Below are 144,179 nucleotides of genomic sequence, written 5' to 3'. Positions count from 1 at the left end.
AGACTCGTTGCTGGCACCTCCAGGGAAAGAGTGAATGCTGAGAGAATGTGCAAGTTGCTCCTTTGAATTACCTTTCCCTTGTGTAGGATAGGAGTTATTTCTAGAGGTAATCAAAGCTCAGGTGATCTGTTTGGTCTGGTTGTGCATCATGTGTGCTTTGAATCAAATCATCAAAACAAAATGTAACCAACAGTGCATTAAAGAGGTGGACAGAAAGAGATCCATGGCCCAGCCTACCTGGCAAAGCTCATTTATCTGTTTTGAACAATGAAGGTTTTATATTGAAAAGCTCTTTAAGAAAATGAAGGATTTGACGGTGTTAGGGATCTGTTTTCGCACATTAGTGCAAACTCTTAATCAAGAAATCAAGATATGCTACACCGTTGTGAAACTAAGCTTACCCACACAGACTGTAGCTCAGTCAGCCTCTGCATATTGACAAACAGCCTGCTCAGGAAACAGATATATAAAAGGGAAAAACATTTTGGAAATATCATCTTGTCAGTAATTACTCATTTTCAAGAGATTAACTATAATGATATACGAGTTGGCCACACTCCACTTCAAAGGAATACCCAAGTTTTTAAAACGAGTATGACTCAGGACCCCCCACCCACTTTTTCCTTCTGATCTGTGAATTTTGAATTCTGATGTATGATTGCACCTATTTCTCCTTTGGGCAAACAGCAGTGAGGGGAAGAGATGAACATGGGCCTTACTGACTCTTCTCCCACACTGCTTTTTTTTTGCAGCTAAAAGAAAAAAAAATGTGTTTCTGATTCTAATTTGTTATTCAGGTAGTTGTTTGTGCATGCATATTAACCTAGGCAAATTTCTTAGCTAATTCCAGCTATTCTAGCCTGCTGTGGAGTGGTATGGATAGCTCATCAGCAGTATCTAATCCCTGACGTGGATGATCATGCTTACAAAGTAGATTAATCTTCAGGGGGCTGCTGGAGGAAAGGTGGTAACTCGGGAATGGAGATGCCAGAGAAGTTGTCAGAAACAGAAGTGATAGTGGAGCAAAAATGAAGACTTCATCATGAAAATTAAAATAAATAATCAACTTGTTTTTATCCAAAATGAGAGAATGATCTATTAACATGTGAAGCTTTTAGATTCGATATCTCTGTCTACTCAGAGGCAGAATACCAAAAGAGGGTTTTTTTCTCTGCAGTGCTCTTCAAGATAACTTTACTTTTATTTTTACTAAATCAAATAAGTAACTGATATTGAAACCATCACTATTCATTGAAGATAATCCACAAGCACTTTAATAATTTTATCTTTTATTGTTTGAATGATTTTTTCCCACTTCCTTGAGAGATTTCAGCCATGTATTGTCTTTACTCATTTATTACCCAATGACAGTTGCTGAAAAGAACCTTTCAAAGATTGTAAAATTAGTCACTCAAAACTTGATGAATATCTGATCTGTTTGTCTGTGTAACATTATTTAGATTGTATATGGATTTCGAGATAGTTTTTAATTATATAATTGCTATCGAATTTTCTGCTTTCCAAGTAAATACAGCAGCCTATGTAAAAGCTCTGGTATACACTGATATAGTGATAAAGTAACAATTTAAATTCCATATTAAGTAAAGGGAGGGAGAAATACATCTGCAAAAAAGGTCTAGTTTACTAAGGGTGGGGTCTAATATAGTAGATAAGCTGATCTAACTCCTACTTCCTGTTCTTAGATTGTATGCCCCATCTCCATCCTGGTGCTGGCTTATTGACCTGTTTGTTTGATTGGTTGATTTTAACCCTAATAGTTTATGGAACTGAAGTGGTAGAGAGCTTTTTACATTTTTTGTAGGTTAGAACACTTTTTTCCTGCTATTTTTCTCATTGAATAGGCATATTATAGGCCCCCAAAAGCTGAAAAGTTGACAGAAGGCCAGAAGGCATGCAGCAGAATTGGAAGTTCCACACTGGAAGCTATAAGATCTGTTAATCTTCAGTCACACTTTGAATTTTTGTTTCTTTTTTTTTTTTTCTCTATCAAATACAGAAAATTTTACCCTCCCAGAGGTGGGTCAAGAGGGAAGTAAAAATAGGAAATACTAGTAGCAAATAATAGGAAATGTGCAGTGCTTCTCTTCCCTTGGGATTCAGTCTAAAGAAACAATTATTGATGCTCATATGGACTGAAACACAGGGTGTATCACCTTCATAGCAAATTCTAAGATCTCCTGGATGAATAGGCTCTTCATCCCTTCTCTTAAAACTGAGCCATTCAACAGCCTGTGGACGTAAAAGAGAAAAGAGAAGAGGAAGTCTGACTGTAGTGGATTATTAAGGCACTTAGCTGGGAGTGAGAGAGATGATTCCAGTTCTGCCTAGCAGGCATTATAGGCAATTGGAGTGCCAGCTGAGAGGTACCTAAGTTTTAGTGCAATGCACCGTGTGTCTACAAGGTAAAGAAATGCACCTTTTCTGCACAGAAAGAGCAGCAGCATGAGAAAATATAGCAAATTTATTGATGGAGACTGTTCAAAAGAGCTGCATCTCCAAAACTGAACATTACATTGAGCATACATGGACACCAGAAAGCAACCTATTTGTCTGTCTGGAGACACAGTAAGAAATGTGGCGAGTAATCCTGTTTTTGTGCAGTACACTAAGATTCAAACTGAGAAGCCGGGGAATCATTCCTGCTTTGGGTGATCTTAGCTAGGTGCAAAGATAAATCAGATCTTGATAGGATAGATTTCATAATTGTTTGAGAAAAAGAAATACTGAGGCCAATAGATCAGACATCCTGTAAAAAAAAAATACTGTATACTGTAGGGCAGAAATCTTTAGAGATATAAAATATCTTTCCAAGACATCTTTAATAGAAGAGGTAGTACTTCAGTAGAATATGAAACAGAGAAGAGAACCAAATTATCCTGGAATACATGCAATAATAATAGTCCTACCATGCTCAAAAGAAATCTCTCGATCTTAATTATAATTTAGATAGATTGGTTACATTTGGTATTCTAGACAGTTCAAGAGCATACTGAATTAATTCTTTCTTCAGTAGCTAGATTTCAATGGGAGGAGATGATCATAAAGAATTTGAACAACCATGATTAAAAAAAAAACAACCAAAAAAACCCTTGAGCTATTAAAGAAGAACTTTTGGGGCAAACACTATATGTTCAATATTCTTCATTGAATGTGATATATTTTTTTTTGCCTTAAAAAAAAAAGTTTGTAAGCTTTTAACACTTTATTTGGGGAACTGTGGCTCTGCTGGCTTACATTTGGAGTTATGCTTTGTATCTGAACTATAGTCCCAAAAGATATAAATAGTTGAAGCTATTCAGATTATTAGGGTATGACACAAAGGATAGTCTAATGTAAGACAAAACAATGCAGGAACATATCCAGATAAGCTCTGAAAATGGTTCATGCTGCAGATTTAAAACACAATTAGAAATATAGAAACCACACAATTAGGAGAAGTGTCTTGTTGTGGGATATGCATAAATCTCAATAGGAGAGAGGCAATTCCTTGACCTATGGAAAGAAAACTATGTACAAAACTTTGTGGAAACAGTATGTTTTGGGGAAAGTTTTTACCTAGTCCAGTAGCTTTCTTAAGGGCCTTTCATAATCAGTAAAGGTGCAGAACAGGTAACAGATACCAATCAAAACATGGAGTTTGAAATTCTTACACAATTCAAATAGAAGGCATCTGTCCTAACATTCGAGTACAGTAAATGCCAGACAAAGCTGTTACTTGATGCTTATAAGCAGAGCCTTGGGGGCACGCTGGTACAAAGGCAGAGTGATAGCTTGAGACTCATGGCATATGCTTCCGAAGCCTGGACTGAACCTGAGTGTCAGTGTGCAAAAGCAGAGAAAAGGTCTCTAGCTGTACTGTACACGTGGAGAGAGACATGTTGGTTTCTTTTTCCTGAGGGAGACTAAAAAGGTCATGACTTTTGAAAGATGACTACAAAAAAGACGTTAGAAAAGGCTTCTGGATTTCAAAAACTTTTATTTTTTCAGTTTCAATTGTATGATTTACAAGCAGAGATGAAAGAGGAGAAGACTCTGTGGTAACAGAAAACTTGTTTTCAGCTTAGAATAGAAATAAAGTTGGAAGATACAGGAGTCTGATACTGAAACTAGGTGAGCCTGCTCAGAAAAGCTGCTTCACAAGATGTGACAGTCCTCTCTCGGAGGATATGGTCTGTCACTGCAGAAGCCACAGCGTAAAATCAAACTGCCAAAGATAGTGATGGCTATTAATATCTTGCCCTTGTAACAACTTTGAAGCAGATCTTTGTGACACAGATGATACTGGTTTTAAGAACAACAGGCTTTATTCTGTGTTTATTTCAGATGGTTGCTTGCTATTTCCTAGATGTGGTCTACCAGAAATACAAATATTAAACATATAACTAGATCAACTAAGTTTGCAGTTAAGTTACAGAGTAGTGTCCTTGAGTCTGATGGTTTCACCTGCTCCAGTGTTGCTCAACTGAAACAAGAAATCAGATTATTAAAATATTTAGCCAAAAATAATGGTACTGTATGCTGCTGTAAATGCTGCAAGAGATTACAGGGGGGAGGATGCATGTGTATATATGCATCTATATGCATGTGTATGGAGAGGCGATAAAGATGGGCAAAGGCAGATATGCACAATGAATCTAATCTTTTAACACCATAGAACTGGATTTATATGTACATTATTCCAATTCAAATAAAAAGTCAGAATAATGGCAAAGAAAATAATGTCTTTAAGGAATTATGCCTTATTCTGGGGAGATGGTAGCTAAGCAGAAGCAACTGTATAAAGAATATAAAACATATTTTCAGAGCCTTCAAGAGGAGATGGGAAAGAGGTGGACTCTGTGTGCCCGTCTTCTGGAAAAGAACAAACTGTAGAGTGCAAAAGGATCAGAGGAAGTGCTGAGCAAAGAAACACAGAGCAAATATGTAGTAGCATATATTGCCTCTTTGTAGAGGGTTGTTGAAGGACAAATAATGTGTAACTTTGTGTTGCAAGGCAACACCTCTGGAACATTCTTGTAAAACTGGTTTGACGTCTGTACACAAGGAGAGCCAATTTGGATACAAGGACAGGTAAAGACATTACCTCCTCTTTTTCAGATCCTAGAAAAGTATTTGTAGCTTGCTTGATAAATAACAAAAGTTTGCCTTAGAAATGAGTCCAGTGACAGAAATTTCATTACCTGAAGGATAGCTGCAAGTGCAGGGCTAGTTCCTGAATCGAGAAGGCCATGAGAAGCTGTTGTGCCCACTGCAGCTCCTGCCCTGTTGAGGTGGCTGGCTTTCTGCCCAAGGAGGCCAAGATGTGTCTGGTGTGCACCCAGGTCTCGTCTTGGATCTCTACTGGGGGAAACTGGGAACTTGGAGTGAGCAATGGGGCACACGAGCCTTTTCCTACCTGGGATATTCTTCAGTCCTGTTTCCTTCTCTACAAGATCTGTACTATAATCTGCTCCACCATGCATTCATTTTTTCCTACTTTTTTCCTCTGAGTCTTAGATTTGGATCTTGTCTCCTCTTTAGGTCAATGCTTAGTCTTCCTCCTCCATATTTTTTGCACTCTGGAGAAGTAGAGTGTACCACCAACAGCCAAGAAGAGACAGATTCCCGGGTTGGTTTTTTTTTTCCAGATCCAGCATCTGTCCCACTCCTACTTTTCTGACTCTGAAAAGTGTTAAGTGAAAAGTTTGACTTTTCATATAGTGACTCCATAGCAATGGTTTACATCTGGGTTATAGGAGTCTGTTGCCTAGCCCGTGGCTTACTGCAGGAGCTATGAAAGAACATATGGTCTAGAAGTGCTCAGAAGATATGTGGGGACTGAATGTAATGAGTTGCCCTGCAGGTCTAGTGCCTGTGGTGTCTGGCCTGGAGCTGTGAGAAACGCAGATATGTTAGGGATTTTTGCTTCTCCAGCAACTTTTTCTGAAGCTTGTATTAAGGCTAACTGTCAGGCCCCTGAGGACACTAACAGGCTGCCCACCTGGGGCCACCAACCCATACCCTGTCCGTTTCTCTGGGATCTTCATGTAAGCTCAGTGCGAGGTGAGCAGTCCTGGTTTAAGGTTATCTGTTTCTGGCCCTGTTTCCTGGCTGGATCTCCTGGAGAGGCCCCAGTCCTGGTTTATCACTTACTCTGTCCAGGACTGTCTGCAGATCCTATTAGCAACACTGTGTGATGTGGTCAGCCCCAGTGAGGGGGCAGCCATTGAGGTCAATGTCACTCTTGGCTCCATGGCCTTGAGGGAGCAGCCATCCCTTGCTACGTCTTGACACCAGTTTGGTTCTCATATGTGCAGTTTGACCAGTTTGAAAGCTAAAAAAACCCCTATCTATATCAAATGTCAGTGTTAAAACAGAGCAAAGATACCAAAAGAGTACAAAATTATCTTCAGTTATCCTTTCTCACCACAGAGCTTCACAGTGTGTAGCTCCACAGCAGCTTTAACATCACGAGGAAGTTATTTACGGAAGGCTCTGTAGGTGGGGAAGAGAAAATTCCCCTCCTTGGAAGAGTTGGCTGTTTATGCAGTTCCTGCATATGCTAGATATCTCTGGTAGGTGTTTGTCTTTGTGGTAGATTTCTGTCTAATGTTGTGCTACTTCCCATAGTGCACTGACACTTCCAGCCCTTACTTGGGTCCTGACCTTGATTATACACTCCTTTTTATGGGTAATAAGTGCAAGCCTCAACAAAAAAAACCAACAAACCCTTGTTGTTGTACTTTTTAATTCCCTAGCCAGTTAAAGATCCTTTCTCTCACAGAAAATGCTTGAGATCAGTAAGTGACTTTGGGTTTGCCTGAAAAAGTAACGAAGCATTTGGACCTTTGGCTTGTGGGTCATCTATTTAATTTTATTCTTCCTTCACAGCTTGAATCATGGAGCCAGAGCAGAGGGAGCAGGCGACCATGCCTTCAAATTGTAATTTGCCTTCAGCTGCAGCTTTTCTTGGCATATAAACGCAGTCCCCGAGTGTCACTGCTGAAATGTTCCCATTCATGCTGTTTCTGTAACTGAGCACTTTGCGGCATACTGATAGAGGAGCCTCTCTTTGTTTAAGAATGTGTGCAGTACAGTTTTGTACAAAAGCTGTTACACTGGGTAACTAGGGATTGTCTGAGGGGCTGGATGAGTTAATAGCTAAAGACACTTTTCTGCTTTTTGGTTGTGAAATTTTCTTTCTTCACACTTCTTACTCCTGATTTTTGTGATTTTACCCTTTTACCCTGATATTTGATCATTTATTTTGAGTAGGAGGCTATTAGTGTATTTTTTGTAAATGGTGAGTTTTCAAAGGCGGAATTATTATTTTTTTTTATTTATTTCTTCTATTTTAGGTATCTGGTTTATCTACTTTGCTAATTATATGGGCTGATCTTTCCAACCATGACTGCACTACATGTTTGATTATGTGACTAGATTAGTTTCTTACGAATCTATTATCAGTTTCTCCTTAAAAACCAGAAGGACAGTGTGCAACTTCTAGTTATCATCTAGTGACTACAACTCTTAATTAAAAATATATTTTTTTCCCATGATACAAAATATTCCTCTTTTACCATTTTAAAAATAAGGCCTTTTTTTTCCCTTAAGCTTTCAAACTGAAATAGCAACAGCTGTTGAAGGGTAACTTATCTTTCCACTTTTTTCTCTTTATAATTAAAGTTGTTTTGAGCCTGCAGTATTTATATCTGAATTTTGCTCTCTGGTGCAAGATTCCATCTCAGTCTGGAATGGTCTCAAGTGAAAGGCAACATCAATGGTGATCTCCCCCAGTGTAAAATCTATCTTATTCGTCTTAAGAAGGAGTGGTGTTAGCAGATCTCAGTTAAATACTTCCAGACAATAAGATGTGCCTTGTGCTAACGATTGCTTAGGAATTATTACATCAGGTTCTGGGAGAGCAGAAGCTTTATAAATTTGGGGGGGGGGGGGGGGAAGACCTAAAGATATTGTCGAATGTCTTTGTTTTGCTTACTTTACATATTATTTTATTGACATTCAGTTTACAAGAATGATAAGAGAGCCATTAAGCCGTTACACTTAGAAATACACATGCATGCTGTCCATAAATTTGGCTGCAAAAGAGTCCCTAAATTTTGGGACAAGAAAGTTGAATGCAATGATAGCTACATCAGTTCTTTGCAGTCCATTGAGTATGAAACTCAAACGTGCTTTCATCACACTGGGTTATTGCAGCATCATTAGTATGGCAAGTAGCATGTTGCACAGCATGTTATTCATCCCCTCTCTCTATTAACTCCATGTGGCTGTATGACCCCAGTGCAGCAGGTCACACAGCCAAGGAAAAGGTGCGATAATAGTGTCCCAGTGAAGGATCTCAGAGGGTCCTAGTGATGGTATCTTTTAAAGAGATTGGGAACTTCAAACTTCACTAGATCAATGGGGGAAAGCTGATTACTAGCAATCTTGCATCAGCATCTGACCTGACAAAAAATGTGAATCCTAAAATATTTAATTTCACACATTTGCTCTCTGAATCAATTGGTTTTTTTTCACAGTGCATTTTTCAGTGGCAGCTGTATGGAGTGACTGGGAAGGTTTAAGCTACATACCCCAGAGACAGGAGACTCCAACCTTTTTGTGTTTGCAGAGGAAAAAAGATTTTAAATTAGCTTCTACCATCCAGTTTTCTAGTTGTGTTTCCAGTACCTATTCTCATAGTATTACCTCCGCCAGCTATGCCTATTTACACTGGCAATTTCTGTTTCTCTGTCAAACTTCTGTAAGCCTGGCCCATGTCTTCACCACAGCTGCCATGTAAATAGAGTGTTTATGAAGCTGAATGGCTACTGTGGCAATAGCACTTTGTATTTGAATTTGTCTGATTATCAGTCATACAGAAGAGTCACACTCAGCAAGTTGGGAGGGTGAAGCTATCCTGTGTATTTATAATGGTTTGCAAATGCAGACATACATTCTTTCATTCATTGAGCTGGTTTTGGTTTTGGGTATGGAATGCAGAAGCGAAGCTGCTGTTCCCATAACACACAGGAACAGCAACACAAACTGGAAGAACTGATTTATGCCCTATTTCTACTAAGTAATGCAAATTGGAAAGCTTCAAAAGCCTTAGCAATCTGACGTGAACAATATGATCACTGTTGGAAGCTGATTTCCATGTGTGTATGTTGCATGCATATTGTCTTCAGACAACATACGGTCATCTTCTATTAGCAAAAGTTAATTATCTAGTGTTTAATCATTAAGTCAATGATTAAGGACAACCTTGTTTTCAGAGGGAAAGGAAAGAAATAATTTTGTCACAAACAGACATGACTGGGGATAAAAGAAGAAAAGATTAATTGATCATTTGCTGTATGATGTATTCATGGATTTTCAGAAAGGAATCAAAAGAACGTATCTAACAAACCCTGCATACAAAGCAGGGTTAAAACTGAAAACTGACCTAGAAACTAATGTTCAAAATGCATATTCAGTTACAGAGTCAGAAAGGGGCAATTTGTATTAATGATATTTATTTTATCTGTTAAGTTTAGAACAACTGTTACATGCTTGTTGAGATGGGAGGGATGGTACAAAGTACTGTAAAAAATTACCAGATTACAAGATTGATAATTTGTCAAAGATGGGGTGGAGATGGGAAGAGGAGAAGGGCTTTCATTTTCCCTGTTAGTACCAGATCTCCAGTACTGCATATGATACTCCCTTCCTATTAACTCGATCTCACTCCCTCCCCTTACCTTTCTCTTCTTGTTTAGTTGCTGTGTTTGATCCTGATTTTGTTTTCTCGCTCCAGCAGTCCCCGCACTGTTATTCTTTCCCTTACCCCATGTGTTATCTTATATATAAGTGTTTTAAAGGCCAGCTATCCACATACACTACACACAGTGCAATCCCTACTGTAGCTTAAGAATATTGTAAGGTGAACCTAAAAAAAGCATAACTACGTTGCAGCTTTACTTGTACTGCAATTTAATTACGTTTTTATACTGGGTTTGTAGTCAAGACTTAAGTACGTCTAGAAAGAAGACTGCTTTCCAAGCAGGGCCATCTGTGATCTTGTAAAATTAAGGAAAGTGGAGAAGCTTGTTTTGGAAAAGCTGGTCACTGATTCACAAAGAAAGGGTGAAGAGCCCTTGGGATGGATATGCAGATGCAAACCAGAAAAGAGAAGTAGTCAGACTTCAAGAGGAAGTTTTCGTTGCGCTTAAAGGCTTTGCTCATACTAGTAAATAAAACAGAATTACCTTGTGGAATCAAGCACTAGTGTGTGAATATATGTATAACTTAATTGTTAGCACAATGTCAAATAGAAATATTTCAGAAAGTTGGCAGTTTTGCTTCTCCTCCTTTTGGAAGGAAAGGGTTTAAGCAGATGAATATGAACTAGGGCATCACTTGCCCTGAGGGTTAGAAAATGGCCCCAGCCTCTTTTATTTACTGTTGTAGATATAATCATAGGCCTCAGAAAGAGGACAGGGCATAGATAAGCCTGTGACAGAATCATTGTACTGAGAAATGAGTAGTAAAAAGTGTAGTCAGTCAAGGTAAAGTGTTGATTAAGGATCTGGTCCCAAGCTTATTTTGTATTTTCAGCACTTCTGTGAAATTCCCAGGGGACATTAGAGGTGCCTTTCTCTGCAGTTCCTAAGGGGAACAAGCAGCTGCTTTCCCTTACAGTGCATCTCTTCTAAAGACTAATGGGATTTGCTGACAGGAGAGAAATAATTTGCACCTGTCTGTGCCATCTTCAGAGCATCTGGTCAATTTAAACCAATTTACATCAATATTCAAAAGGTGTGAATATTGATGTACTATTGCATTTTAAAATTGGTCCATTCATTATTTATGAGGGATGTTACTATGTGCTGGTTTCTTCTTGGACCAGTTATAAGGAGGATTATTTGTTTCTATTGACCAACAGTAGTGCAGAAATTCTAGATTCTGCTACAAATGTGCGTGAAGAACACATTCCCCCACTGAAAAAAAAAAGCTGCTAATACACAGATCAAATAAAAATTCTGATTCTAAATTACTTTTGTACCTTAAAATTTTTATCAGGGAACAAAATAGCCTGAAAGCATTTTATGAAGTTAAGTTTCACAAACATTTCAAGAGCTTGTCTTCAATTTCTTACAAGTTTGCCTGATTCTTATCATTTGGGGTGAAACATTCCATCTGAGAGATTTGCCTGAGCCTGAATTTCTCTGGAAACCATCAGTAAATAGTGGACAGCCATTTCCTAGAATGAGACAGAAGAAAACCTCATTGTTCTTTCAAGTAAGAAACAAGTGAAAGCATTGAAGTGGTGTTACTGTGAAGCTCTCAAATCTCAATATGCAACAGGTGATTTGACCTTTGGCACCAGAGCTGGCCTCTGCCTTAAGAGTGTGCCATTTACCAGTAAGCATCTGTGAAACCTACTGGCATAACTTGAATTTGTAGGGTAGATCAACAGGCTGGATGAAAAATCAATGATACTTTGTATGAGCTGTGCTATTATGTCTGAGAGCAGTAGGCTGTGCCATGGGTGAGTTTCCAGTCTTTGCTTTGATACTCTTGAACAACAGGAGCATGTCTAATTATTTCTTGATTTTTTTTTTGTTTTGTTTTTAAATAAGAAAACACATTCCTCACTAAGACAGCAAAGTCAAGTGTTGGAAAGCTAAGAAATGATAGGATTTATGTTGTCTTTGCAGTCTGAACCAAATTTGTATGTATTAGGATGCAATTTTGTTTTGTGAGCTTGCAGTGTTTTGTTTTGGTGGGATATTTATTTTGTTCAGTGCTCCTGGTAAGCTATATGTGAATCATCAGGATGATTCAGAACTATAACATACAGGAGGCTGTGCTTGCCTTATTTATTACTTAACTTAGAAGATATGTAGGGACAAGACAAGGGATAGGAAAAATATTTAATGCTATTGGCCTTCAGAACTACAGTGTGATTTTAGGCAAGTCAATGATACTGGGAGTATCTCGACTCTTAGTCAAGAACAAGTCTGAGCTTGCATTAGAAGCCTACAGAGATCTATGAGAGCTTCTTCTTCAAAGCGCCCTTATCATTTCCTGGAAATTTCACAGACAGAACTGCTGAGAATGAACTTGGGATCAAGTCTTGACTCATTCGTTATCTGGCTGCCTAGTTGCTTGTCTACTTTGAACTAAGAGTAGAAAACCATTGCTTTCTATTACCATTGTGAAACTGAGAAGTAGTCTGGAGCTGTATAATGAAAAGGTAAAAAATACTTAAGTGAATGATTTTATAATAATTTACATTTTATGCAACAGGTTTTTTTCAACTTTTGCGCGTCTTTTACAAAAGCAGGAGAAGAATTATTTTCTTTTCTTTCACCTGCTTTTGCTTGTGTTTCCATTTAGCTTTGGACACCATGTGGGATCTCTTTTTTTTCCATTTGTTTGATCCATTCACAGTTGGTTGTTCTGACCTTTTCTCCCTTCAAACTTCCCAACAGCTGCAGTTGTCATTTTCCGATTGAAAGTGACTGCAGTGTTAAACAGTGTCATTGCAGAAAAGTGTAAAGAGTAGACTAATGAAGAGAAGGTGAAAATAGTGAAGGGGAGAAGAGACAGGAAGATGAGGATGGAGGCAACAGGGATGTGCCACAGACTCAGTCCTTCTCAGTGTGACTTGCAGCTACTAGAACAGAGCCAAGGCAGATGTGCTGGCTTCAGTGAAATACTGCAGTCTTAGACAGGACCTTCATTTCTGTGCAGATTATTGATTCTTTGTGTAAACACTTAGCTTAGGATGCACTGCCTTTTCTACCTACTAACCTTGTCTCTCTTTGTGACAGCAACTGATTTGTTGCTTATTATTTATCTGGATTTTAGCTGATTCCCAAATTGCTTTGAATTTTTCCCATCACTAATTAGAAAGAACTAATTCACTGAAGCACAAGGTGAAATCGCATCTTAGGAGACTTTCAATAGTTCTTCTTGATAATTCTCTGTATTAGCATGATCATCCCGTCATAAAGAGCCTTGGTAGATTACAATAGCTACTGTCTCTAATTTATGCCTGTTCACTTAGCAGCAGGCGACATTTAAACAAGAGTTTTAACAAGTCTCCCCATTAGACAACATCTTGTTGGTTTCCTCATTATAGCAAGATCTGATTTCCTTCGTTAGCTAGAAGACTTCTACTTGTGGTACCAACATCTGAGAATTGGTAATGAATGACTTCAGACTTTCTAAACTAGCATCCAAGCCCAATTCAAGCTGGTTACTTAGTGGAGGGGAAAAAAAAAAAAAGAAAAAGAAAATTTAAGAAAAAACAAAAAAACCTCCCTTCAACTAATTTAAATCCAGGACTTGATTTTTCATTTACTGTTGTGGTTTCTGAGTGTTATCCCATCAATTTAGAAAATGTAAAAAAAAAAGTATATCCTTTTATCCCAATAGAGCTTTGTACAAAAAGCTTACTTGTAAATGTAAAAAAATAAGATAAGCTTTCTACTTATATATGACAAGTTGATTCTTATTGTATTGATCCAAAGTATACATAACCAGGTTGCTGTCCCACCTTGAGTTTTCTTGTGGTACTTTTCGCAGGTATGACAAGACAAGTATTACAAATCTGGTTTTTAGTTTCACATCCTGCTGCTTTATACTAACATGAACATGGAGTGGATCAGAAATAACGTGTTTAATAGGAGATGATTTTTAGAGAGCAATCTATCTTGGACAGGATACCATGATAGAGTTAAGCGTGGGATATCAGCTCTGGGCTTAGAACTTCTTTATGAAGAAAGAAACAATTACAGAGACATAAAAAGTTTAAACTATCATTGAAACAACATGAAATATGAAGTTCAATAATGGATTATCATCTTCAGGAAATCACTGTTTGCAACCTGCCTCAGACATACTTAGATTCAATAACAGAATTCATGTCAACAAAGAATTACTGTTGAAAGGATCCCCAAGGCCTGTCAGGGTGTATTATATAGCCTGAGATGAATATATCTTGAGGTGTAATCAGCTATATAAATACACTCAGTGTCTGACCACCATTCCAAGCAAACCTCAGTATACAATCAGAATACTGCTCCTTTGTTGCTCAGGTGCTTATAGATGTCTTGGAAAGGAGGATTTCTGGGAAGAACAAACAGTGCAGTGAATTCAGTAAGTACTGCCTGTATGGAACTGGGCAAATTTGCACATCAGCTTCTTAAGAATCTCCCACACTTTATGTGGTCTTGTTGTGATGTTCACCAAGAGGACTGAAGGCAGTTTAGAAGGCTGTTATGTGTTTGCCATATAAAGAGGGAATACTCTGAGCTGCATTACACCGCTGATATTATCACCGAGATTTACTTACGGAAAACTGACACGTTACAGTACTTTAGTAGAAGCTCCATGGAGTATCATTTGTGCAAATACATCCATGTCATAGGAAAACTAGCAAAATTAGTAAATTCTTTGAGAAATATTGATGGATAAGGAGGTTTGGAAAAGCATTATATGTTAATTTGATTTCAATTCGTTGAAAATGGTTTAAATAGCTCCAGTGACTATGTCTAAGTCATAAAGTCGTACAGTAAATTTAGGCTTTTGAATAGAGCACTGGTCTTCTTGTCTTGCGTATCATTATGTGCTTTAACAAAAAATGAAGAACCACAACTTATTCTCTTCTTTTTTATTGATACTCTTGGATTTATTTGTGTTCATTACTATCAGTGGCTATATCAGCCACAGCTGATAGCTGATCCTCTTGTTAGTGTGATAGTCTCCATCTTACTGCATCTCTGTCATGGAAATTATTTTGTGTAGTTTACAGAGCATGATTAGTGAGTTTTCATGGAGGGCTCAGGACTTTGGATATTCTCGTGAATATGGTCCTTACCTCACTTGTTTCATAATCTTTAGGGGGAAGTTGCAGCATTAGATTTTTCTCATTTTTTTAATGATCTATTCAAATTCTACTCAAATATCTATTTGCAGATGTGCAGATGCTAAAGTAACTGGAAATACATAAGATTCTCATAATATCCATTCCACACAATTATTGTAAATAATAAAATAATCAATAGCAGATCATTTATCTAAAGACTGCTCAAAATGTTTAATTTAGTTTGTAGTATGTATTTGGAAAGAATCAACAAGATATTTATGGCAAATTGTTAATAAAGAAGATATGGTCTTCTCAAGACATGCGATTTTTAAACTTAATTTTATCTTTTGTGACCAGACTGTGGTTATGCAAATATTCATAAACTCAATAAAATTCCATAATTTCCCAGAATATTTATAAATTTATTAATTCATGCTTCTATTTTTGCTTACACCTTAAAGGTATTGAGTTTAATATTAGATTATAGAAGTTGTGTAGTAGGAGTAACCTGAGCAAACATTCATAGCCAGAATATTGGTGTCTTTTTCTTTTTTTCATATCCACTCATATTCCAAGTGACCTGAGAAGGACGACACTTTCAGTTGCATTGTTAATGCAGACTACATCCTTGCTTAGTTTTCCTTGATTGGATTTAGTTCCTCACTTCACTTCTTGAATAGAGAAAACAATGTCTAACTTTAAAGTAGTGGTTTGAGTTTTAACGTGAAATACTTTCTGATATGATACATTCATTTTCATGACCAGCTGGGGTGTCATAAGTCTCCAGAACCAATATAGGTAAAGCTGGGAAGTCTTATACCTTGCCTAGGCCTGGTGCTGCAACATTGAATTATTATGTTCTACTACTCTGCAATTTGAAGGCACTTTAATTTTCCTGCTAGCAGGCAATGATGAAGGCAGGAATGTATGAAAAGCTCCTAGTTGCTTGTAATTAAGGTGCATTGATACAGCTGAGTAAATGAAAATCTCTCACAAGTAGAGCTCTTACTGTAAGCAAAACATAGTTACTGTTTCGACATATAATGTGATGAATTTTTCCCCTTTGATCCAAATGTTAACATTATTCATAATGTACTGAAGTACCAAGCAAGGTAGCACTAAACAGCACCACAGAAATTACTGTTTATCACTACATACCATCCTTCTTTTTTTTTTTTTGGACATATTTATATTTCAACACTATTTTCTTCTTATCTTCTGTGACTTTGTAGTCAATGACAGTACAGTGAACCCTCCCACATTTTTATTTGATATAACTGAATACTATGTGGCTTACATTTCTTCTTAAGACAGATTGTTATATAAAGATGGTAGAGAAGCAGTCTGAAAATGGAATAGTTAGGTTCTATATTGTATCACAATGTGTTGGGTTTTTTTTCAGAACAAGTCACTCCTTCTGCACCATCTTGGCATATCTTTCAATAAAAAGCTCGGAGGAAGTGTACGTGCAGGTATGAAATACAGTGTGCAGAAAATGACTGCATTACACTCAGTATAAATCAAAACACTGATACTTAATATCCTTTATATCATATTTGCTCAACGAACATTTAAAGTTAGCAAAAAGTTAACATGGAAAGTTTGCTTCTTTATGAATATATTAAAGCATGTTTCTTTAGAAATCCGATCTGAAATGTCTCATTAACTCTATTCGTAGAACAGTTTGTGAGCTTGTTTACCACAGAGAATGAAAAGGTTCCTTCTAAAGTTTGTTCTAATAAAATTCAAGTGAACACTGGTGACAAAAATCACACTACATTTACTACAAAATCTTCTTTCTTTCCTCACAGGATTTCAAAAAGGAAAATGACCGGAAAAAAAAAATTTACAAATTGACATGCAGCATGCAAAAGCTACAGTACAAGCCTGGAATGCTACAGTTTCCCCAGATATTTACAGTTTAAACTTCATAGTACGATACTCCCTGGAATGTCATTGGTCTCAGGATCTCAAAAGGATCTCCTATCTTAGAAATGGTTTCAACAAAGATACAAGTAGAATGATGTACTTGTTCATATTTCCAGGGAATTGTTTAAATTCTCAATAGTTCTTCAACTATTTAAAAGTACTTAATACTTTTAATGACGTAATTCAATATGTGCCTTGGCTTTTAATTTGTGAGCATAATATACCATTTACTTGAGGGAAATGTGAATTCTCTTAAAAGAAAACAGAGATGTAGATAAATGTTAAATACTTTCAGTGCCACCTATTGGCTGATAAATTATTTGATTTAACGACAAACATCTACTTCATAATTTTGGACAAAGAGGTGACATAGGTCTACTTATACTAATATTTTTACTTTGTACTGAAGGTAAAGCCGACATCAGTGTCTATGATCACATTCAAAGACATCACCCCATCTCTAAGAATTTCAGCTCTAAACACATTTGTTTTTTCTTTACAGAAAATAACAGATGAATGCATCCTGTGGGATGCTTTCGACATCTCATGGTGGGACTGATGTTCTAAAGCATGTAGTGAATAAGTAAGGTGGTGGGAGACACAGGAAGAAGTCAGGAAGTTATTTAAACTCATCTTTTTAGCCTGACCATAGGGTTTATTTGGTTGGGGTTTTTGTTTGGTTGGTTGGTTGGGTTTTTGTTTGTTTGTTTGGTTGGGTTTTTTTTTGTCTGAACATATGATCTAACCAGTTTAGCTACAATTAGCTTCTCCTTTGTAAAATTTCAGATTTTGTTTCTGGAATATACTGAACACTGTGGCATCTCTGAGCACTCAAGCATGTCCTTAACTTTCCACATTCATAATTTCATTCAATTAACAGAACAACACACATTTTTAAAGGTAAATCTCACAATTGTTTCCTAGAGTAAACCAAAGTTTGCCATCTGGGATGAATGGGGCTTATACATTTTATCATCTTTAAAATGTTCATGCTTCTTAACTCTCTTAATGGCTTTGGATTTAGGATTTCAGGTAAACTATCCAGAGGCTTATTTGTTGCCTACATAGTTATGAAGCTTGATATTTCATTGTAGAGATGACAACTGAAGAGTTACAATTATTTCTTAGTTTCAGGAATTCTACCCTTAAATATGATTTACACTTTTTTCCTCTGTGTTCTGAGGTTTTTTTTTTTATTTGTTCCCTGGACAAACTATGCCACAGTAAAGAGGTGAAACTATGCCTAATAATTTCAAATAACCTAACTGTTTTAAAAATCGGGCTTGATTGTAGCTCCCCATGTCAGAAAGAGTCTGAGTCCCATACACCTTGCTTTTATGTTGCTGACACCTTTTCTAAGGTGTCAGGTTTTTGTTATTTAACTGAAATATATGTTCTAGGTAGGATATCTTTTTAACCAGTGAAGCAAAAAGGAAAAGCATTTGAGGCAACAGAGAGTTAGCTTCTTCTCTCTTTGATAAATGAGATATTTTAGAGCAGATTCTTGGAGGAGAGCAGAGCTGCACCAATGCAGAGAGTCCAACTACTGCAAACTGAGAATGGACCTATTTCTGCCCAGCCCTATCCTGAGAAAGGGAATTTATTTCACACCTTGTTTAGCTACTTGAAAGTTCGGAGGCTACTTAAGCTGTCTAAGTTCCTTCTATAGTCAAAGGCAATCTCTCTTGGTTGGCAACATAGAGAGAAATCCTAGTTATAAGACAATGAACCAGAACAGTAATGTATCTTTACAAGGTGCCTGTCCTATGTCAGGGACTACACAAGGAACACAGGTGACCTTAAATTTAACACAAAACCTTTTTAGGAGACTGAAATTTTGAGATGAGTCCTACTCTTACTGTCAAACTGTTTGATTTTGAACATGAATAGGTCTTTTGAGAGCATTTCCAATTGTCTCGTTTTCCTTTAAAAAAAAAAAAAAGAAATTGTCAGATCTATGTTACAAAATAATCTTGAGATCAACGTCCTTGGCTGGGGGTAGCGAGGGCAGAACCTCTCCAGCTGAGGCCCCAGAGGTCAAGGGAATGTCCCCAGCTGTGGAGGTCCACACTGACTGGCCCACGGGCAGCCTCCAGTGTTCCTGTTCTCATAGTGCACTGACATAGTCAATGTTTTGGCACTGATTTAATCCCTCCTTTCAGGCCTTTTCTACTCTTGGCATTAATTTTTGCTTCTCCTTTCTGTTTATGCCCTTACTGAATCAGGCTGCCCTTTTCTGGCAGTGAAATGAAGCAAAGCAGCCCGAAGGCTGTGAACTTTTGGCCGCAGACTCAGAAGCCATGACAGAGGCTGAGACAACAAAATGACTCAAGGCCTGAAGCGATTTGAAAAAAAAAGAAAAAAATCTGTCCCATAAGATTTGAAATAAATTAGGTTTTTACCGAATGACAACACAATCCTTGGTCAAAGGACAAAAGAAATCCCAGAATGGGAGGAGTGCTTTCTCTAGGCTAGCATAGTGCAAAAAATCCACAAGCTCCAGTGCTAAAGTATATCGTCTTGGTGAGGGAAGAATTCCACACTAAAATAATTATTTAATGATGGAAGAAAACCTCTGTCTTAGAGTTCTTCTGAGTCCCAGCTTTCAGATCACATCCACTAGAGGAGAGCTGTTCCCAGTTTTCTCTAGTTTATTTCAAAGCTCTATAGAAGATTGTAGTTATTATATTAATTAATCTGCAAAGTATTTGCTTTTTGATAGTACACAAAACTATTACACTGGTCCCACTTTAATTTTTATATCCAAACCTGACACTACATGGGTTGAACCAGAAATGACCCTTAGCAATGGAAGCTTGTTTCCTGGCTAGGGGTAAAATCATATAAGGGCACCTGATCTTGAAAAATGTGAACTATGTAGGGGACTAGAAAAATAGATATAATAGCTGATTTGCAGTACTTCTGATGGCTTTCACTTACACAGGTTGCAAGATTTTGGTGCTGTTGCATCCAAACCAAAATTCGCATTTTAATTAGTCTTCTGGATAAAACCAAATGTGGATCTGGAATATAAGCTGTCTTTTTAAATTTTAAAATGGCACATGCAGCTTTTTTTTTCATAAATGCTTTGATTTTTAATAGATTAATTTATTTAGCTTAATCAGTCTCTAATTTCCCAAATAAATTTCTTTTCATATTAAATTGTTAAGCATTTTTCTTTGTGTAGATAAACTTTTGCCACAGAGTTGCCTATAGTATCATCCTCATTTTGGTACTTTCCAACAATCAGAAATGATGTAAGTTCTACCTTTCAGATGAGTTGTTTATAATTTTTCAATATTTATATCATTCGACATAGAAACCCATTCCTCCGGGTCCCTATTCAAATAATTTTTAATAGTGTTCTTAGTGAAAAACATGTCACTGCTGTGATTAATCTCAACTGATGACAACACACTGTACAACCAAATTGTCACTCTAGAAGAAAAGAAACAGTAACTCTATTTAACAGGTCTTCTTGGGTCATTATGCTTGTTCAAGTATTACAAAGTTCATAGCAAATTATCTCTATATATCTGTCACTACATTCATGTCAAAGACGTTGGTCTCGAGAGTTATGATTTTACGTTTCTACAAACAAATGTTTAGTAGAATCAGTCACTTGAGAACACAGTAGCGGTATAATTCCAGCACTAGCTTGCTGTCAGCAAGACTGTCTAAAAGTATGCATTGAGCTGCTACTTTCTCTAAACAGTGGTTCTGGCTTGTGTCTCTCCATGAACAAGTATTTAAAGATACAGTTCACTCTTTGTTAAAGATCTATCTCAATCAACCAGTGTGCTACTTGCAAATATAAAACCAAAAACTGAGTAAGAGTCTTTCCTACATTCCAAACTGTTAAATCTTTGTTCTCCTTGCAGTTGTTGAAAAAGCTAATTGCTGCACAAATTAGGCTCAACTACAGTGGAACGTAAAGAGAAAAGAAATAAAATTGTGGGTTTGTATTATTGAAAACTCATATCTATGGGAAACTCTTGTCTGACTCCTATGCTTCCATGCTTTTTAAGTGCAAATTAATTACTGAAATAATTCTGTGGCTCCTTTTATTCAAAACTGTAATTCTAAGTCATAGCCTGGTACGTGTATTTTATCCAGGACAATTGTACGATATCTGACACTGTTTATTAAGCAGAGAGAACTCCTTTTATATTCATTCCTGAGTGTTTTATAAGAGTTGAGAAGGAATTCCAAACTTTCAGAAATTGCTATGTGCATTTACAGTTGAATTAGCCTTACTTGAGAGTTCTTTTTGGTTTTAGTAAAAGTAACTATATTCTGAGGATTATATGAGAATATTATAATTTTATTTCTGTTTAAAGTCAGCCGAAACCAATTCTCTTTAGTGAAAAGCCAAATAATTTATTAGCTTTAGCTTAAAACATTACAGTGATTGTAATCCAAAATTATGTTCTCTGGATACGCTTCATGTGATGCTGTGGCTTGTTAAGCACATCCTTAAAAAAGATGCAAAAAAAATTTCAGCCCTCTTTCCTAAAACAACTAATAACTCATAGTTTCATGGGAATGTAAAACATATTTACTACAATTTTAAAAGATTATGTCAGGAAAAAAAATCAAATGTATGAGTGTGTTTCCGGACAGCTTGATTGTTATGTTGTGCAGCTGTGTCACTTACATTTTTCTGTACAGATTAATGCTGTAAATTTTCAAAATAAGCAAAGTTCCAGCCCAAGTGGATAAAATATGATGATGCCTTTTCAGAGTAGTACAATTCCCTTAATTCTTTTTTTTAAAATGGCTTCTCAGTCTCTTAACTGCCACCAGAGAAAATAGACTCCTTGCTTATTGCTAAAGTGGCGGATTGCTTAGTACGTATACCTTATGGTGCCATTATGATGACACTTCACAGGGCGTACCATTTGCTATGTCCACAAGCTCTTTAAAGTAGGAATTATTTGCTTGTTTAAATAGTAGCCTGTTTTTTTTCTGTGAAAAAAATACTTAGTAATGGCTAGGAAAAAAAAAAGAAAAATTCCTGAACCCTTAGAGCTACTTAGACTTGCAGTTTGTTTAGTCAAATAACTTACAGCATCGTTTTCTACTGTGGCTGTGTTCTTATAGGACTTGGGTCTCTTTTATGCCTGATTCTGGACAGCAAAATGGTCATGTTTATTTTATTAATTTGTTATGACACAGAATTCCCATGAAAATTCTCATGAACAATTCTTTGTTGATGAAAATGTACTCTTCTTGGGTCTTTTTTAATACATCTCAGTATATCAATTTATCAGCTGAAAAGGGCATGAAAAGTCAGCAAAAGCAAAAAGGAGCCCTAGGAAGGAAATAAATATGTATTAAGCACAAATATTATTCTTAACTGAACACATATGTCATATTCTCTATATTTTTCAGTGTTTGCTTTATAACACTCCAGAATTGTCCTGTCATTAATACAAAGAAAGCCAATGCAAATAGCTTCAAGACAAATAGCAATATCATTGCATAAGACCAAGTTCATATTACTAAATTTTAGCTATCTTAAATATTACATCTAAACTTCTCAATATTTCACACCACTCTGTGCTGCTTTAGAGAGCAGTTCAGCCAGAATTTTAGTGAATTGATATCTGGAAGTAACTGTCTGTCTCTACTTGTGTTTGCCTCCCTCAGCTATGGTTAGGGGAGATGGAGTGCTTTCCCCTCACCTTCCCCTCAGTCACCTCAATCTTATTTGCATGAAATGAGTATGGGAGAATTTCATGTCTCCTCTTCCTTTTTAATCACTAATTTTATAGAAAAAAGGTTAACATTTCTATCTATTTCTGATATTAGTTATTCTTTCCACCTTGCCATATGTATGTCAGAAATACATTATTGTCCTTAGAGCCACTAACTTTTTAATATTCTCCATTGAAACAAAACTTCTAATATAGTCAGGATTGTAAATGAGAGACTTATTCCATTGTAAAAGTGTCAGAAAGACACTCAAGTGCTACATATTCACATTTTTAATTGATTAACTGAAAATGGATTTTTTTTTTTTTGCATGGAATTATAGCAAAAAGATAAACTCCTATTTGCTTTTCTTTTTTTAATTGATTATTCAATTGCTTGTTAACTAATTGCTCTACCTAAATAGATCCATAATAACATATTTGGGAACCAGACTTTTATCCAGTAGCCAGTGATGAAGCTGTCATTCCTGATGATTAGTGAAGTACAGCTTGACTCATTTCGGATTTTGCATTGTCTTGTAAAATAAATCTATTTTATATTTGCGCATATGCTTTCTAATTGTTTAATCAACCAGGCCAAAATTTTACAAATAAAAAGCATTTATCATTTCATTACTGCATTGTTTGGGGCTGAAGAGGCATTTGATTATCATAATTGAGTAATGGATATTAGCTACGGTGATAATCAAAATAAACATAGAATATTTATATAGCATCTTTCACCACAGGGTCCTTTTCCGAATCATATAATCCGTGTACAAACTCAATAAAGTGTTAAGGTTAAACAACCAAGACTTCAGCAAGCAGTCATGGTGAAGTCAAGTGTTTTCTTCCAGGCATACATCTTCAAAAAATGTGGTACCTCTTTAACATTAAAAGGCTAAATGTTAGGTTATGTGAATAGTAAATATTTCTTGCCTCAGTTCTATACAGTGACTAAAATTTTCTTGTTTGAAAAGATTTAAAATCTTAACTTCTTCACTCCCACTTCACAGGATGCTTTAAAAAATATCTTCATGTATTTATGATTTGCTTTCCAGTGATAAGTGTGATCAACATTAAACTGTGCTTGGCCTTGTATACAAGCATGAAAGATACAGTTATATCAGCCTGTAAAAATACAACTTTCCATTAGAAAAAGCTGTTTTACTTAAGATGACATTTTTGGCACTAGAAGTGTATTGTTTCGGGTTTTTTTTTATCTTTTTATTTCTGATTAAATTACAATATCAAAAAACATGACTTATATTGAAATGAAGAAATATACATTTCCTATTCCCAAAACTTTTATACAAGAAGATTGCTTCATTTCATGCATTTTTACATAAGAAATGAAAGGGTTGCAATAAAATGATTCATTTTTATTACTCAGAAACACATTTTCTGATGTTCTGTAAATGCCCTGAAAGAGTGCCTTCCAGTACTGTTTGAAACAGATAAAATGCTTGTTACCTTATAGATGAGAACATGAATCTACTGGAGGTGATGGGAATGTTTTCATGAGCTTCACTTGGGCCAGGCTTTTCAAAACAGATTGTTGGATTTTTCTCTCAAATGCAAAGCTGAGGTGCTAAGTAATTATGCTATGGAAGAAATCTGGAGAATGCCTAGGGAATAGTTTTGAGTACTCAGATTTCTAAGTACCAAGGATTTGGATATTTGTGATATTTGAAGATCCTGAAGCCGTACTCTATTGCTTGTTCTGCAACACACAGTTATGACTATGGAGAAATATTTTTCATGTAATCTTGTTTTCATATTAGTAGTATTTCTTTCAATACTAAGATTAATGAAGATGTATTACCATTTTTTATATATATATGCGGAACACTTACTTTTGTGAGAAACATTGTACTATATATCTTGTAGTATCTATAAGGCTCTCTAAAGTAGCCTAGGTAATAGTTGCCTTTCACTATGAGTTTGCACAAAACCAAGAAAATTTCCCACTAGAATTTAAAGCTGAGAGTTTACTCACACAGTGCGGTATAAGAGGAATTCTAAATGGGAGTGAAGCAGTGTTCTCAAGCCCCTCAACAGGGTTGAAGAGCCTCATAGTATTGGGATAGCCTATCTACATTAATCAAAAAGTATCTTTAAGTGATATTTTAAAAGATCTAAGCTGTGGTACTACAGTTCTGGAGAGCTATCTTTTATTTTCAACTTCACTTCCTAGTCCAAATAGAGAAAATATTATTACAATTTGAATGGAGAATTCTCTGTAAAAGAAAAACTGTCAATAGCATAGCCATTTTCATAGAATCATAGAATGGTTATAGTTGGAAGGGACCTTTAAAGGCCATCTAGTCCAGTCCCCCTGCAAGGACCAGGGACATGCCTGACTAGATCAGGTTGCTCAGAGCCTCATCCAACCTGGCCTTGAACATTTCCAGGGTTTTGGGAAAAAAAACAAACAAACAAAAACTCAAACAAACAAACAAAACCACCAAAAAAACCCCTCAAACTCTGTTTATGTAAGAAGGAGCTTGCAAATGCCATCCAAAAGATGCCATGCCAAATTTTTTAGTGCTATATGTATGAAAGGTTAGGATAGGTGGAAGACTGGTGGGAAATTCATTCCCCTAACTTTTTGTTGATTTCTGTAACTGTGCTTAGTGCTTAGAGTTTGGGAAGAATACTGGCAAGAGCTAGCTTCTCACACTCTACACAGAATGAGATGAGAAACTTTTCAGGAAAATAATAATTCTTCCAATCTTTCTTTTGACTCATTTCCACTTCAGAAGTGGTATAATCTTGCTCTAAATCTCACTGATCCAGCTCTTTAAATCCAGTGGACTTTAGGGTTGGCAAAATTTCTAGGGAGAGGCAGTATCTTCTACATATCAACAGAAACGAAAGGGCATCTCAGACTGAAATGTACTTTTTCAGTACAGAATCAGACACTAAACAAAAATAATATTTCTACAACTTTTGAGATTAATACATTAAAACATTGCTCTGGGCACAAGTCCAATTTTCGATGACTAAGTAAAATAATGAATTTCAATTTATTTTCCCTGAATGTTTTAAGAAACACAGTCTACTTGTTATCCTGTACTCAAACATCCTTACAGAATAGGTGGTCAAATATTATTGATACTTCATAAATTTCAGAACACTTGAAAATGCATCATCCATTGCATTCAGTAAATATATTTTCTGCTTATTTGACTATCTCTATGTAAACTAGTTAGTAAAAACCAAGTATTCATAATGGAGGTTGCTGTTACTATTTCTTTTCACTAAAATCCAGAAAGGCAGCAATAAAGAAGGATTTGGGGTTTTTGAAGAATTTAGAGCAGTGGCAGATAACCTGTAATTAGAGTGAAAGAAGAAGAGATGGAAAAAAGTTGTGGGAAAAGATAGTGAAATATTGCCTATACTTCCTTAATTCCAGGTGGTTTTTTTTCCTTTGTGACATTCATGATTAAAATATGTACCTACTTGCGGTAGGTGGTGTCCTATGTTGGGCTCCTTAAAAAAAAAAGAAAAGGCTAGTAATTGAGGGAAATATGGAAAGATTTCCAAGACTGTAGGCCTAGCTTTCCGAAGATCTTGAGATTAACTAAGGGTCTTAGTAGCCTACCTGACATTTTTAGTTATTTGCATCTCATATTCAAATACCATGACATCTGCAGAAATTTTTATGTCAGGGCCCTGGGTGTACCTGTACCAACGTACCTGAAGTACCCTGGCAAGTCTCATCTGAGGCCTCCACCCATGCACTCTCTGCTCCTTGGATTAGGAGCTACATTAACCTCAGGGTCTTGCTCTTTGTGGTCCTTCCCTGAGCTATGCAGGAGGAAGGCTGTGCTCAGTCCTGACTTTCGGGCAGAGATTTGTAAATGAGACTTTGCTCCACTGCATGGTAGCTCTAACCTCTAAGCTACAGGAATGAAGTCTCTCATCTTTATCTGAAGAAAAATGGACCTAGACCTTATAGCAGGCTTCCAGTACCTAAAGGGGACCTACAGGAAAGATGGGGAGAAACTCTTCAGCAGGGCCTGTTGCAGTAGGACAAGGGGTAACGGTTTTAAAATAGAGGGAGGCATATTCACATTAGATATCAGGAAAAAAAATATTTACAATGAGGCTGGTAGAACACTGGAACAGGTTGCCCGGAGAGGTGCTGGATGCCCCGCCCCTGGAAACATTCAAGGCCAGGTTGGATGGGGCTTTGAGCAAAATGATTTAGTTGAAGATGTCCCTGGTCCTTGCAGGGGGATTGAACTAGATGACCTTTAAAGGTCCCTTCTAACTCTAACTATTCTATGATTCTGTGATTCTGCCTCCTGAAGAGGGCTTATAGTTCAGAGCCCTGCATAGATGATCCATGTCTGAGGAGGAGTTATTAAGAATCAAGTCTCTTCTGAAGTGCTTCCTTTTCAGCCTAGTAAATTTTGTGACTGGCTAGCAACTAGTATTTTGCCTTACTCTACTTTCCTGGGAATCTCTTTCTGAATCACTCAGTACTCAGTGTGCTCTTCCAATGAGTGGGAAAAGGAAATTTATTTCCTTCCTGCCTAAGAGTATTTCATCTCTCTACCACTAAGTGCCCTAAAAAGCTGCCAAAAGAAGTGAGTGAAGAGGTGTACACAGAACAATTCAAATATCTTTTTTTTTCTTTTGTGCAGCATTAAGCAAAATAGGAAAAATAGAATGTGTTGGATATAAATTACTAAACTCATTTGATGTGGTAAATTAGCCTGAATATTAAATACTGCACTAGGCAGTTTTCCATTAAGAAAGAAAGGCAGTGAAACAGATGTATAATTTTCAAGCTTAAGCTTTTCTCATTATTCTGCAGACACTTTTTCTTTGCATTATTATCTCACAGTAAGCCATTAAAATGTTAAGTATTGTGCATTGTTCTTGTAGAAATTTTTCACAAAGCCTAACAGTAGTAGATGAAGATGAGAACTCTCCTGCCTATTTCTTGCCTATGAAAATTAAATCATTAGGACCATTATTCAGGATTATATGCTCTGCATTCTGAACACTGGTCATTTGGCAGTATTTACACACCTACAGGACTGATTATGACTTGTGTGCCAAGTAAGGATCTGTAAATGCCACTGAATCCAGCTGTTTTCACTGTGCTTCTATTCATAATGGATCACTTTCAGAAAAGCGCAGGCAATAACTTACGTTGTTCATAGGGTAATTCAAATACAAATAGCTTTGGCTACTTGCTGACCCAAATAAAAAGTTTCCCAAAGGACACTGTAATGGTGAAGAAGGATTAAGAGACAAGACTTAAAATCCATCAGAGAAGTGAAAGGCAGAAATGAGTGACTTTCTATCATCAAAAGCTGTGTTATAAGAGGTTAGCCTATAAAATGGTTTCTTCAAGAAAATAACTACTTTCATTGTCAATAATACCTATAAAATTTTTTTCACTGTTTTTACTAGCAAGGGAAAAGGCACATCAGAATTTGCTACCCAAACTTGCCCTAGTGTGATATAACTTCATGCTGCAGGACTTGCAGATATAATAGCAGCTACCTCCTCCCTCTGAAAATTTGTTCTCAAAATGCTGCATAAGTTTTCAAAGATTTCTTTGTTCTTATGGCCACAAAGATGACATTTCCCTTGACCAGACTGCAAAATATTTAAGAATTCATAGACCTGGAACTGAAGGTCAAGAGAATATTGTGACATCAGATCCTGATACCATGAAAATAGTTTCTATAATGCTGATTTCTTTAGCCTTTAAAGGTGAAATTGCTTTATCTAGTAACAGTTTGCAATACTTTGATGCTGGATTACAATGGAAAAAAGTAAGAAACAGTTGCTTTTCAATATAAGAATATCAGAAAGTCACTTTTAAAATAAGCTCTAGTCCTGAGTGCTCTGGAATAAGCATTACTGCCTTCTACAAAATTGGCATTAGTCTTGAAGTTCATTTCTTATATTTGCCTACAAAACTAGCCAGAGATTTGACAGCTGTGTGCATGCAAAATTAAGTGAAGCTAGATTATATATGGGAGTTTCTTCAACCAAGTCTTGACGCATTTTTTGTTCTATGCCTAGCAGCGTTTTTTTTTTCAGAATTATCTGTTGTAATATAATTGTGTCTATTTACTTTATCTACCTACAAAATACTCCCATTATCAAAGGTTTCTTCAGTGTGTACAAAAAAAACAAGCCTAGAAGTAGTCCTTTCCCAAGCAATGGAAAAGGGGCCCTGGGGCTCCAGAACTGTCTGGAGTTGGGGAAATTATTAGCAGAGCCTTTTCTTTACAGTGGAACACCAGTCACACAGATAACTTAGGAATATTCAGCTGAGCGTGTCTTGCTAAGAAAGAACAATGGTCTATCATCATGTCTTCTGGTCTTGAGCAATATTTGAGATTATACAACCAGTGGAAAGGATCACAAGTTTCCAGATTTTCTTCTTGCTCTTAAATGACATAGGATAGCACAAGGTCATTATGGAAGACGGAATAAACTTAAAAGTGTTAATTATGTTGTATGGATTACAGTGTACAGATGACTGTAAAGTACACTATCATATGGATGCACCGGGATCCATTAACAAAGTGCTCTGACAAAATGCTTACTTAGGAACAATATAGTTCTTATACCACATAGGAAGCTGTATTTGGTTTATATGCACACATTGGGAGTAGCGTATTGCTTTACTTCAAGAGACAGGAGAAAACTAGATTGTTCCTTGGTGTTGCAGAGAACACACATTTGGTCAGGATTCTGCCAGTCTTCTGTTCTCTTCTGTTCCCAAGGAGGATCAAGTGTGCCTCTGTTGCTGGAGCCCCAGTGTGAATATGGCTGGAAAGTTTCCCAGATGAGGGGGAGAGAATGTCGTAGCCAGAATTATGAGCTGCCTCGCAGACACAAAAATAATTATGCACAAGTGTATACATGTGGGGTCTTTGCTAGGTCCAGATTTTGTCTCTCTCATTTATATAAGTGCCAGGTCTATGGCCAGGCAGTGTTGGTATCTGGTGGGTATTCCCCAACCCCATTATAGTGCCATCTGCTATTTCATATATCTGCCAAGTATATGGATTAAGTCTGCTATTTTCCATTTTATGTCACATTATTAATAATAGTAAGGAATGTTTGCTGAAGGATAGTTGCATGGGCTGTAGTTGTAAAATTCATGGTGGCATATACCTGTCCTTCCCTTATTTATCTTACTAGTGCCAGAACTCTGGACATACTTTTCACCTCTCAAATACTTGTTTCAGCTAACGATTCCTTCTCTGTCCCAACATATCATAGTGCTTTACAAAATATTACTCCATGTTTCATGTAACTAGCTACAGGAGGCTGAGTGTGCATGTATCCATGTGTTTTTAACCTATGCAAGCAGCAAGTAAAAAAGTATAACAAGTTTTAAATACAGAAAGGAATAATCTAGCAGGGCTCTCCTGTCTCATATCATTTGAAGAAGCCCATCCTTTCACAATCACAGCAGTGAAGATAACAAACAAATAGTCCTTCCCCACACCTCTCCTGACATCAAGTTTAGTAACCCATTATGATAAACAGTGTGCAGAAGGTTTTGTTGTTTTAAAATATGATAACATAGGATTAATTTCATTTCAAAAAAGCCTCACACAAGGTCACATTTTTCCTTTCAATATATCTTATTTTTAAATGCCTGAGCTCTGAAGACCTTTCTATCTATGGCTTAAATGAAGGAAGTATAAAAATAACCTTTCAAAGGGACATCCCATATGTAATTTTTCATGATATGTAACTCAATTTCATTGTAGCCGTGGATACTTTTGATGGTTGCATGATATATACTTCACATATTTATTGTAACTATTTTTCCACTGAAATCTGGTATCAGACCTCTGCAGTGGGATAGTACAGTGTAATCAGAAGTAATCATGTCTTTCCTGTCAGAACTGTCTATCCCAATGTTCTCAAGAGTGTATAAAAAGGCACTTAATCACTAGCTGTAATATGTTTGTTGGCAATTTCATTTTTTGTTTCACCTTGAGAGCTACACTGAGGTCAACCCTCATGAGTACAATTTTATACTCTGCTATAATAACTCAAATCCTACCTTGAATATTTTTTACTTACATACATATAAGGTCAGTATGAACTGTAAATATGTCTGTCGTTGAACCAATATTCCTAATTTTGGCCTTGTTCCTGATAGTTTTGGTAACTTGAAATAAACTTTAGTAGGTAAAGCAGACTTAAGTAAGACTAAGTCTCTAAATTCAAAACTGTAGGAATTAAAAATGGTCATTGTGTTCTACTTAGCCTTGAGGGTATCACAGGTTCTTTAAGTGTGTTTTTTATCTGGCCATTAAGGGTTCTCCACAGTTTTCCCTAGTGAGCTTTAATTTAGTGGCAGTTCCCAGGGTGTGCCTTGTACACTTCAGCTTTGTGTTGAAGCAGAGGTGGAGGGAGATGCATTTGGCTAAGCTGTCTGAATTCATGTTCCTCTTTTGATCTCACTGTGAATTGCCCTATCAGGCTAGAAACTACTTGTGAAAGAGAAGTCCTTATTGCAAGCAAAGACAAGATGCTGAATTTCACTAGTCAGGCTGGTTTCAGTTCCATATTTACAGCCCAGTTTTCAGATGATCTCCCCATGGGTGAGTTGTAGGTTTGGTGTCCTCTGAAGCTTTTACATCAATGCTTGATGTCTCATGGTGGTTTTGTGGTGCGGTTCGTTCCCTTCTCACCTGCTGCCACTGTGTGCCAGCTTGGAAAGACAGAGACGTAGGGAAATGAGTTGAAGGAAAAGGATTGTTATTTATAACCACATGCTTTCGCTCTTTTGGGGAAAGTGTGACTTCTCCTTGGACTGTTGTGGTTTTTTTCCGGCATTTTTCTAACACCGACAGCCTTCAAAGTACGATTCTCTATGTGCAATGTGTATGTATAGATCAAGCCACAGAATAGAGACTTCTGAAGTAAACAGTGACAAGTTCTACTTTTCACTTGCTCTCCACTTGAAAATTGTATTGAATTGCTAGTCGAGTTTCTACTCTCCATAAAACTTTGTAATTGGAAATAAGCTCAAACTGGAGGCGAATATTGATATTCCTCTAACATTTGAAACTGCTCAGACCTGGACCAGGTCTATTTCAAATAGTTTGTCTCATTAGAAATTAACACTTGTTTGTCAAAAGTATGTTCTTCACATCTCAGTGTTCGTATTCACAATTATTCCAATTATTCAAATTGAGTTACTTGTTTATTATTAGAATTTCTACACTGAGTACACTGAATACAACATAATATCATTTCTACTTTTTAATGTGAACATAGGCATTGTTTCTACAGTTACTCTACATATAATACTTAATTTATATTAACAAGGATAATTTGGTTGGTTACAGGGATCCTAAACACTAGTTGATCCATTTTAAGAATTCCTAGATTAAAAAAAAAAGATAAATTATGTAAGATGACTACATAATCATATTCAAGGATACAGGTAATATTGTGCATGAAAGTCTTAATTAACTATCAAACAGGCACACAACAAAAGGGCAATTGTGAAGACAGCTGTAGCCAATTCTCAAAAAAAAAAAAAGAGAAAAAAAAAACCAAAATGAGAAAATACACCTTTCGTGTATCCTATAAAGGCAAAAGAATTTTCCAGTTGTACCATTGTGTCGAGAGAACTATTCCACAGAATTACAGAAATCTATCCATTCAGACTTTACTAGATTTATCATTGCCTGTCTTCCTTTACTAATTTTTGACAGCTAGGGTCTGACATCAATGTTCTCCATACTGACAGAGACTCTTCTTTTGACTCTGGGTTTTCTAAATCTGCTTGTACGATCCTTGAAGTAGCCCTAATCCATGTAAAATAATTGTCATTCGCATGCATTTACATTTAAGTTCTCTTTACAAAATTATTGCTACAAAACAAGCTAACTTTGTTAAATGCTTTCTGAGAAATACCCCCCCATCTCATCTTACAGGTTCTTTATTACAAAGACATCATCATCCTTCAAATAAGTTTAGAAGACCAATTCTCACAGAGAAAGGAAGTGGTAGATGTGGCATGTACTGCATGGGTGGTGAAGCAAAAGGTATAGGCTTTCAAGCTGTCTTTCATCTGGTCAATTTTAAGATGGCAAATTCTATCTAATATATTTTCCATCAAACCTTTTGGCAGCTGTGCAACAATGCGAACAGGAAGGCGCAACTTGGAAATTATTATTTTATATTATTTCACAAGCTTAAATTGCATTAATAACACTGTAGTGTCAATCACCTTGAACCAAACAGGTTTTTTTTTTTTCCATTTCCTGCAGTGAACTCAGGATTTCTCAGCAAGTGTAGTACTCAGAGTAACATCTGAGTTGAAATCAAAATGCCATCCTTCACCTTTTTTTGTCTCCTGCACAGAAAAGGATAGATTTTATGGTTTTTCCTGGAGCTGAGGGCAAGTGTAAGCATTGGCTATATACACGGGGAAAGAGAAAGGGGCAAAACTGAGGTGGGATACATAACTGGTTATTTTATTTAGCTACAGAACTGGAAAGAGAAAATTATTTTTTTTTTGTTAAATGTTACAGGGGAAGCAGAAACGGCTGATTAACAAGGTTAGCAAAAAAAAAAGAATACTTTTTATCCACAGTTTTGGAAGGATCCAGATTTGACTGCACAGTGTCCTAACTTCCACTGGTATGTATGGGTCTCTGTGCCATGAAGAAAGGGAAGGGAGAAAGCCTCTTGTGCTTTCTTGATGAAACAGGTTCATTCTCTAGAAAATAATTATTGAGAGCAGGGGCTGATCTCTGCAAGTCCCACTTCCAGGATGTGTACTCTGACTACCAGGCTCGTTGAAGCTTCACTCCAGGCTAAATACTAACATTTACTCTAAAGTAACTTTAGAAATTGAGAACTACTATATATTTTCCCACTTATCCAGTGGATTTGATGCTGCCCTGAAATATGAGTTTCTGGGTCTGTCGTTAGAGGAAAAAAATTGTCTTTCAGGTGGCGTGGAAGTAGGGCTCATGCTCAGAGGATAGTACAAAAGCTTTTCTAAAAGGGACACCACACTCTGAAGTACTTGGCATTGGCTGCAGTCAGTAACAAGCCAGTGAGTAACACTGAGGTCCTAGCTCAGTGGGCTGACTCTTGTCTTATCTGAGAGAGGCAGAGTGCACCGACCACGAGGCAATCTGTGGTCATTTTGTATGTCACTAGTTTTTGGTTGTTTGCATATTCTGCTGCAGAAAGTTCCCTTGTACTTGTGGCTTGCAGCTGTGAACACCAAAATTCAACTGGCTCATCTACTTTCAGTCATCTTAAAGTTAGTGATCTAGTCCGAAGTGGTTTTGTCAACTCCTATATACAATGGAGAGAGAGATTTCAATAAGCAAACAATCTCATCTTAAATTAATTACGGCAGATGACTTTCCTGGATGGAGACACTTCCTTCTCCTTCTTTCTCTTGACTATAGAGGAAGCAAAGACAAAAAGGTCCTCTTTGAAACAGCTAAAGCTAGATGAGCTGACTTCCACCACTGATAACTGAAGAAAATTTTCCTGGCCCAGATCCTTGTGGCAGAATATTGAGTGTAGTAGTAGTGTAGTACCTGTAGCTCTGTGCTTTCCTTGACATTATTTCCAACTTACTGGCTGAGCATGTTACTGTCTCCATTTGGCTGCTGTTTTACTCAGAGGAAGAACGCTTGTCAGCTCACATCCTGGGTACCTGGCTCCGTTACTGCTGATCAACTACCTGACATCATGGAACACTCTAGCAGCAGAAAAGTATTTCTTTCCTCCCTGTTTTCTTTTCTTCTTTTATGTTGTTTTAATAATTAAAAAAAATGTATTTGTTTACTGATTTTCCATCAGGGAGAGGGTTACTTACAATTATATTTACACTCTCCTTGCAACAGTTATAATCCCTGCAACAGAAAACCTCTGACATAGAACAAATGAAGCTAATTTATTAGCCAGGTATTAGACTGACAGCTGGTAAGCTAACACCTCTTTTACTCTTTTAACAGAATTTCATGATTCATAGAGTGAAAGATGTATATTTTATCGGATCCTGATAAAATATTGCTTTAATACTCCATAATAAAATAAAGAGCAATATGCCTGTTGTACCTGGAATAGCCTTAAGGGTTGCTTTGCAGGGACTCAGAAAATGGCAAAGTGCATTTAACAGAGCCTATCTGGTTCACTGTAGTTTCTGATAACAGAATCTACAGTGAACAGCAGGTCTAGCTAAACTGCTAATCTTAGTATACAAGGTGCATATTGCTAATCTCTTTTTTAGGGAGTCGGGATTAGATCAACAAAGTGAAGTCATGAGATAACGCAAATTAAAAAACAAACTGAAACAAAACAACTAAACAAAACCATCACCAAAACCACCAAAACCACCAAAACCAACAAAAACAAAACAAAACAAAAAAAAAACCAGAATCCTGTAACACCTCTTTTGTGACTCTTTTCCGTAGAATAATTCACTACAGACAAAATAATCTATGTAATTTTATTTTCCCCAGTAGTGTCTGTCCTTTTCCGTTTTTCTTTTCAAAACTGAACAGAGGATTTTAATTTGTAAGATCTTCTAGCTAATATGATGTTCTAATAAAATTGCAATTTTTTCTTGCTCATCCCCATTCCAGCTTTCAGGGATCTGGTAAACAAATCACAGGATCACAAGCACTTCTCTGCATCACTGTCCAACTCAGGGTGAGAAAAGGGAGCCTGGCTACAGCATGCTTGGCATGTTCCCCTCATCATCTCAAGAGGAAATATCTGCAAGTATCACTGCCTTTTTTTATCAACCGTACCATAAATATTTTAGTGACTGGAAAATAATAGTCTCAAGAAGAGACAATTTAACAGCAATATTAACACCTACTTCCTCACATGCAGGAGATCCCACCTTCGTTCTAGCTCTGACACAGATACTCTCTGCGTCAGTGGAAATTCACATGTGCTTCAGTTCCATGTCTGTAAAACAAGATTAGTTACTTTCTCCCCTATCTTTTTTTTTTTTTCTGATTTCTCCTGAATCTATTGATTGACACAGTGTCGATTTTATTTCATTTTTCAGAGTGAAGCATCAGCTTAATGTCATGGCCAATAACATTCTTGTAATTCAAGTCATAAGTAAGAGATACAAATGGCATGGTGACTACTTTTTTTTCCATTGGACACAGAATGTAGAATGTGTTTTGTTGTGCAGCTCTTCATTGCCACAGATGGGCAAAGATTTCTCTTTTGACTGTTAACCAATCTGATTAAATAACTCTCATCTTGACTGCTGACTGTGGATTAGAGTGAAGTTTCTGATTAATTCTGCTCAGTCATGGTCCCATTTTGAAGGTCTGAGCTTTCAAAATATTTGATCAGGCTTCTGAAATTTTCTTTATTTCTTTTATTATTATTAATTTTTCTTTTTTTTCTTTTTTTTTTTAAATTTGTTTTCTTGACTGAAGCTAGTCTCTTTTTCTGTACTTTTCTATATGACTCTTTTTCATATATTTTAACTTCAACTTCTTACACTTGTTTTGCTCCTCCGCCCAGCTCTTAATTCCTGGCTGGTGTTACTCACAACTGCCGTGTTTTTCATCTCATGACTTTGGCTCTTGGCTTCCACCTGGAAATTTGGCACAAGCTCTTGACTTGTGGCTTGCCTTCTGCTAGTGCTGGCCCTGTCCACCAGACAAAACTATTCATGCCTTTGGTCTTATCAAGCAGGTGTCTAAAAGCTACAACCGAGAAGGAACATGGGTCATTTAACTAATTAGAAATAACTTTCACTGTTACTTAGACTAAGGTAGAATACTCTCGCAAATTATTTCAGTGTCTCTACCAACATATCTTTTCTGCTTGCCTTTCTCTTTTAACTTCTTCTCAGCATCAGTTTGACAAATATTTGGTAGGTCCCTTTTGTGCCAGTGAGTTATTCACGACAGAATTACTCAGCTTCTGTTTGTTTTCAACTGGGCTCCACTCCAGATACGTGGAAATATGTTCCTTTGATGCAATAATGATTTGTTTTTCTGGGCATCTTATTTGAACTGTCGGCCATTTGTTTTCTCCTGATATCCAGATAAATCTACCACATAGCTAAGGTAAGCAATTGGGATTTATGAAGCCTAACAGTAAGATAATATGGATCAGCATATTAAATCAGACGCAGATGCTACCTCTGCAATGCCCATACTTTGCTGATACACTGACTGATTACGATCACACTCTGCCCTAATCCAACTATGTCTTGCCAGTCAAGAATGTACCAAATGTGTTTCACCTCCCTGTCAGCTGCAGAATAGATCAAATACAGTCTGAATATATTTAATTACGTGAATGGTAACTCCACAGGTTCAAGGTTAAAGGCTGAAGGAGATCTGTACAAGTTTTAGGGTAAGCCATGTTAACAAATCAGTGTAAAGCCCTCCTTGATGAATTCTCCTTACATATGGAAAAATATCATACCAGGGTTTGTAATTTATTGTGCAGGCAAAAATTTAAAAAAAAAAATTATCCTATTTATCCCATTGCTTTCATTTGCCACAGTTTTCAAGGTGCTCCAAGAGGTCACAAAATCCATCTTATTTGCTATATACAGTTGTTGATTTGACATCCTGTTTTCCTTCTTCTAGGCTATATTCAGGCTTCAAACTTTCAAAATCAAATTTTCTCAATTAGTTTAAAGCTCATCTTCTTATCTTTCCCTGAAAAATGGTGAACATTTTTCTTTGATGACTAAGAGAGTTTTAATTGTTAGTACAACATAGTGTATGTAGCACTTCTCTGCGAAAAGTAATAGCGGGAGCCAGTGATTGTGTCCCCATTAACATTTTGTTTCAGAACAGAAGTATATCTTTGAAATTAATCCCCAAATTCTATATTTATCTATTTGCTATGTGTTGGTTTAGTTTCCAAGGTGGTTTTGGTTAGCAAAACCAAGATTTGCTCTGGGCAAAAATAAGCTAGAATATGTTCCCATGTTTTAATTTACTATCTTTCCTTCCTATTTTGCGTGTTGCAGGTGAATAATACAAACAACTCAAGGAAATAAACAGGAAGACCAAGAGTGTGATTTATGCTGAAAATTTCCCTCCTGAAAAAGAAGGAAGAGAAGAATCCGCTGAGTTACCAGCTTCATTCTCCTCTTCAATTCTTTTGGCTTTTTACCATACCATTCTTTGGCTTCCCCTCAGCAACTCCAGCTCCCACATGACTTTTGCAATTGCAGATAGCTCTAATGTTTATGTAGGTCTCTATTTACACATAGCAGATAGAGAAACAGATTAAACAGAGCAAGAGTTAGTTCCTTTTTCCTCTGTTCCTGAATGATCTGTACAGCCTATCATGATACTAAGCTGACTGGAATGTCAGAAATGACACTGGACTTATAAAATTAGAAGTATGTTTTCACATGCAATACTCCATGCAAATGATTCATGACACTAGGTGACAGGAAGCAGCTTCAATATTGCTTCCCAGAGCTTTTTTTTTCCATTTCCATAAATGTTTAGTGTATCCACTGCTTGGGCATCCACTACCTTAATTTAAGATCTAGCAATATCTCTGCTCTGAGATACAGGAACATAAGTCCTGGCTTTCCTCTAGATGTGAATAAAACCTTCACAACTGCTTCTCACTCTCCCTTTTCTTCCTCACCCTGTACTTTGGTTTCTCTGGGAAGGAATTCTAGATACGTAGCCTGAAATATTTCTGTCCCTGCCGAAAAGTCCCCCAATCGGAGTGATCAGAAGACCAGTACAGAGCAACATAGTATGAGATATGGTTGTCTCATCGCTTAAGTGTTGCCGCCATCTTTCTTTGATCAGATACATTCAACACAGCTTTTGTTTTTGCCTGATGTCTATTTCCATACTGTACATTCAGTGTGATTCTTTTCCTGTGGACTAAACCCCTAGAATATAGACCAGAAAAGGTGATCATGACTTTCTGTGCCTTCATCAGTCTAATAGCAATTTGGTTGATCACGTTGTTAGATGTGGAATAGAGTATTCTTGAGTATGAAGAACATAGAAATAGAAGTATTCTTGATATTGTCTCTCAAGTTTGTATTTTTTTTTCCAGCTAGGTTTTATTCAGTCTTTTAGTATAGAAGTGATAAAAACTGGAGGGATTCTCCTGTAGTGTACACATGCCTGATGGTTCAATTCATGCAATGTTTGACTCACTGTTTCTTAATCCATGAAAAAAAAAAGTTTTGTTCAATTCAATGAAATAAGTGCAATAGTTTTAAGTCAGGTTTACTCCATTAAACTATAAAAATTCAAATATTGGGCAAGCCTACTATTGCGGGTTTTCTTTTTGTGTGTGTGTGTGTGACTTCTTATCCTGCACGATTCTCTTCTATAAAAGAACAAAGATTGTGTGTAGTATCACAGTTGTTTTATATAATCTGTAACATTCATTTAAACAGCAGATGAAATGGAATCCCTAGTAGGTCCACTACTGTGGTCTGCCATGGCCTCCCTTGAGGTTGCAAACCCTGCTTTGCAAGGCACTGGTTTAGGAATCTTTTCCTAACAAAGTGTACCCTGGTGGTTTTTTTTTTTTTTCCGCAATAAGATAGTTCTTGATGCTCAGATGGTGATTAAAATGCCATATCTGATGAGTGCATATAAGTGGCTATTTATCTTTCTGCTCTGTTGCATGTTGCAGTGGAATTAGATAAAAACAGGGGAAAAAATCTAACCAGTTTATTTTGTCATAAAGCTGCTGGGAAATGCTGACATCCAAAGTACATGTTTCGAGAGTTGTGCCAAGGAAGTAGCTAGCTGGTGTGAGTGATGAGGCAAAGACTTGGAAGGAAGAACATATAATGAAAAAAAGAAAAAGAATCAAGGAAAAGAATGAGATTATGAGACTGAATGTGTCTGCTTGTGTGGCTTTGCTTCTTCATTTGAGGTTAATAAGAGGAAAAAAAATTGGTCTAAAAGAAGTGGAAATGTGATGTGGAACTGAAGGCCAAAATGCCTACTTTATAGGTAGTTTTACTGTTTCAAAACATCTGCAGCTGTTCTAACAAAGTGGCATTTGTTACTACAGGGCAACACTATAGCTGCTTTATAGCTTCTGGTTCCCTTCAATACAGACCATTTTCCTGTTTCCTAGCTGTGTGAATATTCATTTGCAAAACCCAGTCCTCTCCATTTCCCATTTTACCCTGAATAGTCTCAAAAGGACACCATAGCCTATAACCACTTTAACCCTTAGGATGAAAAGTAATTTGGTTAATCTTTTAATTAACCAGTTTAAATGATGGTTGCTATTAACAGCCACCTTCTCCAGCAACAAATCACAGCACATAAACAAAAAATGCACCTACTGCAGGTAGATGAAAGATCACACCACCTTTTAGCACTGACCAGCCCTTAGATTAAATGCAAGTATTCATTCCAAATTGTGACATTGACTCACCTCTGCAGTCATTCATCTGGATAACTTTCTCTTAAAATTAACAACTGTCCATAAGTAGAAACTGAATTGACAGGAGTAATAATACAAATAAAAATAACAATAACGTTGTGACAAATGTAACCTATATGAAATAAAAATTATGTATAGATTAAGGCTCATTTTCTCATTTAGAACACTCCTGAAGTATATAGTATCTGGTTAGGAACTTGAAGAAATACACATCTTCCAGAATTATGATACTCCAATAAAACTTTTTTCACCTGTAAAGAAATCAATGTTATCCACCATTACCATACCGTCAAATCAGCTCACAGCATCACTCTACAGTAAGAAAGTCCTGTAGTCTTGTTTCACAGGGAAAGTTTAAATTTGTTCAAGATCACACAATCTGTGGCAGTAGACACATTTCTTTAGTCCTGCTGAATATTTCACTTCTTTTTAACTTTCTTTTTCCCCTTCTCTGACACTTTGAATACCCAAGGCACAAAAGAAAAAAAAAATCTATTACCAAATAAACCTACAGCTGATGCAGTAGTGGTGAAACAACTAGGAGTTAGTTCCTGAGAATTTGCCCTTTCACAGTGAGGCGGGGCAGATAAATTGATTTTTTAATTCCATTTACATCAAGTTTATAAATAAATCTGCCTCTAAAAATTTATAAATAATTAAAAGGTTGGTTTATTTTTTCCTCTTTTACCATTCTGTTTTGTGTCAAGAGCTCTTACAAGTACTCATTGCTTGCACATTTTAATGGTTTGTTAAGATTTTATCTGTGAAGAGTTTGATTCTATATGCAATTTTAGCAGTTAGCAGCCTAAAGACTCATAAAGTGCCTGGCCATATATTCTCTTGCTCTTCAATTTTTAGTACAAGATTCAAAGTATGCATTTTAAAAATATTTTTAGACTCCTAAACAAATGTTGTTGCTACGCTATGAATAGTCCATGAAAACACTCCAGCTTTTTTTTTTAAACTGTCTAACATTTTCATTGCAATAGAGAAACCACAGAAAAATAGCAGAAGGGAAGAAAAAAAAGAACAGAAATTTGTTTTCCTTCACTTGTGCACAACTTATTTTCCCAATTTTCACACCATTATGAACTATGATTATATCATATTTCATAAACTAAACAACATCAAACTCCATCAAGGCTTCAAGCAGCCTTGCTTGAAGGAATTCCTTGTAGTAATCAGCAAATAAGATCTAAAAGCAGTAAGAAGTTTGATAATGATTCAAGACTTTTTTACTCTGTTTTTGCATTGATCCTTTACCTGACACTATATTCTATGCTACTGGCATGACTATTTCATAAATCCAATGACTAAATCACTTTGAGCTATTAAAGATAATGTGGTTTTTTGTATATATCATCAAAGAATTTTTTCAGGACACATTCTAGCTTACATCATCTCTATTCTCTAGAGATTCCATTTATTTTCTGTGTACATTTTTTTTTCTAAAAAAAAAAACAATGTACAATTTACCTACGCTGATGGGAAGAGCTTTCATATTAGGCTGAAAAATCACAAAAATAGTACTGCTAAAACAAATGTTCAAACATACCCCAGCCAGAAATGATGCCACCTAAGCCTTAAATTTTTTGTTCATTTTGTTCTGGGCACACTTGCAGCCCAGAAAGCCAACCACATTCTGGGCTGCATCAAAAGCAGCGTGGCCAGCAGGTCGAGGGAGGTGATTCTGCCACTCTACTCTGCTCTGGTAAGACCCCACCTGGAGTACTGTGTCCAGTTCTGGAGCCTCCAGCATACGAAGGACATGGTCCTGTTGGAGCGAGCTCGGAGGAGGGCCACGAAGATAGTCAGAGGGCTGGAGCACCTCTAGACTGAGACAGTTGGGGCTGTTCAGCCTGGAGAAGAGAAGGCTCCAGGAAAACCTTTTAGTGGTCTTCCAGTACCTCAAGGGGGCTTACAGGAAAGATGGGGAGAAACTCTTCAGCAGACCCTGTTGTGAAAGGACGAAGGGTGATGGTTTTAAAATAGAAGGAGGTAGATTCAGAGTAGACATAAGGAAAAAAATTGTATGCATTGAGGTTGGTGGAACACTGGAACAGGTTGCCCAGAGAGGTGGTAGATGCCCCATCCCTGGAAACATTCAAGGCCAGGTTGGACAGGGCTCTGAGAAACCTGATCTAGTTGGAGATGTTCCTGCTTCTTGCAGGGGGGTTGGACTAGATGAACTTTAATGGTCCTTTCCAACCCTAACTATGATTCTATCCAGACTTTCTAACTATTTTACCTTGATTTCATTTGCTGCTGTTGTTTAGATATAGCCAGATGCTAAAGGGAGTTGCAGTCTGTGGAAGGCTAATGACATAATTCCTTCATGTTTGCTGAAAAAAATAAATAAACCAAAAATAAAATAAAATTTAAAAAATCTCATGGCTTATATCAAAGAAAATCAGAAGACTTAAGAATAAGACATGCATAATATAAAATCATTCTAAATTCTTAGTGAAGAAATGCAAAACCTTTCTTCAGCAGCTGAGACTCTTTTACCAGATTGTATCACTATAGCCATGAGGTTGTCCTTTTAAACTTCAATTCTGCACTCCAGTGTCACATTATGGAAAGAGCAGCAGCAATGGGAAAAGACTTGCAGCAATGTGCAGGACTCATGGTAGGGGACACAGTGTGCATCTGCACTGTGTTCTCTGGAGCACATATGTGCCCATGTTCCCCTAATTGTCCTACACACACACCTCGCCTAGGAGATGCCTGCATGTGTCTTGTCAAACTCTCTTGTGGGAGTGGTATCATCATAAGCAGCTAGGCTTGAATGTAAAGTCAGTCACTGCCCTTCCACCAATCTCCCACAATTCTGTTCTTTTTTTACCCTACCAAAATATTCTCATCTCCCTTCTTCCTAGAAACTGTTTAACACTTTGTCTTTGTTTTCAAAGCAGCTTCCTCTGACCTGTTACCCTGCAGCCTGAAGGTGATTCCCTACCAAGAGCTCAATGACCAGAGGAGTGAATCTTAGAACACAGAAGTGAAGTATGTTCAAGAAATGTTCAGTTTTCTCTGTGCAATCAAGAACACAGTTATAAGTCTACTTCAGAGAATCTGACACTATCAGGGATATCCTATCATGGTGTGCAAAGCCAGAACTGCCTGGAGACAGCAGTCTGGAGACAGCAGTCTCCACGTGTATACACAATCTGCGCATGTTCTCTGAGCAAAGTGCTTGATACTCTTTGATTCATGAAGTTTCCTGTCTCCTCAAATTCATTTTTGCTTTGAAAAGAACTTGTAACGTATTTAAAGAAGAATGATTTTGAGGAAATATTATAGGATTATATCATAGTTAGCTGGACTCATTACATTCTACCCAGGAACAATCTTTTGAAGAAATCTGGTTTTAGTGAAAATATACTCTTTATTTTCACCTTTTATTCTGGTTTATTATTGGTTTCGCCAATAGTTTTTTGTTCTTGCTTGCAGCCCAGAAAGCCAACTGCATCATGGGCTGAATCAAAAGCAGCGTGGCCACCAGGTTGAGCGAGGTGATATTTATCAGGTTTATATTTATCACTACTAAAGCTCACTGGAACCTTTACAGTTAAAATGATCAGTTAAAAAAATTGTATCATAAAATGCCTTGCCCTCCTTGACCATTCTTTGTAGTGGCAACTTACAGAGCTTTGGTGGGTTGGAGAAGGAGGGAAAAAAAGCCTAAAGCCACTTATCTCTAATTACTTTTGTTAATGCTGCTCTTGATGTTTGTAGACACCTGAAGACAGAACGCAATTCCAGAAAATATTTATGTTCCATGTAATAATGTTATTATTTATATTTACACAGTGGCCTGTTTTGCAGGTCTCATCCTTTTGCTTCTGACCCTACTTCTCCATCACATGGACTATTGTTTGTTGTTTTTTGTGGTGAATCTCTGTGGTTTTGCTTGTTGCTTTTTTTAAACATACTTCTCAGCACATATTGAATCTAGTTTGAAATATCCCAGCCTTCTCCTTGTAGAGCTTCCACTACATATTCTCAGCAGGTGGACAGGTTGAGACGAAGACAGAGCCAGTGGCAAGAATTCATAAAACTTTGTTTTACATAACTGATTCAGAAGGAAATAATACAATAACAAGCATGAGTAATTTTACCTCTGTACCTCTGAGTTTTATATCTCAAAAATGAAAAATAGAGGCACAATAGAGGAAATGTTGATTCAAAGTTGTTGACATGTGCAAAATAAAATAAGATTTTACATGGATTTTTTAAACAATTTTAAAACTCTCTCTTCTTCTTTTGCCTTGGCAAGCACTTTCAAATTCTGAAGTTATTTGAAATGTATCCTATGGGGCCCTGCAAGGCAGCAACAGGGCTATGAGTGGGGCTGCACGTGCACAGGAAGGGTGGTCTGTAACAATTCGCCCACTAGGCGCGTGCATAGCGGGTGTACGGGTATATATTGCAATGTGACACAGCAGTAAATTGAGAGCTGACTCCATGGGATCCATGTCTGTGTCTCTCTCCCTGGGATGGGATCCTGGTAGGGTAGGCCGGTCAGGATGGGTCAGTCTGTTGTCGCACGGTGACAGCATCCAATTATGCAGTCTAAATGATCCAGCAGTAAGGGAAATGACAAAGGTATTGATGATATCATCAGAGGTACATGAAGATTCAGGATTATGAGATGATCCAATAAACCTGAGAAGCATATGATAGGGTACCACTGGGAAAAGACCTTGAAGCCACAAATCTGTGTGGTTATGCTTGATCTCTGTGTTTTGAGCAAATACTCATCATCCTGCATAAGCCTCCACCAGCCTCTTTAATTTGCTGCCATCAGTGTGCCACCATATAATACAAACAAGACAAGACTTACAAATCTCTTGAAATTATTGAGGATGATGTGCAACAACACCATAATCACTTGCACAGTTTGTGCTAGGCACAGTACCTAGGAGAGGAAAACAAGAGGACACCGTAAACAGCTGTTACTTCTTACCATTCTAGAGGCAGCTTGTGTCTAGGTGATGGTTATTCTCTCTGCAATAAGTTATTAACCTGTCACTACATCGGTGTATACTTCAGAATCGAAAGCATAACCATCTCCACAGTGTGAAAGGAACACAGTTATATTCCAAATTTCACTTTTTGTCATCATTCAGAAAATAATTGTTTTAGAATTTCAATTTGCTCTTCAATCACTATTCCCACCATTCTAAATACACACACTAAAGTAGGAAACCCAGAAAGTTAAAACTTGATATTTTCTTCAAGTTAAAAATATTTTAACTGTAACCATAATGAAACAGCAGAGGATTTCAATTAATACAAAAATGACTATATTGAAAAAAGTTGTTTTTTTTTTTCCCGGAAAAATTGGCAAGATGGTGGAAATCTGTCCTGAACTCAGATCAAACTCTGCTTCACACCTACAGAAAATCAAACATCATGAAAACCTACCAGGACAGAAATCTGTATACCGCCCTGTTGTGCATTAGTCAGATTCCAGGTCAGCTGTGTCATTCATCACTTAAAATTGGGAAACTAATTAATGCAGAATGATCTAGTACCAGGAAGCTCATTAGAAACTTTCAATTTCTCCATCTCCAATCCTCCAGAATAAAGAAAACTGAGACAAGTAAGGATTTGGCCAAAAAATGAATAATTTTTTTTAACATTTTTTTAGACTATTTCCCAAAAATCCATTATAATATAATTTTAAAACTGTTTTTGTTTTAAAATAATTATAAGAAATGGAGAAGATAGTCTATAAATAATTTTGGGCAAAGGAATGGAGGAAAGAAATTTTACAACCTTAGAAATTTTCTAAACATCTTCAGTAACACCTTGGGCTTCAATACTTCCAACAAGATAAATGAGACCAAAGTAACTCTCATATTGAATGGAGAAAAGTGTTGAGATAAAGTAGAGGGGGGAAAAGGAAGCATTTTGAACAAATAACTATATATTTTTTTCAACAGTGTACAAATCTCAGGTCTACTGTGCTTGTTTGTGTTCTATTCTTTCTCAGTAACCTTAGGTTTCAGTGGTGCTTCTAAACATTTATAATCAAAGTTAATGTGTTTTTAAAGGCCTCTAATTTATGACTTTTACCACAAAGTTTTGCTACTAGATTTTTATCAGTAGAATTTTTTTAAAAAGCTATAATCCATAATCCTTTGACTATTTTCATTGGCTGAGACATTTTTAGGAATGATAAGGCTTGTAGGGTTTCAAACTTGCATTTTTCTTCAAAACATATGAACGATGGTTTACAGAAATAAAAGGTCAACTGAAAAAACAGAGCCTACTAGCAATGAACTCCCTCCAAATAAATAAAGAATTATTACTCAGATAAATTCATTAGAAACTCTTGGTATTTAGGTATTCACAGCGTATGTTTGAAATTAACTAAGGAATGACAACATGACCAGTGATTTCCTTAAACGTAAGCACAGCTAAAATTAAATCCCCAATGTTTTTATTGCAATGTGATATCCCACTAACTTTAAATTTCTGAGCTTAACAAGATAAAATCTGCTCAACTCCACTGGATAAGTTAAAATAGAAGGTTTTTTTTTTTTCTCTTATGTGCACATGATTTTGAACTGTGTAATAAAACTTCCTCATTCAATTCATATTGACACAAATAACATATGATATCATATGATAGAGGTATCAAGTGAAAAGACAAGAGGCAAAGGGCACAGACTGAAATGCAAGAAATTCCTTCTAAACATAAGAAAAAGCTTTTCTACTGTGCGGGTGGTTGAACATTTAAACAGATTGCCTGGATAGGTTGTGGAGTCTCCATCTTTGTAGATATTCAAAACCCAATGGACACAGCCCCAGCCCTGTGCAACTTGCTCTAGATAAGCCTACTTGAGTAGACCATTGGACTAGATAATCATCAGCAGTTCCTTCCAGACTCAGCTATTCTGTAATTCTGTGATTCTGTGATACAGGGGTGACTTTTTTTTTTGGTCCTAATTTTTTTTCTTGATGAGAAAGTCTAGCATTACCAGCGGTAAGTTTCAGTTTTTGTTTTCCTGTCCCTAGTGACATAACATAAGCATTGTGAAGTACATAGCATTAAACAATTGCTAACAATGGTGCTTACGGCATTTGCTATTCCACAGCTCTGTAGAGGGACAGTATTCCATACAGTATACAAGAGTTAGAATCAGAAATACTACCATAAATTGATGGAAGCAATGTCACAAAGCCACACTGCAGCACCAGTGTCTTCACAGCAATAATAGAACTAAAGGAGAGGAGAGTTTTCTGCTGTGTTAACTCCAGTCACAAAAATCTCCATCGGAGATCTATTTGTTCCAGTAAAGGTTAGTTAGTCCTTCAAGACCAGTCTGCTGAGCTGAGGCTGGAGGCTTCATCAGTTTCTTGCCCATACTGAGAGAATAGCACTCTGAATACTTGATTCTTTCCCTTGGCCTCTGTTTTACTTATTCTGCAGTAGAGGATCTTGTAGGTCATGGGCTATCAAGACACTATTTATGTGTGACACCACTGATCTAACTGCTTTTTTTTTGGCAAGGTTATCATGGAGAAGACTGTAGATACCAAGACCAAGTTAATCTTCCAACCTTTTCTATCTCCTCACATCCACAGTCCTCTCCTTTAGCAATAATGATTGTTTTCAGTAATAATGCATATTTTGCATTAATTGAATGCAGATCAGATAGGCATCCATGATCACCAAGTATCACCTGATATCCTCTATATTAAATAATCAGTATGAAATGTAGCTGACATTATTGAAATCTCATACTAAATTCTCAAAACCCTTATCCTTCATACATAGCTGCTGGCTGACAGCTGCTACTGCCATCAATAAAAGATCTCAGAGAAATGCATACACCAAATGTAGTCCACATACAAAACAAAAACAAAACCATTGACTTTGAACTCATTTTACTTTTTTACTGTCTCTTTCCTAGTGGTTGTTCTTGAGAGGGTTCACACCAGACTAAGCTATTGGTTTTATCTGTAAGTAACCCAGGCACATGAAATGCTTTATGTCCTTTTTTTTGGAGCAGAAGGCACTATTTTTCTGTATTCTGTTGAAATTACAAGAACCTCGACTCAGACTAGATAACTAAGCAACACATTTTCTGCCTTTTTTTTTTTTTTTGAGCAAATGACACAAAATTGTGGTTTGTTGTTTTTTTTTTTCTTTATTCTTCCTTAGCTACCTGTGGAGTAATCATTACAGTTTCTCAGTTACTGTGCTAATTAGTAGGAAAAACTCTTAAAAGTCTATGTCGAAGGCTGACCTCAGTCAACATCGGACTGTAGTATATTTCAGTTGTAACAACTGTAAGATAACAAGGCACATTTTTCCTGTTTAAGGGCCAAAGTCTGTTTGAACTTGGCTTATAAAGAAAACTTTTGACCATGGCTGTAGAGAAGTTCATTGAGTTTTGCTGCAATCCCAGACAGTGCTATAGAAACCAACCCTAATGGAAACACCTGTGAAAAATTAATGAATATATTGTGAATATACTTCACTTATTTGGACAGAGTTAAGAAACAAGAAGGCATGACTGCATTTGTGCCCCCTCATATAGCTGCCACAGGTTCATAAATGCCTGGTGAGAAGAGCATAGTGAAATATATCCCCACTACTATTTCTTCTCAGGAGTGCATTGCATTTTTCTTTTTATACTCATGTTCACTACAAACACAGTTCTGTTCCTGTTTTTATGTTATGGCTCTCTTGTGCTCTAGAAAAAAATACTTAAAGCCAAGAGGCTTAAAAATTTTGTTCTATTTTAGATTTTTTCTGCTCCTGAAAGCATACGTGTAGCTGTAAGTAGCAAGGGTGTTTATTGCATTAACTGTGTCTCTGAATAACAGAGACACCAAGGATGCTTTGAGCCATTGCTTTACAATGCTTTTGAATCACGTATTTGTGATTCATCCCTTACTGTGTAAGGTATGAAAGCAGTCAAGGAGCAACTTCCCTTCTCAGCTTCACAATTATTTTGTACTTACGCTGGGTGACAACATCAAATAGAGTGTTCATAGAGGTTTGCTAGGAGACACAACTTAAATAAAAACAGGGTAATGGGTAGGTGCAGCTTTGTGGTTGTCTTTGATGCTTGGTATTGTGCATCTGCTGTTTATTTTCTCCCTCTCCTGAGATGTGAGATTTTATGTATTTTGTAAAATTTAAGCTTTGGTTGTTGTTCATGGGTTGCTCTCCTCTAGTTTCTCCAGACTATAGTCTGAGTCTCACTTCTCTTACTGTTTCATTTTTAGTATTGTCAGCAAATTTTGATTATGGTTGAAATTATATCTGTCAGTAAGAGATATTTGTTCACTAGACTTCGGCTCCTGTATAGCCATCCAAATAGGTAAATTTATACTTCATGAATAAAGGAGAGCTGTCCTTGAAGACTGAGTGTACTTCTGAAAATGCCTGCTGTGGTGATCACCTCCCACTTTGTTTGAGAATTCTCTGATTTTGATGTACCCTTTTCCAAGGACCTCCTGGAAATGCTTTTTAAATCACCAGCTAACATTGAGAATCTGATCATTTCTGCACAAAGAACATCAGTCTTTATACTCCCTTTGTTTTGAATAATCAAAACTCTCATGAGTTAAGTTTGATGTAGGACTGTGTGTTTTTCTGTCATGGAAGACACTATGCCAAGGAGAAGTGTAGCAAGACATTAGCAGGATGAAAATCACCCTTTACAGGGATTTTTTCCCTTCATTATTAGCATATTTCCTCTGGGTCTTGCCACGAGGTTCAGCAGGCCTGTATTAATCAGAAGGGAAATGCCACAAGGACAATTCACGTTAAGAGACTTTCATGACCACACCGCACACAGCTTGTCCCTCACCAGTCTGTGGTAGATATGGCTTGGGGAGAGCCAGTCCCAGGAGGAAGCTGGAACCTCCTCCAAGTAAAGAGCCAAGAAGCAAGCTGACAATTGTGCAACAGAGACAATCAGGCATCTAGCTCTATAGCTAGCTCTTGACCTCTTTGTTCACCAATGAAAACATACAATAGTGCCTGGAACAAGGTGTTCCCAGGCCATATTAAGATTTGGAAACCATCTGGCAGCATCTGTTCAAACACAGCCTCTCATCTTGCTTTGGTTTTGCAAAATCTTTTACTTAATTCTTTCCCTGAGCCTATGCCAGCTCCTGTACTTTATAACTGGAAGTAAGTAACTTCATTTATCTCCCTGTCCTTAGAACAAAGAGGAAATCATGGAGGTAATTATGACTCAGATAATACTGCTGGAGTGGCACGGGTGTTCATTTATAATTTTTATTCAAGATTCATTATCACAGTTGGAGTCATAGCCTCTAAATAAATCTGATATTTTGATCTTCTGTAATAAATTTGTTTGCTGACTTACACATCCGAGTATCAGTCTTAGAGAAGGACAGATTTTTTTTTACTTCTGAGAATCTTTATGAACCTAAAGCTTGTGAGGGAACAAGAGTGGAAAACTTCATCACTCTTATCAGATGGTAGACTGTCCATTTGGCATTCTGCCTGAAAACTTGCAAACTCAATTAAATGCACATATGGTCCGTAGCAGGCAGAATCAGTCTTTGCCAACACGCATCCCTCTTACGGCACTTCCAAACTGTACCCACGCTAGATAGCTTTTTCCACATAGATGATTTTTTCCACTTCTCCAGCAGCATCAGCTCAGCGTATTGTCTTCTCTGCCCTGAAAGAATACAGGGAAGAATGCCAAGATGAACATCAGTTTGAACTCCACAGGGGTGATTTTGCTATCGAGAAGCTTTTGTTGAGGAAGACAGGTATGTAGATACCTAGATTTAATGAGCAGTGCTGGTAGAATTAATAAATCTTCTCAATACTCCCTGAAGCAGCTGCTCTACTTTGAAATAATGAGCATATGGTTTCATTATATTTCATTGATTTGATCCCCTTCAGCTAAAGAAATATTTCAGGAGAATGCAAACAACTTACAGAATTTCTGCATATTTCTCACTCCTTTTATTTTTCCTGGCTAAACAGAAAGCTGACTAGCATGTAAAAGGAAGAGCCAGAGGCAGCATTCAGATTCCTTAACAGGGGTTGTATGGCGGGCAAAGAGGCTTCTGACGATAATAAGGACTTCCATGTGCCTTGAAGTTACAGTGCTTGGGGGTTCCCTTAAAGGTTCTAGTTCTGTGAAAGAAACTGTGTGAAAGAACAAGCTCAAGCTGGACTAGCCCTACTTATAAGCTGTATTGTTAATTTAAAATTTCTCTCCAGAGGCAGGAAACGGGCAGGGAGGAGGGTGAGAAAGCATCAAAACAGCTTGTTAATCTAACACTTCCAGAATTCATAGAAAGAAAGTTACTGGATAATTTTAAATTATCTACAAGAACAAACCTTTCAAAGTAAAGCAAAATGTATTCTAATTTCTCAGTCGCTGAAGCCATTTCCCTGCCCAATTTTTTAGAGACGAAACTCTATTCCATATTTTATCCACTGTGCATCCTGCTACTGACATTAGAAAGTTGAATTCTGAAGTGAAAGTGAAGTGAAAATCACTTGCATTTTTTTAAAAAAAGTTTTTTCTGGAAACCAATTTCTGGCAGCTGCAAGCCCACTGCAAGCTCACAAGCTATCTTTTTAAAGGAGCCAAAATAAATAAGGAAAACTTCCATATGTTTTCATTAGGTAACTGGATAGTCTTGGCAGCTCTGGGGTCTGGAGGGCAGGAGCTGTTCCTGGAAAGTTTGGTAACTGACAGGGAGGTACTATGTTCTCCTCTGTCAACCGTAGGGAACACATACACTTTGCTTCTGGTCACTCATGTCCCTTTCTTATTCCTTGCCACTACTGTATTCTGCAATATACATATATTCTATGTTTTACCTGTGTATGCTTATGTTCTATATGTATATGTATTTGCATAGGTATAAGTATATATATGTATAAAGTCTCTTCCAACCCAAACCATTCAATGATTCTATATACAGTACATATAGCTTTTGTGAACAGCAAATCACGTAATAACAGTTGATGAGATTGTGTTTCTTTTCTCAAAAAAGCGTTTCATTGAAAGCAATGAATTGCAACTGAAAGCACTTCAATTTTTCTTTTACATTTTATTTTAATAAAATCTGATTTTAAGAATTCCCTTGAGACTTATAAACATTTTCCCATGCCGGTATTTTAGAAGGAAAAAAAATCCAGCTGTTTTGTGATGCTGCCGCAGCTAACTTTCGCATTTGCTGCAAATGCCTAGTGTTGCATCATATAACTATTGACATTGTGAAACGAAAGCCAAAAGATTCACTTCCAAGGTCTTTGCCACATTTGAACCAATAAGCTCTAATTGTGGATTCAGGCCTATAAACTACAAGACCAAAAGGAAACTCGAGGTGGTATTTTTCATACATAAGAAATCAGTGCTTCTTAGGACAAGAAGCTGTATACTTCAATTTCTTTCCAGCAGAAATAAAAGTCATCTGTATATTGATGGATTGCAAATTGATACCAGGATCAAAGCCGTCTTTTTCTCTCTTAGTGCAAAATAAACTTGAACATCACAGAAAGTAAAAAAACATCATCACAAAATACCAGTCTTCAGAAAGAAAATTAATCTCCTCTACCCTTAAAATGTATTAAAAATATTACATTTGCTATAGAACTAAATTGCAAAATTTATTTCAGCCTCTGTTGTCCTGCAGAGATTGTGGCACAGTGATGTTTGCTCTTTATTTCTGACATGCAAGTGGCAGGGAGACAGATGAATGCAGCACCTCTCTTTTTGTGACATAATCCATACATTATTAATTATTGTTGTTGTTGCTCTAAAGCTGTGAAACAGATGCTGTTCTGAACCGAAAATCACTGTTCCGATATGAGCAGATGCAGTCCCTGAGCTACCCAGTCAACTAATTAATGCTGCATAATTTAATAAAGGATGGTAATTACTCAGTTTTCCCCATCTTGTTCCCCTCCCTGCTAATGATAACATTATCGAGCTCAGGCAGGGGGTTGTGAGTGCACGCGTGTGTGTAGGGAGATAATTTACAATGAAAGAGGATGAGTAAGCAGATGAAGTAGGAAATGGTTCAATCCACACAAACGCTTCCAAAATGCTCTAATTTCTTATTTAGAGGGAATCTGCAGAATGGCAAAGTGTTAAGTAGAATAATAGTGATAACAGTGACTAAAAGAGGTAAAGTAGGGAAAAAAAAGTTAATCTTCCATGCATTTATTTATTAAAAGTTACTTTACATTTCATATTTATTCAAATCTTGGTTAGGAGGTAAACGTACTTGTGGACAGAAAGGGAAAGTCTCCTCCACAGGCTTTTTCCTCTCTCCCTTGTTACCTCTGAGTGGGCAATGGATGCTGTCAATTATAGCAGGATCAATCTCAGCTGCAGAGACATTTCCTTTAGGCATTCTTCAGTAGTCCCACCATATGGTGCAAGTTTTTCCACATTCAAAGGAGGGTGCCAAAAGGTGCTGCAAGCACCAATACATTAATCCAAACTTCTGAAAACTCAGCTTGGCACATAAATTCTCTTTTACATAAGACATCTCAGAGGAGTCCTAGCACACCTGTATATCCTCTCTCTTAATAACAGATTATTTAATTCATTACAGTCTGGTCACATAAATTCTACATTTTCACTCTTTTCATGTGGTCAATGCTCAAAGAGTTCTCAGAATAAAAAAAAAAAGTATACTTTTTTAAAGTAAAAATAAGCTAAGCAATAGCAAGCTATATAATAAACGCACTGCTGGCACAATCTGATAAGGATAAGATAATCATAGAATCATAGAATAGTTAGGGTTGGAAAAGACCTTTAAAGGTCATCTAGTCCAACCCCCCTGCAAGAAGCAGGGACATCTTCAACTAGATCAAATTACTCAGAGCCCCGTCCAACCTGGCCTTGAATGTTTCCAAGGATGGGGCATCCACCACCTCTCTGGGCAACCTGTTCCACTGTTCCACCACTCTCGCTGTAAACAATTTTTTCCTTATGTCCACTCTGAATCTACCTACCTCTATTTTAAAACCATTACCCCTCATCCTATCACAAGAGGCCCTGCTAAAGAGTTTTTCTGCATTAACAAGACTCTTTTGTTTCGAATATATATTCATTGCATTATAATGCTAGAATTTGAACTGTTGTATTACAGTTTTTAATGTTTGAATTTTTAACTAAATATCCTATTGAGGAAAAGTTGCTAAATAAGAGTGGTAAATTGAATCATTTATTACTCAACTACAGAACTTTTCGAACAACTTTATATTGATAAACTTTAGCATACAGTTTAAGTGGCAAATATAAATTTAAGAAATGATGAGTGAAACTTCATATTTTCTTAAGTTTTCCATAGATATAAAAATATACTTTCCTGCTACAAAATAGACTGAAAAGTACGTGAAACTGATTTCAGTTGGAAACCTAGAAACCTAAACTCATATAGACTAACCTCTCACATTCAGTCTAATTCTGAATGCGCTTAGTCACCTTCTCAAGGAGGAACAAGGATACTAGAAAGGATACTTCAGTGGGAGAAGAAATGTATCTTCTCTTACCTGCAGCAGACTTTTTGGAGGCTTAGTCTCCTGGGCCTATTATTTACATTCCCATTTAGCCTGCTCTTTCCTCTAAGCAATAGACTGTCATAAAATAATTACTTCCTTTCAGAAATGAAAATTCTTCTCTATTTCTTATTTACCTGAATATGCTTGACAGGTCAATCAGAGACAGAGAATGTAAAACCTCTTTCCCCACCCCGATTCTAAAAATTAAGAAAGTGACAGGTATGCTGCAAGTGCTCCAGATCAGGTGTTCCATACCTGACATAGAAGAGATAGAAGAAATATTCCGGTGTTTCTTTTCCTCATTTGCCAAACCAGTGCAGAGGAAAGACAAAGGCTATCCACATTCTGCAGCCAGGGCAAGGGAAAGACAGACACTAGAAAAACTGAGATTTCACTCCTAATCTTATTTTCTGTCAGTCTGTTCATGCATCCTTCCTCTGATGGGACAGGCAAGGAACAGCAATGGTGTTTTAAATATATTTTTTTTTCTTTCTGAAACCTTGAAAGCTCCTTAGCATTCATTATATGTGCTATACCGTGAATCAAAAATTCTTAGGTCTTTGCTTTTGTTGAACCAATCTCTCGAGACCATAAATGCTTATAGTACCACAGTAACACAAATCACAGTTCCTTATGTCTAGGAAAATAAAATGTCATTAAAACACCAATTATAAAAAAATATATAACAAATTTCCATGCAGCAGGTGAAGATCCTCAACAACACATATTCTGCAGTGCTTCAGAAATGAAAGATATTTAAGTTGTGTAACCAGTAAGTGATGTCTGTGGTCTAAGGAGAGAGTCAGAGTCTTTATCTGACAGTCATTGTGGATATGATGGTAAAATGTAGCACGTTAGACTAAACAAAGAGATATTAATGCATTTACAGGCATGAACATGAGGAATATAAGTGTAAAACTCACGCTTTAGGAACAATCTAGGAAGAGAGCAGATTAAAGCTTCTGATAACAGAATCCAGCCTATTTAAGACAAAATACAAAGTTCTTAAAATCACTCCAGTTCCACCAGAAGCTTTAACTTTCCTTGTCACCGAGTGGTTATTAGAAACCTAATACCTGAAATGTGCATATGGTAGTGGTCTCAAATAAAGGGAAGTCTGAAAAGGGAGATACAAAAAGAAGTCCAAAACCAGCCGAATCATGCTGGCTGCAGAAGATGAACAGCTCTTTAAAAATGAGCAAGGCCAATTTCCAATGACTTGGCTAAAAGGAATTAAGTATGCTCGGGTAGGAAAAGATGAGAATTCCTTTAAATCTTGTTAGGAATTAAATTCATGAAGTGTTGAGTTGCCTCTCCTGTCAGCAAGCGGGGAAGCCCATGACTAGGCTTGGACCATGGCTTTCATTTCATTACAAGAGGCACTCTGGCCTCAATTTAGCAGCGTACACATACATGCACTGAATTATAAACACCTCCTTAGTAACATTAAAGTATACTAAAGCAGTGACTCTTAGCTGAGAAGCCTGCCTGAAATCCCTCACAAAAAAACCCCAGTATACTTGGAAGTACAATAGTCCCAAATCGCAATCCCACCAATTTAGGAAAAAAAAAAAAAAGATTTTAAAATTAATGCATCCCTTTTATTTTACTGTAACTTTTTCATGACTATACTAGAACCCAATCTGATTCCAGTACCTCTGAGCAGAGCAGGCTTGAGGCTTTAGCATGCCATATTGTAACAGGACCATTTTGGAATATATTAAACATTATGTACATCTGTCATGTTGTATACAGATAATATAAAAACAAGAAAAAAACCCACATTTTAAAAATACTTCTGAACTTCAAGTCATCTTCATTTTGTATGAAATCTAATGTTTGTTTTGTACAAAATCCAAAATATCAAAACTCTATAAAAGAAATTTGAAGATGTTTTGGATCCACCGAAACAGTGAAACAAAGAAAATCAAGATATTTTACTATGAATAATGTAAAAATAGAATATTTTGAAAGTATGAAAACTTTTTCCCTTTTTCTCCCTGTTTCTTCTTCAGAAGGAATGTATCAGGGAAGTAGACACATTCATTGACAGACTACAATTTACCATCAAGGTGTTTCTGACAGGCTGTAGTATGAAGATTTGTTTGTTTTGTCTGCTAGTAGCAAACATAAAATAGAGAAATGCAATCACATTACTAAACTATATTGATTAACTTAGACTTCTCACCTTTGACTCTAAAGCCTATACATGCATTTCCATGGTAGGATCCATGATTATATGTAAATATCTGACCTAGTGCCTCCAACTTATTTCCAGACAGGAAAAACCTGTCCTTCTTCTAAATTTCCAGTGGTGTAATTTATGCTTTATATGATTACAGTGTTCCTTTCACGCTTCCTGACCTAAACCTTCACTGAAAAGGGGCTATTTTTCCTTGCTAATATGTGTTAGTAATTAAAAAAAACATTTATTAATTTCTTCCTTCATATTTTGATACTATATCTCACTCTCTCATTAGGTTAACTGGTGCTTTAAAGTAATAAATGAAAATTTTAAACAAGATTGGACTGCAACAACAACACAAAACAAAGCAATACAACAGCAACAATAGCAAGAAAAAAATAAATAACATTCATGTAACTAGAATCTTTTAGGAGATAGAATTGTTATAATAGTTCAAACCCAGTACCAGAGTTTGTTATCTAAAACACTCCCTGTTAGGCAAGACATTTATTAATACAAATAAATAACAATATCTTGACCCAAGAAGTAGATTGAAGTAGAGTTTTCATAAACTCTGAATTCTTGAGCCAGAAATCTTTCTCCAGTTTTATTGCAAGGGAATCTTGGATGTTACCTTACAAAATTGCAGACATAAAATACAATTTACAAGTTGTTTCATGGTTGCAAATTAATATGTAATATGTTGATAGTCATTTGATAGCTTTGAATGAGCAATAAAAAATGTTTCAATGAAACAAAGCATCACTATTTCATATTATGCATCTGAATAGTGAAAAGTCTCTTACTACAAGGCAAAGAATGTATTAAAGTAATAAATACAGTGCTATCTCTCAAATATTAATGAACTAAGTCTTATGGAGCTTAACTCTATTCAGTCCACAGCAACTCACATTACATGGCTAAATCTTTGTAGGACTTAGAAGATGGCATATCTTTTACAGGAGATATGTGTGTGTATTTTGCTTGTTGCAGGCTGTAGTTCATTTTTAGTACAAAAATATTACAGGAGGAAATCATTGACTCTAATACTAAGACTTTTTTTGATAGCACGTAATCATTATGAATATTATTGCTTATGGATAACACAGCAGGAAAATACATACTGTCTGGTTGTAACAGCTAGCAGAAGATGACAGACCTCCTAGCTTTGCTGCTCAGTTTGCCTCTTCATATCAATTGCCATAGTAATTCCCATCAATCTATCTCCCTATGTTCTAATTTAGACCCAGTTACTAAACATGTTCTGTACTGCACCCTTGAATTATCAGTTAACCTTTTCTTGACATGAAGCTACTTATTATGGATATTATGGCAATGTTATAATATGAGGGGATTTATTAAAAAAAATAAAATAAAAATATTACGCTACTGGAAGTCCAGGTGCTGTGTGATTCAGTGAGTAGATGCTTTCAAAAGTAGCACAATGATTTTTTTCTACGGTGCTTTTAGAAGAATTTTACTGTGATCTTAGCATTTCATACTGCTTTACTGTGCATAAATATCTCCTGTGTCTTCTGTCCTTAGAGGTAGATGAGCTGCAGTTCTTCAGTTCTTGAAATGGAGGATGACACATGCTATTCCATTTCATTTACTCAAAGAAAGCGTAGAAGAGGAAAAAAAGTTGCTATGGACTTCAAACACTTGCCAGTAACAAATTACTTCAGATCCCCTTTAGAACTATTAATAGCCACTGCTGCAATTTCAGCTCTTCCCAAGTGAGGGGAAACATTTTAAATGAACTAGTGTAGTGGGTGGTGAGAAACTCCTTGATGCATCTCATGCATTTTTCATCATTATTTTATGCAATTATTTTGGAAAAAAAAAAATAAAATAAAATAAAAATGAGTGCAACAGCAAAGATTTACTTTCAATTCCTTAAACTCCACCAGACTACACTTTAATTTCCTTATCAGGTTTTCTAAGCAATGTACGTGGCTACTGTTTTTCTGTACGTTTTGAACATCTGATCTGGAGATTAAAATTGTAATAACAGTTCACAGCACAAAATCACCCAAAGCTTTGCTGGGATGGGGAGGGAGAAATCTGTGCCTTCCCTCCCCACACGACTCAGAATTGATGTAAGATAGAAACCCAGTCTCAAATGGCTGCATGACAGTTGTTTCACAGAGCTCAAGGAGTCCTAGTCAATATTCTTCACTTTATCTAGTGTTTTGCTTTTTTTCAAAGTTCAGTTTGCTCTTGAGGCTAAAGAGGGAACTGAAAAAAAAGCCAGAACGATTGCTGGCAAAACAAAGGTGGTATTAGGACTGATACTCCCTGCCAGTCAACAGACACTGTTCTATATGGTGAGGATATTTCCCTGTAGGTTTCCTGCTGCTAGTTTGTTTATTAAAAATAGTAATAATTTTCAGTCTCGTCCATACAGTATGTTGGCAATAAGAACACTTGAAGTAAAGAATATTCTCAGCAAGGTCCATATTAACAGGCATAACTTCTGAAAAAAAAAGAATAGTCATACCCTTGCTTAAAACTTTGCCAGTCACTTATACGAGGCAGCTGCCATTACTTTGGTACTTCAGAGCTCTTCCTGAGACAAAAACTGCTGCAAGTGCCGTGGTAATTTTATATAATTATGGACAGAAATGTTCAGTTGCAGCCAACAAAAATTTTAGCTAAATGCTGAGAAAGCATCAAGCTGGTTTCCTGGCATACTCAGAAAGGTCATGGAAAGTCACTTCCACAGGTGGTGTTTTTGTAAGGAGAACTAACTGGCAGAAAGGGATGGAAGTGATAAATCCTTTCTGCTGTGTTGTATGTGAATGTCTCATTTTTGCAGGATTTGTATGTGCATTTCAGAAGCAGAACCAGTGAGGCTGATATCATGAAGGAAACGAGCCATCTTGAAACATGATTACACCTTGTAAAGCCTTACTGGAATATCACATCTATCAGTAAAGAAAACACCCATGACCAAAACTGTCATCCAAATCAACTGCTCTCCTTACTACAAGATGAGCTATATTTGCTAGGCACATGTCAGAAGAGGTTTGTAATGTCATCTTATGTACCTTGTGGTACCCAAGACGTGTGCACAAAGACGACAGGTATAATAAAGGATCTGTTATCCACCTTAAGTCTTCTTGAACAGCATCTGGCAGACAGCTGACATGCTTTAACAGACAGAAAATGACAAGAACCTCTGTTTAAGCCAAAAAAGTCCCACCCAAAGTGTCTTGCTGTTTGACTGTGAAAGTTTCCTACCCTCTGAGCAATGAGCCCCACTATGTCCAGGATTCCCCAGTGCTTGGTGTCTCGGTGTCTGTTCCTACCTGTGCTCAGTTAGCAGTCAGAAGAGATGCTTCCCCCAAAAAGCCCCAAAACTACACATTCTAACATGATCATGTTAATTTAGAGTGGTCTGCAAGTTGAGCACTCTTGTGAATGGCAAAACTAAGTTAATTTTCTCACTTAGCCTGTAAGACCTTGCAAGAATTATGTCCTCTGAAAGGCATAGCCTCAAGTTTTGATAAACTACATGGTTTCTCTTTATATTTGCTGGAGCGGGAGATATTATTCTAAACAATTATTCAATCCATTTATCTTCAGTGCTTCTTATATGAGGGATTTTGTCACCCGTTGGAGCTGCCCATTACTGTTGACCAGAAAGTCTGGATGAAGGGGTTAGAAAAACACATCATTTTTAGATGGCAAAATGTTAAAAAGTAAAAAAAAAAAAGAGGCGTGCACTATACCTGCAGTCTTTCATATTTAGTCAGTTTCTTTTCTGAAGATGGGTGTTTTTTCACTAACATAAGAACACACATTTCTTGATAGGTTAAATGCAGCCAAAATCCTCATGAATTGCTGCAGAATATCCACTAACAACAGGAAATCAAGATGAAAGTGTTGGGATGAAAGGCTGTACATGCAGAAAAAAAAATAAATAATCTATTTTAATATACATTAGTTAAAAACCAATGGCTGAGTAACTTTTAAAACATTATTTTTCTCACAAGCCTCCTACAACATATTACATAGTGTTTCCATTTACAATTATTTCTATTTATTCTTTCATTGTAAAGATTCACTTTTCAGTAGATGCTCACTTAACAGTGCAAAGAAGTAGGAGTTCTGTAGTGACTGATATATTTTGGATTGGTGTACATGAAGTGAGAAAACGGCAAAAAAATTATGTTGAAGTCTGGTTTAGAACATAAAAAATGCTGCATCAGTTGTCTAACTTAATTTAGATTCTTTTTAGCATCTGAATTTCTAGATGGAACAATGACTCTTGAGATACTGAAAGATTGTTCCTTTTAGCAAAGGACCTGGAAGAGAGAAATACATGAAAGTAACGTTACTCATGCACACCCTTCCTGCACAGCAGTGTTGTGATCAGACAGATGTCTTTGTCTTACCGTACCTTTATTACTAGGTAATGAACATAGGTCCATTTCATATATATTTGCAAGAAAAAGAAAAAGAAGAAAAAGAAGAAGAAGAAAAAAGAAGAAAAAGAAGAAGAAAATTAAAAATAAAAATAAATAATGAAAACCATGTAAGACTGAGAAACTAGCCCTTTGTGCTAGTGAGGCTCATTTCAAAAATACTGAAATTGCATCCTGAAATTGTATTCACTTCCAATGAAGTTGGAGTTCTTATCACTATGGAGATACTGCAAGATTCAGAGTCCTGCGTGTCGTGTGTGTGTGATCTCATCTCTCTTGCAAGCCCCAGGAAGTATCAGAATATACAAACTTTGTTCAAGCCACAGAAAACTAAGAGGTGGAATAATTCTTCAAAAAGCTAAAAATTGTGTAGGAATAATCAGAAATAATGGTAGGTTACGTTTGAGTTGAATATTAGGAAAAGAGTAGCCTACACTATAAGGATATTTAAAACCTGGAATAAATTGCCCAGAGGAGCATGATAAACATCCATGGGGAGCACAGGGAATGTCTGTGGAGGGTTTTCTCTTGTCTTGTTTTTAAAGAATAAGTTATGCAAGGTTCTTTCAAGAATGGTTTGAAGACAGTTGTTCTTGCCATGGGCAAGCAGTTGAACTAGATGGCTTTTCAAGGTCTTGATGAGTTCTATATTCTACAACTTTATTAAATTCAAATTATTTTTAGCACAGAACAGAAAAACTGTGTTAACCTAGGTGGTAATTAATACATACATAGTTATTTCTGTGTTGAGGTTGAAGAGATTACACATAATTTCATGCAAGTACAGAGATATAAACTTATGCTTGCCTGTAGAGAAAATTTAAACTCCCACTATTTGTAAGGAAATGCTACTTTTAAAATTAAATTAACATTTAATTAAATTAATTTTAATTAAATTACCAGTTTTTAAATTACCAAAAGACCTCTGTGCATTTCTATTAAAAAAAAAAAACCTCTCAGATTCTGAAAAAATTTAGACATTATGAACCTTCTACCTTATGATGTCAGGAAAATTGAAATAAGGAATTCTGGAATTCCCTTAGGTGTAGCAAACTTTTAGGAGTAGGCTGATAAAGCCTATTTTTACTTACCTGAATCAATCTCCTTATTTGTGCACAGAGAAATAATTGTTCCCAATAACTAACTAAGAAGCAAACTGAGAAATGCAGAGGCTTAGAGCTGACACTCAGACAAAAATGTGCTATGTGGTGTATGGATCTAGGGGCTGAGAGAAGTCTTGCTGGGCTTCTGTGATATTGCAGATACACTTACTAACCTTTCTATCTGCGACTCTCTCCACTTCTGAGCTACTATGGCATTGTAGAGCCTGGACATTTAATCTGCTATGTCTTTTCACAATAGGTATGAAAACAAAGATAAATAAAATGTTCTTGTGCACAGGAAGACCAAGCAAAAGTCATACATGTTTGCAGACCATTCTGGTCTCTACCTTGCCAAGCCTTACACCCCATAGCTGTCCAGATTCTTACTGAATCTTGTCTTATTCCGTTTCATCTAGTGTATGATATTTAGCATGTTATATTGTAATAATACAAAAATGAAAGAGAAAAGTGACTTTATGTGGGTTAGTTTGGAAATAACTATGACAACTTTTTCTTCCAAAATAGTGTTTATAACAGACTCCATTATACTTTAATAAAAAATAAATCATATTTATTATCATGGCTGATTTTTTTTTTATTATGGCAATCTGTGACAGTTTTTTTTCCTTATGTCTGCCAAAAATTGTGTGTAGCACTGAAAGCAAAAGCTAGTTTATATGCCTCCTAATCTGACACATAATTTCATTTATTTTAATTACATGGAGTACTCAGTATCACTTCCAGTGAGTCAGTAACTTTATTCAGATGGTTCTTCAGTAAGGCCCACTAAGCACTCATAGCACGGTTATGCATGGATATTTTCAAAAAGCATTAAGACAGTATTGTGAATGAGAGTTCTGAAAGCCTTCCCAAAGCTGATGTAATTGATAATTCCTCACAGTATGAGAAATTGCACTTCATCAGTTACCGCCTTATTTCACACGCTGAAATGCCAGGGCTTTCAATTCTGTCCCTCTCACTAAAAGTCAACAGCAAGTGGAGTGTCAAGCAAAGAAAATAGGGTGTCAGCAAGGGTACGCTGGCAACACAAAGAGGTACTATTAGCAAATGTGCAAATGTGCAGTTGTTAATGTTAGAGATGTAACGAAGCACGAAGACTGACTGGATTGCTGTGTTGTGCAGCAAAGAAACGAAGAGGTAATGTGTCAGGCATGAGTACTCTGCTCTGTAACAGAGGAGTCTTCACATTTTCTGATAACATCTAAGTTTTCTAAAAGAGCAAGAATGCGTTGTTGAGGGGGATTTTTCATTTCATTTTTGAAATCCTCATTTAGTATACACTGTAAATTGATGATAAAACCAAGAAGCTCTGTGTTGAATGGTAAGCACAGATCTGTAGATTTCATTAACTTTTTTCAGGTTCAGTCTTAGACTGGAAATCTTTTGGCATTCTTTTGCGTCCTTATAAATAAAGATTATACCAAGTTCTTCCTGAGATGGTGACCTACTGTACACTTCGTGAGACAATTTTGTAACTTGATGATATGGTTCAACCACTTGAACATCTCAGAAACTTTTTGGAAATAGTTCTGAGTAATTCTGCCTGATTTTTAATACCTTCCAGGAATTACCAGACTGTAAGAAAGCACAAAAATAACCTCTCTTGTGGAATATTTCTCCTTCTCGTGTACTAAAGAGACAAAGTACAGCAAACTGAACACATTAATCATCTGGAAAGGTAGGAAACACAGCTTAGCCCAGCACTGGGAATTATGAGATCTGGGTCATATAACCTTTGACAAATTGTGTTCCTGTTGACAAAACAGAGATTTAACTGCTGTTTTCAGGGTGCTGAAACAGAAATGAGAGCATATAGATAATTTATCATCTGCTTTTCGACTCTTATTTTCACAAATGATAATGAATTGGAAAGATTTGAGTATTTTTTTTTTATAAAACTGAAAGCTCCAGGCCCTTCCCTTTAGGATAATACATAAAATATTAAGGGGTTTGGGTGGGGTAAGCAAACTGCAAGTAAACAGAGCAGACTGGCAGGATTAGCAATAGGGGCTCATTTGCACTTCTGGGTACATCCCGTCCTCAGAGACCACGGTTTATGAAGGAATTCCTGCAGACACCAGGTCCTGCCTGCCAGGACGGGTGTAAGCAGGAAAGGACTGGGATGAAGCACTGGTACTAGATGTAGGGCATGGACATAGCACAGAGCACAGTTCTTCTCTTTGTGTAGAAGTGAAACCAAATAAATGCAATGGAGGTGACCTGAGACACCTGTGTGGGTATCTCAGTGTTATCCTAAGAATGGGAGAATGAAGCATTGTGCTTCAAACCAAGCAAGTTTGGGGATTATTTTGTTTTGGTAATTTGGTTTATTTGTTGATTTTTTTTTTACTGCTCCGTAGTAAGTTGTGATGACAAGTCAAAATTGGCAACCTTCACAGAAGTCCAAAGTAATAATCTGTTTATTCAAAAAATGAAAATTATTATGATACTATAAGACCTCAGCAATAGTCTGGTTTTGTCTTGAGGTACAGACTTTGGGAAAAGCACTAACTCATAAAAACACTTCCCATATCCCTTTCAAAATATAAATAAAATATGCTTCCATACTGACAATAAGGTAGGCAGACAATCAACAGGGTTGGCACCTTTTAAATAGAATCACTAATGCTCTTTATATTGCAGTGATGTTGCCACCTTATTGGAATTGCAAAGAAGATGAGGAAGGGTAGGAGAGGTGAACAAAGTGATAAAGGATTTTAAATGATCCCTTTGTGCAATATGCAAACTGCTCTTTACTGTACTGCATTTGTTAGGCCTGGCTGAATTTCTTTGCGTGAATAATTTATGCCACTACTTTTGGATTTTTTCCATCAAAGGGATTATTTCAAGGTCTACATGAAATTGAATAATACCTGATAAACACTTTGTTAATCTTATTTTTTATATACAAATTACATAAAATAACACCAAATTATTTGCAACCACATCTTCATGTCATTTGGACCAATCAACTATAGAGAAAAAGTGTCACAAAATAATAAAACCTCAAAAGGTATAAATTTGAAAATCTCTTCTTGAAATATAATTTTAATTTTAGAAAGCATCTATACATTGAATTGGCACCAAGAAATTATTTTTTTTTTAATTTTTTAAATGCCCCTCAGGGAATGTAGGAGACAAGGTAAACATAGTGAAGGGAACTCCCTGTCTTCAAAGTTAGCTTGAGATCCAAAAATAAAATATTGTTCTGATTGTACAGATTGTATAGTAAAGAATATACAAGCATAATGTAGAGCTCTATTTCAAATGGTCCACAGGAGAGACAATTTCTAGGGCTTTTAAATCAATATGATTATGCAAAAGTCATTGCTAGAGAAGCAAGAATTGTCCTTCCATGGGTGATTTGAATCCCAGAAGGCAAGACAGAAACAAAGCACACATACCCAGATGTCCCTTATCTCTTTCCTTCAAATGTGCAAGCTGCATGCATTACAGTCCTCCCACAATTTGTCTTCTGCAGGGACCATACGGAATTAATGTTCTGCTTAACATCATTTTCTCTGGGGTATCCTGAAAGAGGGACTGGGAAATCACAAAGGTCCACAATTTGGAGACCTTTCAACTTACAGCCTCACTTATTTGCAGGTAAAGCTCTCCTGCAGGCTACAAGAGCAGAAATAAATTAAAGTGTCCCAGCTCTAATTGCTCACTCTGCAACTTTGATTCTGTGGGTGGACATGAATCCAGAATCCTTGCTGTTGCTATATGGCTAGCTAAACATCTGTATCTGCTCTTATTTTAAGGAAATATCATTATCTTAAGAAGCAATTTACTGATAATGAACTGATTTTTTTTCTCTTCAGCAATGATGGTGACTCTCCAGTGACATGAACTGTAAAAAGTGGGTAGTCCAACAGTAGAAAAAGAAGTGTCTGACTAAATCCAGAACATTGATTTGTTAACTGGAATGACATAATTTTATAAAATTGTTGTTTATTATTTTGATTCCTCTTTGGAATAGGTGGAACTGTTGAGTTATTTTGATTCTTTTATTGAAATGATGATGACAGTTTTAGAGTTGACAGAACAACTCCAATCATTTGGAACTGTCAGAATTTGAATTTATTGTTTGTATATTTTTGTGTTGACCTATTTGTACCTATGTGAATTGTGCCTAGCAGATGATGAATATGTTTTAACATAAGTTTCAAGAGAAAGGTAGTAAAAACTGCTTAGACATAGGAAATTGCTAAAATAGCTTATAATTCAGTGCATCCTTCCTTTACGAGATTTGACCGCTAACTCCCTATTTAAAATAATGTTCTACAGCAGAAGTAGTCTTTAAAAAATATATATATTTTATATATATATATACACACACAAGTCTAAACATATCTATTAGTTGTATTTTTGGGAAAAAAAAAGAAGTAAGTTTGAGTAGGATCATATCTCACAACTAACTCAACTTCAGAGAACAATGGCTTTGAAAGTCTTGTCTGAGGCTTTGTATAAAGGACACTACTTAAAAGAACCATTGTATTCTGTTATTAGATGGCTTTGTTGTTAGAATTTTTACATGAAAGTTACATTAATTTTGCTTTGCTCTTCATCTAGATAGTTCACTAGATAAGAATATGCTGCACACACAGAGAAACAGGAAATATATTCTTTAAACAATTTCAATAAATTGTGTCGTGACTTGCTTGGTATTTTTTTGCTGGAAAGAAAATCATACCATAGGCCCCCCAAAAAAAACCCAATGTTTATCATAACGCTTTAAATGTCAACAGGTTTCTATTGTTATTGTGGTAAAAATAAACAACCTTTTTTTTTTTATCATTAAAGAAAGCACTAGCAGAACTGAGAATACAATATTCACATTTCATCATTGTCTTAAGAGCAAACAATTCTTTCAGCAGCTAGGAGTGGTGTGTGATGGAGATGATAACATGTTAAGTCTTGATTCTGCAAATAAGCAAAGTTAGTTTGGCTGCACAGGCATAGTCAGTCTGTGTGCCACCAGCTGTAAGACTGGACCTTATTTTTTATGACTTATGACCAGAGGTTCTGTACGTCTTCTGTACATAACATTTGCCTGCGGAGAACTTAACTGGACATTACTTTAACTGTTTTTACGCTCTCCATGTCTTTCTACTACAAATATTATTTCTCGGGGTAAACAAAGACAGAACAGTTGTCCATGGCCAACTAACTAGCTCCCAACTAGATATACACCAGTGCAGTTAGACAAAAATCTCATTTTATTTTTCAAGCTTTATCTTTGTATCTTGGTTATTTTTACACGTTCACTAGCATTTATGTTCAATTTTTCATTTGGTCTTAAATTTTAAAAAGTCTACCTTGCAATACTTTTCTCAAATATCTGGGCTTGAGGATGCTTTGCAGAGGCCACCAGTTTTAACATGGTGGAGTTTTGTTGAGCAATCTTTCTCTCAAGAACAAGAGTAAGAATTTATTTTGCTTTTTAGATTTGGATGTACTCACAGCAATGAAAAGGTTGAGGTCCTATAACATGTGTGTTGCTTACAGGCTTTGAATCATTACATGTAAACACATACTACACATGACTTTCTGACTGCAAGGCTTCTTACTGTCTCTCCACCCTCCTCTTCAGCCAGATTGCAGCTGTGACCATTCTTGGATATCACATGAGAGAATCCAACAGTGAGTGCTTTGGAAAAGAGCGTGAGAGTAGGAAAAGTGCACTTCTTCCCATGCATTCTCAGTGATAATTTGAGTGTTAGGTAGTGATAAGGGTTATAGTCATCTTCAGGAGTATTGCATTTGCTGTCTAATAATTTCTCATGTATTTTCCTTTTAAAAAGCCTTTTACAATTTGACCGTCACTGTGTGTTGTGGTTTTGTTTAGTGAGGGGGGCCTAAGGTGGTAGCTTCTGTAGGAAACTGCTAGAAGTTGCTCCCCTTTGTTTAGTGGACTCGGCCAGGCCTAGGGCGGACCTGCTGCTGGCCAAGGCCGAGCCGATTGGTAGCAGAATGTTCTGTGATAACGTATTTAAGAAGGGGAAAACAGAAAAAAAAAGAGAGAAGAGAAGATGTGAAGAAGCTGAGCAGGGGCAGAGGCGCAGAGAGGGAGGCGCAGTCCTCATGGGCCTTGCAGGCCTCACCCTCTGGCCTCTCGCCAGGCAGCCGACTGGGCCCGACTCAGTCCAGCCCGGCTGCAAGAAGTGGAGAGAAGATGAGAAGTGATGTAAAAAGATCCTGAGAGACATCTGCCAGCCTGTTGTGAGGAACGGCTGCAGACGCCAAGGTCAGTTCAGAAGGAGGGGGAGGAGTAATGCGGCTCCTGGCCAAGATTCCCCTGCAGCCTGTGGTGACGACCATGGTTGTCCCCCTGCAGCCCATGGAGATCCACAGAGGAGCAGAGATCCACTTGGAGCCCTTGAAGGACCCCGTACCGGGGGAGGTGGATGCCTGAAGGAGACTGTGGCCCGTGGAGGGCCCGCTGGGACAGCCGTTCCGGAGAGACTGAACTCTGTGGAAGAGATGACCCATGCCGGAGCAGTTTCACGAAGGACTGTGGCGTATGGGTGGGACCCCACAATGGGGCAGGGGAGGAATGTGAGGAGTTCTTCCCCCGACCATGAAGCAGCAGTGTGAAACAACGTGTGATGAACTGACTGCGACCCCCATTCCCTCTTCCCCCCTGTGCCGCTCAGGAGGGGAAGGTAGTAGAGATAATGTTAAGCTTGGGAAGAGGGAGGGGTGGAGGGAGGTTATCTTGTTCTCTATCTCAGTCTCCTGCTGTTTGTAGTAATAAATGAATAGTTTTCCCCAAGTCGAGTATGTTTTGCCCGTGACGGTAACTTTAAGGATTTCTCCCCATCCTTATCTCAAACCTTGAGCTGTTTTTCTTATATCATCTCCTCCTATTCTCTCGGAGGGTGGGGGAAGTGAGAGAGAGACTGCGTAGTCTGGTGCTGATCGGGCCTGAACTGCGACACTGTGGAAAGAACGTCACAGACTTATTTATGTACGTTTCCTTTTAATTTTGGGTCTCAATTCTTCCTGATTTTAAAAGACACTCATAATTTTATGTCTTTTTCATAACACTCCTGTTTTATCTGTTATCCAGCTCATAAGTCCTAATCTATTTAGCTGTTGTACACAAGAAGTTTCATATCTCAAATCATCCGTTTCTTCCTTATCATAGAATCATAGAATGGTTAGGATTGGAAGGGACCTTCAAAGGTCATCTAGTCCAACCCCCCTGCAAGGAGCAGGGACATCCCCGACTAGGTCAGGTTGCTCAGAGCCTCATCCAGCCTGGCCTTGAACGTTTCCAGAGATGGGGCCTTCACCACCTTTCTGGGCAACCTGTTACAGTGTTCTATAACTCGCATCGTAAAAAATTTTTTCCTAATTTCTAATCTAAATCTACCCCCCCTCTATTTTAAAACCATTACCTCTCGTCCTATCGCAACAGGCCCTACTAAACAGCCTTTCCCCATCTTTCTTGTAGGCCCCCTTGAGGTACTGGAAGACCGCTATCAGGTCTCCCCAGAGCCTCCTCTTCTCCAGGCTGAACAGCCCCAACTCTGTCAGCCTGTCCTCATAAGAGAGGTGCTCCAGCCCTTTTATCATCTTCGTGGCCCTCCTCTGGACCTTCTCCAACTGGTCCATGTCCTTCTTATGTTGGGGGCTCCAGAACTGGACACAGTACTGCAGGTGGGGTCTCACCAGGGCAGAGTAGAGGGGGAGTATCACCTCCCTTGACCTGCTGGCCACACTCCTCTTGATGCAACCCAGGATGTGGTTGGCCTTCTGGGCCGCAAGGGCGCATTGCCTGCTCATGTTGAACTTCTCATCCACCAGCACTCCCAGGTCCTTCTCCTCAGGGCTGCTCTCAATCCATTCCCCACCCAGCCTGTATTTGTGCCTGGGATTGCCATGACCCAGGTGCAGGACCTTGCACTTGGCCTGGTTGAACTTCATGAGGTTGGCACGGGCCCACCTCTCCAGCCTGTCAAGGTCCCTCTGGATGGCATCCCTCCCTTCCAGCGTGTCGACGGTAACACACAACTTGGTGTCATCGGCGAACTTGCTCAGGGTGCACTCTATCCCACTGTCCATGTCGCTGACAAAGATGTTGAACAGGGCCGGGCCCAGCACGGACCCCTGAGGGACGCCACTCGTGACCGGTCTCCACATGGACATTGAGCCGTTGACCACCACTCTCTGAGTGCGGCCATCCAGCCAACTCCTTATCCACCGAGTGGTCCGTCCATCAAACCCATGTCTCTCTAGTTTAGAGAGAAGGATGTCGTGCGGGACAGTGTCAAAATCTTTGCACAAGTCCAGGTAGATGATGTCAGTTGCTCGTCCCTTGTCCACCGATGCCGTCACCCCGTCATAGAAGGCCACCAAATTGGTCAGGCATGATCTGCCCTTGGTCAAGCCATGTTGGCTGTCACCAACCAGCTCCTTGCTCTCCATGTGCCTTAGCATGGTTTCCAGGAGAATCTGCTCCATGACCTTGCCAGGCACAGAGGTGAGGCTGACCGGCCTGTAGTTACCTGGGTCTTCCTTATTCCCCTTTTTAAAAATTGGGGTTATGTTCCCTCTCTTCCAGTCATCGGGGACCTCACCAGATCGCCACGACTTCTCAAATATGATGGCCAGTGGCTTGGCAACTTCATCCGCCAGTTCCCTCAGGACCCGCGGATGGACCTCATCAGGACCCATGGACTTGTGCAACTTCAGGTTCCTTAGATGATCCCGAACCTGCTCTTCCAGTACAATGGGCAGTTCTTCATTCTCGCAATCCCTGCTTGCGCCTTCTACAGCTTGGGCGGTGGGACAGGAACTCTTGTCGGTGAAGACTGAGGCAAAAAAGTCATTGAGAACCTCAGCCTTCTCCATGTCCTGGGTAACCAGGACACCAGTTCCCTTCTGGAGGGGGCCTCCTTCTCTGTGTTGCTCTTAGTTCTGCTATATTTTCTTGACACAGAGGTGACCAAAATAATCATAGAATCCACACAGCATTCAAGATGTGGATACAAAATTAATTTTCACAAAGGTAGATTATTATTTTTGTCTCATTTTCTATATCTGTCATCACTATTTCAGCACAAGATGTGTATTTGTAACCCTATTGAGCAACAAGATTATGAACTGTCCACAGCGATTCCAAAATCTCTTTCCTGATCAGCAGGAACCAGTTTGGTGTCCATTAGGGTATCTGGTGTCCATCAGGCAGGATGGTTTTCCTACATGAGTTATTTGCATTTCTTCACATTTCTATCAGAGAAATCAACAGGTATCTGCAAGATAGTAAGCTCTTCTGTTATTACAATTATTTTATTCATTGTATACCTCCCATATCTGTTTCCTTTGTCTGCCTGACCAGCAGATGCACTGACTTCAGTTGCAACTCTGTCCTAAGCTGTGAAAAATTTACTTGTCTTAGAACATTTGCTCCTAAATTCACTGGTTTATTTTGTTTGTTACCCCTCAAAGACAAACCTTATCCCTCTCTTTCTATATATCTCCTGCAACACCTTTCTCTTTTTGAGCTGAACTGTTTTATTGCTTGTAACATTGCATCTTGTTTGCTGCTTTGTCAGTTTGCCTGGGGCATCTGAAACTTATGTTAATAAATGCCATCTGCTGTTATGTATTATATGATGGAAGATACAGGTCTTCGTAGTGTATCTACCATCAGGTCTGATTCTCAAAGACAGGACTTTCTCTTAAAAATGTAGAATTAGATTGTCAGTATATTTTTTTGCAATTACTTGAGCCTAGGTTCATCTCATTTAACTTTAGGGACCTACCTGAGGTACCTATAATAAGAACACAGTTGCCTTTGGTTCATTGTGGAATCACTGCAGAGGAAATAAGTATAAGATGGTTCATTTCATGTAAGAATCGGCTTGTCCTCTCGGAAATGCCTGTCTTTCCCTAGCTGAGACTCCATATACAGAGCCTCAAAGAGCTGTGCTAGTAACATGCATACTCCAATTACATGCTGATGTTAGATTAATTAATCCCAGGCTGTGATATTCTAGAATGTGAATTCTTCAGAGCCACAAATTATTGAAAATCTTGGTCTTCGATAAAGAAAAAAAAAAGGTTATTAAACTTTCTCCCTTATCAAATCAGAAAAGTTATAAAATATTCTCAGAATGATCTTGACAAAGATCAGTTACTGTTTTTGCGAGCAGCTTCTACAACAGTTGTTATTGCTGGTACCGCTGGACAAGACAAATACATGCAAGTATAACTATGGTTACTGTGGATAAAAGAGTACAAAAGGAGATCAAATGCCACATATTTTTTGAAGACTTTTAAAAAGAAGAGGAATTTTTTTTTTTTGCCATATTCTTTCCCTACTAAAAGTCACCACTCTCACCTGACCTTGATTCTTGAAGAGAAAGCTAAAGGGCAATCGGGAGGGAATGGCAAGGTTATCTGGAATTCTTACTTCAACAAGCTGAGAAAATTGGGTAATTCTGCTGGATGGAATAATAGGGATTTTTTTTTTTCAGGTACATATGAAAGCCCTGTAAGGTGCTTGTGTATGTATTACTATATCTATGAAATTATTCAAAAGACTACCATGAACTGTCACAAGGGCTGTATACTCTAGCTGATGATACAGAACTGAGAACATTCCCACCCACACACTGTCTAGCCCAGAAAGGTCTGAGTCTGTGCTAATAAAACCTTTTTGCCTTAGAGGGAGAGAAGCCCAGAGGAATATGGCCCTTAAAGGACTTATGTTGTGGCCTGGAAGAAAAATTTCTGGAAATATCATAAAGGGTCCTAGTTTTCTGTAGAAATTATTTTAGTTTCTCTGTTTTGAAATCTCTGTGAATTCTTGAGATTAAAGGGGGTAATAAACAGGTTGCTTCTTGCATTAAAGCAAAAGGGGATTTCATTAACTAACTAACTAACTAAATTTTTTTTCACCTATTATGTAAAATACCTTTGCTGGTCTACTACAAAATTCAGCAATTACTGGCTAAAAGGAGCCCAGCCCCTCATTACAGAAGATAACCTGATTTCTCTGCATTTGTACCATTCTCTGATGAGGGCCATGACTGCATAGAGCCCCTGAAACCATCTCATCTCACTTTTGAAATATGAGACACCCAACCTAGAAGAGCAGGTCCTCTAGACCCCTTCTTTATTCAATGGAGAGATGCAGATACTGCTAAAAACAGTGATTCAGATCACCTAGGACCTCAGTTGCTTTCTGGAGGTGCCAGCCTCATTTCTTCTGCTGGTCAGCAGCTTAAGGTGGCTATACCTCCAACTCAGAGGAATACTTAAAGTTAAATTAAGCATATCAGAGCTAAAATGCTCTTTCTTTCTTTTAAATCAAAATGTTTCCAGGAATGCTCTGCTTCTACCACATGTGTGTAACTGCAAGGTATGTGGTAGATGTTTGTCCCAGCTCATCTCTATCTGAGTGCACGAAAAGGTAGAAGACCATAAACGCTGGTAAGTTTCCAATGTTTATTCTTTGTGGTAGCTAATGTAACATGGATATAAATGTGAAAACCAAAAAAGTGTTTTTAATCCTTTGAAAATGTGCATGATCTTTTATTACTTTTAGATGAGGGAAGTCAGAAGCTGAAGAAACAAACAGAACCTCAAGAAATCACTGTCCACTCATCCCAGTATTAAAAGCGTGGAGGAATAGAAGCATTTCAGTAGACCTCTGAACAGACAGAGGCAAAACAGAATGAAAGGGAGATGGAGAGCTCACTGCTGAGTATGATTTAGTGTCTGAAGTTCTGAAAAGAGCTATTCTGTTTCAAATAATCACTTCTGAGTGTACAAAAGGCAGTCTAGCCAGATGCTAGATTCAGTGTACAACAGCCTTTCTATACTGGCAATACTAGAAATAATAAATATCTCTTTAACATCAGGAAAACAGGCTTTATTGAGTAGTCAGATACAAAAATGTATGGGAATCTCCTGTTACAGAGAATCTTCAACCGTTGTGTTTTGTAGCAAAGAACCAATTGGTGCAAAGTGATTCTTGCCCAGATCTATTGTAGGAGATTTGGCACAGACTAGGATAGACAGAAGGGAAGGAGGTAAATTTCTTTCTCATTGCTCAGAGCATCTCTCAGACACTAAATCGGGAGGCTGAATCCTCAAGCTCCAGAGACTTTATGACTATACTGGAGTATGTCCAACAGAGGATTCAGAGGCCATTCAACAGAACATGTGCACATAAACTTAAACCTTCATGACAACTCAAGTTGTGAGGGAACTGGACTCAGGTGAGACAATACAATTAGAAACATATGCTTGATTTTAAACACTGCAGGCACCTTTTGTAGCCAGGAACAGATGTTGTTATAACTGTTTTAGAGATCTAAGCACAGGAAAGGACAAGGGACCTCTATAAAATACATGACAATAACAAAAGTGCAAACTTAATGGAAATTTTTTTATTATTTATTTTATTTAATTAAGGGTGTGAAATTAAGAACCAAAGCCATTTTAATATTTATTACCTAGAATATGCTTCATATGTTTTCTCCTGGTCATTGCTTATGAAGAAAATTTAATACAGATGTTAAGTTTTACAAGGACTTATAGTTAGATCCTAATCATATAAGTGAATAGAATTTATTTAAAAGCCCTGGGATGTGTTTCTGTCCTTTTTTTTTTTTTGTATGAGAATCATGTGTGATGAGATGGACAAGAACCACAGCCTCTGAAATATTTAGTTCTTTTCTGAATGGAGTATAAAAAAAATGTTATTTTGGTTCACTAACTGTCCATGTAATTTTGTATTTGTCTTCCTCAGTTTCATTAATTGTGTTAGCTGAAAGAGTACTGAAGGCATAAAATAAGAGTATTAAGGTTTAAGAAACAAAAGGGTGCAAGAACGACTTACTACTCCTTAGCAGAACTGGAAACTGAATCCAAGATAACAAAATGTTTTGGCACTCACTAGTATCTAAGGCATGCAGCAGTAACAGTCTATGATTAGTTAGTGGCAGTGTAAAACAAACCAGGGATCATTTGGAGACCCACTCAAATGGTATGGCTCACATCCCAGGCTTAAACTTCCTTGCATTCCTTCTCAAGACCAGAGTGATTGTGTTAAAATTGCTTAGTGGGACACCTTTGTGCTTTTTCCCTAACTGCATGTACATCTTCTCTGGCTGAGACTGGGAAGAGACTAATTGCCCCAGAGCAAAAACAGTGGAGAATGCATTAAAAGTTAGACGCTATGGGTGCCAGTGCCCTGTCCTAACCCAGATTTAGTCAAAGGTTCCTAACACTGCCAAGGAACTGGAATTTACAGTGTATTTTTATATAAAGGAGTTTTTCTTGTTTAGTTTTCTTTTTGACATCTACAGGAAATTACAGACAAAAAGGAGCTAAAAATTCTAGCTTACACACTCGAAAGCTAGGAAGTACAAGACCGGGTTCAAGTTGGAAAGGTGACATAGCTATTTCGGCTTCTATCTATCCTGAGTGTTATACGAAGCAGAGGTTCTTTGAAAAAAATCCTGATGGTTAATTTGAAGACAGCTGTAGTGCAAACATACAGAGACGTTAATTACAATTGCACAGATAGTCTTACTAGTAGTGTTCTACTTTAGGCATTGTACTTCTATATATAAGTAAGTTTTCTAAATCAACCTGAGTCAAAAAGCCTAACTAGTATCCATAAAAACACAAGGCAAGTTATATACAATTTTGAAGCTAATCTTCTATCGTGTCTTATTCACCAGAGTAATTTTTTTGGCAAAAGAATATATTTTTTTCCACAGGTTTTCTCATAGTTCAACCAATCTTTGGTTTTCTTTGTTGGTTAAGTGGTAAGTTGCTTGGAAAAAGACTGTCTTCTGATATGTGGGTTTCCATCTGTGGCTGAGTGTCTGTAACTGTGTTTAACCTTCACTGTAAAGCTCACTGGAAATCTAAATCAAGTCACTGGAATCGAAAGAGCCATTCTGTTGACAAAGTTGTACAGAGGACTTAGTTTCACAGGTGCTCAACACCTTTTTTGGCATCTTGGGCTGTCCAAAACATCTTGTGGGAGTAGTTTCATGTGTACCAGGACCCATGTTAGGACTTTTAAGGCACCTATTCTTCTCTAGAGCTAGTTGGAGGCCAAGCTAAATACTCTTAGAGAATTACACTGGACAACAGGCAGCTGAACTTAATCCAGGCGTTTCCTTATGTGTCATGCAGTTCTATCCGGGAGCCACTGGATACATGTAGCCGCCTATTGCCTAGATTTCCATTGCCTAGGGAGAGCCATATGAAGCTTAGACAAATGTACATGTAGATACCACAGAACAGCCAATTTAATATGGAGATAAATCCCAGACTCCTGGCTTGATTCAGCTGTCAATACAAACACTTAGTATCATATGAAAGGTCCTGGAATATCCTACCTATCCTATCCTTTGCAGCTACTTCACAGGGACTTGGGTTTCCTGTAGGTCCTGTATCATAACTGCCAGCTGTGTGTGAACATCTCTGATAGCTTACATCGCAATTACATTAGATGCTTGTATTTAGAAACTCACTGTACATCAGTGTACAGGTATATTTTTGGTGTTTCCAGATTCATTCAGAACTGAGCAGTTAACAGTAACTAGAGATAGATGTGGCCAGTTGTTTTTAATACATGAGACATTTTGGGGAAAAAAAAAAATTGCTGTTATATTGCTGTTCTAGTGTGTTAAGAAAGGACTAAACCACTAAAATGGTTGCTAAAGACTCAGGACACTCTACAGTTTGACCAAAACCAGAAAATAAACAAAGCCTTACAGTCTTCACAAATCACCAGTATTTAGTACTCTCAAGTATTAATAGCAACACTAGCTGATATTTCATTTTTGAATTCTCATGGGGAAAGTGGCAGAGGAATTGTACCAAGAAGTTCTGATAAACACAGTTTTATTAAAAATAAAAGTCAACACATACCACAATGTGTCTTTTTTTGTTTGGTTGGGTTTTTTTTAAATCAAAATTAAAAAAATAGCTTGTAATAGCTTGCTTTGATCCAGCTTCTTACACCCCTGCAGATACTCACTGCTTCCTTAGACAGCCTGACTGGTAAAGTAGAGAGCCATCTGGACAGGTGGTCTTGGCCTGCCGTAATGATGACTTGCTCACAGGCTGTTAAACAAAAAAAAGCTGATTCAAATAAAAAAAAAGGGGGAAAAAAAAGACACAATGATTTTCCATTGGAAAATGTAGTTTCATCCCACTTGGAATAACCTGTGAGAATGTGGTAGTTGGGTGATATTTCTCCTGGGAAAAAAAAATTACCTCATTACCTTGATTTTCCTGTAATGATAATGTTAAAACATATTTTATTTTACAGTCCTTGCTTATATTCAGGTAGTTCTGAATTTTAGTTAATATTTTAATGATTTTATTATATTCTAGAAATTAAATAATATTTCATTTATATGACATTTAATATTAGAAAGTTTTGCTATTGGCAGCTTGCAGGGTTCTAAGAGGTCCAAGGTCATTCTTTTGGCAGACTGAGGGAAGTGCTCTTTTCACTGATAGTTAGAGAAATACGGCTTTTGTGCTAATTTGGAAAGAAAACAAATTTTAAATGCTGGATTTCCCCTTCAGAATAAAAGATTTGGTTGAAATATTAAAATATGGTTTCCAGCCAGCTATATAACCTTTAACATTATGCCCTTGCTACTATAGGTAAAGCAATGAGACAAGGGAGGGGAGCTGTGTCAGTGTTATATTCTCTACTAATTGTCAGTCCTCTCTTCCAGCTCTGGATCCAAACCAAATTCTCTGCCATAATGTTAGAGAGAGAAGGAGAATGCTGAAAAGCTTGAAATTTTGTAAAAAAAAAACAATCAAAGTTATACATTTCCATCCTCTTCACATAACTCTATTGCTCATTCTACTCATATCTCTTTATTGAAAATGTATACACCAGAAATGGATCTCATTTTTCATTACATTTTTCTAAAAGTGGTATTCAGAAGTGCAGACCATTTTAATCAGCAGCTTCTAATAAGGCTAAGGTCTATTATGTCAGGCTTGGAAGAAATTGATCCTTTCACAGTGAAAGCACTAGAAAGAATTCCAAAATCCTTTTTCAATCCAAGTGATCTGTGCTGAGATGTATTCAGTGTGGACATAACTTTCATCACACCACAGGGAATTTCATACCAATATATTAACATTAAGAATACATCTCTTTTTTTTTTTTTCCATAAAACGTTTTTGGTCAGAATTTATATGCACTGTCACACACTAGGATGTTTCAGTGTATGTTCCATGACATGCAGAATAATGATAGCATAAACCTGAGGTACAGCATAAATGTCAGCACACTCCCTCAGCTATCTCATATAACCAGTTCAGCTTCTTAATGTGTCAGCTTAAAAGCAGCTGCCTTACATCTACTGCATTCACCTACAAGAGAGAGGTATTCACCTCTCTATTGCTGCTGTGTTATAAAATAACTTACCCTGACAACAATTCTGTTTTTCTTCAATAAGATCCTTGAAACAAAACGGTCATATCTGTTGCTTTCTTGTCTAAAATAAGTATCTGCCATTTACACTGCTCCAGACCCTTTGAAAGTGCTTTTCAAAAGCTAATAACTATTTTTTTGCAGCACTCAATGCATTAGGATTTACTCATTTGTCAGCTGGGTAACTGATGATGTAAGGAGGATAAGTGACTTACTCAAGGCTGCATACAAAGTTGACAATAGCAATAGGCATATAGTTCAAATCTTTTCTTTCCACTGCTCTGCTGAGCACACTTCCACTTTAGGACTAAAAGACTGTTTCATTTTGGCTTTGTCAGGATCCAGGAACTAAATAATCAGTGAGGAGACGAGATTAGTTGTTCTTTTTTTTTTTTAATGTACAGAAATCTCCTTAAAGCTTAAAAATTCCTGTCTAGCTGCATAGCAATCAAAGCTGTATTGCTATTTGCTTTAGAGATGGCTGTTCACCTACTCCAAATTAGGTGACAGACTCCAGTACAATTTTGTCCGAAGAAGGAGTTCCTGAGGTTTAGGGTGGGAGATCACAGGCTTTCCAAAAATGACAGCTGTCCTTGCCAATACACAATTGCTTGCTTCCATCAGGAAATATCAGCTTTGTTTTATACAATCCATAAAACCTGCAGTGGGATTTGATTATATTAATTTTATACCTCTGTAAAGTAGAACTAATCACTTCATTTTCAATGAAGAAGGATAACTGCATGTACAGTGGTTCATCTGGCCAAATGTAGTCATCTGGTTTATAGCTGATAATACTCACATACTGACCAGTTCAGATGTGGCAATGCACACTGAGACTTCTAAGTTTACTAAGATGAATGTTGCAAATGCTGCATTCTGTTATATTCAGAAATATAGGACCCTTTTTTCTTCCCAGCCTAGCCAAAGTGTACACATTAGAAAGCAGATTTTCTCCTGTCCTCCTCATGAGCATAAAGTAGAACATATGGAATTCCAATGGCAAACAGTCTGGGGGAAAAAATAAAACACCTGGAAAAAGTTGTACACTTCCTTCTTCAGGCTAAAAAACAGGCTAAAACCAGAAGAGTGGTGCTAAGTCCGTGTGTCCTAAGTGTCCTAAGGCTGACAGGCAATGAACTCTGGTTGCAGAAGGTGCCATGAAGAACTTTATAATAAAGTCACAGCACAGAGGTGCATCTGTGATCTGATTGCATTTTGTTTAACTGCCTTATTGGGAGGAGAGAGTATTACTAGGAATAGTCTTAGGAACAGTCCCTGGCTTGTTTTCCCCCAACTGCATTGAGTACTGTCTGGAAAAACACAAGTAAGCAGAGGTAAAAGCATGCCTGGGAGCTTGCTTACAATTAATACCATAGATGGTTATCACTAAACCTAATCGTGCCTCAGTCTTGTTTTTTTTTAATAGAGTAGACTTAGCCTAAAAGTCTAAGTGTCAAGTGTAATATCCAGTGAAGCGAAAATCCAAGGTTTTGGTCAAACTGAGCAGCTCAACATGATTTGTAGGTTGCTATTCTTTACATTATTTAGTTATTGCAGTCTTTGGTTTTCACTTCCGTGTAATCCACATACTGGAAATAAATTTCTGTATGATAGTACTGACAAAAGCTGAACTTTGTCTTTAGGTTATAGGATGGTGTTGATTTCTGAACATTAGCTCTATTTGATCTTATTTTTCTACCCTAGATAAAATGTCTTCCTTTCTTCTCAATTGCATTGACATATCCTTTTGCTTTGTAGAGCTTTTATATCTAATTGATTTCTCATTCCATTGCAGCCACAGTTGAACACATCTGTATATATTTACAGTTCCATAAATCAGTATGCAAACAAAGGCTGAACAGGTCTACTGTGTGGTGTGACTAGGTCATTGTGGCCGTAATTAGCAGCACACCTGCTGACGTTGACAGTTATTTCTTGTGTCACTGCTATATTGTGCCAGAAGAATCCAGAGATCATTTCATTACCTAAAATTCCTGACAAATATTTGATAGACAGCAGTAGAAAGGGCAAAGTCATAGGAATTTTATCTCACTTAGAAATTACAATTTTTTTAAAGGGAAAGTTTAATGCACTGAGAAAATTCTCAAGATAGATTCTACATTTGTGCTCATTATGTAAAAGGGTTGTTTGATAGAAAAATTTATTTACATTATTTCAAAAGGTAAAAGGTTTCCCTTGCCAAGTGCTAGTCCTTGTATACAACTATATTTAGGTTAAAAAAAAAAGTTGCATTTTTCCAAAACCAATTCAGAGATGTCTATTTTCTAGAGTAAATTATTCTAAGCAGTTAGTCCAAGTGTCAGTGGTAGTTTAAAAGTTATTGGCAGTTTAAACATTGCAAATTTTGTATACTGATATTCTCAAAATGAAATTACAAAACAACTTAAACTTAAAAACTTAAAATCCTGTTAGTAATGAAGTCCATTATACAGAGGAAGACTAACTGTATACAGGACTACATTAGTCACAGCCTGGCAGCATGTCAATGGAAAAGATTATTCCACTCTGTTCAGCACTTGTGATATTTCATCTATTCTGTGTCCAGTTTTGGAGTCCCTTGTCCAAGAAAGACACTGAAGACTGGACTAAGTCCAGCAAAGGGCCACTCTTGAGGACTATTTAGGGGACTGGAGAACTTGAAACTCAAAGGGACACTGAGAAAAATGGGTTTATTCATGCTGAAGATGAGAAGACTGATAGAGCTGAAAGACTGTTTTCAGATATCTAATGCAGCATTGTAGAGAAGGAGCAGTTAGATTCTTCTTGGATGTGCACAGCAAATGCTCAAAAGCAAAGAGATGCAAGTTGCAGAAAGGGAAATTCAGACTGGATATAAGGAAAAAAAAAAATCACAATGACGGTAGTAAGACCCTGGAACTAGAGTCCAAAGGCCCTGAGGGATCTCCATCCACAGATATTGAAAACTTGACTGAGCAAGATCCTGTGCAACCTGCTGTAACGTAAAGGTTCATCCTGTTTTGAGTGAGGCGTTGAACCACATAACCTTTAGACTACCAGTCTAAATTATTGTAAGTTTCTATGGCGCATATCAGTTTTAATTTCTCCACATAATCTCACCAAATCCTCCAGGAGAATGGATTATCCTCTGTTCTGAGAACCTAGAAGTCATATCCTCTGAGAAGTGTAAGAGTTCTGAGGAATTAAGTGATCTGCATCACATTATATACAAACTGATCCTGATTATTAAAAGCAAAACCCTAACTGATCTACATTACTAAAGCCTCTTGCTTTCCACATCTCAATGCTTTACTTGCTGCCAAAGATAGCTTCATGTTTTCCTGAGGTAAAACAGAGGTGTCTGTACTTGGCACCCTAAATTTCTAATGGAGGCTGATGCTAGAACTGATGCAGTCTCAGTGACAGGTTCATTTTACTGTGCAGCTGCAAAGAATGGGGACATGTGTATTGATATAGGGAATGTCATGTGACATACCAAAACTGGTTTCATTGTCACGCAAAAGAGAGGACAGCAAGTGGCACTGTATGAGGATTAATACATACTGCAGTAGGGGACGTTTCCTCTTTCCTATGTTTTGACCAGTTGTTGCCTTTAAGCATCCTGAAATTTAATCTCTGGAGAAAAAAAGAAGAAAGAAACAAGGGAGTATGTCAAGATATTCAGACATCTGAATAGTGCTGCAGCTATCTGAACCTTTATTAGCACTACTGGTGTTTCTATATCCTGATCATGCCTGCATATTTTATGAACTGCTATACATGTCAGTTCTAGAATCCAGTTTTCCCCTAAGTAGCTTATCCAGTACTTATATATATAATACCCCTATTGCTGATCACTGATAACACTGAAGAGAGTACCCAGAGAGACAGGCAGTCACCTTTCATTTGGGAATGCTTTCTGTAGTTCCCAGGCCACAATGGATAGCGGTTCATTCCCATTATCTAATTGCTAGACTCAGGATGCTGAAACAGCATCACACCAGTCTGATTGGGTCATGATGCCTCATCAGCACTCCCATTTTATGAATAAGAGGAAAAAAAAAAACAGTCAAAATTAATAAAAGTAAACAGAAAAGATAGTATGAAGAAAAAAAAAAGAAGTGGGAGATGGATAGGGGGAGATTTTCTAGAAGAGCTTTCTAGAAAATATAAGGAGTAGAAAAACAAAAAGGCTGAGAAGAAAACTAGGAAAGAAAATATGTTCTCCACTTGGGAATTGGTGTCCTACGTTGCAGCTTGAGAAGCCTGGAAGGAAGACAGTGTGCTATGCCTGACATGCTAACTTGAAGATATATTATTCTATTCTACAAAGCAATGTCAAATGTCTCTTGGAAACCTAAATAGATTATGTCCACCACTTCATCCCTATCTGCTCCCTGCATTCTCTTTATGATAAGACAGAGATTTATATTCTTATTCTTCTCAGATGGGTGCATCAATCTCTGCTGTCAAGTTGCCTGTCCAAATAACAAACCTGCATATCACAGAACTGTTTTAAATGTAATGTTGATAGATGTTGTTTGTGTGCACTTGGCATCAACTTACAGTCACTTTCCTATGAATAGCAACCTTCTAAAGAAACCCTTATTTTCTATCTTTTCCACATTATCACCATCAAGAATTTATTATGGTCGTGGAGTCATTATTTGGGACATTTCTAGGAATTCTGTGCATCCCTGTCACTAGACTGAGTCACTAAGTTGTTTGCAGTACCCACTGTTGCCATTCTCTTTCTGGCTGCAGAAGTCCTGGTTTGCATTTTGGGGACAGAAGAGTTGCCAATACTGAAAAAAGCTGAACATTCTCAGTGTAATCTCTAGTCTGATAAAGCATTGTAAAGTGTTCTACTCCCTCCATAAGTGCGCTACCTGCCAGCACTCATCCCTGCCCTCCAATAACCACTCAAGGACCTCGTGCCTTCTCCCTGGCTCAGCTCCAGGCTGCAGCTCCCCACTCCTCCCTCCTGCCTACAGCATGCACCTGCTTTCACCTTTCATGTACTTCTAGCTAAATTATTTCGTCAAATGCCATTTCTTTCCCTACATGCATATCCTCTTCTGCTTTTTACATTTTTCCCTACAGAAACAGTGAGTGGCAACTAGATCTTGAGCTAGTAGATGGTCTTGGCCAGTATAGATAATGGCGAACATCTGAGTCCTTCCAATATGTTGGTTCGGCTTCTGCTGTCATGGACCTACATGAAGATAATGTAAAGATCTCCCAGAATGACAAAACCCAAGTTGTAATCTCTCTTGAGTGTTGTTGCACTGGCTCCTTAAGCAAATAGGATACAGAAATAAAGTCAGAACATTTTTAATGCAATTAAAGAACTATTTACTGACTAACACTGCACCATTATTAAAACTCTGAGTTTATACTTATTTTTAAAAGTCTATTTTGAAAATATTATTCTCCTATGTTATTTTGCATTCCTAATTCACTTCCTTCAAAAATCACAGGGAAGTGATTTCACATGCTGCTCAGCACATCGCACAGGAGTCTGATTATTTCTTGTATAAGCTAGACACCTTCATCTGTTTTTCTGTTTCAGACTTATTGCAATACTCAGTTTGCAAAACTGGTATTTTACTAGTAATCTCTGTCACTATAAACTCACAGAAGGTCTATTATTATGCACTGTTTATGAGTTTGTTCTTTTCCTTCACATCCTCATATATCCTTACAACAGTGAAGTGGTTAATGTACAGGACACTGAACATCCATAACTGTTCAGTGTTTCTCTCATACAACAATATATTCTAAATGTTCTTCCTTGGATTTTTCAGTACTGTTGCTTCAAGTGTTTCAATATTATCAGATTAAAGCTCACAGTCATGTGGGATCAATATTTTTATGGGATTACAAGTCCACGTAACTTTTTAAAAAATTAATTGAAGAATATTAATGACTACTATAAAATTTTTTACTTTGATATCTGTTAAATACACTAATTTTTTTCCATGTTGTTCCTATCACAAGGAATTCCATAGGAAGCTTATCACAGGTCACAGATCCTCATTTGGTGTAAATTGTCATGGCTCCATTACCTTCTCGAACATTTGGAAAGGACTGTTCCTGTAGCTACCACAACAAATTTCATTGAGTGAGGGTCTGCCTACCGAGCAGGGCAAATACATGTATTTTGAACTAATTCATTGAGTCAGTGACTTGATTAATCTTATTCCAGGATTTTAGTTTTGTGTCTCTCTGATTCAGCTATAAAGTGAAGGTTTATGCAAGGTGAACTACCTCTTATCAATCAAGAAGTTCACATCTTCGGTGACTGCAATTCTTTGAAGTGCTGGGAGAAGCAGAAATATTTATCATGTTCTCAAGGTGGTTTCTGAACCTTTCAATCTTATACCTAGATCACAGCCAATGCCGCTTTCTTCAGCCCTTTCGTGAAATCAGCAGTTTAAAAAGACATTCTCAGCACGGGAAGCACAGGGGAACTAGGACACATAATCAATCTTCAGACTCCTGTGGAACCTGCTAACAGGTTTTTATTTCTGTAGCCATCCAAAGGATTAGACTGCTTGGTAAAATAACTTCACTCTCTCTCTGCCTTTCTCTCTTTGTTTGCCTTATCCCTTTTTCCTCTCTCTGTGATACTGCTACATGTTGCCTATATTTTCTCTTTAATTCTTTTTGTAAAATATGCATTACCACTTTTTTACTCAGCCAAGCACATTCTGCAGTGAGATCTCAGCTGCTTATATACACTTGAAAGATGCACTCAGCATGGTATCCTTAGAAAAAGAAAAACAAAATCTACTATAGGGTTTACTTTTGCTGTTTCGAAAGTTCAGCCAGAAAGAAAAAAGCAACACCCCAGCCAATATAGCTTTCATTATGTGTATGCAAAATGCAAGGATCATGCTATCATAGAACTAAATAAGTTAATATTATCTTCACAAGCTAGTGGTGTCTTGATCATTGATAAGTAGAAGCTGGTATTTACTGTGCAGTGTTTTAATCCCCCCTGGCACCTTACCCACTCCTGAATGCATAATTGAGTTTACAAGCATTGTTCTACTTTCTTGCACACCACACTGTGCTTTCCCATTGTTTTTTGTTGCTTCCAGCCATTTCCCTGAGATTGTGCAATAACCTTGATCTCTTCCAGTCACTTTATTAGGCTCCCCTGGTAGCCATCCTCATAGTGAGCTCTTGACAGCACTCATCAATTCTGGATGCTTCAATTAATTGCGCCAGCACCTAACTCCTGGCTGCCTCTGTTAGCTCCTTCCATCAGTGCTTCAAAATCTCCAGTGAAGCAACAATGTGGGATGGCAACAGCTCAGTGACTTCAACACAGTGAGAACAGGCTGATAGTTTAAGCAGAAATTCTAGTCAGAAACATCCTGCCGTCTCCCCCTCTCCCAAATTCAATTTTCAGCCTTCTTTCTAGGGACTTCCAGTAACATAGAAATCAAGAAAGATTGATGTAGCAGTCTTTCTCGGACTCTTTTTTTTCCCGTCTTGTTAGTAGGGGTATGTTGTCTCCTTCATTGATGATCTCATGAGGGAGTGAATTCAGAGGCCTTAAAGACAACGTGTAGTCCTTTCCAGTTGTCCTCTATTCATGCGTTTGGGATCAACATGAACATGCTTGAGTGCGTGTGTGCGTGCACACATGTCTGTGTATGTCTAGTGTGACCTGCAACTTCTAAATACACAAAGTTAATTACTCCACCCAATTATTTCACTGTGAATTTATTATATATGTAATAATAACAAATAATATTTTTATGTTTTTATGGAAATTCACCTGAACTTAGAAGGAAGGAAAACTCTTTGCTGTAAGCTCCTCCATTGGAGTATATACTTGCTAGTGAGTGCATTAAAATTCATATTTGTGCATTTTCATACTAATTTAGTCTTTTTACACTTTTAACCATAACAAAGAATTTGAGATCTGGCCCAACAGAAATACAAATTAAATCTACTCTTCTCCTGCAGCTGTTCAGTACTGATGTCACCAAGGTTTAATGTAAGGCAATCACCTCTAATTAGAAAAACTGTAAACTTTATAATAATTAAATTTCGAACTCAGTTATTGGGAGGCTAAATACCCAGTCCAAGCAACTACTTCTATAGCAGAAAAATGTATCAAGATACTGAAACAAACACTTTCTTACAGAAAGAAAGACTAGCACTGGGATAGAGTGCACCCTCAGCAAGTTTGCCAACGACACCAAGCTGTGTGGTGCTGTCGACATGCTGAAAGGGAGGGATGCCATCCAAAAGGACCTTGACAGGCTGGAGAGGTGGGCCCGTGCCAACCTTATGAAGTTCAACCAGGCCAAGTGCAAGGTCCTGCACATGGGTCATGGCAATCCCAGGCACAAATACAGGCTGGGTGGGGAATGGATCGAGACCAGCCCTGAGGAGAAGGACTTGGGAGTGCTGGTGGATAAGAAGCTCAACATGAGCAGGCAATGCACCCTTGCAGCCCAGAAGGCCAACCACATCCTGGGCTGCATGAAGAGGAGCATCGCGAGCAGGTTGAGAGAGGTGATTCTCCCCCTCTACTCTGCCCTGGTGAGACCCCACCTGGAGTACTGTGTCCAGCTCTGGAGCCCCCAGCATAAGAAGGACATGGACCAGTTGGAGAAGGTCCAGAGGAGGGCCGTGAAGACAATAAGAGGACTGGAGCACCTTCCTATGAGGACAGGCTGAGAGAGTTGGGGCTGTTCAGCCTGGAGAAGAGGAGGCTCCGGGGAGACCTGATAGCGGTCTTCCAGTACCTCAAGGGGGCCTACAAGAAGGATGGGGAGAGACTGTTGAGTAGGGCCTGTTGTGATAGGTCAAGGGGTAATGGTTTTAAAATAGAGGGGGGTAGATTTAGATTAGATATTAGGAAAAAATTTTTTACAATGCGAGTTGTAGAACACTGGAACAGGTTGCCCAGAGAGGTGGTGGATGCCCCATCCCTGGAAACATTCAAGGCCAGGTTGGATGAGGCTCTGAGCAACCTGATCTGGTTGGAGATGTCCCTGCTCCTTGCAGAGGGGTTGGACTAGATGACCTTTGAAGGTCCCTTCCAACTCTAACCATTCTATGATTCTGTGATTTTATGATTCTGCCTAAACTAACCTGTTCCAGCCTTTGCTGCTATCTCAGGCTTGGCTCATCTTAACTCACACACACATGTTTACTTGCATGAATTATCACAACCATATCTTTCTTTCCACATAGTTTGTAAAAATTAAGTTGGTAGAAATATTCATCAGCAAATTCAAAGTTCAGATATGCAAGATATGATTACATATTTCTTGCATGTTTTGAAGGTATTTTTAATAGATATTCTCAGTATATTGTGAACTGAGTCATATGTCTGTTTAGGCTAAATTCTACCCAATCTATCTAATACATTTGAGGTTCATTAAAGCCAATGGAAGCCATGTAAGTTTGTCCAGGAGGAGAATTAGGGTTTTAATGAATACACTTCCTTAGAAACGTTTCTATGTCTTTTATTTCCTTTTTTGTTTGCTAGCAAGTAAAACTATTATGGAAGGTAATATGGTGAAATGGAGTGCATTTTGCATTTGAATAGAGAACAATCTTTTTGCTGTAATTGTGATGATCGTCTTATTGTAGAATGTGCTGTTTCTCTAGAGGAACAGGGATGTGGTAAACAATGGAGTTGAGTGCCTTATATGCAGTTTGTAACTTACTGACAGTGAAGGAATGATCCAATTAGTAGGTGATTAATCATGGGTTGCTGTAGGTCTCAGATTATATATTGAAAATTTATGGAGTGAAAGAGTATTTCATGCACATGCCTTCACCTAACAGGGAATGCCCACCTGGGAATGAAGACTGCATTTAAAAAAAGAATAATACAGGCAGCAGGGCAAAGTACTAATTATTTGAATAATTCTTACTGTCAGTGAGAAGCATACCTTCATCAGACAACCATAGTTATAATGACAGTATCTGTGTTACTTTGTTACAAGTTTCAAAATTAGTTGATATTTTACTTTCAACAAACATAAATGAAAATATTTGACATTTCCAGCTTAAACAACTCTTCGGTGTTTCAACAATATAATACAGTAAAATTAACTATACAGAATTTAATTGTGAGATATGGGACATGAGAAATTTGGTATCATTTCAAAGAAGATTTAAAATGTTATAATGCTAATTTTTAGAGAAACCTAAGTAAGTAATACGCAAAGTGACATGTCTTACTTTGTAACAAAAGCACTGAAATAGTAAAAGAAACACACAACCCTTTAAATAAAGTAGAAAATCTCCACATTTTTTGTATTGTGGATTAGTCTTAGTAAATTGAGATACTGTAATAACAAATCTCATCCTTGCTTGTGGCATGTACATCCCACCATGATTTATGAAACTATCTTATACAGGCCTGTTATGATATGATTTCCAGTTTTCAGTTGTTCATTTACTGAAAGTATCCATCTTTTTTTTTTTATTCCCACCTAAAAAATTGTGACTGAATTTCAGCTAAGTAATACTCTTATGATGATGTTTAAATCTGACAGTAATATGGAATACAGTAATGGTATTTTGATAAAGTAGAAGATGAAACAGGATAGAAAAATATAAATTTGTCAGTGCTGAACCATATCCCCAAAATCTTTTCAGTTTTGCAATAAAATAATTCAAATTATATTCAACATAGGAAAAAATGGAAGTGTGAAAAATTACTAAACTCAAAGTTAAAAATTTTCAGGTGAACAAGCAGCATCCACCATCTCTAAATGTTTTGCAGCCTAAGTTAATAGAACAGTACCTTTGAGTACCATAGTGTAGTGAGTTTGTGTAGTGGGGAGGGCTACAGTTGCAGCTTCTGTGAGAAGCTGCTAGAAGTTTTACCCTTGTTCAGTGGAATCTGGGGCAGACCTGGCTTCCCTTTATAGGCAACAGAGAAAACTAGGACTGCATTGACATGATTCTTTTAATCTCAATGTAGATGTCTAAAATATATGGATTAAAAGTGCATATTTCTCTGAATTGACTGCAAGGGTACTTTAAAGTTAGCTAGATTTCAACCCTACTTCTTTTGTCTTTCACACTCAGTATAGCGTTGTAGATTCATGAAATAAATTAGCTTAATCAGGCATAATCTGCCTTCAGCAAACCAGTGAAAATAAAGGCAAAACAGTATTGTTTCCTTAGGAAGACTGCCTTCATGGTGCCATCTATAGTCATCTTTCACAGGTACAATATGGCAGAAAAGATGATGATCTAGTGGACTTGAAGATTTCTCAAATCATGTACTTACAGAAGAGCTGCTTGCTCAGTATTTATTTAAGATATTATTCTCTCCTGCTGATTTCTGAATAATAAAAATCATCTGACTGATTTATCTGTGTTCTGCACTCACAGTTAAACAATGCATACTATGAGTTACTTTGCAGAAAAACTCAACCACAGATAGCCCTACTGACCTTCATGGTACCACAGAGGGTCAACTTCTGCTGTGCTTGACCTTTAGCTGGCAACTGCCACCAGATTTCTAAAAGTGTTGGAGTGGTTTTCGACGATGCATGAAAGGCAGCTCTGGTCTTGCTTGCTGAATAACAGCAGAAATAATAGTTTTGTTGAATTTATTCAGACAGCCTGGATAATGGTGTTATAAACAGAGAAACTTTTAAAACAGAGCAGAAAAAAACATATTTTTCATGTTGATGGTTTATTAACCTTCTTTCATTTTTCATGCTTCCCTTATTTTTAGAGGGACAGTAGAAGACTGAATCAAAGCAATTCTTCTAGGCTTCTCAGAATTTATTGCATGGAGGCAAATTATTTCTTAATTTTGTGACCAATTTGGAAACTGTGCTAGACACCTTTAGTCCAGTTCTAACCATCATCAGAAGAAAATAATTAAGCTTTGATTATGACTTTTCCTATTATTTAATAGCGATGCTGAAACACAGTGAATAGTTAGTAGTGATGTCAAAAAGCAGGCCATTGCTAAAGGTAGGTCTGTGGAGTTCTCTTCTTTACAGGGGTCTGGGTAAATATTTATTTTGGTTCAGGAAGGTTTTGTTACTTTCAATGAGTTTTAGTTCAGTTACTGCTCAAAAAAAAAAAAAAAAAAGAAAATTTTACCTGTTTGTCAGTCCTGATTTGTTCCAGTTTGATTCACTACCACCTCTAACTTAAATGAAACTCACAAGGTGTACCAAGAGAAAGCAAAAGTGCTGTGGGACTCACATAGCATTTGAACGAGATCTTTGAAACTCACTTTAGACAAGACAGAGGTAACACTCTTTGGTTGATGATTAACAGGGAAGGAATTATTTTTTCTCTCTTTTCTGAGGAACCTGTGTACATTTTTCAGGATTATATTTGTGGGTATGTAGATGAGGTAAAAATCATGCCAGTATTTCTTTTCTCCTGTTACATGGGCTGACTGGAATTAACTGGGGAGTGGAAGATAAGCAGATGCTAGTTTCATTGTGGATTGTAATGATGAGTCTTTTGAGTATCAAGTTTAGTTTATTGAGATGTAATTTTTATCAAGCAATGACTAAAAATCATTGAGAAAACACATCTGACTCAAAATGTAGATGACTGCTTATTACTGGGTGCTTTAAGCAGAAGATCCATATTCCACAGACTAGACGGTTTCTGGGGCCACGTACACTCTGCAAGAGTGTTTTCTTTCAGTGTGACAGAATCTGAACTTGTGGATTTTAAGGACTTGCTTGTTTCTTTCCTAATTTTTGTTTGTTGGGGTTTTTTTTTTTGTCTGTGAAAGGTTTAAAGCCTTCAGAAAATAAAGGTTTTGTTGAACCAGTGACATGGCCGTGATCATACTGAGACATTTTAAGAGGAGAATATTTCTGTTTTGGGAGAAATCATGAAATACAGATATTGGCTATCCATGCTATTAATTTTTGTAAGGTGTTTAGAGCTTTCGTAAGAATTTAATATCCTGGCTTGGAGTACAGAAACATTGTTTTAATTTAGTGAATTTAGTAGATTTAGCACCCTTGTTCCTGCAAATTAGTTATTTCAGAATTTGTACCTCTGCCTTCACAAAGAGTAGGCATCTTTCACAAACCTCTAACATGAACCTACCATACTGTGGTCTGATTCTGACATGAGTGTTACAGGATACAAATAACCTGGACAACAGATAGACATGGGTTTTGCATTTCTCATACTGCTTCACATCATTTTGTGTCTATGGTCATTCAGGTAGAATACACATCTAACGACTTGATTTACTTACGCTATCACATAGATCATGTTAGCATGTAATTTGTCTTCCAAAGCGTTCAAGGATAAAGGAAGTGAAATTATAGCTCAGATTTATACAAACAGGCCCTCCACCCAGCTCAAAGTTCCTTTACAAATCTTAGAAATACAGGACAAAATATGGCTGAATCAACCTAAACAGTTTTTCAAAATTTTGTTGCCCTGACTTTTAGGAAGACGGTAAGACAGAGAATGAAAGAAAGAGGGAACACCTTGACTTGAACTTGAAAGTGCTGTCACTTAAAAGCTTCTATTTTCATGACTTGCGTGGAATGAAAAATAATTTCAGAACATGGATGGTGCCCCAGAAAGTGATTTGAAGCTCTTATCTTGACTATCAGGTAGAGTATAAGCAGAGAGACACAGAATATCATTTTAATTCCAAAGAAAATATTGAATTCGCCCCATTATATTAATATTAGAATTGCACAGATTGATTCAGATGACTTTAATCAAATTCCCCCCAGACAGGCTTTTGGGTGGTTACTTCAAACTTACGTGATATTAAAAGAGGAATTTGCCAGTGAAATTAAGTTTAACTGTGTAAGCTACAGCAGCCTCAAGACAGTAGTGGGTTCCATACTGGAAATTAATGTAAGTTTATAAATTTGTTTATTCTGGTTTAGTAGAAAAGCACCTTGTTATTTGCCCTGATAAATATTTGAGGTACACATAATAGTTTAAAAACATCTTATCAAAAAGTAGAAATAGAGAAATAGTACCATTTCTTCATTGAAATTATATTTCCTGCTTCTTTTGCACACTAGTAATTTTGTTTATCTTCTGCATTTTTGAAAGTAGTGACTTTTTTACATAGTGGAAAGGCTACATCACCTAGGGTGCCAAATTCTGTGCATGCCTAAAGTAGGCTGAAGGTTTCCGGAACATACTCTATAACGTGAACTTCTGCAGTCAGTACAGGTAGGTAGTCAACATAGAGCAACAATGCTACTTCTCTTTTTTTCTCTTCAGGTCTTTTAAAATATTATTTTTAAAAACAGTTGACCTTATGTGCTTCCTGGATTATTTTCTTTGTCTTTAGCTTACCAAGAAAAGTTGTGTAAAATGAGTTCTTTATTGGGAAAGGTATAAATTTTTTTGTCAGTTATTCCTCACATGATGATGTGTTTTATTAAAGAAAATACATCTGAACAGAAAATAAGTTGATGTATTTCCATCCTAGACTAGGAGACAGTTTGTGCTGAAATGCAAGAGGAAATCTGGGATCTTGCCCTTGGAGAATTAGAGAGCACAGTGTGTTTCAGGAGCATGTAGCATAGTGCTACTATTAATAAATGCGCAAATTGAGTTGTTCTGTCTGTTTAGTGTGCGTATCCCTGTGATAACAACATAAGTTAGTTGTTTTTTAATATATTCACAAATATGGGTATTCCAACTTAAACAGTAGATACTGAGAAAGGTGGCCTACGTCCTCCACTCACACTTCACAGAGAAGTTATTTAGAACTCCTGAAAAAAAAAGCAGTATCCACCTAGATGAAGTATACTTCATCCAGAAGAAAAAAAAAAAAGGAATCCTGGTAAAATGATAATAATAATAGTAACAATAATAGCTCTACCTAAGCCCAGGCAAAATATACTGTGAAAATCCAGCAAAGCAAATAGCACCCTTTTACATTGTGGTAATAAGGGATAACACTAAGTGTTAGAAAAGACCAATGATGCACTTTGCATTATGCAGGCTACATAAATCCCTTGTTTGAACTAGACCATCTATTTAAGATAAAAGATCTCATCTGTTTAATAATAATAATAACAATAATAATAATAATTATTATTATTAGTGACTGATTACCTGCTCTGACCACTCAGAGTTTCTTTTTTCTATACAGCACAGAATCTTGCTTACACAGATGAGGAAAAACAATTGATGAACCACTACATCTAAACTCAGGTAGACAGAATCTCCTTTCAAAAGCTTTCAGAAGTACTGAACTTTTCCTTGGTTGAATAGGAAAATGAGGCACTCCTTTTAGGAGCATTTCTTCCCTAAACATCTGAAACTCATGTCAGTTAGATACCTAAGCGAGAGAAATCAGGTTCCTTCTTTGGTCTCTTTTTGAGTTGTACAGTCTTTTTCAGACACTATTCTCTTTTACAGGCATTGTTTCAGACACAATTCCCTAAGCTAAACTTCATTGTGCAAATATAGGTTAATTCTTTCTTTGTGGAGGTGTAACGTTGTCAATTGTACTGAAGTACATACACAATGCATATATAAAAATCTGCTTCTGTCTCATCAGTCTAGAATATTTTTTTTTCCTAAAATAGACTTCAATCAATCAACTTCATGTCCTAAAATTAAAATCCTAGAAAAACAAAGGATTTCTGCATGTAACCAAGATCAAGAGTTGGCAAACTAAGAGGAAAAGTGAGTTCAGACTTAAATTTTTACCTTAGGACAGCCTCCATTTATTCCAGACCTTTTCTGGCAATTATGGGTATTCTGTGACTTGACACTGGCAGAGAAATGAGTCCCAGCTAAGCAGAATTCAAATTGTTTTGGAAAAGATCAAAGCCAAATCTATAAATCTATCCTGGAAACAGACTACTAAATGTTGTGGATTAAATAATAGGGTTACAAAGCACATATTCTGGAAGAAAGCACCACTCAGGCAGATGTCATATTTTTTAATGGTTTTGAGGTACACAGCCTGATGAGGAGCCAGAAGTGTGAATGATGGGGTCAAGGTTCTGTGTACGAAGAACAAGAGAAGAAAACCTTCTTGGCAAGCTAAGAGGCAGATATGTTAAAAATTTCAACCAAGGTCCTGGGCAACAAATAACCAGACTATCCTGCAGCAACTAGGCTGGAAAAAAATGTAGGTCACCTCAAACAAAAGAAGTTGTAATAGCTTCTGCTATTTCTTCTTTTTGTTTCCCTTATCTTTGCAAAGAGACTTTCAAATGTACTGAATCTTCATTTCCTACCTTTCTCCTAATATATGAAACATCTCCAGGAGTATTCTGGGCACAAAGCCTGGCTGGCATAACACAACCTGTTTTTATGTAAGTCTCACAGTTTCTGAAGTGTTGCAAAGCTGCCTTTTGAGAATGTTTCCTGGGACCTTGGAAGTGCTGAATAATGTCCAAGTTTTGTCTGGAAGAATGCTAGTTGGCCTGAGCCCAAAGTGTGTCAGGAACCATTCTCACAGTTCAGTGGAATAGACTTTGACGTTCCAGTGGCTGGTGAAGTCCCTGAATGCTCTTCAGTTTACTTGGATATCACACACAGGGCTTCATCCAGTGTGCTGAGGACAATTGTCCTCCCTAAGCTAAGGCTGGAAAAAAAACCACAAAAAATTGTGCATGTCTATACACTTACTGCTTCCTATGCTGGGTTAAGATTTTGGAGTTGCTACATGCCAACATGTCTTTTGTAAAAGACTTCAATCTGATCCTGAGTATGAGAGACCACTTTTTGTGTCTGCATTGCAAAATTATTCAGTTTCATTGACATTTCAAGTGACAATCCTTCTAGTTGTTTGGTTTGGGGATGTAGTTACCTGACTAAATGTTCACCATTAGCTTTCATGCTAACATCTAATGAAGGTATGTAGGTGCAGTTATTTGCAGGTGTGGTTTTGCATATGCAAAAGTAAAGGTCCCAAATTACATAATTATTCTCTCTTTTGTTATTAACACAAGCTTGTGCTAACCTGACATATTGCCTCTACCTAAATATGACACCTTCAAACATGTCCTTCTTCATTTAAGTCAATACTCATCTGGTCTCCAGTCAAACAGCCAAAAATTTTGCTGCGCTGCTCGTATCCCAACTCTGGAATTCACAACAAATCAGGATTTATCACCCTGAAATTATCCTACACAACACAGAACATGTAAGTAGTACACAGGCATAAGTAACAAAAAAGGCAGGAAACTAACATCACTAACTCCAACTTCTAAAAATTTGGAGTAGTATGTAAGTTTAGTAGTAAGATTTGCATTTCTCTTGGTCGGTGTGCCAAGCAGCTTCAACTTTTAGACCTGGTTGGAATAAGCAACAAAACTTACAATATTTAATTACTTATCTAGTAAATAACTTATTTTCCTGATTGTAGTCATAGACTTGGAGGAGGAAAAATACAAATAAACTTTTTTTCATTATGAACAGAGTTGTTTTCAGAGAGAATGGTTTCCATGAGTCATCAGTAGAACTTTAGCTTTCCTGCCAGAACTATTCAGCCTGAGACTGTCTGCCTAAGAAATTATTTTTTTTTCCATTAAAGGGATGATGCAAAATATTTTTAAAACTATCACTTTGGAATAATTAAATGGAACATTGGAGTCACTTCATAATGTCAGCCTGCAAGCCTTCTCTAATAGAGCTTCCTCTTCTGTTCCAAAATGGGCAATTAGATAAGAGTGACAGCTGTTGGGGTGGCTGATGCCAGTGTCAAACCGATGATAAAAATACAGACTTTTCTTTTTTTATAAAAAAGAAACCTTTCCAAATAGTGTGATGGAAAAGAAACAACAAATCAGCTTGAAGTGTCAGACTGTGATTTCTTAGCCTTCAGTTCCAAATGCTTGCTTTAGTTTTGTGATTGTATCTAGGGACTCAGAAAAGCTAGACCCAGAAAAATTGTCATATCTGCCAGTATAGGTCCTAATCTCATAGAATACCAGATGTGTGTTTGCAAAAACACTTAAGAGTTGGAATAAATTGGAAAAGAAGAAATATTGTGGACAGAAGGTACAAGATTGGGTGCTTCTAAGAAGATGGAAGTGACATCCATGGGTGTCCTCAATATATTAAATCTTAATCAAGGTAGTGACTAATTTTTCTACCAAGCCTTCCTGAAGAAAAGGGAAGAAATTGTCTTGAACAGTTTAAAGTTTATGTGAGATTGTTGTCAGAATAAATGAAACACAGAAAAGAGAGAAAAGGAAAAGGAAAGGAAGAGGAGAGAAAAGGGAGAGGAGAGGAGAGGAGAGGAGAGGAGAGGAGAGGAGAGGAGAGGAGAGGAGAGGAGAGGAGAGGAGAGGAGAGGAGAGGAGAGGAGAGGAGAGGAGAGGAGAGGAAAAAGAAAAGAAAACAAAATTTCAGTTGGAAGTGACCTACAACAATCATCTAGTCCAACTGTCTGACCAGCTCACAGCTGTCCAAAAGTTACAGCATGTTGTTAACAACATTGTCCAAATGCCTCTTAAACACTCTTAAAGACAGCCTTGGAGCATCAGGCACCTCTTTAGGAACGCTGTTGCAGTGTTTGACCACCGTCTCAGTAGCTAAATGCTTCCTAATGTCTACTCCCATATGTCCTATCCCTGGATCTCGGGGAGAAAAGATCAGCATCTCCCTCTCCATTTCCCCTCCTCAGGAAGCTGTAGAGAGCAATGAGGTCACTTCTCAGCCTCCTTTTCTCCAAACTAGACAAGCCAAAAGTCCTCAGCCACACCTCATAGGACATCGTTTCCCACCCTGCTTTGCACACAGATTTATTGCAGATTGCTGCCTAGATTTGCACACAGAACTTGAGGCAGGGTTGCACCAATGCTGAGTACAGTGGGATAATGTCGTCATTGGACTGGATGGTTACACTGTGTTTAATTCATGCCAGGGGGTGTTTTGCCCTCTTGGCTACCAGGGCACACTGCTGATTCATATTGAGCCAGCTGTCAACAAGAACCCCCAGATTCCTTTCTGCAGAGTTGAGGAACAAGGACTGAAGAGACACTGGAAGAAAATGAAGATACTCAGATATGTTTCAGTGATTAGTAAGCACATGTAATGGTTTCAAAGCTAGCTGTGTGTTTGACCGCATTGTTCAGTCGCCTTGTGGGCAGTGAAAGGTAGAGACCACGCCTGTACTCCTCTCATGATGGAGTCCCACTCTACTCACACTACTTTGGGAGTGGGTGTCAATTCACAATTTTACAGTTCTTCTACCAAGTTTTTGGCAGGCTGAGCCGGGTTTTCAGCCTGCCAGAGATTTTCCTGACCATGCCCAGCTGGCTCCATCTTTATCAGTAAATGAAATGATCAAAGAACTATTTTCTGCCCCTGGGAGCAAGTGGTACAACAAATCACACCTGTGTGGTTGAATTCTCATTTTCCAAAATGGGTTGTCCACATCTGTTCTGCCTACTGGGAATAGCCCACTCTATTCCCTGATCCATGGCTGGGAAACACAATGCAATGGGTTACCAATTGGCACAGGCTAGTAGAATGCAAGGGAGGAAGTTTATGGTATTGCTATTATCAGCTCAGATTGTGTCCTGCCTTGATGCCTAGCACAGACATAACTACTGTGAATTTCTTGAAAATTATATGAAGAAGGACAGTTAAGTCTAAAGCAGGATTGAGGGAATTTTTACTTCCAGAGAGGTAAAGAGGACTTCTATGTGATCCTTTAAACCACAATTTCCTCATAATATGAGGAAAAAATATTCTGGCTATGAAACATATGAAATTAAATTGCAGGCTGTGATCCTGCAACATGTCTAAATAAGATGTTCTTTCTTTTTTCCACAGGAAAACGAAAGTTAGCAAATTAATGAAATAACCAATTCCCAATATTGGGATTAAGATGGACTCTTTTGTCTCAGGCACTCCTAGTATTTGGACCAGCTTCCCTCCAGGTTCTACTTCAGTTTATAAGACTTAATTCCCGAAGTCTCAATCAGATCTTTTTTTAAGCCCTTCCCATTGTCCAATTGTTTTGTTTTCAGGCAAAAGAGGGAAATGTGTTCAATTAATGGAACTCTCAAATACATAGGATACAGGTATTGCGGTTTAGATATTTTCCAATTGGGCTTCTCAACAGCAAGGTACAGCTAAATAAGCCTTCATACCCTTTTAATCCCTTAACACCTAGCTCACAGAAGTAAAACATTGATAAAATAAAGACAACTATATCTGTGATAGTTTCTTAATAATATATCAATAAAATGTGATTGAGAACATACAGCATATTTTCTGGGCTCTTAGGATTAAATAGTCATTTTGTTAAGCATTGCGAATAGGTATGTAGATGAGGTTCTTTATATGAACATGAAAATGTAAGAAGTGTAATAAGGGATCGGATCAAAGATTAATTTCAGTAATTATAATATCCAATAATAATCATGTATGAGAATGGCTGTTACCAAGTGCCTAAAGAACAATTTAAGTATAGGAGAAGAAAGCATTGATATTTACCCCAAATGCTCATGTTGTTACAGATCTACGGCTCAGAGAATTTCTGAGCTAAAAGTGGTTTATTCTAGACAAATAGCTTTTTTAACTATTTTTTGCTTATTACTTAGAAGACAACATGGAGACAGAAAAAGCCTGGATCTACTAGTTACATTATGTATGGTTTATGCATATGCCATCTTGTGAGACCATTTGAGGTGGTGCAGCAGCTTCTTTTTATTTTTAATTAATGCTAGCTGATGTCAGTGCAAGGACAAGGTCTTCAGCAGGTGAGTCTTTCTCACTTTGGTGAGTTGAGGCTCTGAAGATTTAGTTTCAGGAATGATGAGCTGTTTGGATAAAGGTAGCCGCAGCAGGATGTTTTTTGCAAGCTCAGCACACCTTCTTGGGGTTTTTCTGTGGTTTGGTATTGTTTTTATTTTAGTATTACAAGAAATGGGAACATTTCAGAAATGCCTAAGTAGTTCAATGGTTTGAAATTTATTTACATTTCATGAACAAATTTTTTGACATGGTTTGACACTTTTGTTTCAACCAAAACCAACCGTGAATTACTTGTTTGCCTTGAAGTTGCATTTTTCAGTGAATAAATAACTCCTTTGCCACTGTAGCCATAATTCGACTTTTTTTTCCATTCTTAGAGATATTATTACTATTTTGAAGGCCTACATAATGATATTATCATGTGTGACTGAAACAGAGAGACTGCTGTTACAATAAATAAAACAATTACATTACCTCCTAAGGCACTGGCCTTAGATTTTTAGCAAAATCTTCACTTTAACTTTATCATCCTCTATATTATCGTAGCATCACAGTGGTCTTCCAGCAGATAAAGGAAATAATGAGCTGATATCCTCATTATCCATCATTTTAACATGGCACACATGCATGTGAAGAAAACAAGGATACAAGAAAGAGTAGAAAAAGAGATTCATCTCACAGGTGAGTGTCCACACAGACAGCTTTCTAAACATCTTGTACTCAGACAGTGAAAATATTTATTTAGAATAAACAGGTATGATTTGGAGGAAAAAAAAAACCCTTATCATCAAAGGAATAAATTTTGCAAGTATGTGGATTGCTTTGCAATTTATTTATAAAGCTTGGGCTACTGAATAAGTTAATTAATACAATGTTATGCAGACTCTGTTATGATAGTCTAAAGATCCTATTATTCAGTTCTGTTAGATTTTCAAAATATGTTAATGTCTATTTCACTCTTTTAAGGATTAAGGATTGATTCTACTTTTTTAATGCAAATGGTTCTTTTGTAATTATTGTCTTTTAGCCTTTCTGGCCTTCATCATATTTTAATTTATATGACTCCTTTGCTTTTGAAAACAACTCAATTTTATATTTAGGAATTGAACAAAGGGGAAATTATCTAGCTGTTCTATTGACAATATTGTACTTTAATTTTTCTTCAGCTTTGAAGTTCATTGCATGTTTATACCCATGAGCAATGAGTCTTAATATTATCTTGACAAGCTTATTTTTACATTTGTCAAAGTCTAAGGAAGTCCAGTAGAGAAGATCACTATGGCAGGTCTGCTATGACAGACCTTTTAAATAGACAAAAACATCCCATAGAATGGGAGAACTCACATCTGTCCAAAATTTCCGTTCCCCATTACTGTCACTTTGTCCTGCTTTTAAAAGGAGAAAATTTTTAAAAATCTTTTTAGTGCTTCAATTTAATGGCTGCTAATACTTTTGAATAAAATTTTCACAATGTCAACATGTCTGTTAGCTAAATGTATCTTTGATAGTTAGAAAAGAAGACATTTCTGTCCTATTTCAGGTCAACATGGAGATTCCACCATTTCCAGTCAGCCTGTTAGACATCATGCAACATTTATGTCTTCACGTGCCTTTCTCTAAGAGCTGTTATATACACTGTTCAGAGCCAACAGATCAGTCATATAATATAGAAGACTAGGAAGAAATCTGCTGAATTTACTGTGAAAAGAAATGCACTGTGTGTGAATAAACCCCAGCACTGAAGTCAGGTATTTGGAGAAACACTTCTCATGCTACTGATGTCTAAGAAAATGAGGTGAAAGAAAGACGGGGGTTCAAGTCTTCAAAAATCCATTGTTGAATGCTTATCCATTCCTCCAGCATTTTTTAAAAGCCTTAGGTGACCTTAAATCCAACCTAAAATATTTGTCTATGTTTCAGAAATCTTCAGGTTTGGAAAGTGTGTTTGGGTGTCTAAAAGCACAGTCAAACTGTTTGTATCCTTTGGTCCCAAGAGAGATGTTCACATCATTATCTTGTGCTGCAACAATCAGAAAACGTGCTGATTTTTACCATCATCACGTATACTCCACATAATAGGGGCATGCTTAATCCAGAAGTTCACAAGGGAAGCATAATGATGCTTAATTAGGATAGTTGTGTCATCAGGCAAAGGTTGCTTTGTAGTTAAAGCACAGAACTGTGCAAATTGCTTCATCTTTCCTCCATTCCCTCTCTCTCTTTCTCTCTGTGCTTCACACACATACTCTATCAGTCACATTTATGAACCTGTAAAATGAGGTAAATACCTCTTCCACAAGGAAGCTGCTCCTCAAGGGTTAGAAAGTGCTCTGAAAATGCAGTATGTAAGGCTACAATTCAAACATCTGTGTTAAAATATCTTTGAACATAGGGGATGTTCCTGTGCTGCATGAAAGACCACAGGCCAGGAGTGACTGCAATAGCAGAAATAGCTTTGATTTACATGTCTCTGCTCTTAGCAGTGCAAATTTTCTTGTTTTGTCCCGGGATCATAAGAACAAGGATCATCTGTCTATTTCTGTCTAACACACTAAATTGTTGTGTTAGTATCAGATGCTTAAGGAAGGAAAAGTGAACAGTTTTAACAGTCTTGTGTAGCATTGGCAGGGCTAGTGAGTGTGTATCCATTTAGCAGTGTAGTTAGATCCTATTAATTTTGGCAAGACATGCAAGTATTGACATAAAAGGTTTCACAACAGCCTAAAAAGCCAATCGCATCCTGGGCTGCATCAAGAGGAGTGTGGCCAGCAGGTCGAGTGAGGCGATTCTGCCCCTCTACTCCACTCTGGTGAGACTCCACCTGTAGTACTGCATCCAGCTCTGGAGCCTCCAACATAAGAGGGACATGGATCTGTTGGAGAGGGTCCAGAGGAGGGCCATGAAGATGATCAGAGGGCTGGAGCCCCTCTCCTATGAGGACAGGCTGAGAGAGTTCGGGCTGTTCAGCCTGGAGAAGAGGAGGCTCTAAGGAGACCTTATAGCAGTCTTCCAGTACCTCAAGGGGGTTTATAAGAAAGACAAGGAAAAACATTTTAGCAGGATCTGTTGCAATAGGGCAATGGGTAATGGTTTTAAAGTGGAAGGAGGTAGATTTTATACTAGATATAAGAGAGAAATTTTTTACACTGAGGATGGTGAAACACTGGAACAGGTTGCCCAGAGAGGTGGTGGATGCCCCATCCCTGGAAACTTTCAAGGCCAGTTTGGATGGGTATCTGAGCAACCTGATATAGTTGGAGATGTCCCTGCTCCTTGCAGAGGGGTTGGACTAGATGACCTTTCATGGTCCCTTCCAACCCAAACTGTTCTGTGATTCTATGATTCTAATTTGAGACAGCAAAGAGAGGAAAAGGGTAGTACACACTTTTCCAAGAACAGCGAATGTATAATTGGAGGGGTTTATGATTTACATATTTACGTATTTGTGGCAGACCTTTTATGTGAGAACAAAGAGTTCAAAGACAAGAGGACTCCTGTTAGCTGTGAACATTGTAAGAGCTGTAAGGATCTACTTCATTGAGAGGCTTAGGCTCAGTTGCTCTCTCCAAGCTGAAAGTGATCATTGGTATCTAGCTTCTGGGAAAGGCAGGAACACATATATTTTCTTCTGGTGACTATTCTGCCAAATAGGAGTGGTCATATCTTGCTACTCAGGGAAAGAACTTTTCCCTCTGCATGAATACTTAGTAATATCAGAATTGCTGTGCACGTATTTTCTCTACGTTAAATCCTGTACACTGATTTTTTTTCTATATCTGAAGGCAATTTAGGGTTAAAATATTTTACAAAACCCAAAACACTTGTCAGTATGTGCTGCTCATTACAGACTCATTCTCCTAGCACCACTGGTAGCCTGAGGATAGCAATACGTAGCCTTTCATAATTGTCTGTTTATAGCTGGGCTGAAAGTCATTTTCTCATGGTGTAATTTATGAGCAGTGGCAGGCTTCCCTTGTCCCTGCTCTGAGCAACAGTGCCAAGAGCAATATGCCAATCCTTACACAATGATCCTTGTGCCTGGAATGTGCTTGTGTTGAAAGCATCACAGGAACAAAGCTCCACTGCCAAAGTTTTATCATGTAGCTTCAACAGATTCTGTCCTGTGAAGAAATCAATCCCCAGGGTGTATTTGCCAGTCAGGAAAAGGAAGGGGGGAAAAAAAAAAAACCCAAGCTGGAAGATCTGTGTGATTGCTTAAATAATTCCCCATATCCAGAGAAACAAGTGATGCAACATGGCACCCAGCAAAGATGTCTTTTTTTTTTTTTTTTCTGGAGAGTTTATTTTGGTTCACAAGGTGGGGCTGGGGAAATTTGTATAGACATACATAAATACATCTCAAGTCTGTTTCAAGTACAGCCCTGTTAACTTGTTGGGAATAAGGTTAAAGTTCTCTTGGTTTTTTTCATTTTTTTTTTACATTGTGAATCTTTCCATAGAAAAGTAGTTTAGAGTAATATTATCTGATCTCTGGGCAAGACTACCCCATAAACATTTTTCATTTCAACACATGCTGGGCTGACAACCTTACCTTTCTTCCAGTTCTTCTCTATGCCCAACAGCACATCAACAGTTTCTAGTTCTTTCAGTGCATTTTTAAATTTATGGTGAGATATGTGCTTCCCCTGGGTATTCCCTGAAAGAGAGAGAGGAAAGACAGAAAACCTGAGAAGATTCAGTGACAGACAAAGTGAGAGGTAGGGCAGAGAGATGGAGGGATGGAGGGGAAGAAGATGGACTAGGAAGAGTATAAAAGAAGCACCAATATAATCCTTGTTTCTAATATTCCTCCCAGCCGTAGTTTTGTTGCTATTGTTGTTTACAAAACTGGGAATTTTTATGCCGATTTACTTTTCAGTATTGCACAGCGAGAAAAATGCTTGTAGAGGATAGACCTATGGACAATTTCTTCCACTTTGGCTAGGCAAAGCGAGTGTGTTACTGTGGCTGTGACTGGAGATGAAGGACTGAGAGCCCTAAGGGCTAGGACCCATGGAGCACAGAGAGTCACATGACTGCAGTATCTCACTACTTTCACAGTGTGGTTCTGTGACTTGTAACTGTCATATGGGCAATAGGAACACGCAGCAGGAGACATGGTGGGTTTTGCCCATTTGGACTGACAGAACCTTGCATAAAGTACACTAACACACTACAAAGCCATACTGTGCTACCTCTAAGTTCCTATATATAGCTGAGCAGCAATGGATGCTTTCACCTGGATCATGTCTAGAAAGAGATAGGCAGCCTGTCCCAGTGCTGGAGACATATTCAGGTTAAGGTACAGCAGTCTCTTAGCAGGCATCATCTGCAATTGCTGTACTCTACAAGATTTAAGAATGAGAATATTGTTGGTTCTTGACATTCTTTCTCCATGATTATTGCTTGAAAAATTTACACGCCAGCTTGTTCTTCTGAAATAATTAAATAAAATATAAAATTTTGCCTTATGGTAGCAATGTTGGACATTACAAGAGCCTATTAAAATATGGGACTAACCAGCGTACTAAATTCTGTTTGACATGGCACCAATTCAGTGGCCATCTCAAGATTTCTGAATGTAGGCAAAATGTAGATTTTGTTTCTTGCTACCTGGACTGCCTACTTGAACTCAACTTGACTTTAACCATCAGAAATAGTAACAAAACAAGCTTTGCATCTGAGGTACTGGTGTAAGGGTTTGGACACCAGCTGAGAAATGGGAGGTGACAGTAAGGTCTGCCTTTGGCTGATGCTCTTTGCCAGTTTGCAGCAAGTCTGCATTTTGTTCAGAGGCCAAGGCTTGTCATCTGTGAATCATGATGTCTCTGTGCAATCTTTCTCTGTGGTAGCTTTTAAACTCCAGCATTAAGTTACCGAGTTCCTGCAGCCACAAAGGTAGTAATTCATAATGAATATGAATTGTAAGCAATAGTAAACTGCATAATAAGACTACTCTTATAATTTAATGATAATCTGGTAGAAAATCCAGACAAGGGCAACAAAGCTGGTGAAAGGGTGGGAAGCAATGTCCTATGAGCTGTGACTGAGGACTTTTGGCTTGTCTAGTTTGGAGAAAAGGAGTCTGAGGTGCGATCTCATCGCTTTCTACAGCTTCCTGAGGAGGGGAAATGGAGAGGGAGATGCTGATCTTTTCTCCCCGAGATCCAGGGATAGGACACGTAGGAGTGAACATTAGGAAGCATTTCATTACTGAGCAGGTGGTCAAACACTGCAACAGGGTTCCCAGAGAGGTGATTGATGCCCCAAGGCTGTCTTTAAGAGTGTCTAAGAGGCATTTGGACAATGTTCTTAACAACATGCTGTAACTTTTGGTCAGCTGTGAATTGGTCAGACAGTTGGACTAGATGATTGTTGTAGATCCCTTCCAACTGAAATATTCTATGCTTTTCTTTTCTTTTCTTTTCTTTTCTTTTCTTTTCTTTTCTTTTCTTTTCTTTTCTTTTCTTTTCTTTTCTTTTCTTTTCTTTTCTTTTCTTTTCTTTTCTTTTCTCTTACTAATTAATTTTACATTATAGGAAGGTACATATATTTTTGCCAATTTTTAGGTGTGTTTCTGGGAGGCCGTACTGTCTTGGCCCTCAGCTGACATGAGTATGATTGTTAAATGTCAGTAAAAATAAATAACCATATAAATAAATGTTCATATAAACTGTATATTAAAAAAATCCATCCTCACTGGGAAACAGGGAAGTTGGAAAACCTGGCTGTGGCTGTAATACCAGGAGTTCCGGTATGGGGAGATTCCTAAGTGCAAAGAGTGTCTTCAGCATTGTTGTAAATGTCTGTGACGGGCTTAAGGGAGTGAATGTGCTTTTAAGATCCAAGTTATTTTCAGAAGGAGGTGTGAGTGATGAATGAAATGATCATGATTGCACTCAGAAGAAAGGTACTTTAGAAATTAACAGGGATCTCTAGATGCTGATCTTGGAAGTCTCACATGGCCCCATGCTATTTTTTCTTCCAGCACAGGTAATACTGTACATTTCCTTGCCTCAGATCTGAAGATTTTAAAGTGTTTTATTTTCACATGCTGAGTTATCTTTCTGTATTTTTAAAATCTGTAAATAATTCATTGCTTAGATGACACAATGAGGATATCTCTGGTGACATGAAGATACTGCACAAATATGAGCAAAGGTTTATCAAACTATGGAAGTGTCAGCTGCACTTGGTTGAAGTGCTAGACAGTTTGTGACAGGTCATATTTTTTTTTTTAAAAAAAAATTCTTTAATGTTTTTGCTCCATAGACTTTTTACAAGTAAGTAGAAAGATTGTATGAGAAACAGGTGCTGTTAGGTATGATGTGCACTGGGGCAGGAAATAAAAATTGACAAATAACCAATTTCATTTCCATTTTAATTCATAATAGATAGCACCAGTATCCCATGGCTACTCTTTTTGTGCTAATTCGTCTGAATGACATTTGTGAACTTAAAGAATAATCTGCACAAGAACAATGAAATCTAAATGCATACAGGTATGAATTATACACTATTTTAATAAATGAGATCTCACTTAGAAAATAGTTTCCATTCTTGTGTTTCTAGAGAATATTTTCTATTTCCTACTTTACCTTGTCCTATTTTTACCTTCCCTGGTATATCTCCCTGCTAACACTATCTCTATTTCTGTTTTTTGATCAGATCTAGTACTGCAACCTGTATTTAGTCCCAGTAGTTTTGCGCAGCCATGATTCTGACTTAAATAGTGGAATGGGGTAGTGAAGCCTGTGGACATATATTCAGAAGTTGGAAAGTCAAGTGCCTCTGGTCAACTGGCTTGGGTTTATAGTTTTTGACATCCCTGGTTCTGATGGGACCAAACTAACAATTACACAGGTTAATCCAAAGATTTTTTTTTTTAATTACATGGCAAAGTGTGCCTCTGTGCTCCTACAAAAACAACAACAACAAAAAAATCACACTATGGGAAGGTAAAAATAAAACCTAATAAACTTTTTTTTTTGATAATACAACAATGAAACATGTTTCATCTCACCATGAAAGACAGGTACTAAGAGGGCATAAATCTGAGTATAGGGTTGTCCCTGGTGAAATCAACACAATTTATTCATATGAAACTCAAGGTTCAAAACAGAGGTTGAGTTCAGTGGCATTGAAGCATGCATTCGGTTTAGTAACTGAAGCCTTTCTTTACAGTGGTCACCATGGTCACTTAAGCGTGGTCACTGGTCACTTAAGCCCAGCTCATGGAAGCAGCATGTATCTTCTCCACCTCCACTGGCTGCCTGCATTGATCACTTCTTCAGTACCAAGCTCTTCACCCAGACAGCAATGAGTCCCAAGGTTCCCATGCCTCCAGAATGGGAAGATGTGGTGGTCTTCTAATTCTTCGATCTGTTGTTATTTTTTCTTTCATTGTGTTTTTTTCCTGGGACCTGTGGCTGAAAAAAAAGGCAGAGTTGAGACTATGACATTTCAAATTAAATTTACCACACATTTCTCATCTTAAAATAATGATAATGGAATTGAAATTAAACTAAATACTTACATTTAAGCAGTAAAAGTGCAACCAAATTCAAATGAAACAAAATATAATGGGGATAATGGAATTTTGTGCATAATACTTAACGATTATGCAAGCATGACTAACTCAGCCTGCGTATATACTCAACTGACACATATTAAATCATCGGTAAACAAGATTTACTGTCACATGCTTGTCTTTTCCTACAAGAGAAAATTTTATTAGTGGCAACAGCTACAGATAATAATGGCTAGTTATTCTTCCACAAATACTGATTCAGAGATGTCTGTGAAATAGGGAAGGGCTCATTTGTTGGTATCTTTTTGGGGTTAGAAGGTTTTCTTTTGAAACACATATCTTTTGTTTATCCTGCCCTGATCAATGGTCCCAAAGTTTTCACTGAGAGCAGCAGACCTTCCTCAGGAGGGTCCTGAGGAAGAAGACTCTGCAAGTCAACACCACGCCAGAAGCTGTAGCCTGAAAATTAACAAAACTAATTTCAGGACAGCCACGCTCACATTTTCTTGGATATTGAATACAGACTAATGCTATTCTATAACTTTTTATACAAAATATTTGGTCGCGAACATTAGAAAATAAGTTGTTTGTGCTACTTTGGGGAGAACTGTTTGGAGAAAGAAAAAAAAATCACATCACAGCTAAACACTAGTCTTGCTTCTACTACTGGTAGCTATGCTATTTCTGAAATGTAGAGATATGACTTACAGATATATACTGTTCAGACTATAATAAGTATTTGTAGACAAGACAGTAAAGCATAACTTTCTCCTCTGGTAGGCATGTAAGTCTCTTCAGCTTACTGAAGATAATATGTCTCGATATCCAAGTGAAATAGCATCAAGGTGAAAGCTAGGATACAAATCCATCTGGATTCAGTCATTTATGAATCCAGTAAGCAGAAACAATTTTGAGAAAAAGAGCCAGGTTCCTACTGTCAACATTTTGTGATCCTTGTGAGCAAAGCCCAGCTGATACGATCTATTACTGTTTGTAATGCAGTCTGCACACCCTCGAGAGAAAAAAAAAAAAAGTTCACAGATTAGTTTGTTTGATGTGTTCCTCTAAAAACACTTTTTTTTCTGCCCTAAGATAGATTGGTAAGCAATCATATAAGACAAGGATTGTTTATATTTCTTCGCTTTAGTATTGTACTCGGTCTGTAGAAATAGCAGAGCATGTGGCCATAGTTGAATATATGCACGGGTCATCAAAGACTAATCTCACTCCCCCTCAGGCCAGCAGACACATCTTCAATGTCATTCAACAGGAAATGAATCAGATGCCATGTGCACTGTAGTGAAAAATAAGTTAGAAGGACCATTAGAAAATTGTTTCCTACTGAATTTATATTACAGCCTGGTATGGTCTGCATTGAAAAGAAAAAAAAAAAAAAAAACAAACCAGGAAACAAGGAACAAAATAAGAAAAAAACATTTAACGTAAGAGAAATCTCTCCACAGAAAGCAGAACAAAAGAAAATACTGAGTACATTACTAGGAATCTTTAAGTAGGCTGAAGAAAACTGCAGAGCATCTGGTTATACCACATGTAAAAGGAAGGCTTGAGCTTCTCATGTGGGTGCTGGTATGGGTTAGATAATGAAGTGGATTGAAAACTCCTGATCAGCTGGCCCCAGATGGTAGTGATTGCTAACACAAACTTCTGTTGCAGACAAGTCACTAGTGGTGTGTCACAGGGGTTGATATCAGGACCAGTATTGTAACCTCTTCATTAATGATCTGGATGATAGGATAGAGTTTGCCGATCATGTGAAACCAGGAGGAGTGGTGGATACACCAGATGAGTGTACTGCCATTCAGAGGGATCTGAGAAGTTGGAGAATTGAGCAATCAGGAATTTCATGAAGTTCCATGAGAGAAACTACCAAGTCCTGCACCTGAGAGGAATAACCCCAGGCATCAGTACAGGCCCAGAGACAACCTGCTCGAAAGCAGGTAGGCAGAGAGCTGAAATTCAAATTTTGCTCTGCCCTTGCCCCCAACACATCTTATTCTATCCTCTTTTAGCCAGCATAGACCTCTTAATTATGTGCTGAAGTACTGATCCATCTGAAAACATATTTTTTAGAGTTAATTTTCATCTAGATCCAGCTCCTTGATTAGTCACACAAGAACCTAATACAAGAGAAATTACACCAATAGGCAGGAGTAATAAAGAGGGAACAGGTGGGATCAGAAACTTGTGCTGTATCTAAATGACCATGTAATTATAGATTGAATATGTATGCCATTTGTTGGAGAAAAATTTGCACGTCAGCTGCAAAGAAGTATTATTCTTTCACGCAAATAATATTATCAAATTGCCTTTTGTGCAGAGTTCCTGACAGTGCTTCTTAGTCAGATAGTTCTTCTGTCATAGGTTTTTCACTAAAGGTGACTGAAAATCCTTATAGTTTTTCTAAGACAGAAAGACAAAAGCCAAAAAGTATTCCAAAACATGCTCACTCTTCCAGCCTATACACTAGGAATCACTCACCCAGAGGTTAATAAATCAGTCAAGGATTAGAGATATTTGACTTTGTGTCTCAGCTTCTTTACAGACTGTTCTGCATTATTTGAGGTGTTGCAATTTGAATAGGATTTATCTCACCTAAATTTTGTTGTTTAAATGTTGCTCAATGCCAAAGTTCCTGTTTTAATGAGTGAATAGCCGATAATGAGCTAAGGAAGCCAATGACTTTTGGTGGGTAATGCAGCATCATCATTGGAATAAATTTCAATTCTCACATCATAGGAAACCCCCCAAAAGTATATTTTTAACTGCATTTTTTTTCATAATGCATTTTACTGTACAGTTATACGGCCAGTTGTATTGCATCCGTTTTGTATACCAAAAATATCACTACTCATCACAAAATCTGGCTAATTCAGTAAGGATAACTATTCTAAGTATTCTCTATTGTGTGCTGAGTGGATGTCATGGTTCAGTGGTATGCATATAAAGTTCTAAAATCTGTCAATTGTATTTGAACAAAAATTGTAGTTAAAATATTTTTCAGCTGTATTCAAACTATTGTAAATTTCTATTTCAATCATAGTAGTCAAAGGTACTTCTATGGTAAAATCAGTTGCATGGTACTATAAACAATGGATAATAAAGGCCATCAAACATTGCTGTAAGTTTGTTTTGCTAATCTGTCCAATTTGGCTTGCAGGAAGACTTTTTTTTTTGTGACCAACAGTGTTTTATGTAAATAGCAAACAATTTTCTTGCCAGCTGAGACCACTGGTGATTACATTTGCATTATATTTTATTTTATTTTACCTTTGCTTTATGTCTTGGTATTTTCAGGCAAGGAACTTATGAAGAAAGGCCAAAAATGCATATGTTATAAACAGGTGCAGTATGCTTGAACACCTCAACGGTTTATGGTTAAATGGTGACACTGAATTGCTCTAGAATTAAACAATTTTCATTTCTGTGTGTGTGTTTGAAAAATGATGAAGGAAAATGAATGGAGAGATTCAGGCATCCTCATAACAGGCATTACTTTAACTTTCTCAAGCTCAGAACAAGTCCTTTTAAATGGTACCTGGGAAATACAGGTACCTTGAGCTTCTAGATATGTGCCAAGTAATTAATCATAAGCATGATACCAATAGATACTAACAATTGCAGCAGGCATAGACTTTGGAAACCTATCCAGGACTCTGTGAATTCTCTGATTTCCTTGCCACAATGGTCATGGCCATAGCAGGAGGAACAGGGATTGGTCCAAGACAAAGCATGAGGTACCTACTGATTGAGACAACAAAGTTGAAGCGTTTAGACTTCGGTGAATTTAGGAAGTGATAAATAGGTAACTCAAGAATTCCCTGGACTTCCAGTGTTACCTGAGATGTGCTAGTATTTTGCTCTGGGAACCCAGAGGCTGCTTCAGAAGTGCACAAGTCTTCCAAACACCTTGTGTCATAGCTACAAAACCTATGCAGATGTCTGAGGCACCCTAGGTCCAATAGCACCAATGTTTAGGCAACCAAATCTTGCTGCTATGAGCTGATCAGCTGTCTTCTCCTCTAGATTCCACTGTCTTTACTGAGAAGAGGCTCATTTCCTTTTCTCAGGCACAGTATATTGACGTCTTTTTAGCTGCTGTATGAAATTGCTCCTGGCCTGCAGGTATTGCTCCAGAAAAAAAAAAATGGGTTTCCCGTGGATCCTGTGTTTTATCTGCCAGCTCCACAAGAAAACCTAGGATATGTAAAACAGCATTGAAGGCCTGTGTTTAGACAAGTGAATCACTTCTTTAGCATCTGTGCTAGGCACCAAATGCTCTGACAACATTTAGAATTTCCAAGGTCTTGGTTCTGAGTATTCAATCTAATGATTTAAGACTTGCAGATGCATGGCTGAAAGCCAAGCTCTGGGCACTGGGCTGAAGGGTGCCGTACTAGGGTAAAGCCTGAAAAAGCCTAACGCCTTCCGAAGTTGGCTTTTCCAGAAACACAGCCACCAAAATAATGTGCTCCTTCTCAGCACACTGTTTGCTGGAAGAGACCTAGGCAGTATTCCTAGCTATGTGTGGCTTCTCAAAGTAGAAAATAATGCTAGATACGACAATTTAGGAGATTATTATTTTTAAAGGTGTCGTAGTTCAGCCCTGATCAGGACCAGACTACGCAGTCTCTCTCTCACTCCCCCCACCCTCCGAGAGAATAGGGGGAGATGATATAAGAAAAACGGCTCAAGGTTTGAGATAAGGACAGGGAGAAATCCTTAAAGTTACCGTCACGGGCAAAACAGACTCGACTTGGGGAAAACTATTCATTTATTTCTAAAATTAGCAGGAGAATGAGACAGGGAACAAGATAACCTCCCCCCACCCCTCCCTCTTCCCGGGCTTAACATTATCTCTACTACCTTCCCCTCCTGAGCGGCACGGGGGGGGGAAAAGGGAATGGGGGTCGCGGTCAGTTCATCACGCGTTGTTTTTACGCCGCTGTATCATTGTCGGGGGAAGAACTCCTCGCATTCCTCCTCTGCTCCAGCGTGGGGTCCCTCCCACGGGCCACAGTCCTTCGTGAAACTGCTCCGGCGTGGGTCATCTCTTCCACGGGGTGCAGTCCCTCTAGAACAGCTGTCCCAGCGGGCCCTCCACGGGCCACAGCCTCCTTCAGGCCTCCACTTGCTCCAGCGTGGGGTCCTCCACGGGCTGCAGGTGGATCTCTGCCCCTCCGTGGACCTCCATGGGCTGCAGAGGGACAACCCGCTCCACCATGGTCTTCACCACAAGTTGCAGAGGAATCTTGGCCAGAAGCCATATTACTCCTCCCCCTCCTTCTTCACTGACCTTGGCGTCTGCAGCCGTTCCTCACAACAGGCTGGCAGACGCCTCTCAGGATCCTTTTTACATCTTATTCACTTCTCATCTCCTCTCCATTTCTTGCAGCCGGGCCGGGCCGAGTTGGGCCCAGTCGGCTGCCCGGCGGGAGGCCAGAGGGTGAGGCCTGCAAGGCCCATGAGGCTCGTGCCTCCCCCTCTCTGCCCCCCGCTCAGCTGCGTCACATCTTCTCCTCCTCTTTTTCCTGTTTTCCCCTACTTAAATACGTTATCGCAGAGGCGTTATCACGGGACATTCTGCTACCAATTGGCTCGGCCTTGGCCAGCAGTGGGTCCGCCCTAGGCCCGGCCGAGTCCACTGAACAAAGGGGAGCGACTTCTAGCAGTTTCCTAGAGAAGCTACCACCTTAGGCCCCCCCCCTCACTAACAAAACCAGAACAAAAGGAAAACAAATTCGCAACGTCTAGTTTTATCAGTGGATATTAATTGTTTTAGCAACAGTTACCTTTCAATGACTCCAAACCCAGATACTACCTTGTACCTTATCCTGTACTTTTATCCTAAACTTTCTTAGGTTATTGCCCCTTGAAAGCATTGGCAAATTAAGGATGGAGAAGATAATAGCTTCACAGACGGGTTTGAAATTCCAAGACTTTCCCCTCCATATGGTTTTACTGTTTTTTGAGAAGTTTATCAAAGTTAACAAGAAAAATAAAGAGAATCAGTAAAAGTATTGAATACCAAAAAAAAATCTACAAAAACTACAGCTGCATTGTTTTAGTTTCAGCTTTAATAAATCATGTTAATTGAAAGAGAGGTGTTGAATCTTTTGTTAGTGTACAGTCTGTTCTTTCCTAATACAAGTATCCTTAGTGCTGTGTTTTTGGTCTAACTATATGTGTGAAAAGACAAATTGGGAAGCCACAGAAGGAAAAAAAAAAGCAGAGGGGAAAAAAAAAGAGAAGGGCAAATCCTAATCACACAGGGTTACTAACAATTTCATAAATCATTGTATCTAGTTTGACCTTGGTGGCATTATCTGCAGAAGTAGCATCCTGATCTGCATTCCTTTCACTCCCCATAACAAACATAAAGAAAAAAGATCCCTTCAGCTGAGAGTTCATTATCTTTTCTTCCTCACATGAACACAGGGTGAAGCAGTTACAAAGTGATCCGAGAATTTTACCACTCTGTCCTCTTTGTAGCAGAATTGATTTCACACCACTTGGTTTCTGTATACAGAGATTTTATATCCAAACCTATGTCTATCACACATGCACACAGAAAACCTCCTTTCCCCTAGTGTAATCTCCACAGTGCTCTGCCGTCACTGAGTTGCCATAAGGCTTTCACCACCGTAGACAATTTGAGGCTTTTAAAGCACTAGTCACTTAGGATTGTTTCCTTTGAAGCCTTAGGCATTAGATATGGAGATGCTGAAACCATTCTTTTCTTCTCTGCCTAGAAAAACATAACTCACACACGTATACACATGCATAGAGAGAGATGAATAGCAAAACTGAGTTGAATGTATTGTGCTTTTCTTCTTTGTTTTCTCCTGTCATAGGTTAGCCCCGATCGGGACCAGACTACTCAGTCTCTCACTCACTCCCCTCACCCTCTGAGAGAATAGGGAGAGATAACATAAAGAAAAAGGCTCGAGGTTTGAGATGAGGACAGGGAGAGATCCTTAAAGTTACCGTTACGGGCAAAACAGACTCAACTTGGGTAAAACCATTCATTTATTACTAAAACCAGAAGGATAATGAGTTAGAGAGCAAGATAACCTTCCCTCACCCCTCCCTCTTCCTGGGCTTAGTATTATCTCTACTACATTCCCCACCAAGAGCGGCACGGGGGGAAAGAACGAATGGGGGTTACGGTCAGTCCACCACGCATTGTTTTACACTGCTGCTTCATCGTTGAGGGAAGAACTCCTCACATTCCTCCCCTGCTCCATCGTGGGGTCCCTCCCACGGGCCACAGTCCTTCGTGAAACTGCTCTGGCATGGGTTATCTCTTGCACGGGGTGCAGTCCCTCTAGAACACCTGCCCCAGCGAGCCCTCCATGGGCCACAGCCTCCTTCAGGCATCCACCTCCCCCGATGTGGGGTGCTCCATGGACTGCAGGTGGATCTCTGCTCCTCCATGGACCTCTATGGGCTGCAGGGGGACAACCTGCTCCATCATGGTCTTCACCACAGGCTGCAGGGGAATCTTGGCCAGGAACCGCATTACTCCTCCCCCTCCTTCTTCACTGACCTTGGCATCTGCAGCTGTTCCTCTCACAAGAAAAATTCTTCACAACAGGCAGGCAGACACCTCTCTTCACATCATCCATCTCATCTCCTCTTCACTTCTTGCTGGGCCAGGCCAAATCGGGCCCAGTCAGCTGCCAGGCAGGAGGCCAGAGGGTAAGGCCTGCAAGGGCCACAAGGCTTGCACCTCCCCCTCTCTGCCCCCGCTCAGCTTCTTCACATCTTCTCTTCTTTTTTTTTTCTGTTTTCCCCTTCTTAAATACGTTATCGCAGAGGCATTATCAGCGAAAATTCTGCTACCAATTGGCTTGGCCTTGGCCAGCAGCAGGTCCACCCTAGGCCTGGCCACGTCCACTGACAAGGTGGAACAACTTCTAGCAGTTTCTTACAGAAGCTACCACCAAAGCCCCCCCTCACTAAATAAAACCAGAGCATCGCCCAATCACTTATCTGACAAAGGAGTTGCACTTCTGGGATGACCCAAAGAAGCTGTAAACCAGTGTCCTATGCTATGACTACCTTCAATTTAAACAAAAGCAAAGAGAAATCAAAACCCATTTCTCCCAGATAGACAATTTAAGGAAAAAAATTTGTACTAATCTGCCAGAATGCAGAGAGGTACAGATTTCCTAGCTATAGTTAGTTGCAGACAACAAAATACATCTGAATCAACTCTCCTGCAACAAAATCTGTGCATTCCCCACTTCCACCCACCATCTTACTTGGAAAGCGAGAGTAGACAGCAAGGAGGAATGCTTCTGGAAGGCAAAGCATTGGCAAGAAATACCTTTGATTTCAAACCAGAAACAGAGCATCCCAAAGCCATAGAAATGGTGTGTGTTGTAAGGAAGGGCAGGGAGCACAGGGCATCATGATCTATAGCTTATAAAATATTTCCACTTTTTCAGTGAGACAAGTATGATCATGTGTTGCTGCTCTAAATCTTGTGCACAACCCCCCCAAAGCCGTTATAACACAGAAAGGGCACAAGAACAAATGTTTTAATTCATATCAAGGAAAGAAATTGAAAAGTCTGCCAGATGGGTTACCAGGCAGACTTCTGATATCAGAGGTAAACTCAATCTTGCCAAAATATAGCAAATGAGGATTCATAACACATTTGGGGTTATGTCCTGGGTTTATTTCAAGGCACATAGCTTGGTGTTTGCAGCCTTCCAAGAATAAAATGGGGCCGTAACATTAAAATATATACATCTTCAGCTTCTCTTGTTTCCAGAGCCGTCAAGTCAAAGATCTGACCAAAGCAAGTAATTATACTGGATTTTCACCGAAGGCAAATATCTGAATTTGTGCAAACAGAAACACAAATAAAATGTTATCACATGAAATGGGAGTATTAAAGTAAGCATGAAAAAAAGATACATATGTAGTGCATACAGTAAGAAGGAAGAGCCTAGTGTGGGTATTTATAAGGTCTAAAATATATTATAAAAATCTGCTGGATCAAACAGTGGAGTATACTTACTATAATTTAAGCATCCAGAGGTTAGAGATCTAAGTTTAGTTTAGTCATTGTGCTTTTCCTTCTCATTCCATGGAGACTCTCAAGATGGCGATTCATCTAATTCCATTATTTTTATCTAAAGAGTCAGAGGATTTATGCTCTGCAAGTACCTGTTTCACTCCATGAAATGCAACAGCTTTTCAATGTCTCATTCATAGATTTTAAATCAATTTTCACAACAGATAACTAATCCAGTCCTAATGAGTCTCTGCACATACAAAGGTAGCAGAAAGGAAATAGAAAACAGGAGGCAAATTTAGACAGTAGGTACATCTTCCGTTGCAGCTTCTGGGATATGGAGGTTTTTTGTACTGCAGTTTTGCAGTTCATTACAAAAGTACAAAAAAAAAAAAACAGTAGATTCCCTTGTTATTAGCAGGCAGCAGATCGGAAGGCAATGTTCACAAGTTTCCACTTAAATACATTTGACTTCAATAAGGTTTTTTGTTTGTTTAAGCATTTCTCATGAGGAAACCATATCTATGCCAAAAGGTTTTACTGAAATATTGAAGAACCGTAGGCAGCAACCTACACAAGCCAATAAAATGGCACCTCATGTCATCAAATAAGCAGTGAAAGTTTTATTACAATATTGAGTTCAGCAAGTAAACCAAGCCTTACCCAGTACAATCCATAAAATTAATCAGGCACAACCTACCCCGTACAGCTGAGTATACTCTTCGTTGCAAATGTTTTAAAAAATAAATACTTCAGAGATATATAAATAAGTAACTGTGTATTTATATTGGATTAACATGTTTTATGGTATTTTTCCTCAAAATAGAAGTACATTAACATTTATCTTATCATTATGAATATCATGAGTAATATAATCACAAACACATAGGACATGCTTAATTTCTTTTGCTGCTCTTTGACTGTTGCTTACACATTTTTGTATTGCACTGTATAATACAGTTTGGAATATCAGCATGGAAATCTGCCATGATCCATGCCATTTGTAAACACTTGGATAGCCCAGCAGATGTGAAAGATGTGAAGTGATTTCAGTAGGTCCAGATCATCAGTGCCTGGAGCTTTATTGTACAAATGCTTTGCTACACAATGTCTTATGCCCTTTAGTCTGATGAAGTCTTCCCTCCACCTCCCATTTTTCATCTTCTAAAAGAGTAATTCAAATTTTTGACATGGCCCTTTTTACTGTCAGGCTATGCTGACTCAATTTGGCATCATGGGATAGAGTAACAGAGATAGAATAAGCTCAAGAGCATGATAGAGACACTTGTTATGACATGTCCTACAATATTGTCTGAACACTTAAAAGGCAGACTTTGCAAGAAACACTCTGTCTTCCTTAGTAGCAGCAGCGAGGTGAAATAGGTATTAGATCTGGGAGAACAGACCTTCCCTACCCGCAACTTCCCCAGTACAAAGATAAGCAGAGTGTCAGAGTCTGTTAGAGTATTTTATATTTTATTTTCTTTACACAAATGAATCTCAAGAAGCTGTCAGACATCACTATGGATTTTTTTTCAGAGTGGAATAAGTAAGGTTAGACTTTAGTAAAGTGTTTACTTTAAGTTACTGGAAAATATTGTTCTTCCAGGTTCTCAATACCTTAACCTTATATTCAGAATCTAATAAAATCCCAGCAGAATTAAAATAATCACTCTTACCAAGCATATACTTATTATGAATTATTCACCTCATTGTAATTATATGGCAGTGGCCTTCTGCCTAAGTGGAAAGCTAGAAATTTTCCCTCGAGACTACTTTCCAATGGGAAATTATATTTCAACAAAATCATATGTTTTTCAGTTCTAGGGAGAAATATTGCTAGAAATTTGTTTTTTTTTTTTCTGTTGAGCAACCAGAAAGAACTTAACTTTGTTATGACTGACCTCAGTACAGTTTTAAAAAGCTCCTGTACTTAATCAATAGTTATAAAAATCTGTTATTCCATTATCCTGTTTCAACAAAATCAATTGTTCAGACAGTTGTTGATGTCTGAGAAAAAAAAAAAAGTAAATAATAAGTAAATAATTTAAAAGCATCCCACAGATATCTGCATCTATGTCACAGCATCCTGTCGTCAACACAACCAAAGACAGTCAATAAACACAGACATGTGCTCCTTCATTCAGTGATAAGAGATCATCAGCCATAGTAGCCTATACATCATATTTTCATCTCTATCTATATTAACAAAGATCAATAAGATCAAGGTGTATCAACACTGAGAGTTGTCTTGTCAGCTTGTGAAAGAGGGAAAAATATGAGATTGTTCAATAAAAATTAGATTGCCTGTGTCAACTAGTAAGGTTTTAAACAAATGCTGTGCAAGTCCAAGACTTTCAGAAACTACTTCAGAAGCAATGAAAGATGGAAGTATCCTTCAGACAAAAAACGCAACTTTTTTTTTTTTTTTCAGCAGTGTTTTACTCTATTAATTTCTGCAGGACTTTTCAACAAGTTAGATTTTAGTTGCTATAAGCAAAGCTGACTCTCCTCTAACGAGAATGACCGGAAGAAATTGAATGATTCATTCAAAGCCAACACTGACAAATCTGTGAACAGAACCTGAACTTGTCATTCCATGGTTTTTGTCTTATCCTGAATTGTTTTATAGGTTTAAACTCTTCAGACAGCCTCATTTTCTCAAGCATTTGAGTGAAAAAACTCATAGAAGGAGTGAGGGAGGATGAGAATCCACTATGCAAAATTGTACTTAACTTTTTACATCTCCTTAGGCTATACATTAGAAGCAGACTGTAAAGGGCTGCTGTGAAGCAGCCCTTTGTAATTACTTCTGAAAATGGCTCAGTATGCTGTATGACCTGCAGAAATATCAACAAAAATCTTGACTTACAGACCAGACCCAAGGAAGAGAGAGAACATCTGTTCAAAGAGCAAAGTTGACAATGCCACCTGCATTATCATGGGTACTTCAAAAGGAGATATGCCTCCTGTTCCTTACAGTTCACAGTGGCTGCTGCAAACTATCTCTCTGCATCACAGCATCATGCAAAGAAATAACTATCAGTCCCCTAGTTAAAATTGTAATTGTATGAAATTGTCCTGGCATTACTTTTAATACACTGCCTAATTTAGGTAATATATCTTGATATATTGAATCCTTGTTGAGTCACAACATAATTGATATATTGAATCCTTGTTGAGTCACAAAATAGTGTCTCTGCAAGAAAGCTGTTAGCAGTTGCTAAGGATTATGCTGTTGAGGCTGGTGGAAATATTTATGACAGTTCCCAAATGAGCACCTCTAATATATTGTATAGCCGTTAACATTATATGCCTTGAGACTTCTATTTGCTAATAATTTCTGCATGCTTGCCTTTTTACAAGCAGTGGTTCTTAACAGATAGTGAAGTTTGGAAAGATGTAATAGAAGGCATTGCAAGGCCTGGAGAAACTCAAACTTCTCTCAACAAAATCAACGGGAGTTCCAACTGCATATCATGGAAAGCAACGGGATGTGATGACCTGATTAGAAGTTCACCTTGTGGTCAGTAAGTTTTGCATGGATATTATTTTGCAAAAAATGTAAATTTCATATAGGTTAAGTTAAAGTCAAAAGTGTTTTTATGATATGACACCACTCTGATGCCAAAGACTCTCTTCTAGTGAAACACTTTGAAGAAACTAATTGTAATACCAAAACCCTCAGCATTGTAGTTGTGTACTCTGGCAAAATGGTCATCTTCTCTATACAGCATTTTAGTAGGAGAAGTATTACTTGCCATTTCAATGACGTTTCTGAAAAGACATCAGAAATTCTACTCCAAGTATGAGAGGAAAATAAAAAAAAAAGTTGTATTCTGTACCAAAAGATAAGGAATCAAAACAGTGAAATAAAGTTGATCCAAATACACGTAAGAATGGTAAAGTTAAGCTCAATTAGTTTAGCACATTATCTATAATTAGAAATGGAAGAGTTCAGTGTCACTGTTGATACAATTAATGTTTGATCCGTGCTGCAATACACCAAAATTAGTCTTTCAGAATTCACTCCTCTGCTTCATTTCTTGTGTGCATTTTCCTTCCGCTCTGCTAAGTAATATAATGTAGCAGCTGAAATGGGTGAGTTTTCATTTTTCCAGAGTGGATATTCCCCAGGTCAGCTTCTCTTTCCAGGGAAGTTCTTATACCAAAGCCTACTTTGGCATTTTCCAGAAACGGGTATGTAGATGCACCATTTATTTGCCTTTGGAGCTAACATGGTAGTTTTCCTTTTTTTTTTTTTTTTTTTAAAAAAAAAAGGGAAATGTAGATATTATCCATGGGAACATAGCCCTATTTAGAAAATCACTGTTCATCAGATGAATGGAGTATGATTCACAGCATATCATAAACTTGGTTTTCTTGGTTAGTTTTTGCAGGTCACATCCCTTACTAATAACCAAAGAAGACCTTTCAAGTAAGTCAAATACTACAAATTGCAACATACAGCTTTACATGATTTTTCAGGTCGGTTTAGGTCTGGTCTAAGGTGAGCTCAGATGAGTTTAGCCTATCATAGGGTAAATAGAAACAGCAGGAGGAGGTAACTGCATTAAAAAAACCCCAGTCTTTATGTTAGATAATAAGCATAGCAACAGCACAAATAGGAATCTGGATTACAGCAGCAGCCCTGTAATAGCTATTTGAAACCTGCGTGGCTGCCAGGCAAAGAGATTAAAACTCTGTAGCCAGTCACACAGGAGAGGAAAGAACAGCAAACAGATATCTTCCTCCACGTATTTTCCTTGCTGCTTCTTATTTGGTGACAGGATTTTAAGGTTGCCATGTGAACCTGCCTTTTCTAGTTACTGAAGGCTCTGAAGAAGCAATGGTGCTTAATTGTACACCATAATAAGATCAATTATTACAAATCTCTATAATGGATCCTTGTCACAAATTTTGATAAAAGAAATTTTGTCTTGATTTAAACAATGAATTACTTGTTTTTAGAGCCTCTGTCCTCAAGGAAAATTGAGCTGTGATCTTCTGAGCCACTGGCTCAATTCCTTTAGAGCTCTTTCACTTTGAAAACAATTTAAAGGGAAAATAATTGAATCCAGTGATGAATGGATTTGAAATGCAACAACATAAGGATTATATTTACTTAAAATCATCTGGCCAAATAAATGTGATTAATAATCAACGTCTGTTCTGGAATTTAAGTACTGACAGGGATTTCAGGTGTCCACTAGTGGGCAGCACTAAAGCACCTAAAGCCGAAAGCACACACTCAAAATTAAAGTCAGCAGAGGAGCAGTAAAAATATCTTCATTTTACATATGGATTTTGCATGTTTATCACCAGCCTTACATTACTTCTTTTCTTGTTTCCCTTTCCCAGTGTGTCCATCGTGACTTGCTTGAAGAACTATCTTCTTTCACTCCTTAAATTGTCTATTATTTCTCATGGGGAAAAAATAACAAAAGGATATATACTTGTATTTCATACAGATTAATATTTTGTTTGCATAGATCAAGTAGTTGAGTAGATTTAGACAGCTTACAGGGAAAGGTGAATTTCTGCCCTTGCTACCTGTGGTCTGCACTATAGCAGCATAATGAACAACAAGAAAATCACTGAACCGTTGGTCTGATAGGAATTGTGTCTTTTTTTTATCGTTTGCGAATGTCTTCTCTTGAGAGGAGGGAGTAAAAAAAAATAAAAGTGAATAAAGCAGACTGTCAGTGTTCATATTATGCACACCTCTCTATTCTTGTCTTCAGGGCCTAGGATACCCTGAATGCCAAAGTATGGCAGCTGCCAGGGATGGGAACATTTTACTTTGTTATGCCTATTTCTTGGATGCTTCAAATGAAAGCTAGAACTGCTGGGTTGTGTAAGAAGCAGCTGAAGCCTGTTCAGATACAGAACTGGTTAGAAATTTTCCAGGAAATAACCTCTTTTTTGAAAACATTTATATAAAGTTCTGCAAAGTTTAGATGGAAGTAGGTCCCAGGCTCACCAGCAGAGCCTGAAGCTCTTGACTCACACACAGTGAAGAACACCCAAGTTCAAGACATTGCATGTCTTAATGCAGGCAAGTGCCAAAATATCAAAGACTAGATTCATTCCTGTCCTCATGGAAATGCCATCTATTTCCTCTATTGATGTAATTTCTTTTTGTGTAGCTAACTATTCACAGGATAAGGGACAAATCAGTTTTAAAGTCCAACATACTCTGTGGAGAGAATAAAAAACAGCTCTGATGCAATATTGAAATCATATTTGAGTTTAGGTTAAGAAGATATATGTGTAAAAGATAGCAAATGTAATGTGATAAGACAATTGGGACCTTCTAGAAAGAGAATGTAACTATTTCTAAGAATACTCTCAAAGTAAGTTTTTAGCTATTTTATAATATACTGTGCGGTAATTAATTTCAATAACATATTTGTATAGTACTCTGTTAGCATATGAACCAAGAGATTATTTTAAATTTACTATCACATTATTACCATAATACTTCTAGTACTGTTTTTGTCTATGAGCTGATAATCATAATGTCGTGTAGGAGTAAATGTACAAGAAAAAAAATATTTTAGATGTTTCTGTCTGATTTTTTTTAAAATCACTTTTTTTTTTTTAAATTGTTAAGTCAATTCTTTAGCACCAGTATAAATGGTACTTGAAGATTAAATTACTAAAACCCACTGCAATTTGCTGAACAGTAACTTAGGCCTTACTGTCAGTTCTTTGAATTTTTATTGTAAAACCAACTCAATGCCTGTTAAAAGAAAATAGAGCATTATGCATCAGAGGCAAATGGCATCTGGGAAAATATTATTCATATTTTCACCATGTGTCCTACTATTACTAAGTCCATTAAAAGTGAAGAAAATATATCTCGTCATTCCATTTTCCTGTCATACCATTCAGAAATGAGGTATAGCATATCCTATTTTGTCTCAGAAAGGTAATTTTATTTTAAAGTTGTTTTTTCTTAGGCATTTGAAAATATTTTTGAGCAACAAATCATTTCAGAGGAAATTTCTTAAAAAAATATTCCTTTCATAAATCACAAAATTATGTTGAAATTTTAGCTTACATTCCAGTTGTCAGGTTCCTAAAGCACTGGAAAATGCAACAGCTTGGGTTAGGAACTATATAAGCAAAAATTAAAATTATGGTTCATAGTGGAGATAAACAAAATGGAGCTGCAGAAGGGGTACAAAAGCTCAGGAGATTGTCTTTCAGTCTTTCTGTAGGACTTAATCTAATCTCTAAGGAACACATAGAGATTTACACATGCACATTTGGGTTTTGTGTGCAACATTGGCTGGCTCTGAAATTGGAATCTCTTCCAACGAAAAGCTAAGATATTTACCATCAGGTGAATGCATTTAAGCAGAATAGTTGTCTAGAAAAGTTCCATTTTGTGAGAAATAAAATTACTCTTTTTCTGTTCTGGGCTAGCTCCTTAAAAACTCAGGTGTCAGCGACATATCCAAGTGACAGGGTCCTGCCATCCTGAGTAAGCAAGAGGCAAAGATTTAGGCACTAAAGCTCCCTACTGCTGTTTCCTCTCCCGCCCCGACAGGGAAGCAGGTAATGAGGCAACTCCTTGATCCTCTTACACTTTTCCAGAGACCGGGCTGCTTGGCTGCTTCTCTCTGCCCTTTTTATCTTCTGCTTGTGTTTTATTTATTCTACTAAGCTACCAGCTGGAAGTGAAAAAAATTAATTTTGCAGATAGTCTGCAGTTCTCAATCAGAAAATCATTCTGCATTTGTGAGAGGAAAAAAGGTGGAGTCCTTTGAGAAGCATCTATTAAATAACCAGTTTCTTTCACAATTCTTTGGTAAACATAGAGGATGATTTTCAGTAGATATTATTCTGATTTGGTAAATGCAGAAATTAGAAACAAAAGCTAATACTAAAATAAATTCAGGGGAAAGAGGTATAGAAAGCCTATTAGGGAAACTAAGACTCTGGAGAAAAGCTGCAAGGCTAGACAATAAGAGAGGTGGTTTTACATACACTGTGAGGAAAAAAAAAATGAATTTTTGCAAAGATAGGTACCAGAAGCCCTGTAAGAATGAGCCCAAAGACAGATAAGAAGACATTAACACAAGTGGAGTGTCCAGAAAAATATTTCCCAAACATGACAGCACCTTCAGCTATGCTTGGTTCATGGACATGGAGGGGAATCTTCTATAATGAGATTACCCTGCAAGAAGGTAGAAAATACGAAAGGAAAGAACTACCAGTCTGATAGCTGGCTCATGTTGTTGAAATGTCCCATTACAGATTTGGTTTGAATTCATTTCTGGATAAAGACCATTAAATTGATATGAAATAAAATGTTAGAGCATATGTACTTCCTAACTGTATTCCTGCTGCATGGGATAATTAAGTACTTTCCTATCTTTCAGGCACCATCGGGAAAGTAAACTAATATTTGCTCTGGATATCTTAACTTCAGTTAACTTGTACTTGAGGCCCAAAGAGTTTTCTGAAGAAATAGCTAACTCACTGTTAATTTTTAATTAATTTAAAGTAGTTGGCAGCTCCAAAGATTGGAAATCCACTAAACTAATAAAGGCCAGTGGGGTGATTCAGAGTTACCATAGGCTATATCTTCTTTTACATCAATCCTCAGAAAGATAATAGGAAAATTGACAGGATTTTTTATTTTGTATAGGACAGCTCAACAAGATTTTTATTAACACTTGTGAGCAGGATTGTAAAGAGCAGAGATACCATCAGAGAAAATTGGTTTCATTCTTTGATGAGATTACAGATTTTTCAATAAAGGTGACCAATAAATGTAGTCTAGAAGTTATACAACATTTTGTATGATTTTTGAATGAAGAAGAGACAACCATATTATACAGTCTAGTTACTTTTTTACAGTCAACAGAGTCATTCTTACAAAATATGCTTTAAGAAAGATTAATGCAAAATAATAAGAAAAAAATAATGTAAACCAGCCTGGCTTTAGGCTCAAGGCTAGAATTCAGTTTTAGTCAGCAAAATGTGCTAAAACAATTCTGTAGGATATATGCGTACACAGGGAAGCACAATATCTCTGCAACACAACAGTACTTAAAGCAACATAAAGACACTGTATGCACTCCATAAGATACTATAATTATATTTTTAAAAACATACATAGAAATATATGCATATATTCTATATATAATAATAGTCTATATTATTATTTAGCTGTTATGCATAATTAATTAGTGAAAAGGAACTACCCAATGCTAAAGGAATCTCTAATATGGTGCACTCAAGTTTAAGAGTAAGCGTTGTCTAGAAATTGAATCAAGGCACATTTAAATGAGAAGGAAAGCATGATTTCTTAACAGGAAGAATACTTTTTTCTCCGAATCACAACACCAAGACAAATACTATCTTTATGTGTCTTCACATCAAGACCAAATGGCTTTAGAAAAGATTTACTTTAGTTAAATGGGAGTTAATGGAGTTTTATACAGGTGAAATGCAATTGCCTGATATATAGCAGGTAAGACTGCATGATCTATTGGCCTTTGCAGTAACTCAAATGGAAAAAATAAAACAAATCCAAAATCATATGACTTAGATGTGATCTTGATCAAGTCCACAACATACATACATATATAAATTCTTAAAGGGTGGAATACAGTTAACTATAACATAACCACACATTAAGACTGGAGTCAATGTTCTCATAGACTATACTAATGAAAAAAACCAAGGCACAGCTCTGAGCAATGACATGATATATTGCTTAATTACTAGCACACCTGCTGTCATGGTTTAGCTTTTTACTATTGTTATAGCCTATTTAAAACAGTGCCAGGCACAGTTCAAGAGACATCATGTGACCAGCACTGTTCCAAATAGAGCTGTACGACTTCAGCCACAATCTTTCCATAAAAAAAACTGTCTAGGTGGGCAGAAGCGAGGTGTTTAGTGTCATTTGGCCTTGGAGCTAAAGAACACCAGCAGTTTTTAATACTATAGCCTAGCCTTGCTTTTAATTTATCTGAGACTCAGAGTTAAATGGGAAAAGGTGATTGTTCACCAAAGGTCCCATTAATTGCAGGCTCCAACGTCCATCATTGAGGTAATGTCTCTTCCAGACAATCACATCAAGCATTTTACATCTTTTAAGTAACTGACAAAGTTTGGTCAAATTAGACAAATCAGAGCTGCTGCTCTGGCCTTTTGGAGCTACTCTCAGGAAAGACAGTAAATCATGAGCACTGCTAATCTCCCAGAAGCTATTTTTATTGCTTAATGTATCTTGCTTTTACTTACCTGCTTTGTATGCATTTACCTGTATTTTCTTATATGATCCTGAATCCTGGATAAGTAAAAACTCAGATTACAGAAATGCCCTATAGAAATTTGCCTTCAGGCTCTTCCAGGAGGCACCCCTGGATGTCATTTCCATAGAAATACCGTTGAAGTGTCAGGAAGGAGTTTACAGAACAAACCTGAAATTCGTCATCTCCTTCCTCACTTTTATCCAATAATCCTGAGTTTAGATTAGAGATTGATTTGAAGCGCTTATATGCCTGGGTGTAATCCCAGCCTAAATCGTCCCCCCTCCTCTGTCATCATGACCTAACCAACAGTGGGAGTAATTCTTGTTCGCATCTGCTGGAGCCACACACCTGCAGGTACATATAGTTTCTCCAGGCCTGCATGAAGCTTGGCAGCGTCTTGCAAAGGAAAGCTGGGCAGGGGAAAGACTTGGCAAAAATATTCAGGGCAATATTTCCTGAGAGGAGAAGCATGCAACTTGGGTCTCCCTCACTCCCTCCTGAGTGCACTCACCATTGGATAAAATACTGAAAACTCTTTTCTAGATGGTTTCACATTTAGCTACAGTTTTCAGGTTTTTAATACAGATCTTCTCAGTTTAGTTGGACTGGTTTGCATAACAAAAGATAATATAAAATTAATTTCTACTTCATAATGGTTAGCTGCCAAACCAGATTTATAAAGAACGAATCAAAAGCATATCAGTGTGGGCATTTTAGTGTAAGTTCATTTTCCCTAGATCTGTGAAGTAAATTGATTGGAGGAGATAAAATTTAAACAATCTTAGAAACTCAAATAACATTTTTGAATAGTATGAAATGTTTAAAAATTAAGTTTTAAAGATGGAGTTTTGGGAGAATGTAATACCTTATCAAGAACATGTTGAAAATAAAGCAGTTAAATATCTGCTAAAAAAATAATTCTTGATTAAAAACCAGTAGCAGATGGAAACATTTATTCAGTCAAGATATTACACGTTCATTCATGGAGACGCAGATGCTACTCAGTCTGATGGGTTGTGCATTAGCCCTAAATTAATTAAAATAGATGTAAACATTACTTTTTTCTCCTGTTTAAAAATATGTTGAGTTTAAAATCATGAACCTACTTCAGTGACTGCAAAGGGTGACTGCAAAACATTGCCACTCTGCACTGTGCTTATTTCTGGACAGCAGAGAGAAACCCTTATGTAAAGTATTAGTTAAACAGTAGTTCTCATACAAGTAAAATTGGCAATAATATTGTACTAGTTATCTAAGTTATACATTAATAAAGATGAAATTTACTTAAAAATTAAATTTTCACCCTCTTAGTTTGTGTACTTCAGTAACCGCTTTTTACTACTGGAGAATTATGCACAGATTTCTACTGAATTTCATCATTTTTCAAAGACAGTAATGCAATGCCACAATATTTAGCTTTTATGCACAGATGAACATTAAAATCAAAACAGTAATGGGTGTCTATTGATTTTTCCAATACATAAGAATTTTACTAATTTAAAAAAAAAAAAAATCTTAAGCTTTTTTAGTGTATGGAGGAAAAAAAAGAGGCAGGACTGTGAAACCTCGGAGATTTGAAAATATAAGAATATAATCTCCTTATACAGGGGAATCCTGTTTATTTTAGTCATAAGGGATGGTTTATAATTTTTGAAATAATTAATTCACATATGGTGTCCAAAATGTGAATAGTTAAATTTGGATTAAATTTCTCCTTTAAATTGAGCTTAATTTGCAATCTTCATTAAAAGTCATTTGGAGTCCTGAATATTCCCTTTTACTTACACTTAATTCTTGTAAAAGTTCTGTAAATACATTGAAAAAAAATCTGATTTCTCATATATAACCTGCTTATTAAACTTAACATTACTTTTACTTTGCTAGGCTATCTAGATCAGATAATTTCTTTTCCTTAATTAGTCAGAGAAGCACCAACTTCTAACAAAAATTACTTAGACACTTAATTTCCTGGAACATTGGAAAAATCATGCTGAAAATCAGTCACATTTTCCTTTCCCATTTAAAGCATTTTCCATGGAGGGAAGAGTAGATATAGTATCATAATACTGACATGATCAAACTGACACAAGGTAAAGACAGCTGAAGTGGAAAATCTGTGACCATAGATCAACAAAAAAAGGTATTATTTTATTTATTTAGACTTGTTCTTGCTGAGCAGCAAAGGGGTTGGCAGTTATCAACTGCCAGTAAGCAGTTAGGAAGATACCTAAGGCTGCCAGCTAATCACTGGTTCTTTTGCATTATGAGTGAGGAAAAGAGAGCTCTGCTTCTTTTCTTTGGCCAGGAACCTGTGGTCCTAGTAAATCAATGTCTTAGCCTACATCAACAACACCTCAAAACAAAGCAAAACACTGAACAAAAATTAATTTACATATGAGGCATGTTTCATACTCTCCCAACTGTTTAAGCTCAGAAGATATTTTTAGTATATATAATAATAATTTTGAGACTGACAATGATGATTAGCTCGATGGAGAGCAGTGATTGTCCCTATGAGGATACTTTCATTGCTTCTTTGTTTTCTCCAAGTGAAACAAGAGCTCCGAGTATCACATATTCTGCTGGCACAATCTCAGTTAACTGAAACTCATTACAGAATCATGAGTCATTATGTTTAACTTCATGCTGAAAAATAGATGGAGCATTTTGAATTGTGTGTATAGAACAATTTTCCTCACACCTATCAGGAATATCAGAAATATATATAATTCATTATTTCAGATGACTTTTTTATTACTGTATAGATCCATGTTTTTTCTTGTTAAGACAGAGTATATACTGCCGTTGCAGTATCAAGCAGTGAAGAGAAGAAAGCCTTTAAAAATAAACACATCATTAAAATAAAGCCAAACAGAAATCCCTTTGGTTGTATATCTAAACTATGCAATTATGCCATTAGCTTATTGTGATGGTTATTTCTTGGAAGACTGTAATACAGATACTATGGATATGATATTACAGGATCTGGAGACATTTAGTAATATGTCTAAGAAAAAAAAAAAATCAAGACAATGAGAATAATGTTTTAGGTATTACCATCAAGGAGGACTAATGTAATCATAATACAGGAAAATATAGTGTGCTTTCACTGGATGGGGAACACTTTTTCCCTGGGGGAAAAGACAGATTTAATCACCCTATAACTGGAAATTTACATTTTGTCTCACATGGTTAGTAGATGAGGGCAAGAAAAGTTATGCCTAAACAGCACTCAAGAAATGAAGAACAATTTGAGGATATTGAAGAGGCACCCACATCTGTTCACATAAGCTGGTTCTGACCCTTGAAGCACAAGAAAATCTGTTAAATAGATATCCAAGCTAGTTCCGCACAAGCTAGCTTGCATTCAGAAGCAACTTAGCCATGTACATGCAGCCCAGTGTAACCCACGAGCACAGCTCTCAGCTGCTCACCACTGCTCCCAGTTGCTCACTTTACACATCGGTGTGAAGTGCCACTGAACTTAGCAGTGCAGGTCAGCATTTGTGGAGGGATCATGCTCCATGAGCATCCATGACTGGTGTCAACACAAGCTTTATTTCCAGAAAGATATTATCAAATGAACAAGCTGGCTTGCGGAGGAAGGCTTGAATTTTTGTGAGTGCTGAAGGACAACAAAGATATTACTTTCTCTATTAATAAGGTAGAGATAATGGTCTTTATAATATAAAAGACATTGCTGACTTAAGAACAAATAGGCAAAATAATCAGGAGTAAAATTAGGTTAGAAATTAGGACAATATTTCTGATCATCAGAGAAGTAGGAAACAGAAACCATCTCTCTGCAGTGATGGGTAACAGTAAATAGCAGCTTCCCCCTTCTGTCTTTTACTGGGCTGCAGAAAAGAGACTGCTCTGATGAAGACTACTTCCCAGAGACTCTGGCATTTACTATTGTTGAGACAGAATGAGTGGCAAATGAGAAAAATAATTAATCTGATTTTTTTTTCTTCTGTGTGAGACTAGTTAGAAATAAGATGTACTTATGTCGTAGCTCAGCCCCGATCGGACCAGACTACGCAGTCTCTCTCTCACTCCCCCCACCTTCCGAGAGAACAGGGAGAGAAAATATAAGGAAAAACAGCTCGAGGTTTGAGATAAGGACAGGGAGAAATCCTTAAAGTTACCGTCACGGGCAAAACAGACTCGACTTGGGGAAAACTATTCATTTATTACTACAAACAGCAGGATAATGAGACAGAGAACAAGATAACCTCTTCCCACCCCTCCCTCTTCCTGAGCTTAACATTATCTCTACTACCTTCCCCTCCCGAGCGGCACAGGGGGGAAGAGGGAATGGGGGTTGCAGTCAGTTCACCACATGTTGTTTCACGCCGCTGCTTCATGGTTGGGGGAAGAACTCCTCGCATTCCTCCCCTGCTCCGTTGTGGGGTCCCACCCCTACGCCACAGTCCTTCGTGGAACTGCTCTGGCGTGGGTCATCTCTTCCACGGGTGCAGTCCCTCTAGAACAGCTGTCCCAGCGGGCCCTCCACGGGCCACAGCTGCCTTCAGGCATCCACCTCCCCCAGTACGGGGTCCTTCACAGGCTCCAAGTGGATCTCTGCTCCTCCGTGGACCTCCATGGGCTGCAGGGGGACAACCTGCTCCACCATGGTCGTCACCACAGGCTGCAGGGGAATCTTGGCCAGGAGCCGCATTACTCCTCCCCCTCCTTCTGAACTGACCTTGGCGTCTGCACCCGTTCCTCACAGCAGGCTGGTAGATGTCTCTCAGGATCTTTTTTTACATCATCTTATTCACTTCTCATCTCCTTTCCACTTCTTGCAGCCGGGCTGGACTGAGTCGGGCCCAGTCGGCCGCCTGGCGAGAGGCCAGAGGGTGAGGCCTGCAAGGCCCATGAGGCCTGCGCCTCCCCCTCTGCCCCTCTGCCCCCACTCAGCTTCTTCACATCTTCTCTCCTCTTCTTTTTTTTTCCTGTTTTCCCATTCTTAAATACGTTATCGCAGAGGCGTTATCACGGAACATTCTGCTACCAATCGGCTCGGCCTTGGCCAGCAGCAGGTCCGCCCTAGGCCCGGCCGAGTCCACTGAACAAAGGTGAGCGACTTCCAGCAGTTTCCTACGGAAGCTACCACCTTAGGCCCCCCCTCACTAACAAAACCACGACAACTTATTTCTGTCATTTCTTTTCCAGGTACATGTCATCTTACAGAACCTGTCTGCCAGACAAGAAGAAAAAGAAAACTTCCTAGCGAGGCTCCATCCAGTCTCAGCAGGGACAGTGGGTGCAACAACAGTTGGTAAGTAAACTTAGACCAAATCATGGAGATTAGGTGTGGACACGACATGTAATACAGACATTGTTCCAGTATTGTAGAATCACTTCCATCCTCCTTTACACAAACTCCCCTCAAATCCTCCCAGCTGTTTCTGTTTCACACTGAAATCAGAAAAGAGCTAGACTCTGTAATAAAAGCACAACATTACAGCCTTTAAAATACTCTTGCAAAAAGCCTATGTATTGTATCTTCTATCAGGGACAGCATGAAACATCTAAAGCAGCTAATAGTTTAAGAAAATTCTTAGCACGAAAACACAGCATGAAAAGAGCAACAGAACGCTTTAGCTGCAATATTTTCTCACTTTAGTTCTTTGTAGCATTATTTCTAAAAGCATTTAGAAAAATACCTACACTTAGATTGAGGTGGCCGTCAGACTAACACCCTAACAGGTCTGTGTGAACCAAAACTTCCCTGACTGCATGGACACGTAATATTGTTTTATTTTCACTAACTACTTCAGTTCTTCATGCTGTGAAAATAACAAACAGGATAAAATAGATTTAGTACCAAAAGAGAAAAAGTCCAAGAAAATCACAGGAGCAAGCTTCATAGTAAAAATCCATTCTAGTAAATTCTGGACTATCTGTTGATATCTTAAATCATGAGAAAATGTTGGCCACAAATTACTATTTTGAGATAGATATCAAACTACTGCAAATTACTGTACTTTAACAGCAGTCCAGCAAGAACAGAAAAGATAGCTTAGATAGATTTCAGATAATAACTTCTCTGAGCTGGTAGCTTCCAAACTTGATTTTATAAAAGGAGAAGCTATGCCATGCAGCAAAAAAAGGAGTGTGATTTCAGATGTAGGCATAATGTCTGTAGCTGGAGAAGGAGAAGGAAACAGAAGCTCTCTCAGAAAACAATTGAGCCAGTGGGATTTAGGTACTTCAGTCCTAACGATCATTCTGTTGAGCATATTTGTTAATGAAGATAGGTTTAAGATTGTGCTTCAATGCATTCCTGGGTAAGCATCATTCTACTTCACAGATACTCACTGCTACCGTAGTATAAATTTTAGACCACTGTTATGAAGGGTTGTACTTGTCATAAGCTCTCCACTTATTAGTGAGTGTGGGCAGGATTGAGATCTTCCAAAGCTATATAAATATTTACAGAAGAATGTCCTTATCTTAAAAGAAGCGTAGACGGTTGATTTTACCTACAGAATAGGCTTGTTTTAATCACATCTGGGTATATTTGCAGAATCAGGAATTAAAAATACATCTGCTGAGAATCATTTCTCTGAATTTCTTGGCGGTAATTCACTGTTAAAATATTTTCTTTACATGGAATTTGCTAATGTTACTCTTTACAACTTACCATTTCACTGACAGTTTTTTCCAGACAAGCTTCCTGCTAGAAGAGGAGGAGGGCTAGGTAAATGTTAACCGTAGAGCATTCATTTACTATTTTATTGTGACTGTACTCAGCAAATGACAGAAATGCAGAAAGTTTGAATCAGCTTCATTTTAGAGAAGCCTAAGCAAGTCACTAATAACTACTTATTAATAACTGACAACTCTGAGTTTCTCACACATGTCCACACTATCATATGAAATATCTCTCCTATATTATTTTTTATTTTCTTAAATTTTAGTCAGAGACAAGAAAAGCATTTCCCCATTTCTTTCCACTTTAGGACTTAAGAAGTGATTGTCACTACATTGTTCTTTTTGATTGCCTGTGATACGTTTTTCCAGGTTCAAGTCCTTTTGAAGAAACACTGATTTAATAATTAGAAATCACCATTTTTACCACATTACAATAAAGATTTACTGAGGAAACTTGATTTTTAAAGACACGTCAGTGTCTCTGCGTGGAGATACATGTCTTTTACTAAATTCAGACTGAAGATTGAAGCATTGTAAATATATAAGTAAATAATTCTTGGATCATAGAATCCATATTCTGTCTTTTCCTTTTGGATATTTGAACTATTAGATGACAAGCAAGATAGGACTCCTTTTTCTTCAGTTTTCTGTAAGCAGACATGTTCTGAGCATGCATACTTATGACATATTTGCATTTCATAGCTGAGGTGTTCACCTTTAAAATATTTTTTCTATAAAATAGAAGTATAAATACATATTGATATATTGATATATAGACAGTATGATCTATACTCTGCTGTGAGGTTCTGGGTTCAACCCATATCATTTATGCCAAAATACATAATATTGCAAGTTAGTGATTTCAGTAGTCAGTGAGACACAACAATTCAGATGTTTAGGCCACTTCCTCACCATCTGGAGCACATCCTAGTTCTATGATCATCCCTGAGTGTCGTTACAACTGTTTTAGAACTTACGACAGTCTCTCTCACTCCCTTCCTATGGCAAATGAGGGATTTTGACCTTAAGCTCTGACTTTGCTTGGGGCAATCAATAGGCACAGGACTCTGTGCCATGCAAGGGTTTTCAGAATGGATGTCTCAACAAGCTGTCTGGCCTGCTCTGGTTTCCCAATGAGATCTAGTGTTTTCCAGACTGCTTTCTGCAGAAGCCTCTTACCTTTAGCCAAAAGAAGGAAGATAACAAACTTACTCACTTAACTGAGTGACCTCAAATAGGTGTCTAAACAAGATGGGATATATCCATGTCTAAGCACTGCCAGAATTTGGATAGTGGCTCAGCAATGGCATTTACAGATTTCAACACTGGAAATGCAGCCAGGAACTGAAGGCACATCTAACATTGGGTGGTGTATAAAGTTCCTTGGTTTTATTTATTTGTTTTTGTCTGGAAGAGTTATTGTTCCTGTCTGCTCATGCGCCAGTCCTTCTTCGTGTCTGTCTCCAGATAGACTGGGGTTTTTAAAGTGCTTGTATGGCTGCACTTCTGACTCTTACGAAAGAGTTGGCTAGAAGGATTATGAGTATATCGATACTGCCAAGCCAGTCTCCAAAGTCATGAGTCAGGCCATCAAATCTTGAGAAATCTTTAAAACTGTGGAATTTAAACCAGTAGTTTTAGTTTCTTTTGCATACCTCTAGGGTCATAGGAAGCCTGTACAATTTTTGCAAATAATTCTGTAAAGTTACATGACTCCAGAAGCTGAGCCTTTAAGAAAACTATCCCCAGGCTTGGAAACCATGGTGAGAGACAGCAACACTGATGTCTCCACAGTTTCTCTACAGTTACTTTAATCACATATTCTGCTTCATCTGGTGAGAGAGCAAATTAACACCTTTGAATTTAAAAGCAAGAATCAGAAATTGTGCCTAGGCACAAATCAAGTCAGCATTTGCTGGGCAGAAGACAAATGCTTATACTACAAGAAGCAAGTGATAGTATATCATGCTGGCTATCCAGTCTGAAGGAAGTCTCAATAAAAAGGTCAGAGTATATAAAAAGATCATAGTAATACAAATCAAAGACAGCAAAGGAAGGCCTTTTTTTCCACAGAAGGCAGGGGAAAAAGCATAGATAAGTAAAAGCAAGTTGAAAAGTGCTGTATTTCAATAAAATTTTTAACTTCAGGGCAGTTACTTCATGCTTTTCCATAGATAGAATACAGATGGCTATACCTAAATAATGAAAACAATAATTATTTGGAAATGAGATATTTTCCATGTAACAAAGACCTTAACATCCTGTTCACCCAAGCAGTAGAAGGTTTCTTACTTTGTGAAATGCCTTGATAATTCTGACACCTGCAAATCTGATACAAGTTTGTATACAAATATAATGAACTTGAACTTGCAGAATCAGTATCATACATACAACAATCATAGGAGAACAATTTAAAGATTGAATGACATTGACCACATATTGATATAATGCACTACAGCTCTACTAATACTCATGTCTACAATTACAAAAGTATAAGGCTTTCTCTTACTGTATATGCACAAAAATATTTTCATGATTTAAGCTAAAAAAAACCTGCCGAAAGATACATGAAACACACTGTCAGAATACTTCACTTTCTTCCTAAATAAATGAAAAGTAAAGTGACTAACATTTAATCTGATACAAATATCTACAGTTGTATTCGTGAACACTTTCAAGGCAAATATTTGGCTTTCTAGATTTAAGTCATAGATTAGCTACAATGCAGACCCTGTAAAACCTGTGAAGCTTCTTGATCAGGCTGTTTATGCTGGCAGATCCATACAAATCAAATCCTCTGACCACACTTTATAACATACACAGATGTAAGACAGCACATGACCACACTATCTAAGACAATTAATAAACACAACTTTGTAGTCAACTTAGAAGAACCAATTTTCTTTACTCTATGGCTCTGGAGTAGTTACTCACAAGGGTACACAAATCATTATGTAGCCCATTTTTAAGCAAAATACACCCTGTAACAAGGCACTGGATTAGATGTCTTAACAAATGTTTCTAGGTTTTTGCATAATTAAGCTCATCATAAAATTAAGGTAAGATTAATTCTAATTTTTTGTCATATTCGTTACGTTGGCCAAATTTTCCCTCAATATGAATTTAGATTTGCAAATTTTGAATAAAAGTGTTTCCTCAGTGGTGAAAAAAAAATGGTCTAGTGCAGACTAATCAGTAGTTTAGGCTGTAGCTTTTGATTTCTTAATATAGGCATGGTCCGATCCTGAAAAATCCCTGTGCTAATGGCATTGTGGGTTCCACATCATTATCACTCAAGAATTTCTGTATCAAATGTGTTTAGTTTATAAATAAAATGGGTTTTGAGGGATTACGGTTTTGTTTTGTTGTGTTTTTTTTTTTCCTAAATGCTTTCTCTGCATTCCTCAGAATCAAGCTAGATATTCTAGGGTGGTTTTTTTTTTTTAATGTCACTTATCATTGCTAGCTACAAATGTTCTGCAAAGCAAACGAGCTTCCAGCTACATCTGTGCAACACTAAATTCCAAATTAAGCTCTGTATGGATGGCACCATCATCCTATTTCCCTCAACAGTATTGCACAGGTGTATCCAGCTGAAAGTTATTAAACAGGTCTGTTGACGATATACAAGATGGAACAAAATTTGCAGCTTAGTGTTTCCTAGCTGTGTTGGCTCTGCAGGAGAGAAAGCTTATTTATATTTCTGGCACAGGCAGCTGTAACAGAACGCATGGAGAAAGGAGATTTGCTGAATAAAATGGTGCTGTTTCGGAGGAGGAAGGGGTCATGATAGAGCTACACTTTATGGTCTTTTGTACTAATATTCTGTAATCACAACAGTCTTTCTTCCAACATGGTAGAACAGGTTCAGATGTCAACAAGAAAAATTGTTACAAATGAGAACTTTATAACCTTGGAGAGATGTAATAAAATGTTTGTGACTTTCTCATCAGCTGCATCTACAGGAAAGAAATATACAACTCAGTTATAGATGACCTTGTTTTGGAGTGATCTCTACAGTCATTATACTCCAATTCTTGTTTCAAAAGATACTTCAAAATCTTTTTTCATGAGATGTTTAAGATTTTACTGCTGTGATTTATTTGATCGTTCAAATTTCTTTATTTGATCCTTCAAATTTCTTTATTTTTGCTGTTGCTTAGTGTGTTTCCTTGCAGAGAGGGAATTCCTATTGTAGTTTATATTATGCTCACCAACTTTTGTCTCTTGGGAAACTCTTGAGAATGCTTAGTACACTCATAATAGCAAAAAAAAAACCCCTCTTATTTAGAAAAAGGAAAAAACAATAAAACTCGAAAATATTTTGCTTTAAAATCAGTATGACCTTCCAATAAAGGTTTGGGGTGCCTTTTTTTCTTCCTGAACCAGTCAGCTAAAAAACTCACCCTGGACTCTTCTCTTTAAGTTGAAAATTTGTCAGAGGCCATCTAAAGTAAAGGAGCTTCTGAGAGCATGAGTTCTTCTCCCATTCCCCCCAGCCCTCCCAATAAGATCAAATATGGAAACAGCAGCCTGCATCAAAATGTTTCTGTCTCAGAAAGACTCTGTCCATTATGAAGTTTTCTAACCTTCTCTTGCGTATTTGGAAATGTGCATTACGCAGCTGTAATTATGCCCAGAAACAAAAAAGTCAGCAAAAGAATTGAGTGTTATTTGAAATATCTAAATGAAAATATACTGGTCCAAAAATCTCACCTCAGCACCTAACTGCATATGTTCCTGTAGTGCTCACATGCTTACATGTGTATAATTTAATTAAAGTTCACTATTGGCATTGACATTTTCAGACTGATATAAAGTGAATTTTAATGAAATCGCTATACTCAAGACCAATGTTTATATAAAATTTCCAAACATCCTTCTACAAAGAAAAATGAGTGCTTTGAGATCCTTTCCACAGAACAAAATGTCTGATAATAAGCAAGTATTTACAAAACAAACTATCCTATACTTAGCACAAAAGCAATTCAAGGAATCTCTGAATCATCTCTGTTGATCCCAAGTACATAAAATGTAATGAGCTAACCTGGCTTTATTTCACTCCCTGTTTGCTGGCTAATTGGTTTATAACAAAAACATGCATCTGTAGCCCTTTGCTTCATTGTCTTGAGACTTTCCATTACTTCACCTAATTTCTGAAAGATTTTGTTTATTAACATCAAAGCAGAGAGCAGCCAACAGCTGCCTGGAAGGGAGCCCCATCCCTCACTGCAGCATATAGCTACTGCTACTTCGTACAAGGGCAGCATGTTCAAGATCTCACTGCGTGAAAATGAGCGAAAGACAATACCTTTGGTTCCTGACGGCTTTCAGAACTACCATTGTTCTAGGATGCTTGAAAATAAACCAGGTGTTTTGCATACTTGCTTATAATCTGTTCTGTTGCCTTGTCAGCACAGCAGCTTTTTCTTTTCTTTATTATGAATCTTTATTTCTCCCTTCTCTTCTCTGCCCCTTTCGCTGTTATTCATCATCCACCTTATCCACTTACATATACACACAGGTCACTATTTTTATTATGAACTTGTAACATACAGATTATTGTCTCATGAGTTTCCCAACCATTATCTTGGACTTTTATGTTGCTAAATGTGAGACTAACAATGCATTTACTGCATTAAAGTTAATAATCCATTGACTTACCAGACATGACACATCTGAAGTTGAGATAATTCTCTGTCTCATTAAGCACTGTCGGGAATACTATAATCATCCCACATTTGTCTTTCCTCTTAAAATTATACAATTAGAGAACCCACGCTTATTCAGTGAATTAATATTCCAAAAATTTTATCTAAGCTCAGTTATCTTTTACAGGTGTCTGCATTAAAGGCTAGGAAGCAGTTTCTCAGTGAAGTATCATGTTAATGATGTTGGTCTCAATACACCTTGCAGGAGAATATTTTTTTTAACATGTTTGAGGATTATAACTTAGAAAATATCTTTTCACTGTCTTCTTCCTCATTCTTTAAACAACAAGTAAAACGAACACTACAGTCTCACTAGCAGTCCCTCCTTTGTCTGTGTGTATGTATCTGTGTGTGTTAGAGTGAGTGAGTGTAAGGAGAGATAGCCTGAAACATTAAATTCCATTAATTTATATTTATTACTATATCTTATGGTTGCTTGAACATTATACATTGAAACTCTTTCAATGGAAAATTGAGCTTTTGACCAAACCAATTTTTTTTCTTTGCAAAAACGGTCTGCATTCCATAGAAAACTGCTTTTGTTTTATTTAATTTTCCTTAAAGACCAGAGGATTGAAAGCTAAATATTTTGATTTGGCTATCTTCCTGTAAAGACACATGAAAGCCCAACTGAGGTCCTTTTTGTCTTTGCTGAGGGCCGGACTCCCAGTCAAAACACTACTATAACACACCACAGCCCAAAGTCATCAGGAGCAGAGATTGTGGTACTTTGTGAGAAAACATTGACCAAATGCAGATTTAGATAAGTGAAAGTATATTTCTTACTCCCAGTTATAAGTCTCATGGGTGATGAACATTACTTATGGTTTTAAACTAACCAGGTTTTGTAACAAAAAGAAAATGAGGACAAGGTAGTATAAGCAAACCATCTAAACAATTTCTAAACTATTCTGAAAATACATGTGTCTAGAGAACATACAATTACACCTATCTTTAAAACCATATGTTTACTCCAAACTTCATTAACAACAACCGTTAAAATCTCAGCCATCTTGAGGCCTCCAAAGTTAAGTTCCATAGAGAGAAGCAGCTATGAGGGAAGTTTGTCTTCTGCTGTGTGTACATCTGCACAGATGCTGACTTTGGTGAAATAATCCACACAGTTCTGACTCCTGAAGTTCATTGATAAAATGCACCATGAGATTAGACTAACAGATACAGGCAAAAACCAGACAAAATGGAAATGTATTAGCTTCATCGTTCAATTTTTGTTATGCATCAAAATGCATATCATGGGGGACACTGTGTAAGTTAGAATGCAATTGAAAATAGCAGTCTATATGATAAAGTGCATCTGTTGTGCATGAATCTTCTCTGAAAAATTGCCCATGTCCTGTGGTCAAAATATGAACACATATGCAGTGTCTGTAGTGGTGCAAAAGTCGCTGTGCTGAGCCACATTTGTTACAAGGAATGTGATAAACTGTTCACAAGTATGTAACATATTCTATAGCTCCCCACAAAGAATACATCTCCATGCAGTCAATACAGGTTTTAACCGAGGAACTAAAGAAAAAGATTTGGCTATTAAGAGTATCTTAATAGTCTTTCTTTTGTCTGGAAGTTATGTGGGTAAAAGTAATAAAATTAAAGCATCACTTCTAAGCATTCCTAGAAGACTCGTCTGTGCTCCTCTCCTGGCTGAAATCAATACCAGCACATGCTGTCTCCTCACCTGTGCAACAGAAATGTTACCATCCACTTCTGGTTATAGCAGCTGGGAGGTGCAGGACTAGAGGTGTTTAAAGATGGCTGGTTAAAAATTTTCTTGTGAAGTGGTTTCCATCAGCAGGGGTTGATTTATTAAAATGTTGGGTTTTTCCTCTAGAATATACAAAATTCTGTAAGATGTTTATTTGAAGTGCCAGCAGTCAATAAGGAGGCCTTCCCGGTCACCCCACAGACCAGGGGCACTGCCCAAGGTACAGGGCTTGCTGTGGGGTGCAGGGAATAGCATTTCAGGACTGCACAGGGGTTACTACAGGATCTTTAGAGAAGGCAGTAAAGGTGGATGAAGGGACAGCTTGAGGTGGTTTGGGAAGGAAGGAGTGTGGGAAAACATAGGCAGAAGGGAAGAAAAGGAGCTGGTTTTGTGCAACAGGCGCAGGTCAGAACATCTGTCTGGTCACGCCTCACCAGTGCAATCTGTCCCAGCTTCTCACTAAGCTCCACGTCTAGCGATTTTTCTGGGTGCAGGGCTCTCTGGGCTGTGTGCATGTGTGGGGGAGGCAGCTGAGTGCCAGGGGTGGGAGTCCTGCGTGCCCATGGTGCCAGCATGGGGCACAATGAGGGTGTGCTGTCAATGCATGACCCTGGCCAGCATCAAGTTGGACCAGCCCATGAGTGCGGCTTGGGCCCTGGGGACCAGGGAGTGCCTCTGGGAGTGGGGTACCTGGAGGCATGGTCTACTGGGTGAGGGGGAGTGAAGGGCCCAGCCAGCTTCTGGAGAGACTCTGGGGTCTGCTGAGAGACCTATTTGTGTGTGTGTACATGCACACGCATGTGTCTATGATACACACTCAGCCTCACTGCAAGTCGAACCTGCGGACACCGCGGAGCTGCAGCAGCCTCGCCCCTACTGGGCTCCAAGATTTGGCAGCTCCTGACAATTCCTGTTTCTGTCAGGCAGCTTTATTCCAGTGAGTGCTCCAGTCACAGGGCTCCTGACTCTTCCTTGGAACCAAAATCTGAACATTTCCCACATTTGCAGCTAACTATCCTGTTTGCTCTGATGAGTATTTAGACCCTAAGGCTCAAACATTTACCACCTAATTGCGATATATTTTCTTTGCTTTGTTATCTCTAAATAGAGCCTATTTTTGACACACTGATGGTTCTTGGAACCTGGCAATTTGGTTGTAATTCCCTAACTATTAGACAGCCTTGATTCATTTTAATGGTTCCTACACTAAGACAGATGTATTTATTTTAAGTAATGCAAGTTATTCTTCCCTTATTCTGTGGAAGAGAACAAATTTTCATTTTACATACTCTCCTTCAATGCAAACCTTCAGTACCCTGGTACCTACTTCCATTCATTCAAAGTACAACAGCTCATAAAAGCCCAGATTCATCCCAGCTACTGTTAATTGCTTATCTGGCATTGGAGCCTTGTTGCTGTAGCAACTGCTGCCTGTATGGAAATGGTTTTCAACTTGTGATCCATGGACCTCTGTATCCATGGTCAGCTATTGAAAGGTCTGACAACTAAGAAAAGCAAGTTTATTGTCTGCAGGTTTAAATAATACAAACCTCAGTACACATCTCTATTAGAAAAGCTGTGAGAAGTCCAAAAACAGGTAGGGGAGGATCAAGAAAACATTTCACAGTCAACAGGAGAGGGTAGTTAAGAAAGGCAACTCAGCCCACCATCTGAATCGATGTCTGGAGGAATCTATCACTTTTAATCAATGATTAAGGGAACTCTGGATAAGTAGACTTCTGTGGCAGATTTCTTAACTTAGCATCTAAAGTTATGTGGACTGAATAAAGGTTTACACTTCTACAGGCACTTTCTGGTACCCTCCAGTTAACTCAGAATAAATCACAGTTTCTCAGAATATTTTCTACAACTAAGAAAGGGCTCTTCTCTTAAATTTCTGTTATACTTGGCCATGGTAAACAAGAGACATGTATGATAGATCTGAAATATCCAAATATCCTGATTTTCCTACTTGCATCACAGGGAAGAGATAAAAAAGCTCAGTTCAACTTTATTTTCCAAAATCAATTTACTCTGAGGGAAAAAGATATGTTCATAAGCCATTAGTGCACAGGTCTCTTGTTCATTCTTTCCAGCAGTGGTCAGTAGCCTGGACTGTGAAGCCCAAAAGTAAGAAATGGTAGGTAACACCAAAATATTATGGAAAGTGTTATTTTCAGGGCAGAGGACACTCTTTATGATTTTTATATGTCATTTTTGTAATATGTTTACTGCCTGAAATACTTAACAACATGACTGTAATAATATTCTCTCTTAAATAGTTTTAATTTGTTTGATGTAAACAATACTTTGAGGCTCATTATAATGCAACAAATGAAGAACAACACATTTTCTTAATGACTCTTAGAAAAAGGATGTCTGTAGCAGGTTACTTAAAATTGTATCTTTCTTTTAAATAATTATGCAGATAAATGTGCTGAGCAGTAAACAAAGGAACTCTGCCAATCCTAAAATCCAATTACAGAAAATAGCAAATGAAAATAAGCTTATTGAAACTTACACTCTTACATTTTAGAAATTATTGCCAGCAACGGTGAGTCTCATAGGGATAAGTGTTTCACAAAGTCATTTTTACACTACGAGGGTTGGTAAAAGCTGTTAGGAGTTGTCTTCTATAAACCCAGCGCATGGGTCAAGTGGCTCATGCCTTTTGCATGCATTCATTTCCAGCATACCCACCTGGCAATTTTATGTGAGTGAACATAAAATTTGTTTGAGGTGTTTGGACTTGAGATCTCAAAATCATTAGTCCCTTTTGAAAACTTTGGCCCAGGATTTTTCATTAATGAATCAGCCTTTGGATATAAATGTATAAATACATTCCACTCAAAGAAAAGCCAGATCTCTGTGTTACAGATGTATGACTAGTCACAGCAACAAGTT

The sequence above is a fragment of the Chlamydotis macqueenii genome, chromosome 1 (assembly GCF_036417535.1).
Source record: "Chlamydotis macqueenii isolate bChlMac1 chromosome 1, bChlMac1.mat, whole genome shotgun sequence".
Classification (NCBI taxonomy): domain Eukaryota; kingdom Metazoa; phylum Chordata; class Aves; order Otidiformes; family Otididae; genus Chlamydotis; species Chlamydotis macqueenii.
Note: the sequence above shows the minus strand (reverse complement) of the source record.